The sequence below is a fragment of the Cupressus sempervirens genome, chromosome 9 (genome assembly GCF_028749045.1).
Source record: "Cupressus sempervirens isolate cs-2001-9-10 chromosome 9, ASM2874904v1, whole genome shotgun sequence".
In the NCBI taxonomy this organism is placed as follows: domain Eukaryota; kingdom Viridiplantae; phylum Streptophyta; class Pinopsida; order Cupressales; family Cupressaceae; genus Cupressus; species Cupressus sempervirens.
The window spans coordinates 195,534,349-195,678,527 of NC_143126.1; the positions used below are offsets into that span (position 1 = coordinate 195,534,349).

General features: G+C 36.5%; 1 protein-coding gene across 2 annotated transcripts; it reads right to left on the reverse strand.

Annotated features, from left to right (window-relative positions):
• Nucleotides 1–19,545: 19,545 nt before the first annotated feature.
• Nucleotides 19,546–108,151, reverse strand: LOC149538153 (transcriptional regulator family protein). Of its 2 annotated transcripts, none has more exons than XM_089799543.1 (8): nt 107,568–108,151; nt 53,269–53,329; nt 52,784–53,055; nt 52,359–52,560; nt 21,403–21,546; nt 21,068–21,183; nt 20,847–20,965; nt 19,546–19,851 (listed from the first exon to the last, which is right to left on the reverse strand). In XM_089799543.1, the coding sequence occupies exons 1-8, from the start codon at nt 107,850–107,852 to the stop codon at nt 19,785–19,787; spliced, it is 1,266 nt and encodes a 421-aa protein (XP_089655669.1). In that variant the 5' UTR covers nt 107,853–108,151; the 3' UTR covers nt 19,546–19,784. The 2 variants fall into 2 exon arrangements, with proteins under 2 accessions (XP_089655669.1, XP_089655668.1); XM_089799542.1 differs by having other exon boundaries at nt 52,784–53,058.
• Nucleotides 108,152–144,179: the final 36,028 nt, after the last annotated feature.

Consider the following 144,179-nt stretch of genomic DNA (forward strand, 5'->3'; position numbering starts at 1 on the left):
CAAGACTTACATTGCTTCACAATTTAACATTTTGCCTTTTTACCTATATTTGGCCTTAGAATATCAATTCTACTCTCTCTTTCTGAATTCTTCCTTTTGTGTTATCTCTTTTGTGTGTCTTATTCTTCTTCTCCTCCACCCTAGGTTTCTTACTCATTTCTCAGTTTACTCCTATATTATCTTCTTCCTTCCTTCTTGTATATTCTCCCCTCTTTTGACCATTAATGACAATAGGTACCATTGGGTTACCTGTAAATTCTCTCTTGAGTATATTCTTCCCTTTTATTATTCTTTTCCCTTTTCTGGGCTTACAGCTTCTCAAAGATGTCCTTGTTTCTGTCTCTTGCTTCATTTAGTAGAGTCTCCCATGGCTCTTTCATGTGTTTGAGTACTAGAACCACACTCTTAAGTTTTTTAGTTTCCTGTAGAGTGCATTTTTTGTCTTTGTTGGTGGTATGGATATATGAGCATCTGCTTCCTAGATTTTTGCAATGTTCTCTTAGGTTGATCTGGAGAATGGATCAAAAGCCTTGGTGGCTTTATCATGCTCTCGTTGAGCCTTTGTTCCCCTTTTCTCCAAATCATGTGTTAACATGTGTGACATACTAGGTTTCTAAAATACTATTTCTTTTAGTGATATAGACAATTCATCCTTGAGTGTCATTAACTCCCCTTTCTTCTATGCAATGAGCTTCTTCTCTTCTTTAAGGTGTTTCATTGGAACCTGTTGTTCCATCATCATTGGAATCTTCCTTACCTTCTCATGTAGATGTCTTATTACATCTATGATCTAATTGATTATATCATCATCCTCCTTGTAGGATGTTTCCTTATGTAACTCTTTTTAGTATGTCACGAGTGCTTACCAGTGTGCTAGCTTAGTCATACCTCATGTTGTTTAGTTTCATTAGCTTATACCTTTCTATGAGTCTAGCATATTTATTCAACACTTTTGTGTTCATCTGGCAAATATGATTTCTCACTTAATTGACTCTCTTGCAAAATTCTTTCATTTTTGTAGCTTCCACTACATTAGTGTCATAGAGTTCACCCTCATCCTCTAATGTTAATGACCGCTAATTTTGCAGATTCTTGTCTTCCTCTTCTCTTCTTCTTGCCTTTGGATTCCTCTTAATCTCTTTCCCTCTTGTCTTTACCCTTTTTGGGTTGCTTTACACTCCTTTTTCCTTTAGACAATGATGTTGATGGTTGGGACTTTGTTTGATTCTTCTCCTATTGACTTGATGATAATTCCTCTTATCTTTGTGTCTCCTCTATGTTTTTTTTCTATTCTTTCCCTTTTGTTGCTTCTCTTGTGTCATCTATAGGAATTTCCATTGTGGGAATTTGTGTACCACTCATTCCATAATTTTTTATTTTCCCTTAGTTGTTCCTTCCTTCTCTCCTTGTCTGGTTTCCTCAGCATGACTGGTTATAACATGACTTTCTTTTTCTACACCATTTGGACCAGAGTCTATTGTTGTCACATCAATGATACTTGGGCATCCCTCACCTATTAGTGAATCATCCTTTTTTGTCCCTCTTCTTTGGGTGGTGTTGTGGAGGCCTATTGCGTCTCTCCACTCTTCTTGGTTTCTTTACTCAAGTGTTGACTTTTTTGTGTCCTTTTCTCAACCTATGTAGCAAGTTGTTCTACTATTTTCTTCTTTGAACTTCTTGGTCCTATAGTTTCAAGTTGCTCTCTCTCTCTCTCTCTCTCTCAACTTGTCCTTTTCTTCTCTCAACTTGTCCTTTTCTTTTTGGCCTCTGCCTTGCTTCTTTTCAAAGCTAGATTTCTCTTGTTCATACAGTTGTGACTGAAACTTTCTTGCATTTGTAAAAGCTTCCTTCTTTAGACTTGTAGTTATTAGAGCTATATTGTCTAGTGTGTTAGCATTTTTTCTGCATGATTCAACTAATTATGTTTTTTATTTCTTTCTTAGGTCTTTTTAAAGCTTGGCTAGAGCATCATCTAGCATATTCTTCCATTCCAATATGGCCTTGGACCATATTTCCTTAACAATATCAAATAGTTTACTAAGAACCTATGACTCAATTTTGGTCGGTGTTTTGTTGAGCACTCTTAAGCTTAGAAGTATAACTTTTACAATTCTATTCTTATTTTTTTTATTGAATTTAATAAATCTATTTTGCAAAGTATTATAATTTCTATTATTTTCAATATCCTCAACAGTATTCTTCAATGAAAGCTTCTTACCTTCCTTGGGTGATTTGAGACTCTATATATCAATCTCTTCCAAAGATTATTCTTCCTCCAACTAGGTGGTTTCCTCTTGCTCTTCTATGTTGTCTTTCTCTTGTATGTTTCCATTGTTGGAGACTTCGCAATAGCAAGTTTCCTTTTGTTGGATGTTTCCTCTTCCTCTTCTAATTTAGGTTTAGGTGAAGTGTGACCTTTGGTGTCTAGTTATGGACACTCTTCACTATCTCATGTTGCCTCTTCTTTAGCTAGTTGTGCATCTTGTCCTGTTCTCTTTCTCTTTTGAGATTTCTTCTAGTTGTTCCTTCAACTCTTTTCTCTTCTCTCTTTTGTGCCAAATATTTGTTTCTCTTTATCGACATGCATTGCTAGTAATTTGTCAATGTGTTTTTTCGTTAAGTCCTCTTCAACCTCATAAGGAAACTTGATCAACCAATGAGTTTGTGGTCTAACTTCTTGTATAGTGCACATATGTGCGCTTGCTAAGAAAAAAATGCCTCTATTATAGCTTTAGATCAAATTCATTGGTATTCTCTTTGTTCTTTGCATATTAGATTGAAATTGCTTGAAATACCTATCAAGCTTTTCTAGGGAACCACTACCCATGTTGGTATACATGCTCCATAATTTGAGATATAATGCAGCTCTTTGACTTCCACTAAAACTTCTTGTATTTGGCGTATTCTTCCTTGAACTAGAAGAATATACTTACCAATATTGCATCGAACTTGAATATGTTTGCACTACTATCCTTCTTGTTTTTCTTCAAAATTTCCATCACCTTCCCATGTAGCCACCTACTTAGGTTAAGCTTGGTTTTCTCCAATATGATATGGTATGCTCTATACACTGCTTTACAAGGCATACTATTTTTCAGGATTGACTCGTAAACCATGTTTGTAATCACCCTTGTTGTGAACCATACTTTCTCATCAATAACATCTTTTAATGAACTCATTATTCCATCATGATGGCATCCAGCTAACTTTACCACTACAACTGGCTTGTTCTTATGAGTGGTCAATTCTGCTTCAATTCTATTGAACCTTGTAATTCTCTCAATCACTTCCTTTGTGATCTTGTAGGGATTATCAAGCCACATATACTCATCATGCACCTTGTTGAGCATGAATCTCATCTGTTCATCTCTAAATAAATTAGGGATATCCACTACATGGGCTAGGTTATTTTTCTAGATCTTTGAAACCAAATTTACAATGGTCATTCTCATAGAACTCTTCATATTTTGATCTAATCTCTTTATCTCCTAGTTCCACTATCTTCACTTTGAGATAGTATCTCAAATCTTTGATCGACAACACATTATTTAGGAGCAAGGATAGAGATCTTGTCATATCCTTCTCATTAGCACTTTGCAAGATTGGCTCATAGATAGGTGGCTCTCTATCCTATCCATTGACCGATTCAATATCAAACAGAACATATATTTTTCTTATGTCATTGTCAGATTTTTCTTTGAAATGATCTCCTTCACATTATGTGTTGCACTAAACTAGTTCTATGGTTACAAATTGACTGATAGTTTTTTTCTTATATTTGCACAAGAATGTTCTTTTAGTAGCTAGGGTTTCACAAACAAAAGCTCTTTGGATCTCAAGATTGCAAAAGTGATATTTGTTGAATAATATACCTATTTATAGATTCGGCTAAAAAGTATCATTGATGGTGCCATCAATTAGCAATCAACACCGTTTTAGTAGTCAGTAGTGAACTGCTTTCTTTGGTGTGTGTAACCTGCATCCAATTCATGTGTCATGTTAAGAAAGATCGACCAGATTAGTTTGACTCACTGGTAGATCGAAGCGATTACCATACGCGAGTCTGGCTGTCTGAACCAAGAGCTGGCTTGTATCCTAACCATGAAGATAGCCATATCTATCCTATCTTGCAAACTAAAACTAAGAGTTGTCCGAACTAAGATCGACCTGGATTGTCCCAATCGAGACCCCTGGCCGATTCCTTAGCACATTTGGCCTACTATTCTAAAGGGTAGGCCATAGAATACACTGATCCAATAGCACATTTCTGATGCGCCTCACCGACCATAAGGCATTGACTCGGGATGAATAGTAGGAATCCCATCTCTTACCTACCTATACCTTTGTGCATTAAAAATTTTCTAATGGTTTATCCAATGATCAAACTTTAGAGATGACATGTATTCACTTTTCAAAGTGTTACTAGTCATTACTTACTAGTTTGAGCACGACGACTAGTGCAAGAATGGTTTTTCTTTCCTAACCTCTATTGAGCTTTAATAGCTTTACTTGATTGGGAAGTCTCACCATTTTTCGATAATCTTATTGCTTCTCTAATGTTTAATCCAGTATCCTTTGACCTTTTCTTGGTCCATACTTTGGCAAAGTCCTTGCTAACTTTCTCAATGTCAATGGCCTTGTCTTTTACTTTGTTTCCATTGTGTTGTTGTTTGTGTTTATGATTTACCCAACAATCATTGGAAATATGACATATGTAGCATTCCCTTCTAGTTTTTCTCCATGGTCCAACATAGTTCCAATGACTTGTCTTCAACTTGCAATGGAATGTAATGTGACCATCATTATCATATGTGAAACAAACTTGTTGCTCACACTTATACTAAGTGTCTCTCTCTAACTTTAGAGATGATTGATATGATCAAGTTCTTGGCCTACAATATTTGACACTATGGCCATACCTATTAGAGTGATAAAAATAGTGCCTACTATTGCCTCATTTTTAATATCTCTACATTCATGTGCATTGTGTCCATACTGATGGCAGATATTGCAGTAGCCTCTATAGGCATCTTGAATATTGGTTACAGTTTTCATATGCCAACACACATTTGACTTGTGTCATATTTTATCACAAAAAAAACAAGTGGGTTTGTTTGAAGACATACCTTTCTTTGATATATTTTTTTTCTTTGAAGATTTTGAGTCTTTTTCTCTTGAAATCTCTCATTTATCAGTTGTGTTGATTCCTTTGAATCCTAGACCAATTGTGTCTGTGGTCTTCCCTTGAGTCTTTATTTGCTCTACTAGCTTCTTGGTGCTTTTGTTGGACTTCCTCAGCCTTTCATTTTATTCATTTATGTTCTTTGGTTCATGCATCAGTTGATGAATATGTTCATCCAACTACTTGGCTTCTTCATTGAGGACTTCTAGCTGTCTAGTTTTATCATGATAGTGCTCTTGTAGGACAATTTTTTTTTGTGTGATATACTGGTGTTCTAACTCCATTACCATAAGGCATTGACCTGGGATGAATAGTAGAAATCCCATCTCTTACCTACCTATACCTTTGTGCATTAAATTTTTTCTGATGGTTTATCCAATGATCAAACTTTAGAGATGACATGTCTTCACTTTTCAATGTGTTACTAGTCATAACTTACTAGTTTGAGCACGGTGACCAGTGCAAGAATGGCTTTTTTTTTTTTAACCCCTCTTGAGCTTTAATAGCTTTACTTGATTGGGAAGTCTCACCATTTTTTGATAATCTTACTGCTTCTCTAATATTTAATCTAGTATTCTTTGACCTTTTCTTGGTCCATACTTTGGCAAAGTCCTTGCTAACTTGCTCAATGTCAATGGCCTTGTCTTTTACTTTGTTTCCATTGTGTTTTTGTTTATGTTTATGCTTTACCCAACAATCCTTGGAAATATGACCTATCTTATGACATAGGTAGCATGCCCTTCTAGTTTTTCTCCATGGTCCAACATAGTTCCAATGACTTGTCTTCAACTTGCAATGGGATGTAATTTGACCATCATTACCATATGTGAAACAAACTTGTTGCTCACACGTATACTTAGTGTGTCTCTCTAACTTTAGAGATGATTGATATGATCAAGTTCTTGGCCTACAATATTTGACACTATGGCCATACCTATTAGAGTGATAACAATAGTGTCTACTATTGCCTCATTTTTAATATCGCTACATTCATATGCATTGTGTCCATACTGATGGCAGATATTGCAGTAGCCTCTATAGGCATCTAGAATATTGATTACAATTTTCATATGCCAACACACATTTGACTTGTGTCATATTTTATCACAAAAAAAACAAGTAGGTTTGTTTGAAGACATACCTTTCTTTGATGTCTTTTTTTTCTTTGAAGATTTTGAGTCTTTTTCTCTTGAAATCTCTCATTTATCAATTGTGTTGATTCCTTCGAATCCTAGACCAATTGTGTCTGTGGTCTTCCCCTGAGTCTTTATGTGCTCTACTAGCTTCTTGGTGCTTTTGTTGGACTTCCTCAACCTTTCATTTTATTCATTTATGTTCTTTGGTTCATGCATTAGTTGATGAATATGTTCATCCAACTACTTGGCTTCTTCATTTAGGACTTCTAGCTATCTAGTTTTATCATGATAGTGCTCTTGTGGGACACTTTTTTTTTGTGTGATATACTGGTGTTCCAACTGCATTACCATAAGGCATTGACCTGGGATGAATAGTAGGAATCCCATCTCTTACCTACCTATACCTTTGTGCATTAAATTTTTTCTGATGGTTTATCCAATGTTCAAACTTTAGAGATGACATGTCTTCACTTTTCAGTGTGTTACTAGTTTGAGCACGACAACCAGTGCAAGAATGGCTTTTCTTTCCGAACCCCTCTTGAGCTTTAATAGCTTTACTTGATTGGGAAGTCACACCATTTTTTGGTAATACTACTGCTTCTCTAATATTTAATCTAGTATCCTTTGACCTTTTCTTGGTCCATACTTTGGCAAAGTCCTTGCTAACTTGCTCAATGTCAATGGCCTTGTCTTTTACTTTGTTTCCATTGTCTTGTTGTTTGTGTTTATGCTTTACCCAACAATCCTTGGAAATATGACCTATCTTATGAAATATGTAGCATGCCCTTCTTGTTTTTCTCCATGGTCCAACACAGTTCCATTGAATTGTCTTCAACTTGCAATGGGATGTAATGTGACCATCATTACCATATGTGAAACAAACTTTTTGCTCACACTTATACTTAGTGTGTCTCTCTAACTTTAGAGATGATTGATATGATTAAGTTCTTGACCTACAATATTTGACACTATGGCCATACCTATTAGAGTGATAACAATAGTGTCTACTATTGCCTCATTTTTAATATCTCTTCATTCATGTGCATTGTGTCCATATTGATGGCAGATATTGTAGTAGCCTCTATAGGCATCTTGAATATTGATTATAGTTTTCGTATGCCAACACACATTTGACTTGTGTCATATTTTATCACAACAAAAACAAGTGGGTTTGTTTGAAGACATACCTTTCTTTGATGTCTTTTTTTTCTTTGAATATTTTGAGTCTTTTTCTCTTGAAATCTCTCATTTATCAGTTGTGTTGATTCCTTTGAATCCTAGACCAATTGTGTCTATGGTCTTCCCCCGAGTCTTTATTTTCTCTACTAGCTTCTTGGTGCTTTTGTTGGACTTCCTCAGCCTTTCATTTTATTCTTTTATGTTCTTTGGTTCATGCATCAGTTAATGAATATGTTCATCCAACTACTTCGCTTCTTCATTTAGGACTTCTAACTGTCTAGTTTTATCATGATAGTGCTCTTGTAGGACACTTTTTTTTTCTGTGTGATATACTGGTGTTCTAGCTCATTGTTTTGCTTCTTGAGCCAATCTAAATTCCTCATAGGATTGATCTCTTTCTATAACGATAGTGTTTCATTTCTCATCCTATGCTTCACTTAAATTGACTATTGCATGCTCTTGTTCCTTTTTCATTTCCTTGACTCTTTTGGTTAGCTTTTAATTCTTAGTGATGAGTTTTGAGATTGCTTCTTCATATTTTTTAGAACTGCTTTTCTCTTCAAGTTTTTCTATTAGCTTTTGGTTTTCTGCCAACTTCTTCATCAACTTCTTTCTTTTGGCTAAGGATTCTCTCAACTTGTCTTTTAGACCTTCACTAATGTCAAGTGTTACATCAAGTTGTTTCTTGTACTTCATGTTGGCATCTAATCTTACCTCAAGCTAGCAGGCTTGTAGATATTAGGGTATGAGATCTTTTCCTAATTATTGGTCCCAATTTGTACTGAGAGGGGTGATGAATTAGTACATTGAACTCTACAAATATTACTGATTAATTCAACTAGTTTACACACACACACACACACACACACACACACATCTTGTTACTAAAAATTTTAATGTTAAGGTGATCATAAAAGCAATGCAGTAAAACCATACAAGATTAAACAAGGATGCATACATCACTAGTGTATATATTTTTATGTGGAAACCCCTAGTGTGATGGTGAAAACTATGGTTAGGGTAATATATCCAGTAGCCTTTCCTTGCAAGTAAAAGGGTTTCATGTTAAAGGGTTACATCTATTTTGTCTAAGAATTCATCTTGTTAGGAATGGTAAAAAAGAAAGCTAAAAAATAGATCTAAATATTTGACACGCCTTTCCTAGTAGATCCTCTATGAAAACTCCTCAAATATACTCTGATCTCCATCCTATGATCTAGCTTATCTTGGTGAACTTGGTCTATTCACTTTCTTATTCTCGTGTTTGTGCATTGATCTATTGTTATGTTATGTTCATATCTATTTTGGTATGTCTCCATAATTCTCTACTCAACACAAATACAAAAACAACAATAGAAACTTAAAAAATAAAGTTTGAGTGAACTTAAATCACTCATTATATTCATGGATAGAAACCCTAAAAGCATCCTGCTCAAACTGTGAATTTGAAATTTAAATCACATAGTGAGCATAGTTACAAGACACTCATGACTATCTATCCATAGGTGACTATACATGTAGGCATGCTTGTGCATCTACAAGTCTACTTGTAAACCTAAGTCCTTGTGCTCTTTTGTCACATCCTCTTGTTCTCTTTGTATTTATGTCATGTCTCTTTCATACCTTCTCTAATTTTTTCCTAGGCTTGTCATCCTTTTGCCTTTGTTGAGACTGGTATGCCAATCTACCACTCATTACACTTGCAACACTTCAATCCTCTTGTTAAGCGATTTCCAATCAATAACAACACATCAAAAATTACTCAATGTTTGAGTTCTATGCTCCCCATTTTGCTTGATCAATCATGCTAATCTAGTTTGATCCAACATATTATTAATTTTAGCAATGATATTCATGCTAGCGATTTTGGTGACATGTATGAGACTATTAATATTGATGATGATTTACCAACTATGATTTCACAATAATTATTTATTTCTCCTAGTAATGGAAACAATGACCTTTCTTAACAAAAAGGTCCTTATTTGGAACTAGCTATCGTTCCATCTATTGTTCTTAATATTGATCCTTTGGTGAATTGTCTGCCTGCCCTAAACACTATGAACTAAGATGGGGGTTGGGGGGATGGTGGGAAATATACTTGACTATTTCCTCTTTAAATGTGGTTTATATGTGTTTTCCTAGTGTAATGTGCTTCCCTCATGATTTGTTGCATGTTAATTGTTTTGTTTAGATTTATTTAAACAACCCTTGTTTCTTTGTTAGTGCAAGATGATAAAGGAATCGTAATGTCATTAATAGTAGTATACTTGTATCTCTCTTCTATCCATTGTTGCATTTTATGTTGTGGAATTGTTAGTAAATGTGCCTTTGTTTTGTCTACTTGGGATAATGCAAAATGATAGTTGTAATCACTGAAAAATGGTCCTCTAGACTATGAGTCCCTTTTCTAGCAATTTTGCATAATTTATCTATTGATTATCTTTGATCAAATCATCACTTTGCTATTTATTTGATTATAACCTATGGTTTGACCACCTTATCCAAATTCTTTTATTTAATTGAAAGAACTTATCCCCTTATTAGTAAATAAATCCCTTTTATCCTAAGTGTGCACATGAAAAAGTATTATTCCTATTCTAAAAATAAAATAAAATACATTTTTGTCTCACATAAGGTGCACATTGTCCAAGGTGGGTGGAATCTTTATTCTCCTTCACACATCTTTTGCCTCTTAAACATCACTATTGATCTTGCTTATTTGAGATTCATGTGTACATGGATCACTCAAAACTCATTCTCCACCCTTGATTTTGCCTCTTATTCCCTACCGTCCATTTATCTTTAAAAGAAGGCTTGTTTGTTTGTTGGGGGTGGAGGGCAGGGAGGGTTTGCCTCAGTCAAACCCCAATTTAGGAATTAGCCTTGAATTGAAATAGAATGCTAGCAAGTAGTAGTGATAGATCTAATATGAAGCAATGAAAAACTATGAATATGCTCTTAAATTTGGAATGTAATCAAGCATGTAGATCTAGTAACTTCAACTCAACTTCAATAACCTTAGAAAGGACATCAAAGTAAAACCAAAACCTTCATGAATGTATGTGCTTGAAATTTGCTTTGTAAATGAGTGTAGATCTTGAAAGAATGAAGGTGGATGATAAAACAAAAGATCTTGAATGTATGAAGGGAGATCTTGAATGTTGAAAATGCAACAAAAGATCTAGCGTAAATTCCTTCAATGGCTTGAATGCATAAATACTTTATCTTCAATGGAAGAAATCTTGAATACCTTGGATGCTTGAGAGCTTGAAAATTTGAATTTGTGGATACTTGAACACTTGAAATTGAGATGTGAAAATAAAGCAAATGGAAGGGTGTACATAGAGCTCAAAATTGACTAACTCTTGTAGGCTGACCTGTTTAGGAATTAACACCCTAAATGTACCCAAGCATGGGACTCAAAGACGAGACCCAAAATAGGTCTCAATTAGGGGCGCACTACACCCCTAACAACTAGGTCCCAAAACCTCCAGGATCCCAAAATAGGTCCCAAATCTCTAAAATCAGGTGCAGAATGCGACATATCGTTGTTGCAGTGCAAGGACTATATTCCAAGTGGAAAGATGAAGGGAAGGGAGAACCTAGAAGAATAGATCCTACCTCAAGCTTAACACTATGAAAATGGGAGCTGTAAAGAGGATCTATTATGTTTTATGTCAATTCCACCCGGGAAGAAGTACATAAAACGGAAGAAGAAATGAAAGATGCAAAGAAATTGATGACCTCGCATTAAATAGGTGTTAAACCTTCATTAAATTGGAGTGCATCCAATTTAAGATGGTACATTTAGCCCCCAACTGAGTGAAAGTGTGGATTAACCCACGCTTGCAGTAAAGCAGAAAGAAGAAGAGAAGAGGAATTTGGCAAACCGCAACCAAAGAGAACATCACTTAGTCAAAGAGAACAATCCCCCAAGACCAAGGGTCTTAACTCCACATCCATGCATGAGGGTACAAAGAAAAAGAAAAGAGTCAAAAAAAAAGAACAAAAAGCAAAAAGACAAAGACATGACAAAGGGGTTAGTACTAAAAACAAGACCAAATCAACCAGTGAGAGAGACATCGGCTGAAGAAATATCTCACCCTTTAATATCATATTTTGAAAGCCATTACAAGAACATAAGTGATGACTAAGAAATGCAAGAGAAACATCATTAATAACATAGTTTCTAGATCTATCTCTGCTAGCACGAGAGAGAGAGAGAGAGAGAGAGAGAGAGAGAGAGAGAGAGAGAGAGAGAGAGAGAGAGAGAGAGATTACCTCGTCTAGTAGAGTGCCCACCTCACTATGAATCATCAAAAGAGTTATTGCAAAAGATGGTGTTGAATGGTCTAACAAGATGGCAACTAATTGCTTAGCCAACTAATGTTCCATCCATAGATCAATGTTCATTGTATCACCATGAGATCGTCGTGTGTAAAAAGACACATTGCCTGTGTATGGGACTTAGTATGTTATATTTGAATGCACTACTTATATTGGGACTTAGCAAGTTGTTATGCACTACCCAAATATTTTTAGATGTGGTTCCCATGAATGAGCTTTAGAAATTTTATCTAGGTTACTCATTATGAGATTTAGCATATGTCTAAAAGAGAGATGAAGTAATAATGCATAGATTTGAGAATGACTTAGAAAGTATACCTAGCATCTAGGGCTAAAGTACTCTAAACCATGCTCAGAATCCATATTTACTACCCATGAAAGCAAAAACTATGTATAAGGAGGGTGTATATGTTCCCTCCTCCTTATCATACCTAGATATTAGACATGAGAAGGAAGAGAAAGAGGATACCTACTTTACTTAACAAGGAGATATCCTTATAGCGATAATTTAGATTGCATTCAGAGCAAAGAGTCATGACTCTTACAAGCTAAGAATATAGACAATTGTGAAAAAGATATATCGCTTATGAAAGAAGATCCTAAAGAGGGAGAAATCTTAATAACAAGACATCTACTCAAGAGGAGTGCTTGATTAAGATAACATTTAAGAGAAGAAGGGAAGAAGGACGTGAATGCACCTATTCAATCCCCTTTGTATAGAAGGAATATGGATCCTTGGATGAAGGATAACAATCTCCAAGCCAGGGAAAGTGTATATAATAGACATAGGTATACTTGATAAAGAAAAGGTATACTTGATGACCTAGGACATGCACCTCTTACAAAAGAGAGAATTCGTAGTCAAGACATAAGTCTTTATAAAAAAAAAAAGAACAATGTCACATAATAAATAAGTTCCACGCAAGCTTGAAAGAAAGTAAGTCCATAGGAAAAAGATAAAGAGTGTACAAAGCTTCTTACCCCCCAAGCATGAGACAAGAAAAGAGATCAATAGCGGATTATATAACCAAATCTTGAAAAACATAAGGATGAGTCGTAAGCAAAACCTGATAGCCATGCACAAAATGCAAACATTTGATATCCAACAATAGAAGTATAATACCATACTATAGATGAGGTAATCAATTCTAAGCAATATGAAAATGCTACAAAAAGAAAACCATAGATGAAAGGAAGCTATAAAATATCATTAAATGAGAAGCATTAAGACCAAAGATATGAATTATACTTTGCTAAGAAAAAATATATGATTATGCATGTAATAAAGGAAAGCATACCTATAGATGAAAATGTTCCATAAACAATATCAATCTATAGGAGGATAAATAAAATATGTGATTATAACATCTAGAGAGCATCTTGTAATCAAACATGGGGAAGAAAGAAATCTACACCCATGTAAAGAGATGTAACAGATAGAGATAACGAATCATGCAAAAAGAGAATAAGATTTCGAAAAATACCCATGTATAGGAAGAAAAGAGAAAGAAAAGAAGGAATCATTTTCCCCAGTGAAAAGGAACAAGGAAAAAAGACCTGTTGGGAGATGCCAAAGACACATTATACAAGATAATGGGGAGTTTTCTCCAATAGGTAAGAAATAAAGATGAAGTAAAGTTATCTAGAAATTGTAACACCTCACACATATAAGGAATAATACCCATTAAAGCCTTTTCCTTAACATACAAAAGAAAATGAAAATAATCGGCAATATTGTGAGAGTCGTCATAATGAAAAGGACATGAATATACAAAAAGAGAATCTTCAAAAGGTATGCTAAGTTTTTTTGGTTTAGCAACAACTACTTGAATATAAACCTTTAAAGCCAAATATCTACGAGTATCGGGATAATCAAGATCAAGGGTAGGTAAAAGATGATGAGGAGGTCATCTAAAATATTCTTGCACTATGTTAAAAGGAGAATATCTAGTATCATGTTTGTCCATCTTAGGAGATACCTAAATAAGACTTTTAAGACCTTGCTCATTAATACCAAGTCCTAAGCCAATATAACCTTGTTTAAAAACCATGTAACAACCTTTAGGATAGTTATTCGTCAAATCTTAAACATGAGGAGATTTCTCATTAGAATCATGTGCAAATGTAGTATAAGGAATGATAACAAGAGGAGGAACAAAAGAAACTTTATGTTTCCCCTTATTACAAATAACAGGAGGAGGAATGGGTTCATCAAGGAATGTGGAAACATCCTCGTTGTAAACTAAGGTTTGAGCTTGAACATATGTTTGAGAAGTGCTAGGAGACAAAGAAGGAGAAAGAGGATTAAGAAGGTTAAAAAAGGATTAGAAGGGTTAGGAGGATGATTAGGAGCATCCTCAACTAAGGATCTCACATAAACCAAAGAGGAAATAAGCCAACCACATAAAGACCAAACCACAATCTTAAAAGAATGAAAATATGTATTTGTTAACTTCATAATAGTATAAGCAAGAAGTGCATGAAGAACCATAAACACAATGAAATGCATAAAGCTCTCATAAACATCATAAGAGCTATAAAGAGATGCAAAAAATAAAATATTGACAAAGATAACCACACACCAAAAGATCTTCATAATGCAAGATGTAAGCTAACCAAGAGAATAATCTAATACAAAGAATCTGACTCTAAAAGTAGAAGACACAAGTCGGGTTCACCAATAAATGTGTGGTTGCTAAATGGAAGCAAGCTAACCATACATAAATGATGGAGGGAAGACCAAGATCCACCCCTTTTGATTAGATTATATTGACACAAGAGGAGGTACCAATCTAAAGTCTAATGGAGAAATGAAGAATGAATAACTTGGATTTATTTCCCTCTCACCCCCACCTTAAGAGGATTTACGCAAAAGGATAAATAAAGTAATGATCTAATGGAAAGTATGGAAATAGAAAGGAGAAGATGATGCCTTGTAAGATATAAACCTAAAAATATGTTGCTAAACGATGTCCAAAGTTGTTGTAACCCAAGACCTAGGTTGAATTCTGTGAGGCAGACAAAACCAAGAAAACGTTCAAAGACCTATCAAGGGAAAATTGGATCTTCAAGGGTGAAATAGATCATCAGGGGTACAATGTGCCCCTAATTGACTATGTGCAAAGTTGATTCTAATTATGCAATTTTATAGAAAGCTAAAAAGGGTATCCAAATCTATAACATGTTCGTCAATCCAAGATTCAAAGCTTGCAAAACCAAGTTGACAAGAAGACCATTGGCATAGAGATAACATTGAATGGTTTGATTGACAAGCTCTTTTGCCTCCATTTTAAATGTCATGTCTAATTGACCTCTTTTGCAAGTGGCAATCTCTAGTACATCTTCCACTTCCGGTACAAGTAAGATTGGATGTTTGGAGGATACAACTAATTTAGTGGGTCATTACATTTTTTTCTTTTTGGATGGATCAACTTAATAAGTTTGTTTTGATATTTTAACCAATCTATCAACCTCTTGTTGTTCTTCCCCAAATCTCGCTATTTGTACAAGAGTCATCCTTTTCTTATCTTTGTGTTTGAACATTCCCATCCCTTTGGTTTGCAACAATCTCTTCAAAGAGATAACTTCAAAGAAATAGAAATACAAACAAACAATAGAAATACCCAAAATTTCTTCAAAGAAATAGAAATACAAACAAACAATCTCTTTGGTTTGCAAGCTTTGAATCTTGGATTGACGAACAGGTCACAGATCTGGATACCCTTTTTAGCTTTCTGCTAATTAGAATCAATGTCGCACACAATCAATTAGGGGCACATTGCACCCTTGATGATCTATTTCACCCCTAAAGATCTAGTTTTCCCTTGATAGATCTCCGAACGTTTTCTTGGTATCCAGGTTTGTAACCTATTTGTCAATCTAAGTTTCAAAGTTTGCAAATAAAAGAGGTATCTTCAACCAATTAGATATTCTTGAAAAAGCTTTGGGTATTTCTATTTTTTCTAATGGATAGAAGATACTAGCAACTCCTAAGGGGGAATGATTTTTAGGGTGGTTGTTTCTTTATTTCTCAAGGGAAAATTATCGTTGAGACCACATAAATGGCTAGTGAGAATGTGGTCCAAGTAATCACAAACAATGCAAAAAATATAAGGGTGTGGGTACTTTTATTGAGGGCTAATATGACCGCATTTTTTGCAAACCATGTATTTACACTCCCTCAACTTGCTGATTCAATAAATTGGCACATAAATAAATTGGGTGAAATGAATATACCAAGAAGGGAGGAGATCTAGATGTTTGTAACTAACCACCAAATATCACAATTAATATTCAAATCTTTCTCAAAATTGGAGTTGTTGAAGGTAAACTATAATTACTAGATTTAATTCAATAAATTTTATGTTATGCTCAATTATCGAATTGTATACAAATTTCTTTATACATATTGACACATTGTTAATAACTTAGGTCAATGTGACCCGATTTGCATCTCACACTATTGTTATGAGACAACTTCTCAAGGTGCAAGATGCATTGAATCAAATGGTTATTTCCAACTAATGGGGTGTATGAAAGGCTTCACATTTAGAGGGGCCCTAAAAGGTCAACACATTGGCTTTGGATGACAATTGGTGGGCTTTTGTGCAATGTGTATTGAATTTCACCAAGCCTATCATGACTACAATCCAATTTGTTGATATAGATGCACCTTGTTTGGAGTAGGTCTATGATGGCATGGACACAATAGTAGAGAATATAAATATTGCAATATAAACACGAGAATGGCTTTAAAATGTAAAATCTTATGAGTGGAAACAATAATTCATCATCATTGGGAAAGGACGACTACCCATTACATCTTGCATATGCCCTATCTCCTACGTATTATAGCATTGAACAGCTTACTATGTCAAATAGAGTAGCGCCATATGCAGATGAATAAATAGATAATGGGTGCTAAAAAAATAACGTAGAATTTGACTTATTTGCCTCGTGAATAAAACATAGTCAAATTGCTATTAAAAGTAATACAACATGGAAGCTACACATGGCGGTACCTCTATGGCCAACCACTTGAGTATTTAAAACCTCTTAAAATCGAGATCTCACTTTTTGTTCATTTTTATTATTTTTTATGACTCATGCTCAACAATTTAGTACTAAACATTCTTTAATTCCTTTTGCATTTTTATTTTTTTATTTTGTGAGCACTATCTAGGTGCAAGTCCTTCTGTCGTTGAATGGAAGTAGAATACATACTCTTTTATGCACTGAGTGAGCATAACCAATTAGGCTAAAAAAGAGATGGAGACTTGATTGTTCATTGCAACTCATGTCTTTTGTCACATAAGGATCCAATACACAAAGATGTGCAACAAAGCTTCGGTATTTAACCCTTAGAGTGTGCCAACTTGGATTGAAATATCAATGATCTTACTAGACTCGCTACAAATTATGACGATGATTACATCCAAAGATGGTGCAACTTGTGCAAGTGGAACTGTTTTGAGCTTAAATGATCTTGAACTTGCAGAAGCTAAAAATGAGAAGTTTATTTTTAAATCTTTATGATTCTGATTACTAAATCTTGATTAATGAACATTGCATCATTGATTGCATTTTAATTTTGTGATTGTAATGATTTTCTGATTTTCATTGGAATTGTGAACATAGACATATATATGATATGCCTTATTTGAATATTTGTGAATTATCAATTGGCATTTAATATTTATCTTGATCAATAAATTATCATACTATCCACACACCACCACCACTTTTTCAGATATAATCTCCACAAACACACTAAACTCAGCCTGTGTTAACTCATAGCTCTTCAGAAAATGATTGATTGCATCGCATGGTTTAAAAGATCAGTTTTACATACCATGATTTTAGGGCTGAGGAATTCAAGTGAATAGCAAAAAATTCATCTTGGGGAAGACCCTAAGAACAATCAGGCAAACTCGAGGAAGGTACAGAATAAACAGAATTAACAGTTAACTGAGAGACAATGTGTATTGTTCTGCATGTAGACGTCCTCGTACATGAATATAAACCATTTATGAATATAAACCATTTAGCTACAAAATAAGAGGCAAAATAATAATAAATTCTCTGGCCAAAAATGCATCTGAATACAGTTGATTCATCACAAGACGGATGATATAGATTAAGTGCTGCAATCCACATTTGTTACAATTATGCACTTGTGTCCTCTGAAATATATTTTCAGGGAAATTAAAGGCCCTATGATATGAAAATTGGAATCATCACCAAAAAAATAATGAACTGAAACCAACCACGAGCTAATCGCAATTGAAAGTACCATCTACCGACAAAGACATGCATTACATGCTCACCAAATATCTTACCAAACTGGTAAAATAGACATTAATAAAAACTCACATTAAAAGGTATTTCAGCACACATACTTTCTGCTATATTTGAAACAATGTCACAAACTACCAAAAAGGTGGACTGTTATTCAAATTTTATAGAAGATTGGAAATTACTGCTCCAATATTGTCAATAATCCTCTCCCTGCACATCCAGTTATATACTCTCTTAAACTCGTTCACTCCATTCATTAAACAAACACACACTTCGAGAAATGTATCATTTGTTATTTAATAATTTATCGAACCAGACCATACAAATTTCAAACAATAGACTAAAACTAAGAACTTTTCTACATACAATAAAATCTACTGCTAGTAACTTGCTGCACAGAACCATAAGATCAGATCCAGCATCCTACAATTGGTTAAAATGGTTTTGTTCCCCCTCTCCTCTCAATTATTCTTATCAGCAGCTTCTGTTCACTTTCTTGCTGTTGTCAATGCATGAGAAATTCACAGCTCATAAGTTAAATTAAATTGCAATTTGCTTTATTGCATCAACTGTCAAAAAACACTATCCACACAGAAATGGCAAATTATTAGCCCATTTTATTCCTCCACTGCTTACAATAGCATATAACAATAACTAATATCATAACAGAACATGTGATATTACGAGAATAGCAAATGATGAATCCAATCTCAATATACTGCTTACACGAGTAATAAAGTTACTAACTACTAAATCAATTTAAAAACTGTTAGCTAACTTCTAACAATTTTTTTGCACTCTTCACTAGGCTTATCACCTACAACATGCATGCACTTAAATGTAAACATGCATGCATGTAGAGTAGGCTTCTTTTGATGATAGACACTTTATTGAGATACTGCAATGGCTAGCAATGACTTAGTCTCTAATTAAACAATCACCATTTTTTGCCCAATCCCCGACATACAAAGAATATCTCACCTGAATCATTTTTGTTTGATGCAATACATTCTGAAAGTGGAATGGCTGCATAGAAAACTAGTCTCAACCTTTAGGAACAAATGAACTTTTAACAAAAATATAGCAGTTTCCAAACCTTTGATGGAAATTCAAGTTGTAGCAAGAATAGCTAATATCTGTGCTCCTAAATTAAACAATAAAATGTTACATGCAGCTGAAAAATTAATCATATAAACAGCACATATAGATAGTCAAAGTGGAAACTAATGTTTGAGAACACCTTTAAAAATGTGGTCTTTCTGTAACATGAAAATATTTCCTAAAAGGCATAAAATGATTCTAATTTTAAATCGACCAAAACAATTAGTCCAATTTCTGATATTTCATAATATAGATTTGGAAAGCAAATACATGGACTAAATTGCAATCGGCAGGTAATCATTGATACTTTTAAAAAATGCTCCCTCCTTTCTTATTCCTTTTTCTCATTTTGTACAAATTATTCAATTTTATATTCTCGAGTACACAACCTGAGGTGCTGAAAGTAGTCACTGTGGGTTTTCACCTTGCAGTTGATTAGTCTTATAAATTACTTGGTGCCACAGTCATAATCAGCACACGGAGGGGTCCATAGTGAGACATATGGTACAACAATTTACTCAATAGCAGCTAGCAGTCTATTATGATCTTCTCTCTAATCTCCTCTCATGTGATCTTTTCTCCTCAGCTTCTTTTCTCTTTTGTTGCCTGCAGTCAAAAAATTCAACTTGAACTCAATAGTATTTCAGAAATGTGAACTAATAAAATTGTAAATGACCTACAACAAACACGTAACAAATTTCTTGCATTCTTGCATTAAGGCGTATTGAACTTCAGGTAACAAAAGCAAGAATACGGTCCTCCTGAATGAGTAACCCCATGCGCCTATGCAGCTGCTTAAGTGCACCATTTGTTTAAATTTAAGCAGCTTAAGTTTCAGAGCAAATATAAAAATTGTGGGAAAAGAACAATTGAGAAACTTTCCCCCTTTTATAGAGAAGCTACTGTTTATGAATTGAAAATAGGCTGCAGAAAAAAAGGGGCACTGGAAATAAGCAGGAACCACACATAGAGAAAAACCTCAGATGCTCCATAGGTTTCTTTCCCTCCAAGAATTAACTACAAAAATATTATTAATAATATTCATTTGTATTTAAAAATTAGTAGGAAACTGCATATTTTTAAATTGACCACTTTGAATTAAGTAATGGACATAACTTCTATTCATGGGGCCACTATTAATACTATTCATTTGTATGTAGAAATACGCAGAAAAATGCATATTTTTAAGATGACAGCTTTAAATTAAGCAGCAAAACTAAATATTCTAGCCAAAAAAAGCTGAGAAGCTGCAAGAAAACCTGCCCCAAGCAAACAGCTCATGAATCAATTATATTCCTCCTTGAGCATCCTTCACCATTGTTTTCTGATTAGTGCATTCAATTTGATTAAAAAAGGTTTTCACTTTTAGCATAATCATCAATACCATGCCCAATCAGCACAGGAAATTTTTGTTTATCCTAGCAATAACTAATAAGCAAGCTATCATAATTATAAGGATAAACATGAAATAGCAGTATTAGCTGAGAACCAGCTATGTCCGTTGTCTAGTATAACCAGCCAACCTATTACAAATGTATCCACCAAAAGTCTGCATACCCAACAAATTCACAGAAATCCTTAGAAATGAAGAAACAACGTACGCAAATGCAGTGTAACCAGCTCCAGCATTAGCAGAAGTTAACAAAGCAGCATGTGCACTTGCAGCAGCCATTGCATCTTGTGCTGCAGGAGGTAAAGGATTCTTCCTATCACCATCAACCTGCATTAGAAATAAAATTGAGTGAAGAGCCCATTCCACACAACCTACTTATCCATGATAGCAAACTGTTTCAAAATCACTAATGCCATATAACATATATACCTTGTCCCACTTGCTTTTCTTGTTCTGCTTATTATCTATCTTCGTATTGTCAATAGGCAATGTAGTAGTCTGCATTGATACATGCGTGCTGGCAGCCATCACACCAGCAGTAGCCACTAGTAAAATTTAAAAATAATAAAAAATTAGAACTCATTACCAGTCAAGAAATTAATGATTTGTTAAGAAAACCAACAATTACATTAGAATGCTCTAATTGAAAAGCTTTTGGTAAATGCTTGGTTTAACAATTTGTTTGTGAATGATCAACAAAAACCTTCTTTTAAATTCATTCCTCACAAGCAGAAAACAGAGGCATGCAAGGAACTGGAACATACATTTCTGACCACCAAGAACTTGTACAGCTGGCTTTGGTACTGGTTGTACAGATGCAGGCTGCACTCCCCCATGAACAAAATCTACTCTTTGACTCTTCTTCTTTTCTTGCTCTCTTCTTTCTAATTCACGCTTCAGCTCCAAAGCTTGCAAAAAAGAAGATATTAATTGTCAGAATCACAACATTGATGCCTTAAACAATTAACTTTGTTCTTTAATCCTAAGATACTGGATTCACACCTCCTGCCTGTACATCTGGATTCGGATTCATTTGGGCACTGATGCAGAGGGGGGATGTGATGGCCTGATTTCCAGGATTGAATTTAATGATAAATAATAAACAAATAAAAATTAATTAATTATTTAATTAACAAATAAAAATGATGATATAATATAACCTGTTATCAAATTTAATACATAATAATTATATATTATTAATATATCATTTATCAGTAGTTAGCAATATATAACAATGCATTATCGGCAATATATAAATATATTAGATATTATGATAATTATACTATTGTAAACCTAAAATATACAAGTAAATTCGATACAACATATAATTATATTATCATAATATAAATTGGAATATATTATTAAACATACACCAAATATTATTATATTAATATATATTTATTAAACCTGAAATCCACATAACATATTTTATAATTAAAACAAATTGTAAGCACATTAAATTTAAACAAATGTGACTTGCAGCACATTCGAGACGAACAGTCATCACCTTTTGGAAGGTTGTTTTTCACTTCTCACACCAGTATAAAAGGCGCCATCAATCAGGAACAGCAAAGTGCAGAGATAACATACAAGGAACACTCAGCAAAAGGAATAAGAGAAGAATACAGCTTATGGCAAAAACAGATCGAACACCAAATCAGCATATTTTCCTTGGTCCAGTGAACAGTGCCCAGCCAACGTTTTCATACACAGTCAGCATCAACTTAAAATTCCAATCACAAACAATATACATAATCCACTCAGCAAATCTGTGTTACAACATTCATGTGTGGTTACGGTCAGCCAGTTAGCAATCCAAAAGATAAACTCTGCCGGCAAAAGTTAAAAACCTTAATTCGATTTATATAAGAACTTAATAGCAAATATATTGAAGAATTTGCATAGGTGTATACATAGCATTCATTAAGAGCAAGGCTTGGTTTCCTCTACTATAATTTCTCATGGATCTAGTTGAACTCATAGGCACCAACCAAGTAAGAGACTCCAATCTCTTCTTCTTGGGGCACCAACCCCCAACATAAGTTTCGACCTTCTGGAAATTGCTACTGGAACAAATGATGGAAAATTTGTTCTATTCCCCTCTTCTCATAACGTAAATGCACTTTACATCACCACATATGCTTGCATATTCTCTCCACATACATGTCCTTAATAAGTCTCTCACACTCATTCCAATATGCTTCATTATTGGCTCATCACATAATCTTTATTCACTTCATTAATATTCATTCAATAAGACTCTTCCTCATTGATTAATTTGCACACACACACACAGAAATATATTCTATTTACTTCATTTATGTACTTTGTATCATACTTCAACATGGGCATTTATCCTTTTTCTAAAACCAGCTTGTAAACTGTCCCATTCTGAATCTCAATGACATTGCATTTTATTCCAAGAGGAAATATGAACTAAATCTGCTTTGCTTTTTTTTCTCTTAATTCGTATAATCAAGGGCCTCTTCATGAAAGGAGGCAAACTCTTTATATCGTCTATGTGAAAAGGTTCATACCATTTCATAAACTAATCACTGCTTTTACAACATAATCACTGCTCCTTGTAACATATTAGTTATTTCAATCACTGCGTTTAATCCTCATTATTGCTGCCTTACAAAGTTACTCTTTATATTCATATAGGATTGCTGGATCTTCAACAAGTCTTTATTTTAATTACTTTCCTTCTATTGTACGTGATTCCTTATAGTTGATTCTTTTTGTAATTTCTTTCATGCTATATGCTATTTGCTTATAATTGATTTTTCCTTTATTTAGTTTCATGTGGCTTGTCTAAGTCAACTTCACCTCGACTTCAACCTAGCAGCTCACTCCTCTACTTTTCATGGCCTGTGATGATGTAATATTTGGAGTATATGCAATGGCACAAAGATAGTCATTGTTAAGTTCCACATGACAACCACAAAATATAGCATGCTCCATGATCATTTGTAGCAACAACTAAACTGCCACAGAATTGTGCTCTGAATTTCTTCACTGACACGATGTCCACAAATTTCATCAATAAATATGATGTGTGGTTGGTGATCTCGTGCATAACCAAACATTTTGCTAATCAACCTTGCACTTCCACCAATATACTTATGACCATGCTCTCACCTTGAACAATGTTAATTCAGTTGTCTTCTATGTCTGACCACAACCCTACAAGAATGTGTAATCGCTTGATTTGATACACAACTTAAACTTGACTTCACTTCTAGTCTGTATGGATCTTTTCAATTTCTTACACATCGATGACAATCTTTATTTTCTCACCTTTGACATCAATGACAACATTTCCAACAAAATCTTTTGGTGAGCACTACAAGTGTTACAGTATCTTTAACTGTAGTCATTGCAAGTCTTTGAGCTGTGCTGTCCTTGGTTCAGTAGAAAAATCTCCATTGATTCATTGTCTCATTACTGCAGGGAATGAGAAAGAAAAGGGAGGTGACAAGAGAGGGTTAAGAGCGTCCAAAATGAATACAGCATGAATGAAAACTCTTTTTACAATTCTTTTAAAGTTAACTGAATTTTGAGACCTTGTGAACTAAGCATGACACCATGGAACCCTTCTTGTGTCTTAGTAGCTTGCCCTATCTCTTTTAGTGTTTTTCCTTTCTCCTATGTTATTCATTTAATTTCTATTTTATTTTTTTCCATATGCTTTTCAATTCAACTAAGCATCTTTCGCCTGTAGTGTGAGAACTGTGAACTCGATATGCAAACAACTAAATGCTTTACATGTCCCACAATTATAAGCATGATATGCCCCATATCAAATTTCACAATTTTACCATCATGCACTCACAAGTCTCCAATGTTTCAGTTAACTTTGGGTAATTTGCAGTGATTTGCAGAAGCAAGGTCTGCAATAATCATCAAAATGTGATGTCGCACGACGGTAAGCATGGCATTCATAATATTTGTGTTTACTTTCAAGCCTCAGTGCTGCAAGAAACCAACATACAATGCACCACATTTTATGAAATAGTTTAGAGTGAATTTTCCCATTTTCAAAAGGAGAGGTGCATGATAAATGTAAACAAGATTGTGAATAATGGATGATCTAGAAATCATCAAGCATTTATTCATAGTTACCAAAAGACCCGTCTCCTACCCCCTTAGGCACGTCTCAAAGACCTCCAGTGTTGGAGATGCAACTCCAAAACTGGAGACATCCCCATAAACGCCCTAATGCACAGGGTTCTTCTGGTTGTCGGCTCCCATTTTCTCCAAAGTCCCCAAACCAGAAATTGCAATCTCCTGCCTGAAAACACAGTGCATAAGGTGTTATAGGATACTCTATTTCTTATCCTCTATCATAAACCTTGCAAAATCAATCAATGATAATTATAGCCAGTATAGTCTTTTGATCAATCTGCTTGATTGCCTCCCTAGAAAAACTTGTCACTAATTTACAATCAACAATTATTGACTTTCCTTGTAGTATCGTGATTTGCTAATCATTGTTCTTTAAAAAAGGCCAACAAAATGGTAAAAGAGATCTTTGCATAACATCAATTCGACTGTTCGAAATAATGGAAGCCACTGCGCATCTCCAGCGTTCCCAAATATCTTATAAGGACACATACATGCAAACCTTCTCCACTCTTAGAAGAACAGTACAAAATTTCTCATAACCATGCATGACATATCCTTTGGCATGTGTATCAGCATCAAACTATCAAATAATTTGAATTCTATGTAATCATAATCTAATATGAATTATATATTGTGAGTTTATTAAACTTTGACTCTTCGACACAATGACAATTTACATTTGTGTATTTAAACTTTAATCTTTAAATTTACCACTATTCTTGTTTTCAAAGTTCCATATCATGAAATTTTCTAGAAGTTATTAAATTATATTAACAAAAATTGGCATCTTCAAGTACCCTTGTATCCTACTTTGAAAGTTGGTCATGATGGAGCCTTGAAATTTTTGCAAATTATAGCCTCCATTCAAAACATTTTATCTGGTCATTCACTGAATCCAATTGGATAAGAAAATGTGAACAGATATGTACAAGATATAAATCTGAACTGTACAGCAACATACAGATTGTAATAGAATTTATATAAAGTACACGTGTCCCAAGATTGATGATGGATGAATTCATCAGGATGATAACAGTATTTACAGATTTACCTCAAAGAGGCTGTCAGCAATTTTAATTCCAGTGTATTCCTGTGTAGTTGTATCTTTGCAATCAGAATTTTGGAATCGGGCAGTAGATGTAACCAGCGATCATCTTGAAGTGGATCATTCTGAGCAAAAGGTGTAATATGATCAGAGGCACCTCCAGAATCTTGTCTGTGGATTGTAAGCATGATTATGTCCATTACTATTCAAAGGAGAAATGGTGGCATGTGTTTGCGTGTATATGTTCACATGCATCATCTTAAAGTGATCATACCTTGACTCACGCAATTGTGTATAAAACATCACATGTACTCAATGGTCGCAGTTAATGGATGAAGAAAGGCTGCATTTATATTCTATTTGAGATATCTGATGATAGAAGAAAACTATTCTGGGAGGAAGCACTGGGAATTTTATAACAGATTTAAATCTTGTTCAATACTAATTTATTTTTTATTTTTGGTTGTAGGTGCGGAGAGGAGAGGATCTGTGCATGTGAAAATCCCAGTATGCTCGATAATGGAGACTTTTGTACCTGTATCTCACAAGGTGATAAGATATATGATGATGCAATGATCAAATGATAGTGTGCACCGAGTGAAATTTTATTGAAACGGCAAACACAACGTACTCAGCATTTACGATTCCACCCAGAATTGCATATGACTGGAGTATCACCGTGGTAGAGAGCGCGTGCATGAGGAAGACTTTTCAGAGTTTTGTGGCATAATTCCAGCCCTGCCAGATGCGGTCATTGAAATTGTTCAATATATTTGGAGATATTCACTGGAGGAGAGGGGATGCATCTGATTCCTTGCAGACATGTCCATGAAAAATAAATAGTTCGGGAGGATGTTTGTCGGCATCGGCATTATTCTTTCTTTATGTTTCTTTATAATCCAGTCTATAACTGGTTGTTATACAAAGTCTATGTTTTGAATAACTACTCAACAATGTTTAGAAGGAAGTTGTTGATTAGTTTTCTGTTATGAAGCGGTGCATTGTTTTGGGAAGAACATAGCACCTCTTCATTGTTTATAAATATAGAGTGTAAAATCAAACAAAAGACACCACTCATATTATACAAAAACTCTCTGCATATTCCTGAAGCATATATGTTATTACTGGGCATAAATTCTGATATTGTTTGAGATCAAGTTGTGTTGAGTGGAGCATCAGCATCTGAGTTTCTTCGATACAATTTTTTTTACAGTATAATCAGTAAGATTTTTATTTGCTTTAGAGTTAAAATACTATATAGTTCATCCTTTATGATCATCTTTCATTTTCTATAAATAATTTGTTATTAGGATAAGTGGATCAAATCGTTTGTTGCTATTTGAACCCAATAAATACAAATATTGTGCAATATTGTGATCGTTTCCTTATTTGTACCTATTTTGTCACTATAAGGGTTAAAACATCATAGACTAGTTCAAATATGCATAAATACGAGTGATTTGTCGCATCTTGATAATTAATTTTTTTATAGATTTAATATACATAATATCATAGAGTTGTATGTGAAAATGTATAGTTTTGACTCTATCGCCCTTTTGAATTTCGGCACTGGTCATTAGCTTGCTCATAACTCAATCTATATGCTGGCAATAATCTAGTCTCTTTCCTTTAAGGGTTTGATACCTATGTGTTTTAATAATTCACTTTTGATCTGATTTCAGCATTAACAAGTTTATTAAAGTAATCATATTTTCGAAGATTAATACTCACTATAGGCAATCTAGAAGTTTCCTAAACCTATTGCCATTTCAGGAAACTATCTTTGCATTAAATTTATCTGCTATAAGCATCTTGGATCTAAGGTTGTTATCTAGGATCAGGTGCACCCGCCTTGGTTTTCACCTTGGTTTTGCACAGCCAAAAGCACAGGGAACTTGGACCACACTATTTAGTTCCATCAAGATGGCCATAACCTATTGGATATCCCAGCATTGAACAGGCAAGGCTCGTAGGATTCCAATCTGCAGTTTTGGGAACCAACAAGTCATACCGTCTGTAGAGTCTTCTAGAGTTCAATTATGATCATCTTGCTAGCCTTTAGTTTTATTCCTAAATTATAGAGGAAATTTAATGGGGATAAGAATTTACTATAGAAAAAAAATTATGCATTATGAATTATTAAAAAGGGGTCAACTTAAGTTATGTCTTAAGTCTTTCTTAGGCCATGGGGGTGAATTATTAAATGTGAGACGAAGATTATTTTTTGCCTTAACTTGCTAAATATAAGAATTGGAAGAAGAATGCTGATTGCTTATTGGAGGCCCTGTAAAGAGGTTTGATGGGTAATAATTATTCATTGTTTTGGTAATCAAATTTCTTCTTTGCAAACTTTTCTAAGGAAAATACCTCTCAGGATGCAAGCCCTGTGAAGTATCTCTTCTAGACGCAAACCCAGAAGATTCAGTGGTAGTCGCAGTGCCCAAAAGGCCCATACCCACAAATTACAGTTGAAGTAATATTCTTATGGAAAATGTCATGTGGTAAGGGCATAGGGCTGTATCTGAAGCAATCTAAAGAAAAAGGGGACAGTTAAAGCCTCCAATCATGGACTGCAACCTCACTCCAGCTCTAGGTAATTAAATTGGGGCACTTAGGAAAAAGAAAATCGCAGCCTATAATGGTCAAGTATATGTGCAGCCAGCTTGGGTACTACAATCAACTAATGCAATACTATGGTTAAAGGTCTAATGGCTTTGAAATCTAGGATGTAGCATCAAACCAATTCAATGTATTTTCCAACAGCTGTGAACAATACAAAATTTGTTCTATCAGATCCTTCCCAGTTTTATACTATAAATGGGTCCTTGCAAATAAAAAAATTCTCAATAATTTGGTGTAAAGTTCAAATTTCCACATTGTGTAGCACTTTGGTCTTATAAGAGACAAATTTAAAAAATTTATATATTTCCTTTAAGAAATCAGCAGTTAGAATATTTTAGTGGTATCAGAGTTGGTGATCTTGCCAAGTTGTTAGAGTTTTGCAGCTGCATGTGTGTAGGATGTTATTGAATGGTGATTTGATAAATACCAATATGATTGTATGTGGGTTTGAGAGCGGTTTAGAATATTTTTGTTGTATCAGAGTTGGTGATCTTGCCAAATTGTTAGAGTTTTGCAGCTGCATGTGTCAGATATTATTGCATGGTGATTTGATGAATACCCAAATGATTGTATGTGGGTTTGAGAGCAGTTTATGAAGAGGACTACCATCGCATGTTATTTTCGAGCAGTACTGGTTTAGTGGATTTGCATTGTGCATGCCAGCTTGTTAAATACCTAGATGATTGCATGATACTTTTGATAAGTTCGTTAAAGTGGGTTATTGAAAGTCGGCCTGAATTGACTCTATGCACCATAGCGAGGTAGGACCACATAGATATTACACGAAAAGCAAAGGCAAGACAGCAGGAAGGAGGAGCTGAAATTAACTCAACCGAAACAGAGATAGGTGAAAGAAGAGGTTAAAGCCTGCCTACCATTGAACAGACTCCAATGTTGTTAGATCAGCCAGCATATCTGATTGACTTCTTCACCCTGTATTTTTGCCTAACAAACTGAAGAAGGGGAGACACACATTACGAATGATGTTATGGTTGCCTATGATGAATACAGAGTTCTTCCACCTGATGTAAGACAATTAATGAATCCAAATCAGTTTACAAATCAGCAGAAAGACAAGGCTAGATACCGTATGGAAAGGCAAGACAGGAGACTTAGAGGGCAAGTTAGGCAAAGCACTCAAGCAACGGAATATAGGGATGACTTAAACAAGTTTTCCTACCAACTTTTGATGGAAGCAGAAAGTTAGCAACCAGGTCATGGGTACATGCTACATAGATACATTCTTAGCTCTCAAACCCATGAAAGAAGATAAGGCTATATGGTTCGCTTTGAAGCACCTGGAGGGATTGGCATATGACTAGTGGCACCACGGATTAGTATCCCAAGATCATGCCATGATACGCTCCTATGAAGAATTTGTTAAAAAGTTGATTACTCGTTTTGAACCAAAAAATATTGAAATTATTACAAGGAATTGGCTCAAGTGAAACAAGCGGAACACGTGCAATCATACATTAATGAGTTCCAAAAGATTTTAGGTATAGTTCCAAATATGTAACAAAGGAGAGTCGCGGTGCTTTTTGTAGAAGGGTTGAGTAGCAGACTAAAGGGATTGATCAAAACTCATAGGCCTACTACACTAGATGATGTCATTGGGTTAGCTTTTGATCTTGATGTCACACTTTCCTATCCACACAAGAACTTCAAGAATTAGAAATTACATGATGAATCAGATGGGAAGGCTCCTAATCAGCCCAACATCACATCTTCTAAGGTAGAAAGAGTCAACAATGATTTAAGAAGAAACCTTTGTTTTTATTGCAAAGAATTGTGCGAATCAGGACATGGGTGTCTTGATAAGTCTAAGGCATATCTCATTGAGGTGATTTCTAATGTGCACAGCAATGAGTATAGTGAGCATGACGACAAGAAAGAAGGTACCCTTGTGTCCCTAACACGTGAGACTAGAGATCATTTTGTCATAATAAAAGGGACTGTTAAAGGATAGGGAGTTGTGCGCACGGTGGACAGCAGTGCCACACAACTATATTGATGAGTGCTTTGTAGTCAAGGAAGAACTACAAGCAGAGGACTTTTCTAGATTCAATGTCATGTTGATGGATGAATCCTAAATCAATTGCACAAGAAAAATACCATAGTTGGGCATACAATTATTTGATTATATATATGTGCCTGGCATTGGTGGGACCAAAATAGTATTGGGAGAACCAAGGTTGAAATCCTTTGGATGACGCATCCAAGATTTCAATAGCATGGAACTAGAGTTTACTCATAGAGGTTAATAAATTGCATTGAAGGCTACCAAAAATGATAAGCCAAGTGTATACAAGCCTACCATGATGATGAAAATACCATTAGGAGCATGGGATTATATCAGATTATCTCAATTATGACAGCAATAACTGATCTCCTTATACCCTTGATACAGCAGCCAAGGTACATTGTGATAACAGAGATAAAACATCTTCAAGTGATGATATTTCATGCTTAACAGTGGGATTTGATGGAGGTATACATTCAGACAATTCATTGGTAGAGAATTGCACCATCATTTGATAACTGATTTTATGGATATTCATGTGAGATCATACATGAGCATTGTTCTTCATGGAGAAAAGTCTATAAATGTTATTATTAGCTTGCAGCTGAGTAGTGATGTATGGGGTGATGGTTTGAAGAGATATTGCTTCTTCATCCTGTCTGACAAATTTAACATTTTGGTATGGGATCCAGGTATTGATTTGTTGGATGCATTGTCACACATGCTCCCTACTTTTTTGCTTCGCTGTTTGGGTATTTATATCAAAGTGGAGCAGTGTATTGTTTAGTGTTTTCTTGGGGGCAAGCATTCCCCAAAGGGAGGACTGTAATGTCCCTTATTTCTTAGTGTTCAATTAATGGTCATCTTGCTACCTTTTACTTTTATTCCCAATGGTTAGGAAAAATTTAATAAGGGAATAAGATGACAATTTAAAAAAAGGGACGAATAAACTATGGTTGTTGTTAATAAGAATTTAATTATTCATTGGCAAGTATTCAAAAGGGGGCCAACTTAAGTTATGACTTTAGACTTTCCTAGGCCATAGGGAGGTGAATTATTGAATGCAAGGCATATATTATTATTTACATAAGTTGCTAAGTAAAAGAATTAGAATAAAGACGATGATTTTTTGGAGGCTCTATAAAGAGGTTCAATGGGGTATCATTATTCACTCTTTCGGGAATCAAGTTTCTTCTATACAAGCTTTTCTAAGGAAACTACCTCTCAAGATGTAAACCCCTGTGAAGCATCTCTTGTAGATGGAAACCCAAAAGATTCAGTGGTAGTCACAGTGAAAATAAGGTCCAGATTTATAGTTGAAGTAATATTATTATGGCACATGTCATGTGGTAAGTGTGTAGGCCTGTATCTAAAGCAATCTAAAGCAAACAACAAGAGTTAAAGGCTTCAATCACTGGTTGAAACCTCATGCTAGCTCCAAATAATTAAATTGTAGCACCTATTGCAAAGTAATTGGAAAATATTTGCTTGATATTAATAGTGATCAAGAGATCAACTTATACAAGAGACCGAATGATGTTTCCTTAAGAAATAATTGTAAAGAATAGAAACATTCTAAAACAAAAAACTAAATTTTAGAAACATTATAATATTTACAGGAGATTACAATAGATAACCATTAGATACTAAACAGAGATAATAGAAACTATCTATATCGTAATACCCTCCCTTAATGGTAAATCTATCCGTAGCATGACGCTGTCAAAAGGTGTAAAAGGCAAAATCTGTCTACTCAATGTGCTCCACAGTGTTCGTTGTGGGCTGGGAATCAGGTTGCTTAGATTAAGACCAGCTTGAGTAGGTAAAGTTGTTCCCAGAACCGCCTTATCGCTGTCACAATATTCAAAGATGGTTAGCATCCACTATTTCCACATGCCATAGTTGCAACTGTTGAACTTCTGATTTCCCTCTAGCAAAATATTAGTTAGAGATGCCATAGCCCTTTTTCCAGTAGAAGAGCGTGAAAATCTTTGAAGGCACGTACTTTGAGGCAAAGACAGAAGACACAAAAAAAATGAAGAGGTACCTAGAAGAGAACGTGAAAAACCCAAGATGAATATCTTCTCGAATTTTAGATCTGCTAGCTCAAAATGATGCATAAAAATGGATGCACCTAAAAAATCAAACAACCAAGATGAGCTCTCGAAAAACCCACCAAGAATATGTAAAAATATTTCAAATTTGGTACTAAAAAATTAGGGTTTAGAACAAATCAGCCTTGGCTACAAAAAAGCTTAGAAAAATGGTGGATTTCCAAAGAAAATTGTAGAATCTGGCAGTGAATAAACAGCTACTGATTGTAAAAAACCTATATGCCTCCAAATAGGCAAAAAAGACCCTTTTTTTTGAAGAATGGAAAAAAGGGCCACAAAATAGACGCACAATTTTCAAAGAATTTTGGATGCGGGTGGCATAAAAATCCAAGCATGAGTTGCCAAGAAATGGCACCCAATAGACCTCCACGTGAACAGCAAAGAATAACCCTTGATTTTCAGAGGATTTAGTCATGCTAGTTGCAAATAGAAGGCCGCGAGTTTGCAGACCGGCAAAAATTGCCGGAGTTAAAAACAAAATGGCACGATTTTTTTGGCAAAAAACTCTAGTCAAACCAAAGGTTTTGGAAGAAAATATGCATGAAAATAATTTCGAAAATAAAAGGCAAATAATTTCAACCAAGAAATTATAATTATTTTCGAAAAAATTTAGAGCACTGGCACTGATACCATATTACTAAGTAATTGGTAAATATTTGCTTGATATTAACAATGATCAAGAGATCAATTTATACAAGAGATTGAACGATGTTTCCTTAAGAAACAATCGTAAAGAATACAAACATTCTATTCTAAAAACAGAAAACTAAAAATTAGAAACATTCTAATATTTACAAGAGATTACAATAGATAACCATTACATACTAAATAGAGATAATAGAAACTATCTATTATTGTAATAGCACCTAGGGAAAGAATCAAGGCCCATAACAGTCAAGTATGTATGTGGATGCCCTGGGTTCTATGATCAATTCATGCAATCCTATTTTTAAAGGTATAATGACTTTGAAATCTGGTATGTAACATTATACAAATTCAGTGGTTTTTTCAACAACTATGAACATTAAAAAAATTAGAAGCTTTGTTAGATCTTTCCCAATTTTATATAGTGTCACACAAGTCCTAGGGGACTAGGTGACAGGGGGGACAACGGGGTGGATTTTTGCAACAAGAGGCAAGGTTGACCAATGTAGGGATGGTAGGTGGATGGCGACAAAAGGGTGGCGAGGGAGTGGTGTCATATATACTATACATATAGTACTTGAAATGCTAGCTATGACATGATTATAGTTTAAAACAGTATAAGAAGTAGAATACTAAATAGCAAACTTGCAAATACCAAATAACAAATAATTGAACAAGGAACAATGGAACATGGCATATTGAATTAGTAATTGGAAATTAGAATACTAAAATTATAAAATTGTTGAAATGACGAACAAATATTCCAATTATATCAAAAATACTTGTATCATAAAGATGATTACAATGAGTAGCACGATAAACTTGTAAAAAACCTCAAAATGTGGTGAAGGGAGGCCACTAATCACGCCTTAAGTAAATCTCCTCATCACTGGAACTGATGGACTACTTGCAATCAAGATCCACCTAACAAACACCAATCAACCCTTCATCTGAAGTTGTAAGATCCTCATCCTCATCAATCTATGTTGGCTCCTATGGCTCTACATCCCATTGTGTTTTGAGCTCTCCTTGTGCATGCATATGTTGCAATCAATGATATGCAAGGCACTATGAACAAGCACTAGCTTCTCCAATCTCCTAGAGGTAAATTCGTCCCCCTTAAGAGAGTGGACGAAGCTATAAGTAGACCAATTCCTCTCTCCAATTGAAGAACTAGAAACCTAAGATAGTAGACGAATGGCTAGTTTGGTAAACTTTTCTCTTGATACTCCATGACATTTCCACTACAAAATCAGGTCCTCCTGTGCCATATTTTTTATATCCATCATTGTCGCTTTTCAATAACCTTTAAAAGTGGTAAATTTTATCCACTCAATGCGAACCTAGCTAGCCCATCAAACATCCTATCAATGCATCTAAAGGATTTTGCCTTCACCTCATCATCCTCAAGTAGTGTAACTCTACCAACCGTAGACATGTACCACTTTGGAATCAATACATAAGCAGCCATAAGCAAGGGAGTGTTCAGTTTGTCCCAAGTTTGCTAAATGATTCGCCTAATGTGTTATTCTAAAATGCTAAGGTGGGGTCCTCTCACATAATAGCCCTTATCTAGTCAAGGATAGAATCAATGCACTCATACACGTCTCCAAGGTTTGGTGCATCCCCATAGCCATATCTAGTCACATGGGAAACCAGAGTAATAATAGAGATAATGTATTTTGCATCACTCTAAAATTGATCACTCTTCACTATCTCCTTCACCCTCTTCCCTTGCTTTGTCTTTGCCTCAGCCCGCGGATTACACTCATTCGTCATAGGCATGAGTTGTAAAGGAAGCATTCTCTCCAAGAGAATGTAATAAGATGCATTTGGTCTCATCCAATTTCAAGAACTCCTTTGTGTAGGTCCTAAAGAGTGCATGTGAAGTGTGGTGGTTGCAGATAAACATTTGCACATCTATCACATCATTGACCACTCCTCTAATCTGGTCAATCTACCCCATGTCCTTTAGTGCATTGTTTATCGCATGCATACAATGGAGTCCACCAAATATGTTTGCAGATTCTATCACTATTTGGACCTCATTTGGTTACCCAATCTCTTCAATAGCCTTCTTGAGGACCTCAAACTGAAAATCAACATCATTGTGATGCCCTAAGTCATCAACTACCTTGAAAAGGCATGGACCCTCTAAATATGTAATAATAAATGGAAAAAATTGCCTAGTGGCGAGTTTTTGCCAAATTTTTGACCATGGCAAATATTTCAAAGAAAAAATGGCCAAAAAAATGTCTAGTTTTTGTGGAAAACTTGACCACATGGGAAATCCAGAGTTTAAACAGCAAAAACGACACAATTTGGGTTTAGTTTTTATTTGTAACAGTTGTGCTTGGCAGTGAGGGAAGAAAGGAGGCTTCCATGCCCCTGCTATGTAATTATAATTGATTGGAAGCGGATTCAAGTGGATACAAAGCGACTTTTCAACTAATTTTCACAAAAAAATTACAGTCTCGAATCGGTATGTTGAGTTTGTTTCTATATTTTTTTAAATATTCTATTCTTTTTTCTTTTACATCTAAATGAATACAATATCATTCCTAAGTAGTTAAAAATGATTTTGAATCATTAGAACAAGATTCAACACTATTTTTGAAAAGTTTTGTTGAATCTTTCACTATTTTTCTAAAAAATATCTAGTTTATTTTAAATATCAAGCCCTAGTAGTTTGTTTAGTTTTTTTTTTTTACTTTGAATGATATCTAAAATCATTGAAACTAATTTAAATAGTTCATTAACTTTGTTTAATTATTTAACTAAAATATTTATTGTTTTTTTAATTTTTGTGTAGGGCAAAAGTTAACCATTAATTCAGGATGGCAAATTCACAAGACAATTGGCGACTAAAACTATTCCCTTCTGGATTAATACGCACCCATCCTAAAAATGTCATAAAAATACTAAAGATAAGGCATGGAGGTATGCCTATGAAGCATTGAACGAGCCTCAGAAGGTGATTTACATGAAATGTAAGTAATTTTCGGAGGCATAAACTGCCTCAAATACCACTTTAATGGCATTAACAAGCATAATACTAAGAAATGTGACAAAACCACTGAAGAGACAAAAAGATTTGTTAATGTCTTACTTACAGCCATGGAAGAGAAAATTTTGAAAAGGGAGAGGGGAAGATTGGTTATGAGTGCAGCCATAGTTGAATATCGAGGTACTCCAATTGAAATTGAAGAAGAAGAAGCAACACTTGAGAGCATAGTGGGCTCTCACCATGCCTCGTATATCCGCAAACTGACCACCTCCTCTTTTACCACTAATGCTTCCTCTATTAGAGTGTTTGCTTCATCACCATCTAGGACAAAGCCTATAGGTAGTTATTTTGTGCCAAAGAACACACTTGGAGCACAACCATCATTAGAGGCCACTAGATGGAACAAGGAGCCACATGAGGAAACAGACATTGCATGTGCTGATTTTTGGTATTTCAACAACATCGCATTGCATGTGATTGAGGGTCCCTATTGGCTAAATTTGGTGACTGCAATGAAAATTTAGGGAAAAGGGTATAAGGCCCCTTCTTGCAAGGATTTGGGTCGAAGGTTAGTAAATTACTGAATAGTCCACTTGAACTCATATTTAAATTTTAACTATTATTTTCTTGTTTATTATCAAAACAATATTCTAAGACTTAATTTCACTTATGTTTGAAGGTAGCTCGTAAACGGAGTTAATGGGACAAGAACAATGGTAGAGGAACTCAAAAAGAATGGGCAAAATATGGCTGCACCATTCTTTCTAATGGGTGAATAGATGGAAAAAACTACACCATTATTAATTTTTTGGTTGCTTGCAAGGATAATGTGGTGTTCTTGAAATCAGTCAATGCCTCCAGTAGAGTGAAAAATGCATCAACATAAGCATTAATGTTGGAGAACATTATCATGGAGGTGGGAGTACAAACTGTGGTGCAAATCATCACAAATAATGTAACAACATATGTCGTGAATTCTCCAAGATAGGCACCCCACTCTTTTTTGGACACCTATAGCACAAGTCCTTGACCACCTTTTCGAGGACAGGAAGATTTCATTGGGTGATTCCACTTGTAGAAGATGGAAAGTGGATCACAAAATATATCCAATGTCACAAGGTTCACAATAATCTTCTTGATGTTGCAAAGCATTATTGGTGGATTGACTTCTTTGAAGCAAATGTTTGCAAGTCAACCATGGCTAGACTCGCCTTATTTAAAGAAAACTAAAGAAAAGGTTGTCGCGAGGAGAGTCTTTGACACCCGTTTTGCAAATAGGGTTACAGGGATTGTGAAGGTTACTTCAAAACTTGAATTTCTAATTATTCTTGATTCAAGTCTCAACTAATCTTTTTGTAATTTAGTAATATTTGTTTTTCAATTGTAGGTGTCTAAGCCCCTTGATTAAGTTTTGGCATGGTATTATTAGAAAGGCTAGGGTTGTTGTTGAACCAAAAGATCGACCTGTTAATGCCCGATACAACCAATAGTCTTATAGAACCACAGGAAGCAGTTAAGCCATGTCGCAAATCCTGTGAGAGATGCTGGCTCACTGCCAACAATCCCCCTCCCAACATCACTCACCGTGGCTTGCAGGATTCGAACCTGTGACCAAGCTCTGATACCAATTGCTAGAAAGGCCAGGGTTGTCGTTGCACCAAAAGCTCGACCTGTTAATGCCCGATACAACCAATAGTCTTATAGAACAATAGGAGGCAGTTAAGTCATGTCGTGAATCCTGCAATAGACACTGGCCCACTGCCAACAACTAGATGGGGACCAAACCCCAATGGGGTATCTCTATGAGGTCATGAATAGGGTAAACAAGTCTATAAAAAATAGTGTAACACCAACATTGGGGGGCCTCAGGACTAGAAAAAAAGGCCTCAATTTGGGGATAACGTAGGGCTTCTGGGGGGAGGGGTGTTGCATACTATACATACAGGACATGAAATGCTAGCTATGAAATGATGTTTTAGTACAACATGCTAAATTGAAATACTTGTACATAGAAAAATTGCAATACGACCCAGAACCATTGAACATTCAACATAGTAACATAGTACATACTACATACCCAATAGTAACATTCATATATCAAGATTCAAATAGAAAAAAAAATTATCAGCAAAAGGGATTTATATTAGTTCTATCAAACATTAATTACATCATAATAATAAAGATGATTACAATTAGTAGCATCATGCATTATTGGAATCATGATCAATATAAAAATGAATACAAAATCGTGTCAAAATGACAAAATGTAGAGATGGGAAGCCTCTAATCATGCCCCAAGCCAAAGTACTCATCATTGGAACTATTCAACTCCTCACACTCTAGTTCCACAAAAGGAATATCAACAAACCCTACATCTTTTTTTGATGCAATCGCATCCTCGTCAATATAAGACAGATCCTCTAGCTCTACATCCCGTCGTGTTGGTAGGCTCTCTTTGTGCAAGTGTGTCTTGCGATCTACAATATGCAAAAGACACTATTTATAACAAGCTTCTCCCCTCTCTTAGAGGTAAGTTTGTTCCTCTCAGCCCTCGGTTTGGATGATTCTTATTTAGATCCTAGTGGAGAGGTCATGGAGGACCTCATTGTATGCATTCAGAGGATGATACCTAAGGTTGATGAGAGAGACCTTGTTGTGGCATGTTGATGTGAGCTTTGTTTGAGGGTCAAGATCAATTTAAGATCAAGGGTCGAGATTTAACCCCACAAACCCTTATTAGCGTTGCCAAATTTACATCCAATTACAAGAAGGCACCAAATCATGGGCCAATAAGAAAATCACATAACTTTTTCCAACCAATGAGAAGACTGGACACATCGCATGATGTGATTGCATGTGCTTAGCACAAATTTTCTAATTGGAAGAGAAGCAATTGCCAAATCATCATCCTTATCTTGTAGACTTATGTAATCCTTTAATGGAAAGAAAATATCTCTTGCCAAATAAGTAGGAGATATTTTTCCACAGCAAGTCAAATTGTGATATTGCTATCAGGATTCAACTGTGTAGTTTTTGAGTCAAACTCATTGACCAATGTTTCATGAGTAGTGGTTCACACCAACCCATCTCTCATGAGAATAAATTGAACTCTTAGCACTCATTAAATCTTGGTGATGCTCACAGAGGCTAAGCACCAAGGCTTCCTGGAAGGTCTCCCATCCCAGTACTACTCCAGCTTGAGTGCACTTAACTACGAAGTTTCCTCCATGGTTCAAGCACTTAACTACAAAGTTTCCTCCATGGTTAAACCCACCCTGCTTGCAACCCCATTTTTTTTTATGAAACAGGTCCAAAGCCTTCTGAAGCCACTCAAGAAGAATATTCAACAAGCCAAAAATAAATAAATTAAAATGTATGCAAATTGCCTTAGGATCAATAGAACATTTTAGGTTGGGGACAGTGATTGTGAGATTACAACCAAACAAACAATTGAGGTCGGGCAAAAAGTGTTTGTTAGGTTACAACCAAACAAACAATATCTTTTGAAGGTAAGTGGGTTTCAAAAACTTGTGTTTTTGTTTCCTTACAAAATTTTGAGAAGTGTTTGTAGAGTTGACTATGAGTTGGAGATGTTGAGAAAAGTAAGATTCGTAATATGTTCCATGTATGTCAACTACAAGAGGCACTTGGAAAACATATCGTACCTTCATATGAGTTATATGATATAATCAATTTATGAAGAGAAGGCAAGCTAATTTCAATTCTCAAAGTAGTCACTTACATGAGGGAAAGCAAGCTGAAAAATATCTCAATTCTTGAATCATGATAGCAATATCACAATTTGACTTGTGGAAAAATATCTCCTACTTATCAATTGATGCGCTTAAGGGGCTTTCTAGTGAATAGTTCATAAGGCACAACATTTGGTGAAGGTTTGCAAATGGGGTTGTAAGAAAAGTGGGTATAACCATGGAGGAAACTCCTTAGTTAAGCAAGATCGAGCTGGAGTAGTACTGGGATGGGTGACCTCTTGGAAAGTCCCAGTGCTTCACCTCTATGAGCACCTAGATCCGATGAGTGCTAAGTGTTTCATTTATTCTCATGAGAGATGGGTTCATGTGAACCACTACTCATGAAACATTAGTCAATGAATTTGACTCAAAAACTACACACTTGAATCCTAATAGCAATATCACAATATCTCTTCGATAGTCAAAATTTCTAACTTTGATTAACTCTTCTAAAAATTGATTCTTTGAGGATGATTGAGATGTCTCAAATTCCCAAATTGCTTCCTCTTCTCAAATCTTCTTCATCTTTCACTCTTGAAAACTTTCTCAGTGTCATGACTTGAACTTGCACTTGCATCTTCCAAAACTTGATTCATCTTGAACTTCTTGAAGATAAATGCATGTGGTTAAACTTTTTCAAGGAAAACTAGGATTCCATCTTCATCTCAGCTTCAATTTTCCTTGGAAGACCTTGACATGAGATTTCCTTTTTAAATGCAGTCCTCAAGCTTGAGTTTGATGCCTCCACTTGAAGTCTCTCCATCCCTCAGCTCCTCCTTATCACCTTGCAAAATGAAGAGAAGAGGGCATTACGTTTGACAAGCAAAAGAAGGAAATCGGAAAGCCAATACAATAATTAAGAATTTCTCAAACGTATTAGATTTTACCCAACTTCCTAGTAATTTTGGCATGTAATCCCATTAGAAAATCTGGAAGAAAAAAAACGTAAATTTAAATTTAACCTGCCCAAATTTGTTTACTTCCTTATTCTCCTTTGTTCCTGATTTTGGTACAATTATTTTGTTATAACAATCTGAAATAAAATTCTATGAAATTTGGATCCTTCAGTAGATTTGGACTACCCATCATGATGCTTTGTAATTAATTTGTTACCTTCAGCACCTTGAAGCAATTCAAAGCCTGACTAAATGACCAATTCACTGCCCTTTGGTATCAAATTCCCTGCTAGATAAGGGGGAGTACACTGCCTTATTCCAAAGAGAATTCAATGCTGCAGGATAAAGAAATAGTGCTGCTCAATATGATAATTTGCTGCCCACCTCTCAGAATTTTGATGCCTAGACCTGAGACTTTCACTGCCTTCATCTGAGAATTTTGCTGGCTTAATCTGCGAATTTCATTGCTACAGGTCTGAGCCTGATTTGCTGCTACAGGAAGAAGAATTCCACGGCTAAAAATCAGACAAATCCACTACAAATTTGAGGGTGGGTCACTGCCAGCATGTTGTTCGAAGCTCCTTCATGCATGTTGCCTTTGTGTCTCCATTACACCATCATCGTCATGATACCTCAAGGTCGGCACCTCCTTCCTATAAGCATAAGCTTGAGCAAGGTTCTTTCTTGGAAGCTAAACGTCATAAATCTGTATCTAAGTAACCTCTCTCTATCTCAGTGCTTGCAGTGGAGCAAGCCTTGACTTCTCCTAAGTTCTTCTCCGCTCCTTCCATGGAGGCTGACAGAGCATCTTCTTCATCGCTAGTCCCTCAGGAATCACCTTCGAGCACTAATGAGGGCATGTTTTTATTAAATGAACGATATTCCGGCACTAATTACGATCTTTACGAGATTCCTATCGTTGGCCACAGTTGAGCTACTAAATGAGGACATATCTAGTGCTTCATCTCTGGCTCTAACTACTAATGATAAGCCTAGGACCATCTTGATAGTCGTCCTATTGTAGTGTCAGCCTCCCTCACCATATGATGAAGATTGGGAATCATACATGTTCCCTCGTGCATGTGTGCTTTTGTTGTTCTTCCCCTCCCAGAGGACCCTTCTACTCCGCCAGTACTTGAAAATAGGAGGTTTACTATCGTGAACCTTCTTCTATTTGTTGTCTATTTCTTCTATATGTCATTATCTTGATTTTTGAATTTAGGGGCAATGCAAAGTATTGGGGGGATTTAGGCTCCCCTTTCATGTTGACCCAAAAAATTATTTTTTGTTTTCATGTGCTCTTTTTCAAATATATCCCTTGAGAGTGAGCATTCATCTTCATTTCTAGGTTCTAATGCCAATCCCATTGGATCCCTCAATGACTTTTGTGCACAATGTAATGTTACCATAGCATCCCCTTTTGCCTTTCTCAAGCGAGTTGTGTTCCCTTTTGAGAAGCATGGCTTGTCTCGAACATGGCTCATGTATCTCTTGTGTCTTAACTCCTTTTTGTTGATGTCTTATCTATACCATAGATTATTTTCTTATGTATCACTAGAAATCAACTCGCCTTGTGGGTGTTGAACCATTGTCTCACCTTAGTGGGACCCAAACCATCGTCTCACCTTAGTGGGAGCCAAAACACCGTCTTGCCTTCATAGGGGCCAATCTGCCATTGCCTTCGCTGGGGCCAATCTATAGCTGCCTTCACAGGAGCCAAACCCTCATCACTTGCCTTATGTCAGGACCAATCCACTCACTAGCACTTACTAAGTCGCCCTATCATATGACATACCATAATACAACTTGCCAGCCATATTGGTGCACCTATCAAAAATCGTTATCACAGGTGCTACTATCATCTAGCATGCACCTAGATGTTAGATCCAGCGCAACATCATTACAAGGATTTAAAGTTGGGGGCAACCCCACATGACGAAACTCCTCACAGGTAAGTCAGGTAATGTATTCCTTATGTTAACTTAGCATCTCTCTCAGCACATGATATGCTCACTAAAGTGGGGGCATAATGTAATGGCTTAAAATTTACACCCCCCTCCATGGGTGGGCCATTTACGCATTGTGTTCCCCTTTAGCCTAGAACACAAATTTGTCACCTTTAAACCGTTTAGCCTAGAACACAAATTTGTCACCTTTAAACCTTTTGTCATTTGTCAACCTTAACCTTATAGGCAAAATTCATGTAAGCGGGCCCTAATAGCCTCAAACGCGTCTGCCATGGAGATGTCTGTGCAATGCACTTGCATTTGCAAAACTACAAGCATGCAGAGAGTTGTTTAAGCATTACAAACCTACCACCCTACAGTTTGTAATGCCCAAAATGATGGCCCTTGCACAGACCGCATCCAGGTTTGATAAAAACCCTTCACAAAGATCATTTTGGGTCTCTAATCAGTCCTCTATTCTCTACCATTTTCAATCTAGCAATCTCCATCTTTCACTCACTCCTATTTGCTCAATTTTTCAAGCTCTCATCCTAGCTCTCTCACTTCTTCATAGCCATTTACTCTCCGCGTCCATTTTTATTGCAGGTTTTCAATACTATTGTTATGTGTTCATGCTTCTCACTCAAATCTGTGCTTTGTATACACACTCTCCTTGGCATTTGGAGAGTATCTTTCTATCTCTTTGCATACTTTAGTGTCTTTTAAGCATGGTGTCTTGATCTCATTTCTTTTCACATTGAAGCATTTGCTTTTATTGTATTTGTCATTTCAATCCGGTTATCTATCATTAGTGAGCATATTGTGTCTTTTTGGCTATCTGTGAGGTGGAAGTACCAAAGCGGGGGTTTGACTTGGGCATGCCTCTCAAACAACCCTAACATTTTCCCTCTTTGCTTGTGTGCAAGTTGGAGTCTCTTCGTGGTCGTTCAGTTCTTTGTGAGGATTGCATTACCAACCGTGGATTCAAGATTGGCCTTCTCTTTCTCTTTCATCAATTTCATCTTTTCATCATACTGATATGATAAGTTCACAGTCTCTTTTATTTCATCATTCATATAGTATTTTAGCAGTTCTATTTTGTTTTGTTGTTTTTGTCATTATTCACACTTTAGTCATTTTAGCATTCTAGACTTTGTCCCGTTATTTTCTAGTCCAAACTTCTGACCTTAAAACTTTGTCCGTTTGGGATGCCAGCACATCACACTAGTGTCCTCTAGACACATTGTAGTCCTTGGACCCACTCATCTGTCCATGACAGAAAGCTAACCTGTCTCAAGTTTTCACCTCTGCAACTAGTCGGTTTAGCCACTGTGATCAGAATATCAATCTGTCCAGAAAAGCCTGATATTTGCACATATACATCAAAACACACTATAATCTCACTCACGTGTCACTCATTCTCTTTAATACACTTTATTAACCTACAAACAATTGGACTTAATTAGATACATCTTAATTCATACTTGACTAATTTAACACACACGCACGAGAAGACATTTTCATAACATCACCTCACATCATTTGATCTCTTAACCATATTGTTGGTAAACAGATTTGTTCTTTTTAATTATAACTCTCAAATACCCAAACTTGGAACAATATCTAATTACAAACAGTTGAAAAGCCAATTATGGATGGATTGGCTTTTCTCCGAATTGGTAGGTACAGCTCTTTAGACTAGATTTGCAATGAATTATGTTTTTCTCCTAAAACTAATTCGAGGTGTGTTCTTGACCCGAGAACAGAAGAGGTAGAACCAAGCCAGACCTAAATAGGATCTAACTCGGGCAAATAAAAAATTTCTGAAGATTTAAATAGGTTTATGAATCCACACGTCTTATGAATTTACAAAGCTTAACAGAGTAATAACTAATACTAAACTAAGTTAAATTGAATCTGAACTACGATTAACAAACGGAAAATGCTGAAGGGATTTCTCTTTGAATGACACTTCTTATCACATTCATTCATTGCTTCGAAACAGGAGAGTGAAACTCTGTTCTTTCCTCGCTTCAATTCAAACAAAAGAGAAAGCATAAGACTAAAATCTAACAGAACTGGAAAAGAAAATAATTAATATAAAATATCATTCTATTGTCTCTGCAACATAAAGTACTTCACACCAAAAATTCGCCAACCTTTTATTAATCTTTCAATCTCATACGTATACAATTTTGAGATGACCGTTACAATGGAAGTTCAATCGGTTCATCTTCTCAAAGATGACAAATGGCAAGGTACAAATTTGTCATATTACAATAATTACATAAGAAAACAAAAAAAAAGGAAGCAAAATGTGAATCACTTCAACTTCTTCCCCTTTTCTGCTTTTGCTCTATAGGCCTTAGCGGCAACTATGATCGAGATGAGTTCTTCATGCCTAGGCACATGTATATTGGTATATCTCAAGAGCCATTTGGAATGTTCTCTGGCCAACTCCTTCACAGCATTCAATTGATTTGGTAGTTCCTTCGTGGCCACATGTAAGAATCTACTGAGTGTCTAGAGTTCAGCAACCCTGTTTTGACTACTGGAAGATACACCAGACAGACTATCCAAGAATTTGGAAAAGTTCTCCTTCATGACATTTATCTCGATGTGTGCCTTTCCTTGGCCACTAGTCTAAGAATCTGTATGTAGCCCCTTCATGAGCTGAAATCCTTTGTCTTGAGTCTTCTTCACTTTATCCTCTATTTCTTTAAGCCCTTTCTCTGCTGATAAGATCATTTCTGTCTTGAACTGCATGCTCTGAAGCCACTCGAACAGAGGTTCATCTCCCTTCGGCAGAATTTTTGCTTCAACAACTTCTTTTGCCTTCATCTGTATGATCATCTTCATAAGGGAGACATAATCATCACACTTCGTCCTTTCTTCGGCCAAAGTATTGCTATTGGATAAGATGTTATCCTTCTTCGTTTCCAACCTTAGGATAACATTACCAATTTGTTCTATAATAGCAGCACCTTCTAATTTGAGCTTCTCAATCCATTCCTTACCAATCTGGCCAAAATGCCTATCTTCCTAAAGTTGAGAGATGAGAGCCTGAACCTCAACAACAATTGGATTTTTAGTTATTGATACTCCAGAGATAGCGGCCAATGGAATAACTAACTATCTGATGAACCTATTCAATTCTTCTATCTCAGCCTTCATTCTGGTCTTGGGCAACTTCAAACTTTCTAATTGCCCCTCAATCACCTCATTGGTTGACTTCCACAAGCCAACATTGGTGTCATGCCTAGCCTCTCCAAGGTCCACCGAGTGCAGAGTAAAGTCATCTACAGTCATGTCTTCAATCCTTCCTCCTTTGTTGGGCTTAGCTATCTCCATTGTCAGGTGCCTTGTTTCTGGATCTTGCCCAAGTATAGACAAGGTTTTCTGCTTCTTTACTTTGGTCAATGCAGGTTCAGAACAAACTGCAAGGGATACAGTGTCTTTGGCGGAAGTGCTCTCGTCTTTCCTTTTCCTCTTTCTTTCTAGAGTATCCTCCAACCAAGAATCAATACCTATCACTTTGGAGGCCATCCCAAGTGATTCTATACTAAACATTTTCTTCTTAACTGGAGTTATTGTCACAGCAGTCGAAGAGAAGGGATTCTTCGGATCTCGAGAGATAAGCTTAGAAGAGCTCTGGCCTTTATCTACTTCTGGAGTCTTCTTCGTTGCCTCATCAAATTCAGTAGACTCACTACTACTGCTCTTTCCATCTCCCAAATCTACTATTTGTATTGTAGAGCCACTTGGTTGCAAAAGTGTAGCACTTGCTGGTGGAACAGGGCTATGATGAGGAGAGGGAACTAGAGTAGTATGGGGAGAAGGAACTGGAGAAACATGAGGTGATGGAATTGGTGTGACATGGGGGGATGGAATAGGGGTAGTAGCACTATCCTTTGGCTCCTCCATCTTCTTTTCTTCGGCACCAGTTTGGGTTCCAATTACTGGGAGGGAGCCATCATGACAAGTCTTGGCTATGGGAATATTCTTGTCTGGAGGTTGATCACCTCCACCGGAAGGTTGAGCTAGTCCTTGAGTGGTAGCTATTGTTATGCCTAGTGTAGCACTATGGGAGGAAGAAGGCGTTGCAACTGCTAGAGAAGCTTGAGTGGCTGCACCTTTGCTCCGGCTCCTCTTGGTCGTCCATTCAACCCACTTCCCTGTTCTCTTGATGATCTTGGCCATCATAATATCTAAATCCTCCTCAACATCTACATAAGGCTCTGAACTGATAGGAATGCCCCTCAACTTAGTTAAATATGTATTACTATACATATTTTGTCCATCGTCTTCCAAGCCTTCTACATTGAAGTTGATACCATATGTTTTAATCTGCTCCACTGTGAGCCTAGCAAAAGCACGATCTCTGCTCTCAAGTTCATCTTTACAGTCCGCCCAATAGTCTTCAATATTGGTAATGTGTTTGATTACACTTCCAATCTGCAACACATCCCTTGCATATCCATTCGGGTCAAACATAGGTCTCACAACCTCATATGCCTCCAATTTGTATTTAGTCTCAAATGCTTTGAGCATATTTTTCGCATCAAAAGGAGACTCGCAACTGTAAGCTCCAACTTTCATAGGGAGTTCATACCCTTTCTTCTTCAGGCTTCCGCTCAGCGCATTCACTTGGATCACCTGCCTCACGATCTCTATCAGCACGATCATGTCGCTTGGATTCCTGGGCAACTTCAGAGGGAATCCATCAAAAGCTGCAAGATGCAAATATGAGAAAGATGAGAACTGGATAAAATAATTCCCAAATTGACTAATAGCCGTCGTCGCCTCCGAGCTGAATCTTCTCTCTGTGCATCCTTGGAGTTCCCTGCAAATTCTCATTGTAAACGCATCATTCACTCTGACATATTCTGCATAACTGTTTTGCAATTGTAAACACAGGTAGAACTCATAACATTTTACATCATCAGGAAAACTATCTATTCTTGGAAGGCCCTACCACAACTGTAGAGATGCTAGCATATAAATAAAAAATGAAGACATATAAAAGGTGTTGTAAAACTTTGCAACACTGAGAGCTCTAGACTGATTCTCACTTACCTCATGGGCCCAATCAATATACTGTGTATCTGAACAGATAACTTGTACTAGAAAGAAATATTGTTCAACAAAATTTAGAGCCTCTACCTCACCCTTTTAATCTGTGCAGAAGAACCTGAATATCTACAATCTCGGGCTTGAGATCAGTACCAAATAGGGTTTTGGGGACCTTACTCTTGGCGCCTCGCGGTTTTTGGAACCAAGATCGCATGATTTCTTTCCTCCACACCATCTTCTTTGCGGAGAACTCAGAGACTGCTCCTACCGTTAATTTTGAAAATTCCTCTCGTTCTGGGACTCGGAGGCAATTCACCACAGTCTTCCTATCAACAGAGATTAATACTGTATGATCAGGTAGCAGAATTTTCTTGGTATCCGGATTATAGTGATTTATGCACTCATAAATCAATTCTAGAGCTTGGACTGCTACTGAGAAACCCGCTGCCTCCACTAGTCCACTTCATCGAAGCTTCACGATTATAGGATGAATTGGCTCCAACCTCAACCTCCTTCGAAAATCTTGCATGTTATAGAAACGAAGCAAGGTATATGTGAAACTTTGCAATGTGGATTTGATTCCATTAAGTCCATCAAATCCAGCAAATCTGGTTGCCATTTGATCAGAGGATGAAGTAGATTGAAAATTTGAATTTAGATTAGGTGCAGAAAATAAAATTCCCAACACAGAATATTTGAAAGCGTTGTGCAATTTCAACAATATAACAGTTCAAGAAAAAGCGGTGGTTTGACAAACTGTTATATTTTCCTCTATATAGGAATCCTAATTCATCAATTAATTTTCAGGATCCATGACACACGAATGAATTAAAGGATAAATCTGTTGAATCAGTAAATGTAGGAGCTTCTAACGGACATTTTGGTGTCTTCTCACTATTTCCGTTGGCCCAACGGTAGCTTTCCATTATTCCATACTTACAATTCCGTTTTCCATTTAGTTTCGGTGAATTAAGAACAGAGTACTCCGTAAGGAAAAATCCGCCCAGCTGGATTCCGTTCAGTATACCTTTCCCAAAGTAGTTAGATTGCTTCCATTATCATCTTAAGATGTCTTGTGAGTAATTCGTGAGCCCAATCTGCTTACAAAGTTGATTTATTCATAAATGCGGAAAATCGCCTTCATGGGTTGAAAACCTGCCAAGGAGAAGATTTTTTATTTTCCGCCCAAGCTCTTATTTACACTTTATCCTTTGAGTTAGTATGTCCTTTGGGTTCGGAAAATCTGAAAAGGGTTGTGAAAGTCAAAAAAGGGCTCACTTATTCGTTTCTTTTCTTCACAATTGCCTTTGGCATAAAACACACTTCATGTGTCGCAAGCCTGCCGAGGAGAAGTCATTTTTGGGTTTTTCGCTTAAGATGATTTTGAGCATCACGATGAATCCCAAGTGTTTCTCAGGTTAAAATACTACAGTGAAAACAAGGATTTTCCATAAAACAACTCGTTATCTTCTTATCTCAATCCACGAACCTCATTTATTAACCGCTGTGGGAAATCGCCTTCATGGGTTGAGAACCCGCCGAGAAGAAGGCAATTTTTTTTTTCCACCAGCTTCATTCTTTCATGGGAAAAATAAGATAAGTCGTGAAAAAGTCCAGTTTTGTGAATAACTTCATGAAATGCAAGAATCTCCATCGAATTAGGTACTAAGCTACCCATACGACATCAAGAAAAAACCCACCTGGCCATGAAATGTGAGAGAAGGACCAGATAGGAAATCCGATGGAGAAACTTTCACCTAAGGAGATAAAAAAGCTAGACCTAGACATATCTAGACCAAACTAAGACACAAAATTTTCCACTTTTGCAAAATGGGTTAGTGTCAAAAGTGGGGCAACACATATCTTCCCAACACTCCTAGTCAGCTAAGTGAGATGGTTAGAAGGGTATTGTATATCCCTTTGATACTTTACAGGATGCATTATTTTCTCCTCCACACACCAATATATTATAAAAGGAATGCTGCTGCCAAACCCATCCATCACTTCTGATTCTCCTCACCTTCCTCCTATGATTATGTTAGTCTATGCATCATAGCACGTGGGCAGAGATTAAATGGCAAAGCTGTAAAAATACATAGTTGTTCCACCAGGTGCTATGTTCATACTGTGAGGCAGCAACTAATGCAAGTGCTATATGTCATAAATACAGTGGAGCCCCGATATCATGGCTATCATAGCTATGACAATAAGAATATTACAAAGGTATTTTCAAGTCTACAACACATGATCCATGCACAACCACTAGGGTGTCCATTAATTCATTCTCTGTGATCAAAAGGAAGACGGAGGAAAATATATGCTGTAGGCGCAGCCTCTAGGGTTCCTACTGAGCCATTCCTCGTCATTAAAAAGCTTTCTTGGAAGGGCGCAGAAATGATATCACAATTGATGATGGTGTTGTACCAACTAATTATTTCACCTCATCTTTTTTAAGGTCTCAAGTAATAGCACTCTTCCAGAGGCTACAAATATTAAAAGTGCCACTGCTTCCAGTCTTTTAGCAATTATCTCTCAACAAAGTATATTCAGTGCTCAGAATGTGCTTTTTGGAAAAGGTTCTCAGTAGATGGTTGCAACGAAAGAATGACTGCACCTTTATCTTTAGATTCTAATTTTTTGGCCTGAACAGGCAAAATTGCATGAATGGCTATCCATCCAATGGAAAATACTGTTAAAAGGTTTAGTTATATGTACACTCAAGTTCAGTTTCTAGTCCTCTGCAAATCACCTTCAAATAGGAAACATTGTTAAAGGGTGGCCCATGGTTCTAAGATAATCCATTGTTGGGCTTAGAACAATGGTTTCCAAAGTGCAACCTCTCACCACATCCTTCCTTGTTTCTCAAGTTTGGGTGTCTTCAGTTTGGACCACAGAGTGTCTTTCCTTCACTGGAACTTCTCTGAGAAAACTAACAATTGTCCCAAATGTATGTTTAGGCATTTCACAATTGCAAAATTCTTGTTAGGTTTGATTTAGCCAATAAATTTCTTGATGAAATTTGTTAAAAAGTAGGAAGCATGGTATGAAAGCAGCAGATTGATCAAGAAGGAATTGTCTTTCAAATGCAGATTGTGCTTTGCTACATGCTAATTGATAGCCAAATGCCCCAAGTTTTCTCATTTAGCTCCTCATCACAAGCAAGCTAATCTGTGGAATGGAACTACAAGTCCAAGCCATTATATTGATTTTTGATTGTGACAAGGATGTGCACTCGAAGACCTCACTTGATTATTCATCTTCTTATTCTTCTAAATCTGTGGGTCCATCTCATCATGTCACTGAAACCCCTCCTAAAGGATTGGTGTTCGAATCTTCAAATTCCTCCATGAAGAAGGTATGTCTTTTATAATGCCGAAGCGTACTCACTTTGCGGGGTCGCGCTGAATACTAATACTAACAATTTATTGGAAAATCCCCTTTTCAGTGCCTTTGTAACCTCTTGTCATGAAATTTATTTCGCAAATAATATTTACTAGGTCACAAGTTCACAGTGGACATGGGTAGCATGGTTTAAGGAGTTTTTTAATAGTTTGGTTGATACGTTTCAGATGGATTAATATTTTGTAAGGATTAAGGATCTAGTGAGCCTCTAGTTGCCAGAATCTGATACTTAACCCCTTTTTCTGTGGTTCTTGAGTGCATTACCCAAGTGTATACACATAACTACCCCAAAATATAGTGATTGTTTAGAAATTGTTTTTTGAGACAGCATAGTGTACTTTAGAAAGTGTTTTTCCTTGCTAACTTCTCCATAGATTGGCTGCACAATTACCTCAAGAGCTTTTTTTTAACCAAATATAAAGGCAACAAAAGATAAGAACTTTTAGAGCAATAGCTTAAGCATTAATGAATTTATCAAAAAATATCTCTAAAAAAATCACTTCTTTAAGAATTTATTATGACAATGGTCCATGTCACATGTAACAAGCTCAGGCGGTTCAAACCGTCTATGGAGTATTAGGGATAAAAATTTGGATCTTTGTTTAAGATGAGCAATATCTTTCTATAATCTAACCAATCATAAATCTTAAATTCTATAAGACCAAATAAAAATTATTAAACATCTTGGAGCAGTGCTATGCTTAGTGTGCGACTCGTTGAGATCAAGCTTTTGCTTCTTTTCTAAAATGAATGATAGGGAACTCGAAATAAAAACAAATTGCACACTACAGTAACTAATTTTTACAGGTGAATATATAATATTTCTAGCTTTACAACGAAATTTAAAACAGTATCATTCAATTCCACCGAAGCAAATGCATTGCCCTACATTTGTTTTACTTTTGATCGGAAAAATCTCAGGGCAACAATCAAAGCATTTGTAAATCTTTAAATATTTAGATAATAAATGTTCGTAAAAACCTTTGAGCAAATGTTAATTAACCAAAATGAGCTGATAAAAGGCAACAAAAAAAAGATAAGACTTCAGTGCACAAAATTATAGTTACCTAAAGCATCATAGTAATCACTTGGGTCATATCCATGTGGATCAAATATATCCTTTCTGAAACAGCTACCAATTTGATCTATCTCCTGATACTTGACAGCCCGTTGTAAAAAGTCAGGATTACGATAACCTTTAGAATTGCGCAATTCTTCATTGAAGCTTCTTCCAGCATTCTTTAACATAAGGTATCTATTGATCTTATTCTGCACAGCATCAAATTCAAATAAATAACAGTTCAAAAATTACATGCAAAGAATAAACTGAATGATTAAATGAGATAAACATATTCTAGTAGATTTGCAACAAACACCCTACTTGGATTCCACAAAAAAATACAATAAAACCAACAAAATATGAATTCACATCAATTGGGAAAGATCACTCCATAATGCTTCAAAAAAGGTAATGACAGATTATGAAACTGACTTGTAGCTCCTCTGAGCACTTGCTTGTTGGAGGTGGTGGAAGAAAGTCTGCCAGATGATCCTGATCTGGTTGTTGAGGCTCCATTTTCACTAAGCCATTCAACTCAGAAGAAACCAGATCTTCGGGCTCTTTCATTGTAGCAGAATCAACTGATTGTGTATCACTTTCAGGCCTAGCAAGAGCTTCTGCCAGAAAACCTGGTTGAGGGGTTAAAATTTTACCAGGAATCGAGGTTTGACTCATTGCTGGTGATGTCTTCTCTATAGGTTCTCCTGCTAAAAGGACCAAATAAAATACAGCATTAAATCAGCACCCAACAAATACTGGTAAATCATTCATACTGATAGAACAAACACTACAGCTGACTAGATCAATAACTGCAAGGCATGTGCTTCATTTGTGAGACTTGGAACTTTTCACATTACCAATCTTTAGACTACAGACAAAAATGGAAGCAAACTACTCTAGGAGAAAATTAGTAGTACCATTTCCAGTCTGAGGCTCTTGGCCAGAAACAGCTCCACCAGTGCTAACAATTTCTCCCTCCTGCAACACAAAAAGAGGTACACATTAGAGCTTAAAATGCAATATCAGTTTTAAATTGCAGCTTTGTTAAGATTCATTATTCCAAAACTCAACAGAAAAAAGGAGCTGTTCAAGAACCTTGGAAACATCCACGCATCAAAAAGAAAAGAACACAGCCAAAGGATCTAGTGCCCACCCATAGTTTGTTTTTCAGTTCAGATTACCAAACTCTTTTAGGCCAATTTTCATGCATGTGTTAGTTATTCAGAGATCCTTGATTCTATAGTTGTATGACACTACTCTATGTTTGGATTATATATCAGAAGCGATTGTGTAGTTGAGACATTACATGTGTTTATTTCATGATTATGATTACTTCCGTAATGATGATACTTTGCATGCTCTTAGTTAGTGATTATAGTTACATTCATAATGATGTCATTGTGTGTCTTTAGATGATGATTACAGCTTCTTCGTGGTGATGAGATTTATATGTTCAAATGTGATGTTATTCATATTTGTGATTTATTAGTTGTACTGGCCCCATACTTGCATGTGTATCATGTGTGTCTGTGTCTGTGTCTGTGTCTGTGTCTGACTGATGTGTTTGATGTGGTTAAGGGAGGGAGTCGTAGTTCCCTGCAAATCGGGATCTATACTATATCACTCCCAGCCATTGCCTATTAAGTTAGATATATATTAGTACATGCTCATCTTTTATGCTCAACTTGTGGTTTTGTGACGTGGGATTTGAGAACCTTTTGTAAATTTCCCTTTTGAAAGAATGTCCACCTTGTGTCTGCCGAGCTGGTTAAAATTGTTTGTTTCAGTAAGGTTGAAATGAATTCTTGATCAATGAATGTGCTTGTGCAAATTTAGAGAAAAACTCGTTTGATTTTTGTTGTAGAAAATTTAATTGGAAATCAACAGATGTAGAAAACCCTGTAAAAGAAATTAAAAAATATCTATTTCATATGCAATTGAAAACCCTTGTGATAGTAGAAAAATTCAATAAGAAAAATTTAGAAAATGTGAGAAGTGTTTCAGCTATGGTTTAAATGGTAAGATTTTACAGTGAAAACATGAAATCTACCATGAGGATTTTTCTGAATAGAAGTATGTATATTTTTCCTCCTTTTATCAATGATTTTAATTGCCAAAAGAATCAAGAGATCTATTGGGGAAAGAAAATAAAAATTTAAAATTATGGTTGCTGGGATTTATTTTCACTATCAGACTGTTGGGAAAGAAAACCAATAGAAAACATATTATTTAAAAAATACATACTTTATAAAGAAATTTTTTTAAAAATTGGAAAAGGGGTTTCTAACCGCCCCCCCCCCCCCCACCTCAAGTCAGTGGCCACTCACCAGCTCACGGCAATGCCCAAAGCAGCCTACATATTGTAGGGCTTTTGGGAAACTTAGTTGGCCATTTAGGAATGTGCACTAGAGGCTTGTAAAGTATATTTTTATGGTGAGTCATTATTGCTACTTTATGTAATTGTTAATTTGAGACTCGTGTTTATGGTGTAGACTTTTGAAACGTTTATGAAATTTGGGTTTGAGAACCAGTATGAGTTTCGGTTGCATGTTATGTAACATAATCTAATTATCATTTCTTATTCGGTTGCACGTTATGTAACATAATCTAATTATCATTTCTTATTTGGTTTTCTTTTGGTATCTGTTGTGATTTGTGAGCTTAGGTGAGGTTGTCTTGATACATCCTATGGAGTGGCTTATAATAGGAGTTTGGGGCCTAAAGTGGCTAGTGTCCTGGTAACCTATTGTAAGTTTGGTAATAAGTGATAGCATAGTAAATAATATTTGGGATGAAACATTAAAAAGATAATTAGAGATGGTGTCTCACCCATGCCTTGAGTGCTTGTATAGGCTAAAGATGAGAATGGGATGATATTCCTCGTCTTCACGAGAAGGATATTTTGGCTCTACATAGGTCGTGTTGAGGGTCCAGGTTCCATAGTGACTAGTCCAGTGTAACTCAACACTTGAGGGTCTAAGGTCTAGTGAGAGACTAGTCCAAGGTAATTCAAGTAGTTTGATCATGTGATCACACCTCCTAATATGTAGCCTTAGTCTCCTATGTAGTTTTTGAATTTGCCTCTAGGGGGTGTTATTTATTGTTGACAATTGGTACTTATTGGTAGTTGTTATTTATTCACTGGTTATTATTCTTTTGGCATTAGTATTTGATTTCGAAGTTGGTATTCTTTCAGTGATTGTACTTCATTGGTATTGGTAATTGTTTTCAGTTGGTATCTAATGGTTGATTTTGGTATGTGGTTTTGGTATTGGTCGATTGTTGTTATTCAAACATTTGTTATCTTTTCTTATCAGTAGTTTGCGGTACCCTTGAGGTTTTGAACTTTTAAGATCCCGTTCCTAGGATTTGTTTTTGTGACTTGATGTACGTGTGTGGATCATATGTTATCCCTACAACACGCTGGGAGTGGGCCTAATTAGATTACCACAAGGTTGAAAGGTAGTGACTCTCTTACCATTGGGGTCCCACAAATTTGCACCTGTGTTGGATGATCCATTGGCGCAGTTTAATAGTATCTCTTAAAGACATTCTCTATATTCGATGATGTATCTAGCATCATGTATTTGTAACCAGGGTCCTACGAGTATTATGTTGTATTTCGTTTAATATTATATACCCTACGGCATGTGCAATGCATGTAGTACATTAGATGTACTTCATTGTATGAGTTGTGCTTATGTATTAATTATGAGATTATGTATATGATATTTCATTATAATTGTGGACATTGTACTTATATTTAAATCTAATTTATAATAATTATTCAAATGTGATTCAGTGTGAAGGAACCCTTGAGAAATGGAATTTGTATTTGTATGGTTTAAGGTGTATTTGATGTGTATGTGTTACATTGCTTCTGCACTATTATCTTGAAGTTGCATAGGCTTTTAAGAGAAAAAAATCAATAAACTTATTGTTATATTTAGGTAAATTTCTCTTGGGTTCCTTAGTGGGGGTCGTTATACTTACAAGGTGTGGAATATCATGAAGCATTACATTTTAAAGCTAGCCAACAAAATCAAAATAGCCTATCACAAAAAAACAGATCTATTGCTCAAGCAAACATTTCCAAGGCCTAAAGGCATGCAATGATTAAATTCCCAGAACATAACTACATTTTTTAAGACTTAAATGTTGTTATGTTTTGGAAATCTAATCATTGCATGCCTTTAGGCCTTGGAAATGTTTGCTTGTTGCAATAGATCTGTTTTTTTATGATAGGCTATTTTGATTTTGTTGGCTAGCTTTAAAATGTAATGCTTCAAGATATTCCACACCCTGTGAGTGTAACAGCCCGCTAGGTAACCCAAGAGAAATTAACCTAAATATAACACTAAGTTCACTAAACAATTTTTTTCTTTAAAGTCAATGCAACTTAAAGATAACAATGCAGAAGCAATCTAAGACATACACATCAAATACACCTTAAACCATACAAATACAAGTTCTATTTCTCAAGGGTTTCTTCACTTTGAATCACATTTGAATTATTATTATTAATTAGATTTAAATGTAAGTACAATGTCCACAATTATAATGAAAGATCATATGCATCGTCTCATAATGAATACATAAGATATGAATCATCAATTGAATCTATTAGGAAAAAAGGACAAACCAAATTCAAGCACATAGCATTGTCATTGTGTTAAACAAGATGAGCTCAAAAAAGACATGGCTCCAAGGCTTTCCTAGGAATGCTTAATCCCAAGCCATTTCAGGTACAGGAGACTGAATGGCCAAGCCAAAACTTTGAAGATATCCCTTAATTTTAGCCAACACCCAAAGTATTCCCAAAACAAAGACTCAACAACCAAAACATCCCAACTATGGATCGGCATCAATGGTAAAGACTTTAAAATGAATTTTTTTAAACTGAACAAGAGAAGGGGAAATGGAGGCTCTGCAAGGCCACTTTCTCCAAAGAAATAAATTTGTATTGTTTTTATGCTTGAAAGAATGAATTTAAATTCTGATGCATTATGTCCAAATTTGAATCTTAATTTTCATGTGCTTAAACTTGAGACAACTAAATTTTTATTTTCATGTACTGCCATATTTATTTCTCTTTATAAGTTCCTATATTTTAAAATTTATTATTTTAAAATTTTGCTTATTTGTAAAAACAATTAATGTACTCACTCTCCCTGATGTCCCCAAACAATGGCTTCCACTTACTGCCATCCCCAAAACACCTCTCTGCATTTGTGTCTTCCCTGATCCAGAAACATAACAAGCATGCATAGTTTCTAAAATAGGTTTGATCTAAGTGGAAACCCCAAGAAAAATTTGGTCAGCTAAAGGCAACACTATTAGCAAGACAAGGTATCACCAAGGTGATATTGCATAAGTTATAAGCATGTCTACTAAGGTTTGAAGGAAAAGAACTTGGTAATCTGCTGTCAGATGATAATGGTCTGTAAATGTACTGGTAAACTTTATATCAGACTATGATATTAACCCTTTAGATCACTGATTTATTGTATATTGTTTGCAAATGGATGCAATTCAGAATGTATATGCATCAAATAGATATTCAGAATTGAGAGATAAGTGTTGATGATTTTACTACTGGTATAAGTCTGAAGTATATTTTTCAGAGGTAGAACTATTTATGTTTTCAATTGTTCTTATCTCTTGAGGTTTGTCCATATATATGGCCCTACCAATGGCGATACCAAGGGCGGTCATGTCTGTTCGGTCTGTGAAGAGACACAATGATTATATTATGATTGTTTCCAAAAGCCACGATCCTAATTGGATGATTATAATTTACCAATTAAACATTAAAACACCAATCTTAAATAGGTGTTTGGATAAACAAATCATCACCGATCTGCATTAAACAATGATCATAAACTTGATCAATGCTTGATCGATTTGGCAAGGTAATAATACTCTATTTCAAGAGATAATATACAGATATCACAATTAGCATGGTATGCGCAGTCACGTTGAATTCACTAATGGTAAGGTTAACAATTATGTTCATATATGTGTGTGTGTGTGCATGTATATCTGAACTGGCATACATGAATGCACACACAGTTATCAGGTTAATCCTTCCATACTGACCGACACTACCATATTTTTAACACTCCCTCTTAGCTAGGGAAGATAACTAAATATGAACTGGTTTAGACATCACCTAACTCGTGATATCAAGGAGTATACAAAACATCAAGTCACATGACATTTGCATATCCTAATTGTGATAAAGTCAGCATGATATTTATTAATAAGTCCAAGAGATATTATCGGATACCAAGTTTCTTTATGAAGTACTCCACTTTAACTTTGGAGAGAGGTTTGGTGAGAATGTCAGTTGTTTGATCATTTGGACCAATATATTCCAATTGTATTGCTTTCCTTTCAACCATATCCCTCACATAGTGATAAGGGATCTTTAGATGCTTGGATTGATCGTGGAAAACAGGATTCGCTGAGAGCTTGATGCAACTTTGATTGTCACAGTGGATAGTAGTAGGTTTCAAGAGCTCACCAAATAATCCCACAATCAACTTCCAAAGCCATGCTACTTCTCTAGCTCCCATGGCAGCTGCAAAAATATTTTGCCTTTATAGAACTTTGTGCTATGAAAGACTGCTTCTACTTATCCAAGAGACCATGGCTGATCCCAAATTGAAACATCCAAACATGCTCTTTTGATCAATCACACTTCTGGCCCAATCTAAATCAGAGTATCCATTGGGGTCTATATCAACTTTCTTATATGTGAGCCCATATCCAATAGTAACCGTAGGTACCTCCTTATCCAAGAGATCATGGTTGATCCCAAATTGAAACATCCAAACGTACTCTTTCAATCAGTCACACTTCTGGCCCAATCTGAATCTGAGTATCCATGTAGGTCTATATCAACTTTCTTATACGCGAGCCAATATCCAATGGTAACTGTAGTGTTGATGCGAGTTTGGTATCACTTACATAACATATTAGTAATTGAATATCTGATACGAAATATCAAACATACAATTCCTCTCTTGAAAAGTTATTGCTCATGGGATATGAGAATAACTCCAATGTTCCTTACTCTTGTGGATACTCGCTCAGTTTATCAATGTGATTTGCTGGTAATCACATAGGCAACCTTATGCAAATTGTTGAGGATGACTTGGACTTTGGTGGGATGAAGGTGATGGTGGTTCGGTTTGTGAAGTGTGCGGGGGCAGATAATGTTGATGGTGATGATGATGTAGGGTGTGTCTACCAATGATGATGTTGATGGAAAGCAGTGGTGGTGGAAGGTGAATGGATGTGTCCTGATATTTGACTAACTTCCCTAACTTCCTTCTCTAAGCTTCGATTACCCAGCTACTCACTATTCTACTCCTACTCCTATGAATGGAAGGTTGGTAAATGGATAGGGATCGAACCTAATGAGAGCTGACCAGCGGCCTCAATTCCACAGGTGCGATGATTCAAAGGAAAAATAAACTAGTTTACCACACAAGGCTTCCCAACCAGCCACTAGGATGTTAGTGGTCTAGTATTGATCCCTATCAAACATCTACCAATGCTACCATACAACTATCCATCTACTTTACTCTTGCTTAAACAACTTGAAATAAAATTTGCTTCAACAACTTGGAAAAGAAATCTAACTATGTGGAAGTAGAGAACATGCAATAATACCCAATGTTCTTAATCAACATGCAAATCGCAACAATGAAAAAGAGAGCAATTTTGGTATTATCTTCGCAACAATTTCTCCAACCCTTTACAAATGAGAGCAAATGGCCTTATATAGCGGCCAGAAATACAACGGACGGTGGAGATCAAAACAAGATCAACGATCCAGATTAGATCCTAAAAACCCTAATTAGGGTTGCCACCCCATCGGCCAATGAGAAGATGCCACCTCATCAATGGACCAATGAAAAAAGTGCAAAAAGTGGCAACCAATGAGAAGGCACCAAAATGGTGGCCAATTAGAAATAAACACTTGTCCTATTCTAGAAGAAAGAGAAATTTGCCACTTGGGCTTACATCAAATGATCTTCTAATATAACTCTTCCCTTTTCTTTCATTTTCTTAGCTAAGGCAATGAACTTAGCTAGCCTTTCATTAACTTCTTCCATAGGAGGACGAGGTGTGTGGTTCGCCCTGAGTTCCGCCGACTTCACCATGCTGCTTGTTGCTTGTAGTATCTTTTCATGATCCTTCTCATATTCTTTCTCAAATCCAATAAAAGCATTGAGAGAGGAAAGGGTGCCCAAATGCTTCTTCTTGATAGTAACCTTTCCTAACTCATCCAACCTCGATCCAAAATCTGTCTCATTGACATCCTCTTCTCTAATATCCTCAAAATCAAGTGCCACCCCAATGTTGCTCATCATGGTTGAAATAGAAGTGTTGACACTTGGGTTGTGATGTGCAATTGCCTTTTGTATATCCTTTTATGGTACCGCCATTGGTATTGGTTATTCGCCTCATTTTCGAGAAGGGTGTTTTGGGCATCATATCCTCTTTGTCTTTCTTAGTGTTTGTCCGCTTGGGATTCTTGCTTGTACTAACATCCTCCATCTCGTCGCCCTATTACAGGATGGTAAAGTGGTGGACAATTAGACTAGCAAAACCAACGGAGGCAATCCTTAGACTAAAACGAAAGAGAGAAATCCGCTTAAGGACCCCTTTCAACTCTAAATGATTTGAAATTACCTTTACCAATAGCCAAAGGAGATTGTCCTTCCTTTAGTTTGTCCTTCATTCGTATCATGTCCACTACACCGATGTTGGTGTCGGTTATTTGCTTCATTTTCGAGAAGAAAGGTGTTTTGGGCATCATATCCTCTTTGTCTTTCTTAGCGTTTGTCTGCTTGGGATTCTTACTTGCACTAACATCCTCCATACTCGTCACCCTATTACAAGATGGTAGAGTGGTGGACCAGAAGGCAAGTAGAACCAAGGGAAACAATCCTTAGACTAGAACGAAAGAAGGATGTTAGCTTAAGGACCCCTTGCAACTCTAGATGATGAAAATTCACCTTAACCAATAATCGTATAACGACTTTTCGGAATTAGGACTAGACCTCAAGAACTTCAAATCCACTTGCAAATCAGAAATTTATCATGTAATTCACCTCCAAATAAAATTACCCAACCTAGGGCAAAAATCGCAGCCCCTCTTGAAAAGCATAATTTTATCCTCCACAAATTCCGGCTCCCACAAAATTCGGCCTCCACAAAATTCGGCTCCCACAAAATTCGCCCTCCATAAAATTCAGCTCCCACAAATTTCGCCCTCCACAAAATTCGCCAAGCAAGAAGAGTGCAGATCTACTCTTGCAAAATCTCCAACACCTTGAGAAGTAGAAGTGAGGAGGAAATCGAAGAGAGGCCTCCTCTTATACCCAACTTTCTTACTCCCCCCAAGCTAGCCAACTTGGACCCTGGGAGCAAGAAAAACAATAATTAATGCAAAATTATGGCCCACAATTAAATACTTAGCTAAATATTAATTTTGCCAAAATGAAAATTGCCAATTAGTTCTAAATTGCAAAAAGAAATTAAATGGTGCGTTGGAGATGTTAAATATTTCCATTTAATGAGGATTTAGTAATTAATACGTAATTAAAATTGGATTTTGGCTAACCAAAAGCCATTTTTCAATATTAAATTACCAATTTCATTAAAGGCAAAAGGTTTTTCCAGGCAATTTAATCTATTAGAGCCAATTTTGCAATTTTTACCCAAATCAATTTTGCTATGCCAATTAGAAATTTTTTGACATAAATTAAATAAAATTGCTTCTAGAGCCAAAAACTAATTTTGCAATTTAGCCCAATTTCAACAAAATTAAAATTTTCACCAAAGAAAAATTTTAGATTTTCCAAAACTTAAGTCTAACAAAAAATTTCCTTTTGAAAGAATTATTTAAATTTACACAATTATATCCGGATTTTCAAAGGAAAATGTCTAAGTACAAATTTACAATTTTATCCTGCCAAATATTGCTTTTTAAAATTTGTTCGGCCTACGGATGACATTGGTGGCTTTGGAAAATCAAGTGAAGCCAAGTGAAAATAAGCTAAGTCTCTCGCCTCTTTGCCTGAAGGTGTCCAAGGCTTAAAATTCTCAAAACTCAAAAAAAATTTGGACAACCCAAAAAAATTTGCCAAGGCGACTTAAAAAAAGGGGTCCCCAAAAAATTTGGGGCGATGGTGTGAAAACCTCACATGTAGGTACCTCAATATATGTTTTGCAGCAACAAGGTTTATCCCACGTGGTTCACACATAAACTAACTCAAAGTATTCACTACATAGCAAACGTTAGTACGAGTGTTAACCAAGTACATCTGTGATCCGATAATTTGTCTATAAGGAGTAGGATCTACAAATCTGGATTTTGTTGCTGCCTCTTTTAACTTATGTTAGTTTCCGTGGGTGTGGACATTAGTCTGCAATTTAACATCCCAAATCTTTTTAGAATATCATTAGTGTATTTTCCTTGATTAGAATAATAACATCAGGTTTTTGCTAGACTTCCAAACCTAGGAAGTAGTGTAAAATACCCAAGTCCTTTATATCAAATTTTGATGCTAAGTCCTTACATTGAACAATAGGTGATCTTCTCCTATTATCAACAGATCATCAACATACATAATTAAAATCAACATATCACCTCTAATGATTTCATAGTAGAGATTTGGATATGCATCATTCTTAGAAAAACCTATTCCCACAAGATAATTGTCAATTCTTTCATACCAGGCTCGAAGAGCCTATTTTAGTCTATTCAAGGACTTCTTTAATTTGCATACATTGGATGCTACATTATGAATCACAAAACCATCAGGTTGTTCGAGATAGACTTCCCCTTCAATAGGCACATTCAAGAATTCAATTTTTACATTCATTTGGTGTATCTTAAATCCGTTAGCTGCAACAATGGCTAAATTGTGTAAAATCCCAAGAAACTCCTTTACAAATTTTAATCTTTATTAGACGATATCATTACTGGAATGAACTAATTGTTTGCTTTGCAATCAAATCAAATAGTGTGATTGTTCTACTATCTAGAAATAATAAAATGAATGTTAAAGACACAGATAGTGTAACAGATTTATTGACCAAGATTAATGACCCGACTGTGAACAATATTTTGAAATATCCTCACAAATATATGTAGAAAGTTATAATCTATGCACTATATAATATGAATTACTCGTCATATTCAATACGATTTGTTCATGTCACGTCCTTCAATGAATTGGAAACACCTCCAAATTGTGTCCACATTCCAGCAAATTCAAATCATCTGATTAACAACAATATCTTCTATTTCCAAATAAAACTTCCTTCGCTATAGACAAATAGAGATACCGCTGAGTATGGGAAGTGTTTTCTTTGTCCTTTCCTTAGGTAACGACAAACAGATGAATTCCTTATGAATAAAATAGTCCTTTGAATCTCAATAATGGATGTATTGCCTTCAAACGTTGTCTTCACAAAAGCATATCCAATATTATGCGTTAACGGTCCAATCTTCAACGGATTAATCTGCAATCATGTCTTTGACACCTAGGTTTGCTTAATTCACCAAACTCATAAATTAATATTTGTGTACCATCAAATAATATGGCTTGCTATCCCAATGATAATCAGCTGCTTCCACTAGGCTAGAAAAAGTCTTTGACAAAAAGAATGATTTGTTCACTACTTTGGCAATCGATTTTTATTCAAATTCCATTTACCCTACCTGTTCCTTTCATGCATTGTCTTATTTAAAATTTAGAGTTCGGGTAGAAACCCGATAAATGGCCAAGACTGAACAACTATCTTGTTATAGTTGTTTTTATTTCAAATATTATATTATTTACAAACTACTATCTTGTTTAATAATAGTTGTTTCATTTTATTTTTACACTCTTTATTAATTATTATATATTAGTATATAATAAGGCTAATAGTAATATAAAATTATTGCTTCAAAAAATCATTTTTGGAGGATCATTACAAAATACTCTAACAGAAGTATATCTGGCAATAGGTGCAAATGTCTCCACGTAATCAACTCGTTCCTTTTGAGAGAATCCTCTTGCAACAAAACATGTTTTATGTTTCTCTATATTGTCGTTTGCAACATGTTTCATTTTAAAGAACCATTTAAAGGAGATAACAATTTTTCCTTTAGGTCTGGGTAATATATCCCATACATCATTTTTCAAGATAGATTGATGACACTATGCAAGGCAGGAGACCCCAAAGGAGATGTCCTAGCCCCCAACAAACAACCACACAGCGGAATATAAAGAATAACATAGCGATTTAGATCCACACAATGTCAATTCTCATAATAAGATTTTCATCCAACATGCCCAACTGTAAGGCCTTCTAGGTTACGGCCAAATACATAAACAATTACAATAAAAGTTCAGCAAGATCTTTCAAGATCCAAACCACTAGCTAGCCCAAATCCACAACCTGGTAGTGAACTCTAAGAAGAATCTAAACTCGTGCTCGCAAGCCACCAAGCAACCTCTTTGTTTCCCAAGCCAACACTTAGCTACTAGCTATACTCAAACTTCACTCCTCTTAGCTACTCCTCCTCCATGCCGGATGAATGATAATGACTATAGACTCCACAAGACCCTCTACTTATACTAAACCAAGCCACAAGTCGGCCTAGCCAATTACATTAATTAAATACACCCACTTAAATATACTCATTAAGCCACAAGTCAGCTTGGCTACAAACCAGTGTTACCCGGGTGCGCACACCCGGGTCAAAACCCCGGCGCACCCGGTGCGCGTAAGCACCCGGTGCAGGTGCGTCACGCACCCGAGTACCCCCGCCGAGAGTTTTTCTGCTGCCGCACCAGTGAAGCACCCGGGGGGGACGCAGTGCTTGGGTGCTTCCAGGGTGCTTGGGTGCGCGGGTGCTACCTGGGTGCTCACAAGGTGCTTCTTGGGTGCTTCTCGAGTGCTCGCAGGGTGCTTCCTGGGTGCTCGCGGGGTGCTTCTTGGGTGCTTCCCGAGTGCTTGTAGGGTGCTTCATGGGTACTCACTTTGATATGGCTATGATACATTATTATTATTTCATTGTTTCATGCTATTCGGCTCATTGTCATCATGAGCATCTTTATGATATATGATATTCATAGAATCATATTTGAAGAATGAATTTTGAATCTTGCATCTTGAACTAAGTTGATTTGTTAAATGGTCATTAGTGATGGTTATGAAGTTTCAAGTTTCACATTTGAACTTATGGTTTGTGAATCACATTTCAATTTTCTTTTTTCATTGTATTCAACTATATTTGGTATGTTAATGTTATATAATATATTGAAGTATCATTTCATAATTAGCATTTTCAATCATATATATTATATATATACTATGCAACTCCCTCCCTCCCTCCTCCTCCCCTACCCCCTCACCCGCCCTCCGCTCCCCCACCGCCGCACCCCCGCCGTCCCCAAATTGAGGCTTTTTTTTTCCCGCACCCGAAACTCGTCCCGACATCCCCCCGCGCTGGGGTAACACTGCTACAAACATTAAATACATAACATAAATTAAATACTTATGACAAGCCCCAAGCTTACAATGCATAACTAACTCAAAAGAATACATAAGAATATGCACACTTAGACATAGGTCCATGTGCCAACCAACTATCCAAATCCAAGAGCGCAAACACCAACTCCCTCGGATCAAAGCTCACAAATACAATCTCCAAAGATCTACCAATAAATAGGAACACATTACTAGCAACCACTAAAATGGCTCTATCTCCAAGAATGACTCCAAACATCACGCGCATTTAAGGAAAGGTTCCCTAATATGCCTTGAACAAATCCCCAACTGCACGAATCATAACTCCACAAACTCAAGCACAAAGCCCCTACATACAGGATTGCTGACTTCCCTAGGATGCTCCTACATCAGACACCCCAAGTGAGAAGAAAAGATGTTCTTAATAGCTGGAAGAACATCTTTCAAGGTTCAACACATTAACCCTAAACTGGTTCTTGTACACTCTTGCCTTTGTTCCAATTCTGCAACTCTGTTTCTGCAACTGTCTTTGGTGTGCAAAAGATCTGCTTTCTACGCTGATCTCTAACCCTTTCAAAACCCCTCAAGACAACTCGACTACCAAAACTCGAGTTCCTCCTACTAAGTTCTGTATTTCACAAAGGAATCAGGGAGAGCTTCCTGCCACCCTTCTCAACAGTAAACACATTCTTGACATAATCGTGCACAGCACTACAATCATACTGCCAAGGTCTACCAAGTAATATGTGACAGCTATTCATGTCCACAATATCACACAACAATTGATCCTTATACTGCCCAATCTAGAAATCAACAAGACATTGCTCCCTCACCTCCAAAGCTTGTTCATTTTGTAACCAACCAATCCTATAGGGACAAGGATGTCTTACCCTCTTCAAACCAAGTTTCTAACACATCTCTTCAACAAGTAGGTTATCAATACTACCACCATCCACAATCACATTACAGATTTTACCTCTAGACTTACAACGAGTCTTGAACAAGTTCCTTCTTTGACAAGGTTCCAGTGCCTTTTTACTAAGCAACACTCTTCGAATCAGCAAATTCTCCCCATCATGCTCGGGTTCATTCACCAAATCTTCAACCTCTTGCACCACAGCAGTTCTTTTCTCACCAGCCTTAGGACATTCAAAAGATTTGTGACCTTATTAACCACGTCTGTAGCAAGTACCCTTAAATGCACTTTTCTCTGTCCTCCTCCTCTGTTCAACAAGTTTCGATTCATCTTCAACAATTTGTTTGTACTTCACCAAGTGCTCCTGCTTCTCCTTCCCTCGAGGATTACCTTGATGTCTCTTCAGCTTCTCTTCTGCTCTCAAAGCAAGAAGCAATACTCAACATACCAACCTCATCCTGAATATTGAATCTCAAACCATTAATATATCTCGCCACCTTCTCCTTATAGACAATTCTCTATGTCCAGACCAAATAGTCAATTTGTAAAAGTCCTGTGCATAATCTTTCACAATCATATCTTTTTGCTTCAAATCCTGCAACTTCTTAAACAACTCAAGTTCATAATCAGTAGGAATGAACTTAACCTTCAATTTAGTCACTATCAATCTCCCTCTAGTGATTTTCATTTCACCTTCTTCTTCTCTATCTCACTGCAATTCCCTCCACCACAAAGAAGCATGTCCTTTAAACTGAGTTTGTGCCAACCTCACTCTGAGCGGATCTTCAATATCCTCTAACTCAAAGTAGTCCTCCAATTCACCAATCCAATAAATTAGGTCTTCAAGATTCAAAGTACCTGAAAAATTAGAAACCTTCATCTTAAACTTCAGCTTCAACTTAGATCCAGATCTATCAAACTAACCAGTCCTATTTCTCATAGGTCTCTCAATTCACTTAGTTCAACCTTCACCACTCGATCCAACAACCTCAAAGTTTTCAGCAGCTTCCTCATTACCATCTTCAGTACCCATATACCGAGGTACACCACCTACAACATTTATGATCTCAGCAATCATATCACTCCTCATCAATGTCATCTCAGATCTGAATTTTGCTTTACTCTTCTCTGAGATCCTCGCTTCCACAACATCACAGAGATCTTCAATCGCCCTAGGGTCCAATTGTCTCAAAGGCATCTTTCAAGATCTTCGCAACCCCTCTGCAACAAATCAACCAAATCCAACCTACTCTAATACTACTTGACGCAATGCAAGGCAAGAAAGTCCCTAAAGGAGATGCCCTAGCCCTCAACAAACAACCACGTAGCAGAATATAAATAATAACACAGTGATTTAGATCTAGCTGAAGTTTAAGATGAAGGTTTCTAATTTCTTAGGTACTTTGAATCCTGAAGACCTGATTTATTGGATTGGTGAATTGGAAGACTACTTTGAGTTAGCAGATATTGAAGATCTGCTCAAAGTGAGGTTGGCACAAACTAAGTTGAAAGGACATGCTTCTTTATGGTGGAAGGAATTGCAGTGAGATAAAGAAGAAGAAGGTGAAATGAAGATCACCAGAGGGAGATTGATAGTGACTAAATTGAAGGCTAAGTTCATTCTTGCTAATTATGAACTTGAGTTGTTTAAGAAGTTGCAGAATTTGAAGAAGAAAGATATGACTGTGAAACATTATACAGAGGACTTTTACAAATTGACTCTATTTGGTTTGGACATAAAGAATTGTCTATAAGGAGAAGGTGGCCAAATATATTAATGGTTTGAGATTCAATATTCAGGATGAGGTTGGTATGTTGAATATTTCTTCTCAACTTGATCAATTCTACCTTCACCACTCGATCCAACAACCTCAAAGTCTTTAGCAGCTTCCTCATAACCATCTTCGGTACCCATATACCGCGGTACACCACCTATAGCACTTATGATCTCAACGATCATATCACTCTTCATCAATGTCATCTCAAATCTGAATTTTTCTTTACTCTTCTCTGAGATCCTCGCTTCCACAGCATCACAGAGATCTTCAATCGCCCTAGGGTCTAATTGTCTCGAAGGCATCTTTCAAGATCTTCACAACCCCTCTGCAACAAATCAACCAAATCCAACCTATTCTGATACTACTTGACGCAGTGCAAGGCAGGAGAGTCCTCAAAAGAGATGCCCTAGCCCTCAGCAAACAACCACACGGTAGAATATAAATAATAACACAGCGATTTAGATCCACACAATGCCAATTCTCATAAAAAGATTTTCATCCAACATGTCGGACTGTAAGGCCTTCCGCATTATGGCCAAATACATCAACAGTTATAATAAAAGTTCAGCAAGATCTCACAAGATCCAAACCACTACCTAGCCTATATTCGCAACCTGGTAGTGAACTCCAAGAAGAATCTAAACTCGTGCTTGCAAACCACCAAGCAACCTCCTTGTTTCCCAAGCCAACACTTAGCTACTAGCTCTACTCAAACTTCGCTCCTCTTAGCTACTCCTTTATGCCAGATGAATGATAATGACTCTAAACTCCACAAGACCCTCTACTTATAATAAATCAAGCCCCAGATTGGCTTAGCCAATTACATTAATTAAATACACCCACATTAAACATACCCATCAAGCCACAAGTCAGCTTGGCTACAAACATTAAATGCATGACATAAATTAAATACTTAGGACAAGCCCCAAGTTTACGATGCATAACTAACTCATAAGAATACACACACTTAGACATAGGTCCACGTGCCAACCAACTATCCAATATTACGAAAATAATTGCAAAAAATTTGCTTATTATTAACAAAGATTAAGAGGTCATTATGTACCAAAGAATGGAACGATGTTTCCTTAAAAAACAATCGTAAAGAATAGAAACATTCTATTCTAGCTGAAAGAAAGCTAAAAAAGCTACAGCTAACTAAAGCTAAGTAAATATTAGAAACATTCTAATATTTACAATAGATTACAAAATAGATTACCATTGACTAATAATAGACGATTATCTATTATCACAATACCCTTCCTTAATGGTGAATCTATCTACAACAAGTTGTCCTCTGAATTTGACAAACTTATCAGGACCAAGAGGTTTGGTGAGAATGTATGCAATCTAATCTATGGTAGAAATATACTGCAAATTTAGTGTCTTGTCTTCAACCAGCTATCGTATGTAGTAACAGTGAACATACACATGTTTCGTTCATTCATGGAAGACTTGATTTCAGGCTAACTTGATAACACCTTCGTCATCAACAAACAAAGTAGTCAGTCTTGCTGGTGACATCTGCATATCCCCAAGCATCCGACGAATCCAAACAGCTTCACATCCTACCTTAACAGTCACTTTGTAGAGGAGAGAGAAACTGCCTGCTGCTTCTTGCTGGTCCATGTGACAGCACTGGATCCCAAACTGAACACATATCCAAAAGTTGATTTTTTATCGTCAACAGAGCCTGCCCAATCTAAATCTGTGAACCCATTGAGTCTAGGATTAGAACTTCAAGAGTAAAGAAGTCCATACTATGAAGTGCCCTTCACATAACGAAGCACACACTTTGCTACCATCCAATGATCAGGCTTAAGAGCTATCATAAAGCATAACACCGAGCTAACTGCGAAGCTAATGCCAGGCTTAGTGGCAGAGAGGTAGTTGAGGTTGCCTGCTAGTTGCCTGTATGTAGTATCATCAACAGGAGGAGAAGCAAACTTGGTTGATAACTTTAGACCTTTCTCCATTGGTGTATATGCAAGCTTGCAATCTTGCAAACAAAATTTGTCTAACAGAGCCCTAGCATATTTAGACTGAGAGATGAATATACCAGAAGACTATTGCCAAACCTCAACACCTAGGCAATAATGCATGAGCCCAAGGTCATTCATATCAAAAAACTCGCATAAATTATGTTTGATTCCCTGAATCAAAGATGTCGAACTGCCAATGAGGATCAAATCATCCACATAAATGACCAAAAGGATGATGTCATTATCAGTAGTCTTGATCTACAAATTTGAGTTTGAAGAACTCCTCTTGAAGCCTTGATCACTGAGATACTTATCAATTTTTATGTACCATGCCTAAGGGGCTTGCTTCAAGCCATAGAGAACTTTTACCAATCTGAGAACCTAATGGGCTTTACCAACAACCTTGAAACCAGGAGGTTGCATCATGTAGACCTCTTCATGGAGATCACCATTCAGGAAAGCACTCTTGACGTCCATCTGATGGACATTCCAGCCAAATTGTGTTGTCATGGCTAGGACTAATCTAATGTTGTTCATCTTTGCAATAAGAGAAAATGTCTCCTCATAATTGATGCCCTGACACTGAGAATAGCCCTTCACAATTAAACAAGCTCTGTACTTATCCAAAGTACCATCTGATTTGTACTTGATTTTGTAAACCCATTTGCAGCCAATGGGTTTCTTCACTGGTGGAAGATCATAATAGACCCAAGTGTTATTCTTTAACAAGCTCTAGTGTTCATATGTCATGGCGTGTTCCCTCTCTAGAATTCCTTTAGCCTCCGAATATGTTTGAGGTTCAAACACACTATGAATGTTGGCCATGAGAGCAAAGTTAACAGACTTTATAGTTTTCTCTTTTTCTGAGCAATTCTACCATTAATGGCCTCATCGTCGTGAAGATCAACAAGTGTCTTAGCCCACCACTTAGGCCGGAGAGGAGAATGACCAACATTAGTATCAGGAGATGCGTGGTGATTAAGTTCCTCATCAAAAGGATCTGGATCAAACTCAGGTGAAGCATCTACAAATCTAGGTGATCCTGCGGGAGAAGCTGGAGGTGTCTGTCCAGGTATCACCAGTATAATAGGAGCTACTAGAGCCCTCCCATCAGGTGAACCTAATGGAAGCCTAACTCCCAAATCATGAGCCTTCATAGGCTGGTCTGCTAGATCAAGAATAGGAGAAACAGGCATGAAAGGTCCTCGCTGCTCATAAAAGACTATATCATGACTATAGATGAGACGAGATGTCTCAACATCGATCAGGCGGTAGGCTTTGTGAAGACTATAGTATCCAACAAGCATGAGTTTTTGACTCTTGGCATCCATCTTGGTGTGTGATGCATCAGGGATCCAAACAAAAGCAAGGGAACCAAAACCCTTCAAGTGACTAATTCTGGACTTGCGACCTGACCAGGCCTCTTCCGGAGTTTTACCTTTGACTGCCACTATGGGTGACTAGTTCAAAAGATAAACTGCAGTATTGACTACTTCTTCGGAGCATGTCTGTGTTTGACCATGGATCAAGCCATCTCGATGATTGTTTTGTTCCCATCGTTCAACTACACAATTCTATTGTGGTGTGTGGGGAGTGGTTAACTCACATTTGATGCCATGAGTATTCAAGAAGCTAGAGAAATCATTAGAACAAAATTCCCCCCATTGTTTGATCTAAGAGTAATAATAGATTTCCCAACCTTTTTTTCAACTAAAGGTTTAAACTTATGAGATACAAGAAATGCATCTGATTTCTTTCTAAGGAAATACACCCACATTTTTCTACTGAAATCATCAACAGACAACAGAAAATACCTAGACCCAAGAACAAGAGGAGCGGCCATAGGGCCACAGATATCAGCATGAACAAGCTAAAGTACCTGAGATGCTCACCATGAATTGCCACTGGTGAAAAGTGTGCGATGTTGCTTCCCAGCCTGGCATGCATCACAAACTCCAAGCTACTAAGTTTGAATCTCTCACAATCCAAGGACAAGCTCATCCCAAGCAAGCTGAGAGAGATAATGCACATTTAAGTGCCCATATCGCTGATGCCAAAGAGTAATAAAACACCGCTGAGCAGCCATTGCTAAGTCCTGAGAATCACGAGAATCAGTAAGGCAGAAAAGACCATGATCCTCAAGACCCACTGCAACAATAGATTGAGTCGCCCTATCAGTGATGGTACACTGATGTGAACTGAAGGTGACATCCAACTATGGAGAATGTTGCAGCAACTAATTGACTGAGAACAGATTTAGTTCCATCCCTGAACTGTAGTACACATCGAGGAAAATGAGATTCCTCCCAGTAGACTGAATCTAAATGTTGCCTTTTCGAACAATAGTGTACTCTTCTCCACCAGCAAAAATAACAATTTGAATAAAGTTGTTAGTTACAAAACCAGTCTCTGCAGTGAGTGAAATGACAAGAGGCCCCTAAATCAATGTACCAAGCAAACGACTTCACATGATCTGCAAGTCGTTTAGCCATGAAGGCATAAAAGGCAAATTTCATTTGCTTAGTGTGCTTTGCATTGTTCACTTTGGGTTGCGAACCTGATTGCTTAGATTGTGTAGCTAAGCATTTCTGACATTCAATCTTCATGTGCCAAACTTGTGGCAATAGTTGCATTGAATGTTCTTCCAGGAGCCATCTAATGTTGGAGTAGAAGACTTCAACTGAGACGGCTGCTAAAACTTGCCTTTATCCTTTTGAAAGGATTTAGTAGCAAAGGCTTGCTTTATGGAGGTGGAGCTGGAACTACTATCGAACTGTTGTTTCCACCAATCTTGCTGAAGTAGAAGTATGTAGAGATCAATAACTTCAATTCAACCGATGTGATGTTGCGAGTCTTGATAAAATGCTCACAGGACTTTGGTAAACTCCAAAGAGTGATAACCACAATATCCTCTTCCTCCATCTTGCGACCGATGGCAAGCAACTGATCATGGATTTCTTGAATCCTATTCAAGTGTGCATGAAGCGAAGTTCACTCATCCATGATAATAAAAAATAGAGTGTTCTTCAAAAAAAAAGCTCTGATTTTGTCAAAAGTCTCATGAAGACCTTTGAGATGTGTCTATATCTCAGCAGCTATCTTGCCAGATGGAATCTGAGAGAGTTGATCATCAACCAAGGCTAATTCGAGAATACCACGAGCAGTCGGACACTTCATAACACCTAGAACAAGTTGATCGGTATTCGGTATTTCAATATTCAAAAATTGCGATGATTTGTTGCTTCCAAGTGCCATAATTTTGACCATTGAATTTTGAGTTGTGCTTGAGCAGAATGTTTGGTAGAGATGCCATGACACGTTTTTCAATGAAAAAATGTGAAAACCTATGAAGGCACATTCTTTGAGGTAAAAAACGGAAGACCCAAAAAATTTGGAGCGTGACCCAGAAGAGAGCTTGAACAACTCAAAAAGAACATGTCAATTTTTGGATCCACTAACTCGGAAATTGAGGCACGAAAATCAAGGCACACAAAAGAATCTAATAACAACCTAATTGAGCTCTTGAAAAACCCACCCAGACTCTAGAATTAAAAAAATTCTGAGCATATAATTTAGGGTTTTGAAGAAAACCCTAGTCGACAGCCATGAAAAGTCGAAGTTGTAGAAAAATGGAGTTTGGAGGCCAAAAAATGGATGATTTTCGTAGCAGAGAGAGGCGTTTATCTAAGGCGGTAGGAAGTATGAAGATTAGATGCACAAAGACAAGTTTCTACACCAAAAAAGACACCATGAAACAATGAACGTCAAACCTTTGAAAATCACGAGTTTGCAGAGCAAAAACGCAAGCTTTTCTAATGTTTTGCAGACGCGAGCAAACCATACAGAAGAGGAAACTGCGAATTGTATAGAAGAAGAATCACGCTCGGTAATCACGATTTAGCAGAAAAAAATGCCCAAGAAAAATTGCGATTTGCAAAAAACCCTAGCAACAAGTGCAGTCGTGATTTGCAGCAAAAATGGAGATGTGTTTCTTAGCATTTGAATTTCTTAAGGCAGAAACCCTAGGTGGGTTGTAAAGAAAGAGACTGAAATAATTTTGAAAGATTATAAATTTGACGTATTGGCTTTGATACCATATTACAAAAGTAATTGGAAAATATTTGCGTGTTACTAACAAAGACCGAGAGGTCATTATATACAAAAGAATGGAACAATGTTTCCTTAGGAAACGATTGTAAAGAATAGAAACATTCTATTCTAGCTGAAAAAAAACTTAAAAAGCTACAGCTAACTAAAGCTAAGTAAATATTAAAAGTATTCTAATATTTACAATAGATTACAAAATAGATTACCAATAACTAATCATAGATGATTATCTATTATCGTAATATCCAAATCCAAGAGCGCACACACCAACTCCCTTGGATCGAAGCTCACAAATACAATCTCCAAAGCTCTGCCAGTAAATAGGAACACATTACCAGCAACCACTAAAATGGCTCTAACTCCAAGACAATGACTCCAAACATCACATGCACTTAAGGAAAGGTTCCCCAATATGCCTTGAACAAATCCCCAACCGCACGAATCATAACTCCACAAACTCGAGTATGAAACCTCTACATGCAGGATTGCTGACTTCCCTAGGATGCTCCTGCATCAAATGATACTCTTTTGTCATGGCATCTTTCCATAATTGGTGTTTACGAGCTTTTGTTACACTAGTAGGCTTTGAATTTATAATCTCACTCATTAGAGCCACATAGTTTTGAGTATTTGCTAGGCCTTTTACTTTCTCTGAAAATTCTTTGAGTGATGCAATGTTATTGTCTTCCTCTATCATTTTCCTAGCCCAAAGAGGTTGTTTCTTGTTATTGTTTTGATTCTCGTCTTGATGCTCTCTCTGAGTTTCAACTTCAGTAGAGGGTTCTTCTAAGTGCTCCCTCTGAAACTCAAAAGCAATTCTTCCACCATAGGTGAATACTGAATTTCTAACTCATCTAAGTTCTTTGATCTTTTAAAGGCTATGTCTTCCTTAAAGGTGACATCTCTACTTAACTCTACCTTGTTCAAGTATGTATATTTTGTAGGCTTTTTAAGTTTCACTATAGCCTACAAAGATCCCTTTTCTCCCATAAGGTTCTAATTTTGTACATGATTGTACACTGGAAAACTAAATATCCTTAGATGGCTTATGTCAGGTTTCATACCAGTAAAAACCTCTTCAGGTGTTTTGTTATCAAGAAGTGTATGAGGGCATCTGTTTTAAATGTAGAGAGTCGTTCTTGATGCTTCCGCCCAAAATGAGGTATTCAGGTTTTGGTCATACATAATTGACTTTGCAGCCTACACAATGGTTTTGTCGTTCCTCTCAGCCACCCTATTTTGTTGAGGATTATAGGGTACAGTATACTCCCTCTTAATCCTGAATTTAATACCAAATTGTTTAAAGATTTCTGAAGTGAACTCTACCATTACCTATTCTCAGGGTTTTAATTTCATCGCTTTCTTGTTATTTTCAATTCATCTTAAACTATCAATTTCATAGCTTTCTTGTTATTTTCAATCCATTGGGATTTTTCTGACTCATCCTCAAGTTCTGTCTTTTTATCTTTTACAAATGAATCTACTATTTTCTCTTCTAATATCATCATATTATCAATTTCCATGCTATGAAGTTGTTGGCACCTTCAAGGTGATCCTCAAATCTGATTGCATTTGTCATTCTGAGTGATGGAAGTGACTATACTTACGAAGTAGGTAGTCAGTCTGATTTCTCAAGGTAGTCAGTCTGATTTCTCAAGTTTAACTTTGATCTTCCTAACTTGGCTCTGATACAATGTAAATGTACTGGTAAACTTTATATCGGACTGTGATATTACCCCTTTAGATCACTTGATCTATTGTATATTGTTTGCAAATGGATGCAATTCAGAATGTATATACATCAAATAGATATTCAGAATTATGTCATGTTCCCTCCCATTAATTGAGATCAAGAATGACACTTAAGCCTATTCCTCACCCCGATAGGCCTAAGTCTCTAACAAGGGGTGTATTAGGCATGGCCAGATATATTATTTTTAAATTCCGCCTAATGTTTTAATAACCTTCCATCGTGCCTTTGGTGTGAATCATCTTCTATGCAAGGCAGTTTGCATCCTTGTTTCCACGTTGGCATCCACGTCTCACATCCTCTGTCAACAGTTGGAAGTAACGCTCGGGCAACCACGTAAATGAAGAGCTCTTAGTAGCACTCTTTCCTTAACGCCAGCGTGAGGAAGGGAACCTTTAGAGTATGGGCGGAGGGGTGTTGAGGAGGGCACGGTGAATTCTGAGATACACCACAAAAAGCTCGAGGATGATAATCCTCTTTTTGCATGCATCCTGGACGACACTCCAGTGATTGTTTTCTGTAGCAAGTTGCAACCTGGACTTTACCAGATCACATTTCTGCTAACGTTGGTATCATATCAGAGGAGGTGATATATGTTGGGCATAGCCCCAGCTTGTGACGTGTGATTGGCTCTGCATCTTGCTTTCAGGTTAGCATTTTGGCATCATCTATTGGGCCGAGAGACTGAAGGAGGAAGCAACAGAAATAATCGGCTAGAGCTTTGGGTAGACATAGTTCATAGCACATCAGAGATGATCGTATGCAAGTCTCAGTAGGATTGGGACGGTGGTAGAGGCAGTGATTACTTCAGGTAGTATGCATGTTCATGCTCACAGGGGTCACGCGGCTGAAAGAGTCTGAACCAGAATCACAGACATCCATCACTCTTATTCTAATCGTGACTACTGCTACAGGCGACTTCAAGTTATTTTTCAGTAACCAGTACGTTCACATTTTTCTATGCTCTTGACACATGTTGTTTGGAACTGATGTTAATAATACTCATATGAGTCATCTTTGTACGTAGATTTTGGTTGCATGTTTAGAGTTTGATCATAGCAGCTTATATTTGATATTATAATCAAAGCTGCCTAGATTATCTTTGCACAATAAAACTTCTCATAATACTTGCAATATACAAATCAAATTGCAACATAGCAATGAGTTTAGCAGGGAGGGACATTACAAATTGAGAGATAACAGTCGATGATTTTACTACTAGTATAAGTCTGAAGTATGATTTGCAGAGATAGAACTATTTATGTTTTCAATGGTTCTTATCTCTTGAGGTTTGTCGATATATATAGCCCTACCAATGGCCATACCAAGGGTGGTCATGCCTATTAGGTCTGAAGAAACACAATGATTAAATTATGATTGTTTCGAAAGGCCCCCAATCCTGATCGGGTGATTATAAGTTACCAATTAAACATTAATGATTAAATTATGATTGTTTCCAAACGCCCCCAATCCTAATCGGACGATTATAATTTATCAATTAAACATTAAAACACCAATCTTAATTAGGTGTCATTTGGATAAACAAATCATCACTGATCTGCATTAAACAATGATCATAGACTTGATCAATGCTTGATCGAATTGGCAAGGTAATAATGATCGATTTCAAAAGATAAAATACCGATATCATAATTAGCATGGTATGCACAGTCGGGTTGAGTTTGCTGATGGTAAGGATAATAATTATATTCATATATGTGTGTGTGTATGCATGTATATCTCATGTGAACTGGTATACATGCATGCACACACAGATATCAGGTTAATCCTTCCAACCTGACTGATGCTACGATATTTTTGACATGGTCAATGTTCAAAAAGCCATATACACTCTCATTTCAATAATGATTACGTTTACAATTGTTGATAAAGCAGCTAGTATAAATGATGCAGTTAGTCTGAGATGGTTGCTAACTTCAATTAAGAATAAATCATTTGACTTTTATTCTAAACTCCTAAGAGAAAACAGAAGCAAACAGTCCTGTGAGAAAAAAGGACCTTTAAATGAAGAAAGCAGCAGCTAAAAATCAAAGTGGGAGTTGGGGATAGGACATCAATGCTATCCCATGTAGCAAGGCCTGGATCACTATCTTTCACCAGAGAATGTGAGGTAATGTTAATTGTGGTTATGAAATCATGTATTATCTGTTGAAGATTGTAGCTGTGATAGAGATCTTTATCTCTGGAAATATGGATGTTATTACCCTTATTCTCACCTTCAACTGGAAAGGACACTTATGTTTAAATTGTAATATTAAATGTAATGACATGTGTCATTGGACATGCATTGAGGCATGGAAATTCAAAGAGTTGTAATTGTAGTTGTAATAAAGCGTCACATTTTGGGAAATTGGAGAGACCTTTGGTTGGAATGCAAAGAGTCTCTCCTTAAGTTATATATATACACATCAAGCGATAGTCATTGTACACTTGAATTTAATTATCAATAAAATGATCTTTTGTTGTGTGGCTGGGTTTTTCCCTTCATTCTCGAAGGGTTTTCGCAAGATATTTCTGGCATTTGTTGTTTCAGTTTTGGCTCTTTTCTTATTGCTGTTTATCTCTGATTTTTGGGCTCAAGTTTTAACATGGTATCAAGTTTTTCAAACCCACTTGCCTTATAAAAAATTGTTTGTCTGGTTGTAACCTAACAAACACCCTGTGCCCAGCCTCAATTGTTTGTCTGGTTGTAATCTCACAAACACCATCCCCAACCTCAAATGTTCTCTTGATCCTAAGGCAGTTTGCATACATCTTTTTTTTAATTTTTAGCCTGTTGAAGGTTCTTCTTGAGTGACTTCAGAAGGTTTTGGATCCGTTTGATCAAAAACAAATCGGGTTGCAAACAGAGTGGATTTAACCATGGAGGAAACTGTGTACTTAAGCGCGCTCAAGCAGAAGTAGTACTGGGATGGGTGACCTCCTGGGAAGTCCCAGTGCTTCACCTCTGTGAGCATCACCTAGATCCAATAAGTGCTAAGTGTTCCATTTATTTCTCATGAGAAATGGGTTCATGTGAACCACTACTCATGAAACATGGGTCAATGAGTTTGACTCAAAAACTACACAGTTGAATCCTGATAGCAATATCACAAATCACTCTCTCTTGAGATCCAACTATCTAATAGAACAAGATCAACTCAGGTTTTGTAACCATAGAACACTATGAACATAATCATCTTAATTGACATGTGATAAGAGATGTTAAAAAAATCACACCCAAATTAATCCATTTGATCTATGTCTTCTATTGAAGAGCAGCATAAATTTGCAAATAACCTTCCACCTGTTTGTTTACAATATCAATTTGGCCATCTATTTGTGAACGACAGCAACTGTTGGATGTGACCTATTATAAAAATAAATAAGTAAATATAATATATTATAAATACAAGACAACTATCTCAATTTTGTGAAGTCATTGAAGAGATAGTTGAGATAATAAATTCAAGAATCATTCATGAAGAAGTTAGATGGTTGTCAATGATAGGCTTAGAATTAAGCAGACAAGCAAGTAGGTCACAGACCTCTATTCATACATTAGATGGTTGTCAATGTCACAGTCCTCTATTCATATATTAGATTGGTTGTCAACGATAGACCTCTATTCATATATTCTTATTGACAACATGTAGGATGTTTAAGAAAGGGCAGACAGTTGTTTGAACACTTGCTTGTATGTTGTCAAAAGTAGTATGAAGTATATGACCAGCAAATACAATAGCATCAATTCTTAGAAGGTGGAGTTTGCAAGTAGACTCACCTTGGAAAGATGTGTTCAAGATTATCTGCTGCTGCTAGCATGTGAGCTGATATTATAAGGATAATCAAAGAATATTGAACCTAAGAGAAGACCAATCTGATAAACGTCAATTGTATACAAAGACCAGAACAAAGATGTAAATGATCAAGTCCAATAATAGCAGCATGTTGGATAGTATTGGGCAGGCATCAGTTACTGCTGAAACAATGACGAATAATAAAAAGCAATTATGATGAACATCGACTAACTACAGAAATCAAGAAAGGTCTCGCAATCATCTCAAGAACCAATGATGAACATACTCACAGATTGATAGAATTACACATAATGATGATATAGAAAGCATTATGTAAAACTATCAACAAACTATTTCATCGCCATTAACATAATGGTAACTAACTAACCAATCAGTTAATTAGTCGATGAATCAAGAGTTGTATAAATAATCTTTTTCCATCGGAAGGTGTGATTGGTATAATAATCAATTTGCATAAATCTTGAAGAGGTACAATTTACTTAGCAGACCAATCTGCTTATATTATGAAGTGATAAGATCATAGAGAGGCATACAACATATCCTTTTAGGATTCAACCAATCCCTTAGTATTGCAAGATATATTAAGGAGATGACAGAAAGGAATGGAGGAATAAAGAAGATATCTGAGGAAGCAATCACAAAGGAGTATATATATCACCTATGTTCATCATAAGAAATAAATCATATTATAATGTTGGCAAGCATCATGTGACAGAAAAGTATGTTTGTATTTATATGTGAATCAATTTTGATCCACATAATATTACCTCTGAATAATATAAAGAATTGTTAAAATATTGATTAGATTTAAATTTGTAATTTCAAGTCCAATTTACTAAATAGTTATTACATCTCAATTTTTGACCTAGCTTGAAATATAGCTGTTGAGGTTCGCATGAAGTCAATTGGCTGTTTAATTTGTTATAATCTGGCGAAATGGTAAGATAGTTGGTTGTTATGATTTCAAGTGAAGATGACATGTTAGTTGACCGTAAATCACAAATTAATGGAATTGAGATGAAAGGTTAACTGTTATGATTATTTATGATTAAATAATTTATAATTTAATTACGGAAAAAGTCCTTGCAAGAAGCATGTCGAAAGGGTGGAAGCATTGTTAGAAAAGAATTAGGCAGGGCATCACCATCACTAGGCAAACAGGTAGAGGACATAGCGATTTGAAACAAGATACATCTATGGAATTGCATGAGTTATTTAAATAATTAATTTAATTAAAATAATTGAGTTAAAATATAAAACATCTCAAAGGATTTTAATTTACCTTTGATCATATTATTTTGATTATAATTTATAATCGTGCATTTAAATATAAAAATGATTTAATAATATTATAATTTAATAATTTAAACAAGTGATTATAATAATGTTTGGAATTATAATATTCAAATTATAATTTCTTACTTTTTAACCGATTAACATTTGGCATAATTAATCGATTTATATTTTGGCAATTCGAATTGTTTTACAATCTTTTTCCAACCTTTTTATTTTATCTTTTAATTTGAATTTTTGATGTATTCGAATGGTCATCTTGGGAGTTCAAATGGCTTTCTTTATAATTGTTGGAAGCCGATGAGCCAAGTTATTCTTTTATATTAGAGTCTTATGTTTGTATCGGTTTGTCGTCTTTTTCCCTCTCTGATTCAGTGGCTCTTGTCCCTTTACGTTTTAGAAGGAACTCAGTATAGTTTCCGATTTCATTCTCTACTCTACCACTATTCCATACTGCCTCCACGTCTCCACATTCGCGGGTTCTAAGCAAGGAGTGGAGTCATTCTTCCAGCCGCAAGGATTCAAGAAAACACAGTGTCACGTAAGATACTACTGAACTTGTTTTATTTCCTTCCACAATACTATGCTTGTGTGCGTTTTGATTACCATAAGAACTAGGTACTAAAACCATTGAACCATGACTGTATTTCTTTCATATTTCAATACCAGTTGTATATCTTGTTTTGTATATTATCCAAATACTGATGACAATTTATTACAGACTGAAATGTGGTGGACAGTAATAGGTACAGACTACCACTATCATACGTTGTGTTACAGCTCATGCTTAACCATGTATTTAAATCACTGAGTCTATTCAGAATACCATTAACTTAATGCTGTGTTGCAATCATGCGATATCTTGTATTTAAATCGCTGAGTCTGTAGCATGAATACAAAATACCACACCCATAGTGCCGTGTTACAATTCATGTTTCTTTATTCCTTTCCAGTCGTACTTTCCATGTCAATAACTCTCAATCCTTAATACTGTTATATGTGTATGATTTGGATTTAAGAAGATTAATAACAGAAATAAAATAAAAATATTGCATTGTAATGATGTTTTTATTTTCCTAATTTGGAAACACAACCATAGTCGGCTATGCATTGTTAGATTGAGATTAATTTATAATATCTTGCTGTTGGTTCCCTACATTATATAGAGTTCATTGAAGATCTTCATCAATTATCCTTGTAGTTAAACATCATTTATGAATTCAAATAGTAGTGTTCAAAAACCTAATTGTATAAATGAATCAACTATTACAATAATAGATAAGACGTCTATTATTAGTTAATGGTTATCTTGTAAATATCTTTAGCTTTAGTTTGCTTTTGTTTTTGGCTTTCTCTGGAATAGAATGTTTCTATTCTTTACGATCATTTCCTAAGGAAACATCGTCTCTTCTTTTTGTATAAATTGACCTTTCGGTCTCTGTTATTAATAAGCAAGTATTTACCAATTACCTTGTAATATGGTATCAGAGCTAAATACTTAAATTTTTTCGAATAAATTTATAATTTCTTCTTGAAATTATTTGTTTAAATTTTTCCAAAATTATTTCAGCTAATTTCTCCAAAACCCACCTAGGGTTTTTCTACTTGGAGAAATTCCCGAATTACGAGTCTGCAAATCGCATGGAAATCGTGGCCATTTTTTGAAGACTCGCGTTTTTGGGGTGAAAATCTGCATGTTTCTGTATCAAATCTTCATGCTCTTAGCCGTCTCAGTCTGTCATCGTGCTCTGGGAAGCAGATTCGACCATTTTTCATCAAGAAATCTGAAGTTTTTTCAAGCTTTTTTCAGCTAGGGACTTTTTTTTCGAAACCCTAATTTTTGGGGTCGAAAAAATTTTTTGTTTGCAAATTCTTGGTGGGTTTTTCGAGAGCTCAACTGGGTTGTCGTCCGTTTTTTTTGGGTGCCTCGATTTTTGTGCCTCGATTTTCGAGCCAGCGGATTCAGAAAACGACAGCAGATTCCTTTTGGGTTTTTCGAGCTCTCTTTTGGGTCATTCTCTGATTCTTCTGGGTCTTTCGTATTTTTGACTCGAAGAACGTGCCTTCACAGATTTTCACAATTTTCATTGAAAAATGTGCCATGGCATCTCTGACAAATATTCTGCTCGAGCATAATTCCAAATTCAATGGTCGCAATTATGGAACCTGGAAGCAGCGCATCATCGCAATCTTCGAATATCGAAACACCGATCAACTTGTTCTGGGTGTTAAGCAGCGTCCAACTTCTCTGAGTCCTGATCAAGATACATGGGATCTGAACAACCGAGAGGCAATAATGCTTCTCAAACTCTCCGTAGCTGATGACCAGCTTTCTCAGATTCCATCCGGCAAGACAGCGGCCGAAATCTGGACACATCTAAAAGGTCTTCACGAGACTTCCGACAAGAGCAGAGCCTTCTTTCTGAAAAACACTCTGTTTTCTATTGTCATGGATGAGCGCACCTCGCTCCAAGCACACCTGAATCGGATTCAGGAAATCCATGATCAGTTACTTGCCATCGATCGCAAGATGGAGGAAGAGGATATTGTGGTAATCACTCTTCGGAGTTTACCAAATTCCTATGAGCATTTTATCGAGACTCTCAACATCACATCTACTCATGTTGATCTAAAGTTCACTGATCTCTGCACCCTGCTACTTTAGCAAGATCGGTGGAAACAACAGTTCGGTAGCAGCTCCAGTTCCACCTCCACTGAGCAAGCCTTTGCTGCGAAATCCTTTCAGAAGGATAAGGGCAAGTTTCAGCAACCATCTCAGCAGAAGTCTTCTGCTCCAGCATCCGATGGTACCAAAAAGAAGAACATTCAATGCAACTATTGCCACAAGTATGGTCACATGAAGGTTGCATGACGGAAACGCTTAGCTGCCCAATCTAAGCAATCATGTTCGCAACCCAAAGCGAACAGTGCAGAACACATCGAGCAGGTGGAATCTGCCTTTTACGCCTTTATGGCTAAAAGACCCGCAGATCATGTACAGTCATCTGCCTAGTACATTGATTCAGGTGCCTCTCGACATTTCACTCACCGCAGAGACTGGTTTACTGACTACCAGCCTTATTCAGATTCTGTTATCTTTGGTGGTGGAGAAGAGTACACGGCTGTTGGTAAAGGCAACATTCAAATTCAGTCTGTTGGGAGGAAGCTCATATTCCTTGATGTGTACTACGTTCCAGGGATGGAACTAAATCTACTCTCGGTCAGTCAGTTGCTGCGACATTCTCCACACTTGGCAGTCACCTTCAGTTCACATCAGTGCACCATCACTGATCGGGCGACTAAGTCTACTATTGCAGTTGGTCTTGAGGATCATGGTCTTTTCAGACTTACTGATTCTGGTGATTCTCAGGACTTAGCTATGGCTGCTCGGCGATCTTCCATCAGCACACTTTGGCATCAGCGATATGGGCACTTAAATGTGCATTATCTCTCACAACTTGCTCGGGATGAGCTTGTTCTTGGTTTGCCAGAGATTCAAACCCAACACCTTGGAGTTTGTGACACATGTCAGGCTGGGAAGCAACATCGCACACCTTTCCCTAGTGGCGATTCTTGGCGAGCTTCTCAAGTACTTCAGCTTGTTCATGCTGATATCTGCGGCCCTATGGCCACTCCTTCTGTTCTTGGGTACAAGTATTTTATGTTGTTTGTAGATGATTTCAGTAGAAAAATGTGGGTGCATTTCCTTAAAAAGAAATCCGATGCATTTATTGTATTTCAGAAGTTTAAACCCTTAGTTGAAAAAGAGTCTGGGAAATCTATTATTACTCTTAGATCAGACAATGGGGGGGAATTTTGTTCTAATGTTTTCTCCAGCTTCTTGGATACACATGGCATCCAACGCCAGTTCACCACACCCCACACGCCACAACAGAACAGTGTAGTTGAACGTCGGAACAAGACAATCACCGAGATGGCTCGTTCCATGCTCGAACACAGACATGTTTCGAAGCGTTTTTGGGCAGAAGCAATTAACACTGCAGTTTATCTGTTGAACCGGTCACCCACAGTGGCGGTCAAAGGTAAAACTCCGGAAGAGGCCTGGTCAGGTCGCAAGCCCAGAATCAGTCACCTGAAGGTTTTTGGCTCTCTTGCTTTTGTTTGGATCCCTGATGCTTCACGCACCAAGTTGGATGCCAAGAGTCAGAAACTGATGCTTGCTGGATATAGCAGTCTTCACAAAGCCTACCGCCTTATTGATGTTGAGACATCTCGTCTCATATACAGCCGCGATGTAGTCTTTGATGAGCAGCGAGGACCATTCATGCCTGTTTCTCCTGTTCCTGATCCAGCAGACCAGCCTATGCAAGTTCATGATTTGGGAGTTCGGATTCCATTAGGTCCACCTGATGGGAGGGCTCCAGTAGCTCCTACAGCTCCAGTCCTGCCAGTGATACCTCTACAGCCACCTCCGGCTTCTCCTGCAGGATCACCTCGTTTTGAAGATGCTTCACCTGAGTTTGATCCAGATTCTTCTTATCAGGATCCTGCTGATCATGCATCTCCTAGTACTACTGTTGGTCATTCTCCTCTCCGGCCTAAGTGGTGGGCTAAGACACTTGCTGATCTTCATGATGATGAGCTCATTGATGGGAGAACTACTCGAAAAAAGAGCAAAACTATAGATTCTGTTAACTTTGCTCTTATGGCCAACATTCACAGTGTGTTTGAACCTCAAACATATTCCGAGGCTAAAGGAATTCCAGAGTGGGAACAGGCCGTGCAATCTGAACACCAGAGCCTGCTGAAGAGCAACACTTGGGTCCTTTCTGATCTTCCCCCAGGGAAGAAACCCATTAGCTGCAAATGGGTCTACAAAATCAAATACAAATCAGATGGTACTTTGGATAAGTACAAAGCTCGTTTAGTGGCAAAGGGCTTTTCTCAGCGTCAGGGCATTGATTATGAGGAGACCTTTGCTCCTACTGCAAAGATGAGCACCATTAGATTAGTCTTAGCCATGGCAGCACAGTTTGGCTGGAAGGTCCATCAGATGGACGTAAAGAGTGTTTTCCTGAATGGTGATCTCCATGAAGAGGTCTACATGACGCAGCCTCCTGGTTTCAAGGTTGCTGGTAAAGACCATCAGGTTCTCAGATTGGTAAAAGCTCTCTATGGTTTGAAGCAGGCCCCTCGGGCATGGTACATCAAGATTGATACGTACCTCAGTGATCAAGGCTTCAAGAGGAGTTCTTCAAACTCAAATCTGTACATCAAGACTACTGATAGTGACATCATCCTTCTGGTTATCTATGTGGATGATCTAATCATCACTGGCAGTTCGGCATCTTTGATTCAGGGAATCAAACAACACTTATGTCAGTCTTTTGATATGACTGACCTTGGGCTCATGCATTATTGCTTAGGTGTTGAAGTTTGGCAACAGTCTTCTGGTATATTCATCTCTCAGTCCAAATATGCCAGAGCCTTGTTAGACAAATTCCGAATGCAGGATTGCAAACCTGCATCTACACCTATGGAGAAAGGTCTCAAGTTATCAGCCAAGTCTGATTCTCCTTCCGTTGATGATACTACGTATAGGCAACTAGTAGGCAGCCTCATCTACCTATCTGCTACTAGGCCTGATATCAGCTTCGCAGTCAGCTATATTTCACGCTTTATGACAGCTCCTAAGGCTGATCATTGGATGGCAGCAAAGCGTGTGCTTCGTTACGTGAAGGGCATTTCTGATTATGAACTTCTGTATTCTCGGAGTTCTAATCCTAAACTCAGTGGGTTCACAGATTCAGATTGGGCAGGCTCTGTTGATGATAAAAAGTCAACATCTGGATATGTGTTCAGTTTGGGATCCGGTGCAGTCACATGGACCAGCAAGAAGCAACAGGCAGTTTCTCTCTCTTCTACAGAGGCTGAATAAAGAGGGACTGTTAAGGCAGGATGTGAAGCTGTCTGGCTTCGTCGGATGCGTGGGGATATGCAGATGTCACCAGCAGGACCGACTACTCTGTTTGTTGATAACGAAGGCGTTATCAATTTAGCACGGAATCCAGTCTTCCATGAACGAACCAAGCATGTGGATGTTCATTGTCATTACATACGACAGCTGGTTGAAGACGGGACTATAGATCTGCAGTATGTTCCTACCTCAGATCAGACTGCAGACATTCTCACCAAGCCTCTTGGTCCTGATAAGTTTGTCAAATTCAGAGGACAGCTTGGTGTGTTAGATAGATTAACCATTAAGGGAGGGTATTACAATAATAGATAAGACGTCTATTATTAGTTAATGGTTATCTTGTAAATATCTTTAGCTTTAGTTTGCTTTCGTTTTTTGCTTTCTCTGGAATAGAATGTTTCTATTCTTTACGATCGTTTCCTAAGGAAACATCGTCTCTTCCTTTTGTATAAATTGACCTTTCGGTCTCTGTTATTAATAAGCAAGTATTGACCAATTACCTTGTAATATCAACATCATTACATATGCTATCACAAGTTTCAGAGCAAATCCAAAATATTATTAACACCGAGGAATTCACCGGCGATAATGCCATAATAGGTGGAGAGGTGTACGGCGGATATGACTCATGAGCACTTGGGAATCACTAGCATGGTAGCCTAAAATGGTGAGGAGGTATAGAGGGTCTGCAAGAATGCGGAAGAGAATTCAGTTATGATTAATTTAATTAATTAAACATTCGAATTTGAAATCTTTAAAGAATATAATTATGTAATCACAGATTGTGAAATGCTGGATGTATGTAATCTTCTTAAATAATTGACAGAGTTGTCTACTTTGAGAATTTTGTATACCTGGGATTCACCCGAGTGTGTAGCCAAGGAGATGGGTGATGAGATGAGAGAAAGGAATCATCAATAATATGAATCAGTATCGAATATGACCAAACAACGTTTATCATTTTAATATGTTAATAGCTCAAGCATATTCTTGCTATTGTGATCTCCCGCTGCCAAGTCATATGGTGAGTTTATTACCAGAAAACCTAGTGGATGGCAAGATGACCCCTGTCTGTTCCGAGTAGGGAGGGCCTTTCTCACTAGAGATCGTGTGGGGACAAGTTGTGGTCTGAGGTTGGGTGGTTAAGCCCCTAACAATGATTCATCCCTCCACAAGTTACCGAACGCGCACCAGACAAAGATAAGTCATACATTCAATTGGTTGTCGGAAACAGGTATTATCACTTTTATGATTAATATGCAAGAAGGTAAGATTAATTGAATTATTTCACTATTTCACCTAGATGCAAGAGATAGATTTTATGGATTGTTTTTCATTCATATGAATATCGAATAAAAGTATATGTTCTAATCTTGAGTTACTATCACAGTTAAGTAATCGGAAGGAAAGGAATCTAAAGTGCTAATTGAATCCATGGTATCGGAAGCCCTAATTGAATCCATGGTATCGGAAGCCCTAATTGAATCTATGGTATTGGAAGCCCTATTTGAATCCGTGGTAGCGGAAGCCCTAACTAATATAGTAATATTAGAAGCCCTAAATGAACCGATGGTAAATGATCCCCTAATTGATAGAGTGGTATGTGATGCCCTAATTTAAAATATAGTGGTATTTAATTGTAATTATCATTTGATTTTGAAATAGTGGTTTTTAGATGTTAATCATCATGTGAAATTGTTATAGTGTATTTGTGGACTAACCCGAGTGGTTGTAGAAGCATCCCTAGTTTGATTTCAGTCTCAGTTCTCCGAGGTATGTGATTTTCAATTTATGTGGTAATTTCATTTGATGGTATTTCAAGTTTTTAGTTAAGAAATTTTGTTGAACTGATTTTAACAGTATATCTTATTCACATGAACATGAATAATATAACCGACTTCCTATGAAACGAAGTAATAATTGTATTCTTTGAGTATGTTAGATGTTTATTTAGACCGGGAAAACCGGATGTTACAATAGTTAAATAGATTGATTTAGTATCTATTATAATGTTGCCAAGCATCATGTGAGAGCAAAGCATGCTGTATTTATATATGAATCAATTTTGATTAACAGAATATTATATCTGAATAATATTAAGAATTGTTAAAATATTGATCAGATTTAAATTTGTAATTTCAAGTCCAATTTACTAAATAGTTAGATAGATTGATCTAGAATTCTATCTATATAAATTATATATATATATATGGCACTTGAATAGAAAAAACACTTTGTATTTAATATATAAAACTATCCAAAGTGTTGGTCTAAATAAGTATTTAGTTTACTTAGGTTAATGCATATTTTTAATATTTATTATTTATTTAGTCACCTAGGAGTATGTGCACTCTTGTGAGTTGTCATGTTGACAACACAAGAGTTCGCATCTCTTTTATGCACATGGTGTCTACAACATAGGAGTTAGCACACTAATTAAGCACATGGTGTCTACAACATCTCCACTTGAGATACACCTTGTCATTCTTATCCTCTCATCTAGAATGATGGATAAGACGTGTGCTTAGTTGTAATGCTTGTCTTATCTCCTAGCTCTTTCTAGAGACATTCTAGGTGCTTCCTGAGAGGCCTTTATATACAGGCACTCCTAGTGTGTACAGTCATCACATACAATACAGAGCAATGTGTGAGAACATACTCTGATATATTGATCATACTCCTTTTTGGTCTATACTTGTGCTTGTGTTCGAATTCTTCGATCTTGGGTGAATTTTGCCCTAAGGCAAATTTTTACATGGTATCAGAGCTATACCAAATTCTTACACAAAGTTGTCGTTCATACTATGTTGTCGAGTGGCAATCTAACCACGTTTGAAGACTTTGTTTATTTACATGTTTGTTGTGTACATTTATCTGCCCACTGATAGCAATATATATAGGAAATTTAATAGACTTGGGAGATTGAAATGGGTGTGACCCAGTGTGGAGTTGTGACCCATTGGAGTCATGGCTTCCATGCTGGACTCATGCCTCTAGTTTTGACATGACCTGTAAACACTCTACAAACCGACACCTCAATAATGTTGACATCATAATAGTGCAGGCGCCTGATGCTTATATTATAACTTTGCAATTGTTTAAAAGTGATTTCATGAATATGTAAATTTGTTTTTATATATATCTAATTTAAATTATTGCATATTTATAATATTTGTCAAAAATTATCTCATATATAATTTAATTTTATCCGACTAAATTATTTCATTAACACACCTTTTTAATGAAAGAGGATAAACACATGGATAAATATTACACCAAATACTTTGAGTAATGGCCTGCAAAATATCAACACATGATATTCACCATGTACTCTAATATTCTTATACAAGCAACTCATATGTCGTCAATTGAATGACATCTAGCATTTAGTTGTTGATTTATAAGATATAATCTATCATGATATGTTTCAACATTTTAAAATGTCCATCATAATAGAAGGCCATGGTCTGTTTAAGGAGCCTAATCTACCATGCAAGTTATCATCTATCATGGTTTGTTTCAGATCATAAGGTGTCTATCACAATATAGACAATCTATTTAAATAACTCAATCCACCATGCAAGTTATCATCTATAATGATCTGTTTCAGACATCATAAGGTGTCTATCACAATCGAAGGTTAAATTATTGAAAGATCATCACCTTCCAATAATTTTATAAATACAAGTGATAATCATTTGGAAGTCGTCACTTGCTCATGATGTACAAAGGGTCCTCAATGAAATAACATAAATATTTTCACTGGTAGCATAAACAAAATAGCTGAAACTCTCTCTCAATAATTACTATTTTATATCAAGTTTACCTTGGAAGTGGTTCACCTTCATTATGCAATAGGTTTGATGAGGGTGATAAAGAATAGCAAACTCCCTCTTAATCCAATATTTCACACATTTTTATGGATATTTGAAGTTCTTTTTAGAATGCATATTTCTTTAAATCCTAGTTTGGATTACTGTATTCAGCGAAAGAAGCTTGCTTTTTAAGTCTGTCAGGACATTTTGTTGCGGTGTGCCCATAATTGTCGCATCTGTAATATTGTACTTTAGAGTAGTTTCTTTGTTCTTGAGCAACTGTTTATTATTTGAGTACATGCTCTTTTTCCTTTTCAACTTAGTGGCGAGAATCTGAATATCTCCTTTTGTGGATTCCATGTTGATTCCTCTAGCTATTAGATTACACTCTTCTTGAATGAAGTCAGCCTTTAGTCAATCAAATTTGGGGAGTTTGGAGCGAGCACATATTCCTTGTCTAAAGTTTTCCCATGAAATAGGGAGTCTATTTAATGTTACCATTGTTAACTCTTTACTATCATAGATGTGACCAATTTTAAGGAGTTGATTTCTAAATTCTGTTATCTTCATAAAGTATAAGGTGATGGTCTCTCCTTTAATCATTTTTATATTAGTGAGTGGATTTTTGAGAGTAAGAAGCCTACTAGTGTTGTTAATTTCAAACATGTCGTCAAAGGCATTTATCATATCATATGCAGACTCTAACTTTGTGATAGTAGGTAATAAATGATTTTTCACTCCATCCACCACTAACTCCATTGCTCTAGTGTTGTCCTTTCCCACTGACTCTTCTCATTGTCTTCCATAGGTTTGGGGGATGACACTATAGTTATTCAATCATTCTTTTTCAAAATTAGCATCATTCACAATTTCCAAGCTTCAAAATCTGAAGCACCTTCAAGTCTGTCCTCGAGTCCCATGCCATTTCCCATCTTGAAATATAGTGTAACGATTTTTCAACAATAATTTAATAATAAAAAATCTGATCTGATGCTTTCTTCAGACCTGCTCTAATACCATGTTAAAATATTGATCAGATTTAAATTTGTAATTTCAAGTCCAATCACTATATTGTTGGATAGATTGATTTAGAATCCTATCTATATAAATATATATGTGGTACTTGAATAGAAATAACACTTTATATTTAATATATAGAACTGTCCAAAGTCGTCGCTCGTACTATGCTATCGGGTGGCAATCTAACCACATTTAAAGACATTGTTTATTTATGTGTTTGCCATGTACATTTATCTGCCCAACGATAGCAGTCAATATAGGAAATTTAATAGTCTTGGGAGATTGGAATGGGCATGACCCAGTGTGGAGTCGCGACCCATTTGAGTTGTGGCTTCCACACTGGAGTCACGCCTCCAGTTTTGACGTGACCTGTAGACACTCTACAAACCGACACCTCAATAATGCTGACATCACAATAATGTAGTTGCCCAAAATAATGAAGTCTAAATTATCAGTTCACACATTATATTATAACTTTGCAATAGTTTAAAAGTGATTTCGTGAATATGAAATTTTATATATATATATTTTCCCTTACCTTAGTCCTTGTTATCACTCCAACATTTTTATCTCCAACAATCTTATCTTGAGAGTGGTTAAGTTTCACCTTGCTATATAGGCAACTTCAGGGACCAAATGGCAGGAGGGCCCGTTAAGGTTGTAACTTCTGTCAGATTCATTTTATCATGAGATACCTTGCTGATGGTAAATCATTGTTAAGATATATATATATATATAATTGCACATTTATAATATTTCTCATACATTATCTCGAATATAATTTAATTTTATCTGACTGAATTATTTCATTAACAAGAATAAAGGACCAATATATTGTCTAATATTTATGCTATAACATTTATATCAGTTGAAAATAATGGAAATCAGAAATTTTTATATACACACACACATATACAAGAGATACTAGTATATGAATGCCCTAATCATTAATCACTTGTTATATGCCCTTAAGAGGGATAGGTCAGTGTTGTGTAGGGAGAGGCAGAGTAAATCCTCACAAGGTAGGTAAGTTCCAAGATGGGTAACAACATGTATTTCCAATGCCTTGAGAAAAAGTCTCAAGATGGGTATATACTATAAACATGCATTCCCAATACATTCAAGGAGCCTCCTTGTAAATTGGTATACAAGCGCCCTATGACAAGTAAATCCTCATCCTCCTTGGGCTTGATGTTTAGGAGAGGAGTTAGGGCTTAAGCATATTAATAGCCAAATGTATTATGAACCCTTAATTGTTTCTTAGTTTAATCTGATTTCAATGCATACTGTTGTATGTTAAATCATTGGAAACTGGCAACTGCCTAGGAAGGAACACTACAGGGATTAAGTAAATTGTCATCTCCAAGCACAATCCAAAACCCTAATTGGCAATTTTAGGGTAAATCAAGTAAATTCCTAGAAAAGAACATTACCAATACTATCAAAGCTTTGCTCATAACATCCTGCAAGGCAAAGATGAACCAATGAATCATCCCAATCAATACGAAGGAATCTAACAATGCACTTGTTCAGTGTATACTTCATGTATGCTATGTGTCTTCATATTTCTGTGTATATTTCGTATTTTCTAGCATATGTTCCACGTGCACTCCTACCATCCGTTGATCTAGGATAAAAAATAACTAAAGTGAACCCAAAGATATGAACTTATCAGTAAACATTGGGCAATCAAAATCAGTTTTGATGACATTACAAAGGTGGCTTTGATCCTTCTCTAGAAGATGCGAGAAACCTTGTCTTTAAATTGCAAACCTAGTAATTTATCAATGCATTGATTAATACCAAAGTTGCGCGGCAGAAGTTACTTCATAGAAAGATTCACACAAAAATTGCCATTGCTTAAGGATGAGCAATTTTGGGGAAAGGTGGACTGTAATGTCCCCTTTATAAAACAGAATTTCATAATAAATAACAAAAAAAATGTAAAAAATAAATAAATTGTAATGTTATATAATATGAATAAAAAACAATTAAGCATATCAATTTTGTGAAGTCTCTGGAGAGCCAAAGTTGAGATAATATATCTAAGGATTATTCATGAAAAAGTTAGATGGTTGTCAATGACATGCTTAGCATCAAGCAGACAAGCAAGTAGGCCATAGACCTCAATTAGTATATTCTTATTGGCAACATGTAGGCCATTTTGGGAAAGGATGGACTGTTGTTTGAACAATCGCATAGATGGCATCAAAGATAGTATGAAGTATATGATCAGCAAAAACAATAACGAGCATCAGTTCTTAGAAGGTGTGATTTGCAAGTAGACTCACCTTGGAAAGATACGTTTAAGATAGACTGCTGCTACTAGCATGTGAGCCAATAGCGGTCAAAGAATATCAAGCCTCACAGCAGACCAATCCAATAAACATCAATTGTATATGAAGACCAAAACGAAGATTCAAATGATCGAATCTAATAATATCAGCAGCTTGGTTAGCATTGGACAAGAATTGATTACTGCAGCTGTGACTTGACCAACAGAGAGCAATTATGAAGGACATCAACTAACTACAGCAATCAAGAAAAGTCTTGCAATCATCTCAAAAAACAGATTAACATAATCATAGAAGGCAATACATTAAACTATTGACGCACTATTTCTTAGTCATTGCCAACAAGATGATCGAAACTAACCAGTCAATTAATTAGTCAATGAATCAAGAGTTGTGTAACTAATCTTTTTTTCATATAAGGTGCAATTGGTATAATAATTGATTTGAATAAATCTTGAAGAGGTATGATTACTTCACAGACCAATCTGCTAAGATTATGAAGTGATGCAATTATAGATAAGCATGCAACATCCTTTCGGATGCAACCGATCCATTGTACTGCAAGATATATGAAGGAGATGAAAGAAAGAAATGAGAGAATATAGAAGATATATGAGGAAGAGATCACAAAGGAATGTATATATCACCTATGTTCACATCGTAGGAAATAGATCATATTATAGTGCAGGCAAGCATCATTTGACAGCAAACTATGCTGTAATGTATATATGAATCAATTCTGATCTACAAAATATTATATCCGAGTGATATTAAGAATATAGGGGCCAATATGATCTAGTATTTATGCTATAGCATTTGTATCAGTTAATAATAGTGAGAATCAGAATATTTGATATGTGTGTGTGTGCACTGTGTATGTGTGTATGTGTATATGTATATATTCATATACACAAATATATGTATATACATATATATGTATATATATATATAGATATATGTATAGATACATACATACATATCAGTTATTTAGACATGTTCGTGGTATACTTGTACCCTAATCTTTTTCCACTCGTTATAGCCCCTTGGGCCTTAAGGGAATAGGTCGTAAGGACATGCATCCAATGCCTTGAGGGAAAGTCCCAAGATGTGTATGATACTATGAACATGCATCCCCAATGCCTTGAGGAGAGTTGCTTGTAGATTTGTACGATTGGTAAATCCCCATCCTCCTTAAAGTTGATTCATAGAGGGAAGGAGTTAGGGATTAAGTATGTTAATTGTCAAATTTATTATAAATCCTTAATTGCTTCTTAGTTAAATCTGATAAGTACATACTAATGTATATTAAATTATTAATCATTGGAAATTGGCAGTCTCCTCCTAGTAAGGAACATTACAGAGATTAAGTAAATTGCCATTTCCAAGCACAATCCAAACCGTAAATGGAAATTTTAGGGTAAACCGTCTAAGTCCTCGTAGGATATTTCATTGTGATTGGTAGCAAGTGTTGGGTGCAAACTCCATTCTTGCAAATACCAAGATCTATTGCCAAAAAACTTCAAGGAATAACTATCTTTGTCACTCATAATACTCTTGGGTAGTTCATTGAGCTTCAACACTTCCACAATGAACAAATCAACAACTTGTGGTGAAACAAAATTTGAAGAAATTGCAAAGAAATGTGCATACTTGGTGTGTCTGTCTACATTAACATATATGAAGTCATTATCTTGAACTTTAGGAAGTCTGCTAATGAAATCTATTAAAACACTCGCCCATTGTTGCTTTGGAATAAGAATTGCAAAAGACCCACTAGGAACATTTGCTTTTGTTTACCGTACAGGGTAAACAATTTTCTCTCTTTGTCCATCTTTTTTGGCTTGTTGTCAATTTTCGTTCCTCCTTGTGCCAACCCTGGTATGCTAATGCACGAGCATCCTAAGCTTTCCTACAATCCTGCATGTTTGGAGGAATTTTGGTTAAGTGTTGAGGAGCATCGAGCTTGGATTTTGGTGAAGCTATGTTTTCATGGTTAGGGATGTGTTCGAGACACACTGGGAAACCTTTCCTCATGATTTCATAGAGATTGGATGGATTGAGTTGAAGTTTGAACTGTTTTTACCTTGCTGCTGGAACTATTTTTTTTCTGGTTTTTGGGTGCCTGTTGCATAGCATATAATTAATTATCCTTAATGAATGAGAGGCTGTGCACTTCAGGGATTGAAGAGGGCCTAGTGTAATTCCTTGTGTGAAGAGCGCAAGTCCTAATTCATTATAGGTTGGGAGATATGGCAATTCTCCTGAAGTATGACTAAGTTGAAGGTTAAGTTCATTCTTGCTGATTATGAACTTGAGTTGTTTAAAAGGTTGCAGAATCTGAAGCAAAAGGACATGACTGCGAAAGATTATACAAAGGAGTTCTACAAGTTGACTATTCGGTCTGGGCATAGAGAATTGTCAAAAGAGAAGGTAGCTCGATATATTAATGGTTTGAGATTCAATATTCAAGATGAGGTTGGTATGCTGAATATTTTTTCAGTTGAGGATGCTTATCAATATGCTTTGAAAGCAGAGGAGAAGCTAAAGAGGAAGAATCAAGGTAGTTCCCAAGGGAAGGAGAAACAAGATAGTTCGGCACAAGCTAAACCAAAAGTAGAAGGTGAACCAAAACCCATTGAACAGAAAAGAAGGACAGGTGGAAGTGGGTTCAGAGGTAATTGTTTCAAGTGTGGTCAAGAAGGGCATAGATCTTTTGAATGCCCGATTGGTAGGACAACTGCTGTTGTGAATGAGGTTGCAGTCCAAGATAGTTAGTCTAAGCAAGGAGAGAGTTTGTTGGCTCGACAAGTACTGATTGGTGAGAGGACATTGGATTCTTGTCTAAGAACTAGTTTGTTCAAGACTTGTTGTAAGGTTGGTGGTAAAGTCTACAAGGTGATTGTGGATGGTGGTAGCACTGATAACCTTGTTGCTGAAAAGATGGTTCAAAAACTTGGTTTGAAGAGAATGAGACATCCTTATCCTTATAGGATTGGCTGGTTGCAAGGTGAGCATGCTTTGGAAGTGAGGGAGCAATGCCTTGTTGATTTCTAGATTGGACAGTATAAGGATCAAGTGTTGTGTGATATTGTAGATATGAACAATTGTCATGTGTTACCTGGCAGACCTTGGCAGTATGATTGCAGGGTTGTGCATGATTTTGTTAGGAATGTGTTTACTATTGAGAAAGATGATAGGAAGTTTTCCCTGATTCCTTTGCAGAATGAAGAGCTCGGTAGGAGGAACCTGAGTATTGGCAATCGAGTTGAGTTGGCAGATTCTGAGAAGGTTGGAGATCAGCATGGAAAGTAGACTTATGGAACACCTGTGGTGGATGTGAAGAAGAAGAAGAAAAACAAGGGAAAGAGTGTACAAGTTGAAGACTTGAAGGACGTGTATGTGAAGAACCAATTTGGGATTTATGTGTTGAATCCCAGAAGATGTTCTTCTAGTTACTAGAACATCTTTTCGAACTTGGGGTCTCTGATGCAGGAGCATCCTAGGCATTCCTGCAATCCTGCATGTTTGGAGGGATTTTGGTTGCATTCCTGCAATCCTGCATGTTTGGAGGGATTTTGGTTAAGTGTTGAGGAGCATCAAGCTTGGATTTTGGTGGAGTTATGTTTTCATGATTAGGGAGTGTTGGAGACACATTGGGGAACCTTTCCTCATGATTTCATAGAGATTGGATGGCTTGAGTTGAAATTTGAAATGTTTTTACCTTGCTATTAGAACTGTGTTTTTTTCTAGTTTTTGGGTGCCTGTTGCAGAGCGTATAACTAATTATCCTTAATGAATGAGAGGCTACACACTTCAGGGATTGAAGAGGGCCTAGAGTAATTCCTTGTGTCAAGAGCGCAAGTCCTAATTCATTATAGCTTGGAAGATATGGCAATTCTCTTGAATTATTGATTTCTGGCAGTTTCACACAACAGTCTCTTGTGTGTTACTTTTACAATGGATGCGCACTTTTCCTTGGGGATCAGCCTTTGCGTATTCAAGGGGTTGTAGAGGACCTAGATTTCTACCTACAGTTCGAAGCACGAGTTCTAATTCAATCAGAGCTAGGAGATATCGCGATTATACTCGAATATCTATTTCTGGACATGTAATCAATGTTGCAGGTCAACTTGTGACATTTAATTTATGTATTTGTATTTAATTTGTGTTCTAGGTCGACTTAGAGGCTTAGATTGGTATAAGTAGGTGTAAGTAGAGGTCATGTGGAGTCTTTCAGTCATTATTGAGTTTGGGGATGGAAGGAAGGATAGATGTGAATTTGAAGAGCTAGAGTTACGGCTTAGGAACTAAAGGATCTCTTGGTGGACCTGCAGGTACAAGTGTGGATTCTTCTTGATGTTCTTATCCAATTGTGCATCTGGACTAGCTGAGATTGGTTGTAAGTTGGATCTTGCAGAACTAATTGTATTTTGTAATTGCTATTTGTATTTGGCCCTAACCCGAAAGGCCTTACAATTGAGCATATTGCATGTAACTAGTTATGTATCTATGAATCAAGAGCTGTAATTTGGTATTGGATCTTGCATTGTCGTTTCTTGGTGTTGTGTTTCCGTTGTGTGGTTGTCTAGCTAGGGGCTAGGACATCTCCTTTGGGGATTCTCCTGCCTTGCGCTGCGTCATATGCTGAATACCCTGGTGAAGTCAGTTGGTCGGAATGATATTACTAAGTCATGTCCCAAGTATGGAAAAGAACTCTTGCGAGAATGCCTGTCATATGCCTCAATCATGATACACAAGACACCTTCAAAATCCCGAATACAAAAGACAAGTATCCGGATTGCCCACTCTACTTGTGCCCTCTGTATGCTTGCTTTGACGAGGTGGTCATCGGGACTTTCATTCCACCACTTTCTGCACTCCAACCCATTCAACCCTTCGAATGCTATGTTCTACAGTGTTAGATGTACATTTGGCTCGTTCTACACTTTGGCCCTTTGTTTCTCCGTGTCTTTTACGCTTACCCGCACTCCTAAAGGCAATGTCTGCACATTTTGAATCATGCTGCTACTTTTTGCTTCCTTCTCCAATTTCTTCCGCCACACACGCTTGTCTGCAAAGTCCACACTCTTTATTGATTGCAACAAAAACGGTTTTGAAAACTACTGTAACTGCTTACTATGCTAGCACACCCTTGTGCCTATCCTTTGTTCTCGTCGTACAGCTGTACAGATGCCACACGATCTCCTTGCTTGTACAGATGCCTACCAGGGGTTGCTTCCTGCTTGCTGATGGTGATGCGTGGGGAACACTAATTTCCCTTCTGCCCTACTATGGTACTGAAATGATGCCTGTTGTGTCTTACCCTGCCCTTTTTCCTTTTTATAATTCACTGTACAGGGTCGTACGGTACCCTCATGTCCCCTGTCTGTACGGTGCTTTCTCCTTCAACGATCTCTGCCTTCTTGCTTGTCGTACAGTGGCTCTACTTCTACTTATGCCTCTTTTCGTTGAACCAGTGCCCACGCCATAGTTTCTCTTATGCACAGCCTGTATCGTTCTCATTCCTTATAATGAGCCGTATGGAACCATACAGTATTCTTCTCTCTGGCCGTATGACACCTTTTTTTCCTATTTGGCTTTCTTTAATAATATATCATATGGTATCTGCTGTTTGTACGATATCCGTTGTCCCAGACCATATGGTATTTGTTGTTCGTATGGTATCTACTTGTCCCGGTCCATATGGTATCTACTTGTCCCAAACCGTACAGTATCCACTATCCCAAACCATGTTTGTACAGTGTTATCTACTGTCCCAGACCGTATGGTATCTCTAATGTACAGGCATCTACTTGGCCGTACGGTACAGTAGGCCTCAACTTGGTCGTACGGTGGTAGTTCCTAGTCCGTACAGTACCTCCAAGCCATACGGTATTTTTCCTTTGCCCTGTGCTTGTCGTATAGTGCTTACTATTTGTGGTCTATGCAATATTAAATCCTCCTGCTGCTTCTCTACTTCCTGATTGTGTTTTCGTTTGACCAACATCTTGTATATATAAGCCTTTAATTTTTTGCCTTACTTTATTATTCTTTATTTTATTTTCCCTTTGAATTTGCTCATTGTAGGGTTTTGGTTTCGAGATGAAGTTTCATCTCCTATTTTGTGCTTCGCCTTGCTGATGATAAATTTTGAGTTTTGAACTTTTAACTAGTTCCATTACCTCATTTCCATCCAATGTCCACAATTTAATCCTTCCATTGTTGTCTACTCTGATTTTAAATGGTCCAAGCCATTTCACCTTAAACTTTCCACGCCTGACCTCATTATGCCCATTATATTTTAGTACTAACTAGCCAAGTTGGAACTTATTTATTTTTAGATGTCTATCATGCCACGCTTTGCACCTATTTTGTATCACCTCCGTGGTCCATTGTGCCAACAATTCCTTTTCCTCGAGTTTATTAAGACTATGCAATCTTTCTCTTAGGCTTTCCATGTCGCCTAACTTATTCTGAATCGCAATCTTCAGACTTGGCATCATAAATTCTGTCGATACCACCGCTTCTTGTCCAAACATCAATTGGAACGATGTGTGTCCTGTTGTCACTTTGTAAGTCATTTGGTATGCCCAGAGTGCAAACAGTAGTTTTTCTTCCCAGTCTTCACCTTCTACCGCACATGACTTGTATATTACTACTACTAAGATTTTGTTCGTAGCCTCTACCTATACATTTGCTCTTGGGTAGTACGGGCTCGATAAAGAGTGATATATTTTGAATTCCATTGTTAATAGTTTGATGGCGTGATTGACAAAATGCCCTCCACAATCACTCGCTATCTGAAGCGGAATCTCATATCGAGTGATTATTTGTTCATATATGAATTTCGTCGTACTAACTGCCAAGTTGTCTGGTAGGGCTCGTACCTCTACCCAATAGTATCTTTCGTGCCGTTGTATTGGGTCCCATATGTCCTCCCGCTGGATCCTTGTGCTTCTTTCAATACTTTTGGTATTTCCTCTTCTAATACACACCATCGCAGAATGTGATCAGGCCCCATTTTGTACAGTAATTCATTAATCAATTGAAATGCACGGCTTCTTAGTATTAGTTTTCGTCTTCCATTTTGTTCTCTTGGTGGTTGTCCAATGGAGAGGTATTCCCCGATACTTGTGTACCATTCCGATAGTACTGCGATTTGAAATAACTGCGCATCTGGAAAATCATCATTCACCCCTTCAGTCGGTTCTCCTGTTTTAATTCGCGAGAGATGGTCTGCACTGACATGACTCTTCCCAGGCCGTACTATGATTTTAAATGTGAATTCTTGCAACAAAAGCAACCACCTGCTAATTCTTCCTCGGATGATGGATTTATTTACAAGGTAAAGCAGAGCCTGATGGTCTACATAAAACACGAATGGTGTCATCAGCAAGTAATGTCGGAACTTTTGTACTGCATACACCATTCCCAAAGCCTCTCGTTCTGTTGTGTTGTAATTCTTTTCTGCTTTTGATAGTAGTCGGCTGGCAAAATACACCGGGTGATCTAACCCATGGTTACTTGTCTGTGCCAAGGTTGCTTCTATTGCGTAGTTAGATGCATCTACGTGAACATGGAATTCCTTGCCCCAGTCTGGGTATGCCAATATAGGTGTTGTAGCCAATCGTACCTTTAGTCCTTCAAATGACTCATCCTATTCTTTCTCCCATTTGAATGGTTCCCCTTTGCATGTCAATTTGTCCAGTGGGTATGATACCTTTGCGAAGTTCTTGATGAACCTTCTATAATACCCCATGTGCCCTAAGAAGGACTTCACTTCCGTTATGTTTGTAGACGGTGGCATTTCCATTATCACTCTAACTTTGTCTGGGTCTGTTTTCTGTCCTTCCTTACAGACTATATGTCCCAGTAATTTTCCCTGTGGGACCATGAACTTGCATTTCTTTAGATTTAGGGCTAGTATAGCCCTTCAACATCTCTCCATACATTCTCCCAACATCGTCAGATGCTTGTCTTCAGTGCTGAATACTAACCAGTCATCCAGGAATGCTTTGAAGTTTCCAATAGACATCTTGTCGAATATGTGTAATATGATTCCTTGTAATGTGGTCGGTGCATTGCACAGCCCGAACGGCATTCGGTTGTATGCATATACCCCATCTTCTACTACGAACATTGTTTTGAGCTTGTCTTCTTTCGCTATGCAAATTTGATTGTATCCTAAGAACCCATCCATAAATGAATAAATCTCGTGTCCAGCTACCTCCTCCAATATACTATCTGTAAATGGTATCGAAAAGGGGTCCTTAATTGTTACTGCATTGAGACATCTGAGGTAGACGCATATCCTAATTTGAGTGGTATCCTTTTTCAAGAATATCACTATGGGTGACACCCATTAGCTTGTTTGGACCTTAAAAATAATATTGGCATCCAACATTCGATTAATTTCATCTGTAACCTATGCCGCATAATTTTTATTTATCTTGTAGGGTCGCTTCCGTACGGGTAGTGCACCTTCTACCAGCATAATGCGATGAACGCACAACTCCGATGGAACTCCTTTCAGATCTTTGTATGTCCATGCGAATACATCTTTGTATTCCAAAAATATTTTAAATGCAGCTGCTTTTAATATTGGATTCCAATAATCTCCCACCAGTAAATTCTTTGGTTCAGTAGCATCTCCCAGATTCATAGTTTGTATTGTGGCCTCTTCATATTTTATTGGCTTTTCCTTATTGAATATATGTGCAGGGGTTTCATCCAATTGTGTGTTCCCTTCTTTTATATCTCTAAATTCTTTTGGAAATCCATCTCTGTTGCATTCTTCCTCTATCGTTAGTATGTTGCAACTTTGGAAGAGTTCACAGTCCTCTATCTGCTAGTGAAATAGACCGTTCACTGAGTCCAAACCGTCGCCTTCGATCCACCTTCCAACCATAGGACTCCTTCCTCATCTAGTTCCATTTGCTTCTTACCTTCATCGTCTCCTTCTGAATCAGATGATCTGGCTTCTTCTCCCACCATTTGTGTGTGTAAATCAATAATGTGTGTAAATCAATAATGAATCTTCGTCCTCTTCTCTCCATTGATAGTGTATTCTTCTTCCAGTCATGTTTAACCTTTGCTTGTACGAGCCATCCTCGTCCAAGAATGGCGTTATATCCCCTTCTTTTTAGCGAGATGACTACAAAGTCAAGCAGGAACGGCTATGTTCCAATCATTACTGGTTGTGCCATCAGGATCCCTAAAGACTTAATGCCATGTTGGTTTGCAGCTAGCAATTGGAATGTGGGGGGCCACAACGTCGGCTGTCCCAACTTCTTCCAGGTATCTTCTGGTAGGACATTTACCCCTGAACCTCCATCCAAAATTGTGTCTGAGAGGATCGTTTCCAATATACCCATTTCTACGACCACCAGATGCCTTCCTAATGTGAGGGCTAGCAGCATTGGGTCTCTTGCGCTTGTTCCGCTTCCCTTCTCCTTCCTAGGTTCTTCTCGTAGTTTAGCAGTCGGAGCCATGTTTGTGAGTGTCATTCGTAGTTGGGGCATTGTAAAGATCAAATCATTTAATTTTATTGGTACTTCGGATTGTAATATCCGCCTTATGATATTCTGTTATGCGTAGTTCCTCATTGAGGTACTTGTAGTGTCCCCCTTCTCCGTTTGTGATTTCTCTGTCTACATCCCCTTCTCAATTTTTGCCCGTGCTTCTTCCAGTGTCTTCTTTTCTTCTGTCGACTTTGGGTACAGCTTTGCTTGTTTACATGTAATTGCCAAGACTTTCTCTTCGTCCATTCCCGATTCGATGCTGATCAAATTCACTCCTAATTTCGATTTCGGGCACTTGGCATCTTCATGTTCTCCAAGACCACACCATCTACATAACAACTGCAGTGTGTTCGTCATTGTACAATTTCGTGCAAAGTGGCCTCACAAGTTGCATGCCTGACATTGAACCATCGGTCGGCCATTTGCATCATACTAAATTCAACTGCAGCCCCCATTATTATTGTTATTATTGTTGTTGATGTTATTGTTTTGTCCCCTTCTGTTGTTTACGTACCCACCCAAGGTGGCACCGTCATTGTTTGTGTTTTCATTCCCTCCTGACATGGATGCTTCTTATGTCAGGAGCACTTGTTGATGCCCTCTTGTTTTCATATTGAACAAGCATTCCTTTGTGGAATGTCCCGCAATTTGGCAGATATCACAGAACTAATTCTTCAGACAGGATCCCTTAGTGTGACCTTCTGTCTTGCATTCTCTGCACCATAGCTCGTTTTCTTTGGTCTAGCTATTCCCTTTTTGCATATTCTTAAACTCTTCATCATCCTCATCATATCCTTCTAGAGGGCTCGGACCTTTTTACTGCCTTTTTCATCACTACTGCTATCCTTAGAAGAGAATTCATCCGAGTTAGATGATCTGCTTTTCTTCTTCTTTTTTGTCTTTTGTTCACTCTCTAAGTCCATCACTCAATTGTACACTTCAGTGTACGACGAAGGCGATACAATCTTCATTTTCCTTTTTAACTCCAGCCATAGTCCCTCTATGAACCATCTCTTTTTCAGCCTGTCTATTGGCTTACTTTCCATTTTATTTACTAATTCTTTTAGTTTTCTAGCATATACACAAACTATTTCATTTCTTCCTTGTTTTGTGGTGTAGATTTCTGCTGCTATCTCGTCATCATCTCATAGCAATTGAAACTCTGTAATACATTCCTTCTTTATGTTTCCCCATGTGGTTAGCTTTGCCGGATCGGTGCCTGAAAACCAATCGATTGCTACACCTCGTAAGGTGGCTGGAAATTGCCTTGCCCATTCGCGTGGTCGCTTTCTCCATTCGCTATCCAAATCGTTTCACAAGTTTTACAGTGTCTAATTGGGTCAGCCGTGCCATCCTTGTCAAACTTTGGTAACTTTTCCTTTGGACTGGCCATCGATACCCTTTCTTTCTTTTGTTGTGCATTGTTGTCAGTACCCGCATTGTTCTGTACTTTCGTACCACTCTGAACACCTACGTTATGGACACCTACGTTCTCGAGTGGTGTGAAGGCTTCCTCGAGGAATTGGTTGTTTCGACCAAACTATATTTGCTCATCAGGTGTATCAGGGACGAAGAGTTCACCCCGCGCTCATGTTCCTTCGACACTCCGAACCACGCTGGTCCTTTCCCTTCCGTCCGGATTCCCCCTTGGCATATACCAATTTGCCAATTCTTCTTTTGTTCGTTCAATCACCCTTCGCCTTTCTCAAGCTTCTTATATCAAACTTTCCCTAGATCGTCTTGGCAACTGCACTCCATTTGTCAACGCTCCCGTGGTACCATGGTCACCTCCTGTGACACCACTGCCATACACTTCAACGAGTTGTTGGAGTTTGTGCCTCCGATCCCTTTGCTGTGTGCGGTTTAATATTTTCCCATGCCACACTTATGTTGTCATCTTCTAGATTCTTAATTCTATCTTTATTCAATGTGTTTGGCATTCATAGCACCCGGTCCTTATAGGCAACGACACCAAATGTTAACCATACAGAGTAAACGGTTTATTAATGCATTCAGACAACAGACAAGAACATGTAACACAGAAGTATTCCTTTTATTATTTGCATGTATACAGAAGATGCTACAATATTCGATATGATTGATGCCAAATGTTTGCTTTTTGTTCAAGTACATATATCTATCTAAAGGGGTGACTCAACCGTCACGCAACCTTTCGATTCTAATCTACCTGTCGACTATACAATGTTTACCGACAACAACTTTCTTTTATTCCTTTGACAACATTCTCTAATATGAATGAAGTTATTATCATTGAGTCCCTTCTATGTGAATCATTCCCCAATATGTCTATAGCTCTCGAAAAACCAAAGACGACCCACCAAGTGAGTATCATAAACCACTTTAAAACATTCCTTTCATTCTTGGTTTTTCTTGTTAGAGAAGAAGTCCATTACATTTTGTGTACTTGTCATTCAATTGTTTCAATTCGAATACATCAATTAAAAACCTATTCTTAGCACAATTCAATATAATTTTCGCCCACCAATCAACAAAGATGTCAAACATTGAACTCAGAGTTGACCTTCTCAATAACACATCAACCACGACATTTTTTTCCATATTAACTGTCAAAGTCATTGTAGATTGTTTTTTCAGTTTTATGGTCACGCATTCAGATCCTCCTGATTAATCTTGAGCACAAATTAAACCTCCAACAAATATTGTCAGGATTTGGTTAATTTCTGCAGGGGAATCCGATTCATTAAATGCTTATTATTATGAACAAAAAAATCATCAAACATTCTATATTTTTTTGCAGATTCAGTCACAATAACTCAATCCTATTTCATTGATAAAGTAGGACATCTAAAACCAAAGGGGCTGTTCTGGGGTGCTCAAGGAAAGATTTGTAACTTATAACAGGACAATGCCAAGTACAGTTCGTCCATCTACAATTTATAAAACCAAGACTCCAGCCTCCTACAAAGTTATGAAACCCTAGTTTTGCAAATTATCCCAATTCTCAGAAGGATAATGTCATAACTTGCCCCAAGCAAAATCTACCAGCAATTAAGACCCTCGCATCTATTCCATGGAAAAATTGTAACATTAGGACGTAACTCACGCATTTCATACCAAACTTAGCTCGGCCACCCCCAAAAGTGGCATCGTGCCTAAAATCAACAAACCCGTAATCGTTAAACATGGGTAACGAATGGTGTGAAACTTGAATCATCAGTCCCAGATAATTCAAATTCGCAAATTCAAACCCTAGTTTGCAAAATTACTCGTTTTCATTAAACTCCAGTATATTACAGTGCTTTATTGACGGAGAACATGACATGATAATCTGACATTCAAGATAAAAAATAAATACGAACGAATACGTAGGTTATAAATCAAACCCTAAAATACATGCCGCTAAAAAGAAAGCCCTTTTACAACAATTGGGAATAGTTTTCCAAGCTCTACATACCTCGGGCTCGGGAGACGCGGCCATTTCATCATGAGCATAATCAACGATTCCCAAACCGCCTTTGCTGGGCCGTTGTACTTCAACGGGATTTGAAATCGCAGGAGAAGGGCTTTTCGAGGGACTCTTCTCAACGGCTACGGCAGCTTGTGGCGAAGGAGACGATAAAACTGGAGAATTATTTTCCTCTACATTTTCGTCTTCTTCCATATCTTCATCAACGTCCATGTCTTCGTCATTGTACAGAGAAAGCAGTGCAATTCCTTCGGCTTTTTTCTTACTCGTCATTTTTACAGTGCTAAGTGATACTGTGCTAGAAAGGGTTTTCTACAGCTTTCCTGGAATATAAGAAAGTAGTTGGATTTCTTCCGGATTACCAAGTTTCGGCTTTAATCATACGCTGGTATCTATAGGTGGGCCGGCTCAGCGTCAGCGAAAAATCGAAATCGAGTTTGTACTTACACTGTCAGTAATTAATGACAATCATATGATAAGCTTTAATCATGGCGAATTGCAGCTACGGTCGACCTCGGGCCAAGCCTACTACATCTGACCAAGAAGTGCGTCTTTAACAAAGAACTCTGAATGAAAAAACAAGACTGTTTTGTTGTGCATTTTTATTGTTATTGTTTAAGTCTTCGTAAGTAAGAAATTTAAGTCTTCATTGTATAAGTTCTTTTTTCAAGTTTTCTTGTTTGTGGTTTTTTGGGATTTTTTCATAAGAATAGATGGGTCAAACTATATTATTATTAATAAAAATAATAATAATAATAGATAATAATAATGAAAAGTGGGAGGAAATGATATCTCTCATAAAAGTCATGTGAGGAAACTTCAAATTGATATGGGCAAAGCTTAGAAATAGAGAACCAAGTATAAAACAGAGTCATATGGGCTATGTCCAAAAGCAAGAGTTCATGGTAAAATGGGTCAAGCCCAGAAGCGAAACACCTTTAAGCAGCAAAAGTAGTGGAAGAAGGAGGTGGAGGGATTGGTTTGTCTCTTTTTACCCATCTTGTTTCTTATGTTGGTTCAGGGTTTGGCAATGTCCAGTCATCTACATTATCCTCATCCTCATCCTCCTCGCGTCATGGAGGCTACCAAAGCCAGCCGTGGGAAGCTTTTCAAAGACAAGGGTCACCCCAGATTCTCACCCTCTATTGATCAACTAGAAGCATTTCGCAAAGGCCAAGCAGGTACAGCAACAATGCATAGCCTAAGGGGGGTCCTTAAAGGCATGGAGGCACCGCAAAAGCTTGAGACAGAAAATGGTGAGGGGATAATGGCAACGTGGGAGCCAAAATTGTGAGTTCACTTGCCTACTAGAAGAGCTTCCCCTGTGGCGGCAACCATGGGAAGTGGAATGAGCGCCAAAAGTGAAGGCACATGGAGGTACTCTAATAACAGTGTATGGAGCATTACTCCAATGTTGGAGAAGCTCTTGCAAATGAGATACATTGAGAGAAACTTTATTTGCTTAGAAATGTACCTATAGTATAATATTATTGCAAATACAAGCTTCAATAAATAAGGATACATTAGTATTAGTAATGGTGTTTGAGAATACTACTACAGTCATTTCCTTCCAAATTAAAAATCATATCTCTACTATGAAAGTATGTCAAAGTTGTAGGAATGAGAATTTGAAAAGAGAATTATCACCTAGAAGGACCATTTACCAAGAGAACATGATGGGATGAAAAGGAGAAAAATATCCATGACTCCAGAACCAATAATTTTGAGCTCGTCAATAAAACCAAAAGAGGTATAGAAAAGACTTTGACTAGCAATAGAAGGGACAACAGGAATCTAGAATGCCTATGTAGTGAAGACGAGAACCCAAAGGTAAGCCCTAAAATGAAACACACCATTCAATTGAGCAAGTTTAGATTCTATAATACTAGACCAATTGGTAATGAAACACAAACTCCAAGTACAATTTGAAGATTCCATATGCAAATGATGAGAATTTGATTAATAATCCTAACAAGGTCTATATCATTGAAATGCGGTGTCTAGGTACCACCTCTAATCTTTCCACGTGGTGTAAGACTTGTTACCCCAATCTTGTGTAAAAACTCTGCTAGAAAGAGGGACACAAGCAACTCAAAAATGTCTCTATCTTCGTGGGTGAGATGAAATTGGACCCGAGCATCCTCCCAAGTATGGAGAGACATTTTAGACCTACGAAAAAGGTCCCTTGGGTTTTGAAGACCATGCATGTGAAAACACAGAGCATGTACACTCAAACTTCATGCAAGAGGAGATCAAAGAGGATGAAATGTCTGGAAAAACCACTTGATTAGATCTAATAAGTGGTTGTGAAAAACCAAAATTGAGAAACACAACTAAAATGCAAGAAAATTAAATTACTAAACTCAAAAAAATGCAAGAAATGAAGCTAGAAACTTGGTTCTAGCCTCAAGGTGGATGCCGAAAATGTATACCAAAAGAGGGTACAGTTCTATAAACCATTATACTAACCATTATACTTGAGAATACCCATCATCAAGAGCATCTCAAGAGGTGGCTTATAGCTTCATATATATGACATATAAGAGCTGTGAGATGGTGGCTCTTAAATGAACCTAGATTAAGAAATCCTTGCAAGGTGCACCATAGAATGGAAGATTCAAAGAGTAGAGGCAAGAATGCCAATATCCAAGAATCAATGATGGATGCAATGCAAATGCAAGCTACTCTAAATGAAATGCAAGAACTATCAAAGAGAGTTACAAGATCCCCTACTTAAGCTATGTGAACTAAGCTAAACCATAAAGGAAACTAAGCTATGAAGCATGTCATAATGCAAGTAGAATGAAGACTAGCTAAAAATGCAAGAATGCTCCAAATAATCCAAGTGCTCCAAAAGATATAAGAAAACCTACAACATAATGTTAGCATAAACTAGAATGATATGAGAGTGAGGAGAGAATCTCCTTTTAAAGAAAAATAGATGGCAGAGATTAAGAGGCAAAATCAAGGGTGGGAATGAGCCTTAAGTGATCCATGTGCACAAGAATCTCACCTAAGCAAGATCAACGGTGATGTTTAAGAGGAAAAAGATGTGTGAAGGAGAACAAAGATTTCACCCACCTTGGAAAGTGTGTCCCTTATGCAAGACAAAAATGTATTTTCTTCTATTTTTAATAATAGAAATAATGTGTTTCATGTGCACACTTAGGATAAGTGGGATTCTGGGGACTTTACTTATTTAAAAGGGAGCAGATTCTTTTAATTAAATAAAATACTTAGGTTAAGGTGGTCAAAACATAGGTTATAATTGAATAAATATGAAAATGAGGATTTGATCAAGAATAAGTAATGGATAATTATGCAAAAATGCTAGAAAAAGGGGCTCATAGTCTATATGACTATTTTGGGTGATTATAATATACCCACTAGCTTTTTATTGCATATAAAAGGTTTCTTGGTCAAAAGTTATTACTTGTTCCTTCTAAGAACACATATAGTTAAGAAGGGTTGCAACTTGTTAGGATTACAATCACCCTGTTAAGGCTACCTTGTTAAAGGATTTTATCACTCCTTGTAAGAGGCACCTTGTTACATAATTTATAATATGCTTGCTACTTAAGCATGCCTAGTTAAGAGCTTATAAAATTATTACAATTGTTAGAAAGCAATCAAAATACGATCTAGATTGTATGGCACACCTTGCCTATTATATCTCTAGTATATATGTAGAATATATCTTGATCTTCTCTTGCCACTTAGGTGATTTTTGTGATAGCTTCTATATCAACATATTCTTTCTTTTCTTGGTCATGTTTGCAGTGCACGAAACTGTGTTAGTTTAATGTTCCTCTTCACTCTCTATGTTGAACAACACTTACTATGTTTGATCTTCTCTTCTCATTTTCCATTTTTTTTTTTTTGTTCACACTCTTACTATATGTTTGAATCAATCAATCATTTTTATTAAATCTACCTTTTACATCTCTAGGCGTCAAAACCCTGAAGGCATCCAACCTCAAAATAATGAATTCATTTTAAATCGCACATTTGATAAGTTCATGAATAACCTATGATACCTACGTCATAGGGCCTAGATTGGTAGCCCTATCTATTTATGTTAGGTATAGTCATAGCCTTTCTATCATTTTGTCTTTATGTTGTTTCATCAAAATATTAATCATGTCTCAATGCAGATCATGTTTGCTTTTTTCGTGTCACAATGATGACTCATCATGTTGAGTATAATTATCTTGTATCGTCTTCATCTCTATGCAAACTAGTGTAGATTTCTAACGATGATCATGAGACGGTATACTTCATACTCAATTGACTACCAATTAATGACAACTCTTTGGTGTGTAAGATATTAGCAACACCAACTACCCTTATTAGTACCAATGAGACTTGTAGTGTCAACAAGAGAATCAATGACACCTACTTCTAGCAACAAGGATATATGCTTTAACAATAATGTATGCCAAAAACTTAACAAATAATGTCAACTCTTGTGAGCTAATAAAATAGATAAATTATGAAATGATGTGTTTCTTATGAGAAGATATCCTTGAAAGCAAGAGATCTTGATATCAAGACATCTAACTTCAAGAGGAGTATTTGAACAAAGATACAGCTTCGAGACAAGAGAAAGGGAGAAGAACAATAATGCACCTATTCATCCCCTAGTGTCCAAGTGGAATAGGGATCCTTAGATGAACGGTGACAAACTTTAAAGTATATAATAAGGGCAAATATTTTTAATGGACATAGTTTTACAAGTAAGGAAGAGGTGATGATTAAAGATATGCAACTCTTGTATATAAAGAGAGTCATGATCAAGACACAATCCATTGTAGGAAAATAATGTCACACCACAAACAATTGCCACTATACCATAGATGAGAAATGCAACTAAAATGCAAGAAAATGAAGCTAGAAACTTGGTTATACAACCAAATGGGCACCAAAAAATGTATACCAAAAGAGGATACACTTATATATACCATTATACTTGAGAATACCTATCATGAAGAGCATCTCAAGAGGCAACTTGTAACTCCATATCTATTATGTGCAAGAGCTATAAGATGGTGGCTCTCAAAAGAACCTAGATTAATCAACCCTTGTAATGTGCACCATAGAATAGAAGATTCAAAGAGTATAGGAAAGAATGCCAATATCCAAGAATCAATGATTGATGCAATGCAAATACAAGCTACTCTAAATGAAATGCAAGAATTATCAAAGTGAGTTACAAGATCCCCTGCTTAAGCTATGTGAACTAGGCTAAAACATAAAGGAAACTCAGTTATGAAGTATGTCATAATGCAAGTAGAGTGAAGACTAGCTAAGAGTGAAAGAATGCAAGAATTCTCCAAGTGCTCCAAGTGCTCCAAGTGCTCCAAAAGATATAAAAAAACCTACAACATAACATTAGCATAAACCAGAATGATATGAGAGAGTCAGGAAAGAGCCTCATTTTAAAGAAAAATGGATGGTAGAGATTAAGAGGTAAAATCAAAGGTGGAGAATGAGTCTTGAGTGATCCATGAGCACAAGAATCTCACCTAAGCAAGATCAATGGTGAAGTTTAAAAGGCAAAAGATGTGTGCAAGATATTAGCAACACCAATTACCCATATTAATATCAATGAGACTTGTAGGGTCAACGAAAGAATCAAGGACACCTACTTCTAGCTACAAGGAGATATCCTTTAACAATAATGTTGCTTAATAATGTTGACTCTTATGAGCTAAGAAAATAGATTAATTATGAAAGAACACATCACTTATGAGAAGATGTCTTTGAAATGAAGATATATGATTATCAAGACATCTACCTTCAAGAGGAGTGTTTGAATGAAGATACAACTTCAAGATAAAAGAAAGGAATAAGAACAAGAATTCACCTATTCACCCTCCTATGTCTAAGTGGAATAGGGATTCTTAAATGAATGATGACAAAATTTAAAGTACATAATAAGGGCCAATTTTTATAATGAACATGGTTTTACAAATAAGGAAGTGGTGATAATCAAAGATATGCACCTCTTTTATATAAGAGAGAGTCGTGATCAAGACACAATTCCTTATAGGAAAAGAATTTTAGATGACAAACAAGTGCCACTGTACCACAAATGAGAGATAAATAATGTTTAAAGAGAGATAAAGAATCTACAAAATCCCTTGCCCTCCACTCATGAGGCAAGAAAGAGAAGTATGTGGTATATTATATAACAAAAGCTTGTAAGATATAGAAATGAGTTGTAAGAAACAACCATAATCTAGTTGTGTACAAAACAAAACACCTTATATCAAACAATAAGTGTCATAGAATAATGCAACACCACAGAGAAAAAAGAAGGCAAGAAACATAGTAGGATATAAATTCCAAACAACACAAGATGATAGAAAAGATATATTGTATGAAGTAATCTATAGATGATTATTAAAATCCAAGATGTGGAGAGACATTTTTAGATAGAAACAATTGCATCATGCACAAAACAAAGCATTGCATACCCAAAAGATAAGAATGTACCATAAAATAATGCAAAACTATATAGAAATGAAAGATGAAAATGAAAGGATACCATGTTATACCTACTTAATTATCATGAAAATAATAATAAAGGGATAATAAATCCTTGAGAGAAAAGAGAAAGAAAATCCAATGTATTGTCTAAATGATGGATCATTTATAACAAAGATTCACTTACAATCATAATATTGTACATGCGTAACATAATAAATGCATGCAAGAGAGAGCATCAAATTATAAGAGAATGTAAGTTCATAGAGGATATTGGATGCATTGAAAAAGATCATAATGATGACATATTATGTCTCTCTAAGAGGTTTCAATTTATACTAGACATGAGATTTCAAGTAAACATAAGATTGCACTTGGGATTTTAGTTCGTAAGTAACACAATAAACGAATGTGATAAATGATCTCATCATAGAAAAGAAAAATGATTCAACAAAGGGAGAAAATAGATCCTTCTATAGATAGGAAAAGTGAAATAGGGCCCTTGCCCCAAGTGGCAGGACAAGGGAAATGACTATTACATTACTCACAAAGTAGGACAATGAACCTACAAAGGTAACAATATCATCAAGCTAGAAGAAACATAATAGGGATGTAGACGTGTCAAATATAATGATTATGAAAAAGATACCATTCATCAATACAATTCATGTGAAACATACTATAAGCAATATGTTCCTTATATTGCAAATAATGATTACGACTACTATTAGAAAGAGAAGAAATTAGATTGAAATGTAAACATTCAATATACATACCCTCATCAAATAAAGGTGTTTGGTTTTTAAATTTTGGATGTTGGTGTTGGTAAAGAATCTTGAAAAATATTAAAGAGTTAATAAGCCACCCATAGAGTCAATTTGATTAGGATCATTATGATCTAATGTTAAATTTATGAAAGAAATGTCATAATGGTCATCTTTTTCAATAAGACCTAAATTTATTTGAGATGTATATTGAGACGAATTATAGGAAGCATCAAGTATATGATCCTTCGCCGCTAAGATACTCTTAGGATAAGGACAAACATAACTCATCAAAGCTTCATCTATATAAGGAATGCCAATGAAATGTATAGAAAGTGATTAATTATTGGGAGCAATGATAATGCTATCATCTAATGGTAAATGTGTTTCTTCATGAGGAAGGGATTAATACATGTCCTTATATAAGGTTTTATTTCAAATGGTAAGAGTATCCATGTTAGGAGCATGATGACTTACTAGAGCTTGATCAACATCATCTTTAAAAAGATGAGCCTCAATGAAAGAATGCACTAAAGCATCACCATATGCATTAAATGCAATGTCTTGAAGATCGTAAAGATAGGTTGAAAATAATATAACCACTCTATTGAAAATAAATTCAATGATTATGAAAGTAATGAAATCTCAGAATGAACTAGATACATTTTTTTTTGTATTTTCATAATGCAAATATATGAAATGCAATCTATATAAAAACAATGTAAATGCAAAAGGAGATCTAAGTACTGCAAATGAAAAAAATACCATGCAAAGTAGATCTAGATGCAACAAGAAACAATCTAATTCCAAAATGAAAGAGGCACAAGTCAGGTTCACCAAAATGTTTAGGTGAAGCCAATGAAAATAAGGGAGATCTTGTAATGACACTTTTCTCCATGATTCAAATAAGTAACTGCTACTAGAATAGAAGATTAAATATTAGCATTAGATCATTATAAGAGGTGATCAATATAATTTGAACATAGATAGCCAAAGTAGCCATGTCATGAAATGATATAATACAAGACATATGAGACAAGTGTTAACATATGAAATGGATTTATACATATCTATAAATCTTGAATATGTTTTTTTCCATAGAGAAATATTGATAGGCAGAGGATTAGTTACAGGCCCTAGCATTTTATTGGGTCAGAAGCATTCACAAGAGGACACAATTCTTACTCAGAATCCCACATACCTTCATAGTACAAAACACATACATCATAATGTGAACATAACATGACCTTGGCTAGGACACTCACAGGTGTACGATGTACCTTAAGTTGGACACACATTGTGTGCCCCTTCTCCAATGCTCAAAAATCCCATCCAAGACCCTCGCTCTGCACTATGTGTACCTGCTACATCAATGTTTTCCTTCTTATTTTCTTATTTTCTCCTTTCTATCCCTTTACGAGTAATCTCCTTCCTTTGCATATGACTTACATATCTTTTAAGGGTTAGCTTCTAAACCATCACACTGTTTTGAAAAGGTAACATTTAATTGCCCTTTAATAAATATAAAATAATTTATCTTTAAATTACTATTATTTTAAATCAGAGGATTATAATATATTTTTATCTCCCCTTTTGATTAAAAAAATAAAATTTGTAACTTTATTTTCTCTCGGGGAAAAAGTCACATAACAATTCTCCCCTTGTAATTTAATTGTTGTCCTCAATAGCTCCAAATACATCTACATCACAACTCTAAAGAACATAATCAATAATTGAATATGTTAAGATTGAAAATATTTAGTTATGTTAATTCATAGTTATCCCTTTATCTTTATTTATTTATTTAAATTAAAAATAATTTTGAGAGAATCATTTTCATGTCAAAATTTATAACACTAAGAATATATAGAAATGTATCTCAAATACACAATTACAAAAAAATATTATACTTTTTTTTATTGATAAAAAAATTATTGTACTTAATCTCATATATATTAACTTCATTGATTTGTCTTTGAATGAAATGATGTGTCATATTAATGGAGCTACCATTTTCAATTGCCATCACTTTTCTTTATTATTATTTTCATTCTATGCATTATGATTACATAAAATAAGGGTTCGAGCCAATAATGGGCTTCCCCTTTTATATGATTTTGGCTCATTTTTTTATGTGACCTTTGATGAACACCTAGGCTTATGTATTTTATCTCATTTGCATTCAAGTTGCCATGTACAATAAAGTAGCTATGTTCATTTATTTTCCTATTATAAATTATGGTGCCTCTTTTGGACAAGGGATGCCATGATAATTTTCTATTTCTAATTTTTTTTTTTAAGATACAAGTATTACTACCCTATTACTTATAGTGATAAAGGAATATTGATGAGTATGGAATGAATTGTTTTAAAATTTGCATAATTTTAACATGAAATATTTCTTTGAAGTAATGGGTTTCCATTTATGGTTTATATTTACAATCCTTTCAACTTCGATGATGGATGCTCTATATGATTTATGATTTAAGAGTTTGCAATGTCTTTAATTATCATTTATTATGTATTATTTCTATGTTTGATTTGAACTAATAAATATATTATAGAATGAATGTATTTGATTTACAATTTTTATATCATATGTTGTTGATTTTCCAATTAGTGTGTGGAATTATTTGTTCAAGTTTTAGTTGTTAATAGACTAATTATGAATTCAAAAATTGGTGTGTAGGAATGGTGGATGGAAATTTAAATTCTAGTTTGAGTAGGAATGTTGCAGGTGAGCAATCAAGAGGATGTCGAGATGGGAATGCAACTGAAGTAGAGCCAGCAGGACCTAGGGAGACAATAGTGGATGGGGTCCATTGATTACAATAGTTTGACCTAGGAAAAGATGACAACTCTATACCTAATAAGATTCATGGCACTGGCACAGGGTACTCTGATTCTATGGGGAAGATTAGGGACCCATTACATTCTTGAGATGAGCCAGTATGCTCTAAACCATGGTCTTCTCTTTTTGGGGTTAAACCTACTGGTAAGTCATCCTTTTCCCCCAGGTCAAGATCATTTATGAAGTTGATAAAGGAATGTGCATTATGACATTTCCTAACAAACTCATTGATCATAATATTGCTTTAATGAAGTTGACCTTGGTAGGGAAATTTATGGGACCCAGGCCAAATATAGATGTTATTCATATCTTTGCTAAGAAAAGATGGGACCTCAAGGGCAATGTCGATATATCTTCTATGGCAAAATGGTTCCTTTCTTTCTCCTTTTTCCTGCCAAGAAGATCTACATAAGATTTTGTGTGGAGGTCCCTAGGTGATAGGGAGGGCCTCCATCTCATTCCAAAGGTGGATGACTAATATTGATCTTAATGACTCTGATGACTAATATTGATCTTAATGACTCTTTCTTCAAGAAAGCTCTTGTTTGGGTCCAATTGCCATAACTTCCAATGGATTTTTGATATGATGATGCATTCAAAGGAATTGCATACTTGTTTTGGGAATTTCTCTTCATTGACCTAGTTTCTAACTCCAGAAGAAGGCTTATGTATGCTAGAATCTGTGTGGGGGTAAAGCAGGGAAAGGACATGCCTAAAGCGATAGAGATCCAATCTAGGCTAGATAAGAGGATCTAGAAGGTGGACTTTGAGAGTGTTCCCTTTGCTTACTTCCACTGTAAGAAAGTTGGACATATGGCTAAGGATTGCCCATATGTTAAGGAAATTAAGAAGAGTAAAAAGGCTCAAAAGAAGGAATGGAAGAAAAAGGAGAAGACAACCAACAAGGAGACTAGGCTAGAGTAGGCTGAGAAAAAGTCAACACCAGGTGACTTTGCTCATTCTAAGAAGGACATTCTAGACTATGTCTCTATGGATCAGATAGTGAAGGGTAGTGATGCCTTCAGTAAGAATGTTAAAGGGGAGGGAACTGTCGGGTCTCCCAAACCAATAGGAGAGACTACTCCCTCGATGATCCTAGATTATCTCAGGGAGCGAACCTTGGAAGAAGGTGAGATCAAGGGCCAAGAAGATCTTGAGAGTGGATATGCCCAGTCCATGTTTTAGGAGGGTAAGGGATGCAATGTGTTGGGAGATACAAGTCTGAGCCAAGATTCTATTTTTGGTGATATCCAAAGTGAGGGAGGGGTGATTCCTTCTGATGATTGGCAAATAGTAACATTTAGAAAACATAGGAAGAAAAGCAACAAAGAACCTTCCCTTCTCTCATTGGCTACCACTAGGAGCAAAAATAAGGGTTATGTGGGAGCTAGGTCTAAGATACCATGTAGAAAGAGGGCCAGTTTGACTAGAGAAGAGGAAGCACACATGAATATTGTAGCTGGGATTCAACTCACCATCTGGGAGGTTTTCTCTCAAAAAAAGCAATGAAGATCATACCTTAGAACATTCATGGTTTGAATGGACTAGATAAATAGGATGTCTTAAGGAACCTTAGTAGGGACCATAAGACAAATATTTGTTTGATACAAGAAACTAAAATGTAGAAGGAAAAACTTGAGAGATTGAAATTCTGCAAGAACTATTTTTGTCTAGGCTCAAATTATTATGGAGCCTCAAGAGGCTTGATTATCCTTTGGAACTCCTTTTGGGTTATTGGTGGCATTTATTTTGAAGGGGACAATATCATGTTGATGAAACTTTTTAATTCTTGAGACATGGATAGTTGGTGTATTTTAAATATCTATGCTCCAAACTCTAAACAAGGTAGAGCTAGATACTAGGATAGGTTAAGGGGACTTCTTGAGAACTTGGATAAAGCAAAGTGGATTTTGATGGGGAATTTTAATACCCCTCTAAAAAGTCATGAGAAGTAGGGGGGTTCTAATAATGATCTTGCTAGCATAATGGACCTTGTGAGCTTTATAAATGATCTTGCTCTTCTAGATGTGGATTTTACTTGGACTAATAAAAGATTAGGATAGGAGTGTATTCAGGTTATACTTGACATAGCCCTTATCTCTCTAGACTGTCTATTGAATTCTTCCTATTCTCTCTCAATTATAACTAGGATTGGCTTAGATTATTCCCCAATTTATCTAGGAATAGAAGCTCTTATAAGAAGAAATGGATTCTCATTTAGATTTGAGAAATTGTGGTTGGAGCATGCTTGCCTCAAAAATGAAATTTTGGAGTGGTGGTCTATCAAAATCTAGGGATCAACCATGTTTTATGTTGCCAAAAAATTGAGGAATGTAAAGGATAATATCAAGGTTTGGAACAAGATGGACTTTGAAAACATCTTTGAAGCTAAGGCTGGATTACAAAGTGAAATAAGCAAAATCTAGATGATAGTGCAAAAAGAAGCGTATGCTGATTGTTCTCTGGCCAAGGAAATGACTCTTTTCTTTGACTACCATGATATTATCAACAAGGAGGAGATGTTTTAGAGACAAAGATCAAGAACTAAATGGCTTAGAGAGGGGGACAGGAATTCAAGATTTTTTCATCTTACCACCCTCAAACACAAGGCAACCAATTGTATTTTGCTGCTACTGAGAAATGGTAGAAGCTTAAAGGAGGAGGAGGACATCAAGTTGGCTGTGAAGAGTTTCTTCCAACCATAATTACTATCTAAAGAATTATCTCTCTCTGTGTTTGACCAAGATTTGCTTATAAGGAACATTCCTATTCTTATTGATTATGAGGCAAACAAGTCTTTGCAAGCTATTCCTAAGGAGAAGGAGGTGGTTGAGGCAGTATTTTCCTTTGATGGTGATAAGGCCCCTAGTTCGAATGGTTTTCCCTTAGTCTTCTTTCAAAAATTTTGGAACATAGTTAGGGAGGATGTGGTGAAAGTGGTGTAGGTATTCTTTGGATCGAGGAATCTTCTCAAAGAACTTAATGCCACCTTTCTAGTTTTGATTCCAAAAGTTGTTGGAGCTAACATCATGGACAATTTTAGACCCATTAGGCTTTGTAATGCTTTCTATAAGATCATCTTGAAGGTTCTTACTTCTAGGTTCTTGAAAATCCTCCCTTTGATTATCTCTTCTCAACAATATGGCTTTACCCCTGGCAGGTAGATTGTGGACTCAATTTCTCTTGTCCAATGAGTCATCCATTCCATGATGGAAGAAAATTAGGAAAGATTTCTTCTAAAGCTATAGCTTTCTAAGGCTTATTACAGGGTGTATTGGGATATGCTCTTGCAGGTCCTCTCTGATTTTGGGTTCAATGGTAAGGTCTATCATATGGTTCTCCAGTTAATGTCCTCTACCTCCATGGTAGTCTTGGCGAATGGATTCCTATCCTCCTTCTTTAAACCCTCTCATGGTCTTAGACAAGGGGATATATTTTCCCTAATCCTCTTCGTCATAATTGTAGAAGGACTGGGGAGAATGATCTTAGATAAGATCAACATCAATTCTTTGGAAGGCATTAAACGTTCTTCTCGTTCTGAAGTGTTCTCACATCAATAGTTTGTTGATGACACTATCTTGGGGGCATGACTTCGATCAAAGAAGCTACAATTTTGAAGGATTTCATAGATAGCTACAATAAGGCCTCAGGTTAGCTCATCAACTGAGATAAAATTACCTTATTCTTTGTTAACACACCTCAAGGAAGACAAAGAAGAATTGTTGATATTTTGTCATGTGATGTTTAAGAGTTGTCGTCAATATATCTGGGACTTCCCCTAGGTGCTAAACCCCTGGATTCATTTTGGGAAAAGCTGGGGGATAGGTTCAATAGGGAGCTAGCCAGTTGGAAAGGAGTTATCCCAAGCCAAGTTGGGAAGATTCTGTTAGAGTAATTAGATATTTCCTAATTAATTCTAGTTTGTTTAAGCTAAACTTTAGGCATCTAATAATTAATTCTTTTATTAATTATTATGATGCAACCTAGGTTAGAACTTTTTAAGGGTTTTGATCTCCTTTATAAGGATGATCTCTCATTGTAAATATTCATTGAGAATAATTCACTTTTGATAATAACAATTTCTCTTTTTGCTCATCAAGAATGTCTTATCTATGGATCTGGCAATTTTAGCTTCCATAGCCTTTTAATTCTCTCTTTTATGACAGGTGTTTGCATGCAAGTGATTCTTGGGAGCTGTGAGGTTAATCTTTCATCAACTTCAACATCAACATATACTGTCACCTCCTTAGCCTCTATTTGGACCTACCTTCACATTTTTGCTCATATCTTGGGCATACAGACTCCATTTTCCAAAAACAAGAAATCACCTGAAAGCTGGTTCTGAGCTTGTCACAGTGGTACAATTAGTTTTCAATTTTGATTTTTTAAATTTGTTTTCTATTGTGAAAGCTAGGGGTACAAATTTGCACTCTGGGGGACATATCTTGAGCATTTGATCTCTGATTTGGGAATTTTTTATATCGTTGGAAAGCTCTTTCCAAACTCTTTCCAATGATGCTAGTTATTTTTCTAGATTCTGCTCTAGGAACTTTTTATTTAGTCTTTTGCATCTTTTGCATTTTGGTAGATATCTTGGTTATGTCAAGTCTGGGGATTGATTTATTTGCTTCAAATGATTCATCATGACTTGTACTAGTCCTATTTCTCTTATGATATATTTAGACATCATTTGTATGCATTTTTGCAAATGCACTAAGATAAAGTGCCACTCTATTGCATTTTGGAATCTTGCACATCTTTGTGTTTTGTTGTACTTGCACTACATTATAAAGTGCCTTGGAGGGTTTCAAGTTGGCCATATTTTCCATCTTCCATTGTCAAGTGAGTGTTCCTTCCATAACATTAGCCCCATGATGTGTCGATGATATGTTCCATTATAGGTGTTTGTACTTCTTTTGCACTCTTAATGTTCCTAGTTCTTCTTTCTGTAGGAGATATTGCATTTAGTTTTATTTTTTATGTCTTACCTCTTAGCATTATATGGGGTGATGTTGATTCTATTGCTTTCTTGGTTCGATGGAGTGAGCTATGTATTCAGTATTTGATTTTATGTACTAGGCGATTGGAGTGGCTAGATACCTATGTATTTTAGTGAGATGGATCAATTACCATATAGACATTATTTCATTCCTATTTTTAGAGGCCATGAAGATACCTTCCATATTTTATTGATCAACTCTTTAGACTTAGTCTTCTCTACCTGGTCATGTTCTATATAGTGGAGGTTCTTCATATCAAAAGTTTGACAATGTTTGCAGCGTCATGTTTCAGTGGTGTTCTTCATGATCATCTTTTGTTCCTATCTTTTGGGACATTCCCTAGTTTGGAGGCTTCTTTAGTCCTTCACTCATTCTTTTCAACATGTTTTCCATCTTTTTTTGGAGTAGGGTTTTTCCCATGTGGGTTTCTCTATTTCTCCTCTTTTCAATTATTTGGTTGTGCTTAGGTACCTCATTAGGCTTTGTTTTTTGGGACCCAAATCTACTTTTAATAGTAATTTCTAGGTTTTTAGCTACTCCTTAAGTTTATCTTAAGGGGGGTGTTAGAGTAATTAGATATTTTCTAATTAACTCTAGTTTTCTTAAGCTATACTTTAGGCATCTAATAATTAATTCTTTTATTAATTATTATGATGCAACCTAGGTTAGAAATTTTTAGGGTTTTAATCTCCTTTATAAGGACAATTTCTCATTATAAACATTCATTGAGAATAATTCACTTTTGATAATAGCAATTTCTCTTTTTTCTCATAGAGGATGTCTCATCTATGGATCTGGCAATTCCAGCCTCCATAGCTTTTTGCTTCTCTCTTTTTGTGATAGGTGTTTACATGCAGGTGACTCTTGGGAGCTATGGGGTTGATCTTACATCAACTTCAATAGATTCAAATGATAAAGTCCACTCTTCAAAATCTCTCAACTTACGCTCTAAGTCTATTTCTTATTCCAAATAAATATATGAAAGCAATAAAAAAAAAATCAAAAGAGGTTCCTTTGGTCAGAGGCTAAAGACCACAAAAGAATCTCCCTTATATCCTGGGAAAAATTATGCCTTCCTAATAGGAGAGGGGGATTGGGACTTAGGAAATTAAGGCCTTGCAATAATGCACTCCTCGTAAAGCAAATCTTGAGAAATTTTCAAGGTGATGGTGAATGGTCTAGGGTGTTATGCTCTAAATACCTTTTTAATTCCCCAAGTTTGATTGATTTTCTTTACTCTGAAGAGATCCCAAATGGATCCCATATATGGAATATCCTTTTGAAAGTTAGGAGATCTGTGACACTAAGAATTAAATGGAAAATTGGAAAGGGAAACCTCGTAAGGTTCTAGGAGGATGACTAGCTTCTTGGAGGCCCTCTAAAATCTTTTAAAAACCTCCAAGCCTAGAAGGACATCTGTGAAACTAGGTTTGGATCAAAAGTGGAGGACTACTGGGTGGATGGTGCTTAGGTTAATTTGGCTAAGATAGATCCCTCCTTAAACCAAATTATGATGCTCCTGAACTCTATTTAAATAAGTAATCTACTAGACACAGTCATCTAGGAAGGTAATGCTTTGGGATTTTTCTCGGTGGCCTCTGCCTATCTTTCTAGCCTTAGAGAACATAATGGATCCTATAACTAGAACAAATTGTGAAGCTCCAGCCTCACTCCCAAAATCAATGTTTTCCTTTGGTTGGCATTGTAGAATAGAATCCTTACTATGCATAATCTGTGCAAGAGGGGAGTGATGGTCCCTAATATGTGTTGTCTTTGTAAAGCTGAAGTGAAATCTATAGTTAATGTATTCCTCCATCATCCCTTTGCTTCACATGTTTGGTTTGATTTCTTTCCCAAATTTTGGGTGTTCTGGTCCTTCTCGAGAAACATCTTTGACTGCTTTATCCAATGGGTCCCTCCCCCTTTTGTGTCTCTCTTGTTCTCCTTTGTCTAGGGCCTCTCATTTCCTCATATTCTCTAGGGACTTTGGAAAGAAAGAAACAACATGATATTTCATGATGCCCCCTCCCCCCAGGTGTGGTGTCCTCTAAGGTGTTGAGTGCCATTATGGAAAATGCCAAATTGGAAAAGGTGTCTTATTTAGGATGGCAAGAGATTCTTCAGGAGAAACAAACTAGGATTGGCTCTACCAAGGGAAGGGCTAATTGTCAGTGGACCTTTCCCCCTGTAGGGTGGAGCAAAGAAAATTTTGATGGGGTAGCTAAGGTCAATCTTGGCCTGGCTAGGTATGGGGGAGTGATAAGAGATAATTTAGGTAATGGTTGGGCAGGAGTGGTACTCCCTTTGGGTGTTCAGACTAACCATGTTGTTGAAGCCATGACAACCCTTTAAACCACTAAGTTGGCCAAAGAGAGGGGTGTTTCTAAGCTTTGGCTAGAGCAAGACTCACTCAACATTTTCAAATGCCTTAAAGGTCTATATACTCCCTCTTGGACCAATAGACAACATTATTAAGGAAAATATCTCTATCCTTAATACCTTTGAGGACTATTTTATAAGCCACACCTATTGGGAAGCCAATGGGGCTGCAAATGCTATGGCCAACATGGTTGTGACGTTTCATAGTTTGCAAAAATGGAATGAAAACTTGCTCGATCATGTCATCTCAAGAATCAATTATGATGTGATGGTAGATGCTGAAGGGGTCATCATTAATGATAGTGATGTACGTTAAGCATGATTTTTTTTATCACAAGGTGTGGGAGAGCTAGTGGCAGTACTCGCAATCACTCTACTATTATTTCACATGGATTTTGGGTCTTTCTAGTTTTATTCATTGCTTCTCCCTTCACTTCAAGCATTTTAGTTAGATCTACAATTTTTCAAAGAGAATGGGGGTTTAAAGAAGGTGACGGGAGACAACAAGCTATGAAAAATGAAGGAAGAGAGCATGTACTTGGGATGTGTTGGGCAAAGGGGGCATTTTAACATTTTTGGAGAGGCTACACGGGGGCAATTCCCAAGTCACCCAATTATTTTTGCATAATTGGAATGAGGGTTATAGCTTGATGGTGAATGAAAGAAAGCTCTCTATCACAAAGGAGTATATTTCCAAGATCACTGGCATTTTGATTGTTGGGAAGAAGTTTTTTAGAAATAGGAAGGTCTCAGACTCTATTGTTGACAACTTCCCAAACATGCCCAAGGAGAGGAAGAAATTGATCAAGAAAAAAATATTGCTTAATTTCAGCCCAATTGTTTGAAGAAACTCCAAAGGTTTATCCTTTGGGCTATTATTTCTTACATCACCGTTGATGGCCAATTTTGTAGGGTTTATTCGTATCAATTTTTCTTGTTAAATCACTTTAGGCACAATGTAAGGATCTCTATTCTTTTTTATCTTTAGTCCTCGTTAAACAATAACATCAATGGGGTAAGAGATCACAACATCACCAACCCCCCACTTCACGATGGCCTCATGCTCCTTATCTATGAGGATATCAAAGCCAACACTGTGGGAAAGTTCATAGAAACCAAACATGTCGAGGGCGAAGGAGATGAGTCTGAAGAATATGAAGCATCCTTAGAGGAGGAGGATAATGAAGGCCTTGATTCTAATGAGGACTCTAAACCAAGTAAGAGCAAGAAGAAAGCTTCCAAGGGGAAAGTTCCTAGAGTCCAGCTGCAAAAAGGGATTACCAAAGTTTCACCAGGTAAACATTTTAGTCACCATGGTGAGTCTAACAAGGAGTTAGTGATGAGGACATGGAAACATATATGGAGGAATTAGACACTGTAGGAAAGACAAGCTGCACAAAAATTCAAAGGAAAAAAGGCAAGCCCAAGCAATTCTTGAAGAAAAAAGGGAGGGAGTCCTCCTCTAGGGATGAAGATGAGGAAGGAGAAGAGATGGATATGGAAGTGAAGGAAGAGACTATTGTTAAAAGAAAGGCCCCTAAACAAAAGGAGAAGTGACCCATTCAAGAGGATGCAATTGGAATAGTAGAGGACAGGGAGCATAGCCTAATCAATGAAATAGGTCTAGAAGACCAGCATGGGAATGGAAGTCGTACCAATCCCATGGATGATATGATGAAAGACCAAACATATTCTATCACCATCTCTGCACAAGGGAGGGTGACTTCCTGGAAAAATATGAACATGGAGAGCATCTCGCTTGGGATAGCAAGAGAAAAAATCAACCTACAAATTCATGAGGATCTAAAAGGCAAGGTCTATCTTCAAAAGCTCATTGAACTTGAAATGTTAATCATGAGTGACTTTAGTAAAGAATACAACATCAATGTTCTCAAATATGCTAAGAAAAACATGATGGACAATTTTAAGTCCATAAAATGGCTTTTCCACCAGATTTTTGGGATGAATGAAAGAATGAGTTTGCTAGAAGGAAAGAAGGCAACAAGGGAGGGGAAGAGCATTGATTCCAACTAGTATGTGAACCTGGCTGCCTTCAATGGACTAGGGGGCATAACTAATCAGAGCTATCATATCTTGAAGACTTCCAATGAAAACCTCAAGGCTCTTATCAGTAGTGTAAGAATTTATCTTAGGGAAAATTCACCCAAGATTGAAGAGCTCAAACATAAGCACAATTGTAGACCAAAAAGAGTATATCAATATATCATAGCATGTCCTGATACATCACTATGTGTTCAGATGAATGTACACACTAGGAGTGCATGTATATAAAGGCCTCTAAGATGCATCTAGAATGTCTCTAGAAGGTGCTAGGAGATAAGCTTGACAATTAAACACACGTCCTCCATTGTGCATGAATGTACATGCAATAATGAGAGGATAAGCATGACAAGGTGTCCCACGTGTGGAGATGTTGTAGACACCATGTGCTAAAATGAAGTTCTTACTCCTATGTTGTAGACACCATGTGCATAAATGAGGTGCAAACTCCTGTGTTGTAAACACGACAACTCACAAGAGTGCACATACTCCTAGGTGACTAATAAATAATAAAATAATGCATTAACCTAAGTAAACTTAAGTAAGTGTAAATAGTAAATACTTATTTACACCAACACCCACCCTTAAGTGCAACTCAGGGGAATGCCCTTAAGCTTACAAAAACTAGGATGAAATGCAAGATGGGTCTTGGCTACTAGGCCATGTTATGTACCCATGTACATAATGAAATGCAACCTCTCATAAAGTGGAGAAAGAGGGAAAACCTCATGGGAAAAACCCTCTCCCAAAAAGAGAGATGAAAAGACAAGGTGCATGGATGGATGGAGTAATCAAGAACCCCTCATTACAACATACAACAAGTATATACAAAAGAGAAGTGGAAGGACAAAACCCCTTAAGAGGAAAAAGTCCCCTCCAGAAAAGAGAAGAAGGAGACAAGGTAATCCCCCACTAAATGGAGTGTGTTGATCAATGAAAAATGCTCCAATGTAGAAGCTGATCCATGACTGCTGAATAATGTTCATCCCCTTTGGAAGAAACAATGGTAGATGTACATGTGAGATGCTTCCCCTATGTGTGTAAACAATCTCAGTGATAAACAGTGTCTCTGAAACTTGCTCAACTATCCCTGTGTCGATGCTGGTGGTCACCCCTTCCAACACTGCTGAAAAGAAGAAGTGCAGATCTAGCAAGGATTGATGTAGAACCTGTTCCAAAGAACAATTTGTCTCCTCAAATGACAAAGAGACCTCCTGCAACTATTGTACATAAGAATTCACAATCACATCAGCCTATGAAGATTGATCGTGTAGAGAATGGACATGAGGGTCAGAGTGAGCTCTCACAACAACTAGAGAAGGATCTGCCTCATCAAAGAGAAGTTGTAGATCATCAAAGAAGTCTCCCAAATTTGCTATGTGTGACTCCATGAACAAACTTGAAATGTCTACCAAGAAGTCATCCACTAATGTATGAATTGGAAGACAAAGTATACTCTGCTATGCTAGATCAATCACTATAGAAATAAATGAAGTATTCACCTCAACAAGAAGACGAATATCATCAATGATGTCTTGCACATCTTCAATGTGAGACTCCACAAACAAACCTGTAATGTCTGGAAGGAAGTTGTCACATGAAGGTAAAGTAGGAAGACATGAAGGTTCATGCTACACTGAATCTGAAGCAACTGTGGCTGGAACAGGATCGGTAGGAGCAACAGGAGCATCTAGAGGTGTGATCTCATCTGGAGAGGATGCAATTGCAACTAGAGGTAAAAGATCTTTTGGGAATGGAGGAATGTGTGAATCTCCATACATTTCCCAAAGATGAATCCAATAAACATATGGATCAGATGACTTAACGTCCTCAAGTAAATCCATAACCTCCATATCCATAAATAGAAAGAGAGTAGGCCAAATGAGGGAAATAGTGTCTGTATTGTGGGTAAGTCCTCTCGCATATCGTAGTGCATTGTGCTGACTGAGATATGTTATAACCAATTGAATCCATTCCTGATAGTTGTCTAGTGTCAAGATAATTAAATATTCCTCTTCCATGATGGACTAATCAATGCAACCCTCAAAGATGCAAAAAAAAATCAAAGAAATGCGCCCCCCCCCCCCCCCCCCCTCGCAATGTATAATTTAGGCACTTTAAAGGTAGTGCGTGTATAATAACCAATTTAGGGCCTATTTCTAAAACCATTATTTCTATCCATAGAACCTATAATCTAATTGTAGATCTAGAAAGTAGACAAAAAAATGCACTTTCAAAAAAAATAGAACCTAATTATGTGTCCAGATGAGCCTATACTAAGCATTTGAAGTGGCAAAAATTGGGATTCATGAGTTACAAAAAATTTAGGAATAGAGATCTCAAACCATGTGCACCAATGTGTAGATCACAAAATTCTACCCCAAAACAAAAAAATTGCTTGAAAAGGAGTTCATATGAGGGAGATATCGCTATTTGAAAATCGTTGTTGTAATAATTTTTCTTGAATCATCGTTGTCATCCCTCCAAAAATCAAATGGCTCTAGATTTTACCTCAGATGTCCGATTTTGATGAAACACAATCCGGTTTGGGGGTTTTTTGACCTTTTGAATGTGATGTAAATATTTGATTTGCACCATCAAGCTTCAATCTTCACTTGCAAAAAATCTCTCCTATAGGGCTGATGGCCAATTTTTCTGAAAAAAATAATGTAGATCTAAAAAAATTGTAGAGATATAGATGAAACAAATGTAGATGTGAAAATTAAATGTATAGATTTGAAATGATCATACCAATTCTGCAAATTGGGTCTTTGAGTGCCAGTTTGCAAAAAGAAAAAAGCCTTAATTTTGACTATGGCCCAACATAGGAAAATTTATAGTCAACTCATCGAATCAACATTTTAGACGCAATGGCAAGGTCCGCTTTGGCTCTAGACGCTCTCAATGACGGTGATACTCCAAATCTAGGTCGAGGTCCTTTGAGAAGTGAGGCAAGAAAATGGTCTTGAATGACTATGTGAAGAGAAATTCCCTCAACTTTGATACCATGTAATAATTTGTCTTAGGGCAAATTCACCCAAGATCGAAGAACTCGAACATAAGCACAATTGTAGACTAAAAAGAGTATGATCAATATATCATAGCATGTCCTGATACATCACTATGTGTTCAGATGAGTGTACACACTAGGAGTGCCTATATATAAAGGCCTCTAAGATGCATCTAGAATGTCTCTAGAAGGTACTAGGAGATAAGCTTGACAACTAAGCACACGTCCTCCATTGTGCATGAATGTACGTGCAACAATGAGAGGATAAGCATGACAAGGTGTCCCATGTGTAGAGATGTTGTAGACACCATGTGTTGAAATAAAGTGCTTACTCCTGTGTTGTAGACACCATGTGCATAAATGAGGTATGAACTCCTGTGCTGTCAACATGACAACTCGTAAGAGTGCACATACTCCTAGGTGACTAACAAATAATAAAATAATGCATTAACCTAAGTAAACTTGAGTAAGTGTAAATAGTAAATACGTACTTACACCAACAAGTAGACTGGAAGGTGCTGGAATGGAAAAGGTGATGATCACTGCAGAGGAAGGTGGTGTTGGGGTAGAGACTAAATGCCCAAGGAAAAGGACAAGAGCCAACAAGAAGAAGAAAGCCTTAGAGTACAACAATGAGCTCACAAAGATCAAAGAGGCTATTGGGAAGATGGGCATGTTGGAGAAGGAGGCTGGGAATCTCCTTATGAATATGGATTAATGTTCTCTTTACTCTATTAGTTTTTGTTTTGTTGTTTCTAGCTATCCTTCTATTGATGGCCTTTTTATTCGTTGTCTTTCTATTGTCCTAGGCTTTTATTGAATATCTTTCTTATTATGTAAAGGGTTTCAGGGGCCCTTTAAAAACTATTTTCCTTTTAAAAATAGACTATTTATGAATTGGATACATCTTTCATTGATTTTTAAAAAATGACTATTGTCTATATTAGGATTTGTGAATTTTATTTTCCAAATTGATTTCTTATTATTATAATTCAATGACTAATACATAGTGTCAATTAGATATTGCAACAATATCACAAGGAGTAAGGAAAACTAAGGTGGCAACCTTTTTTCTAATTCAATGACTAATACATAATGTCAATACAATATTACAACATTATAACAAGGAGTAAGGAAAACTAAGGTGGCAATCATTTTTCTAATTCAATGACTAATACATAGTATCAATAAGATATTGCAACAAGGAGTAAGGAAAACTAAGGTGGCAACCTTTTTATCAACATGATGATCTTTTGTGATAGTGGCTCAAAAGGGAAAGAGATGGAAATATGTCTCACCCGATAGTATCTTGTTTGTTTCTTAAAACTTGTAACTTTTATTTTCCCTTATCTTTAATTATTTCTCATAAGCACAATTGATCAATTTGTAGATCGTGTTTTCTAAGTTCAGGAAAATATGGGAAGTAGAATTTGTTGAGATTTTGCAAATCTGGTATCATTGATATTTTTTTCATTTTAGTATTTCTTTTTAATACAATCATTTCTCTCCTAATTACAATCTCATTTATGACATCATTGCTCTTTATAACCACTATAAGAAATGAGGCAGTGTTGTTGTGTACGTCTTACTATTATTAGGGCTTGAATTTAGGCATTGAATGTTCATATTCCATGGAAAATATTGTGTGGCTACAATAATCATTGAACATAAGTTCATGCTATATGTAAGTCAAGTTTAATAACTTGAATATAATCACACCTCTTCAAAGTCAAAGTTTAGTTAAATAATGAATTGAGTATGATTCATTACCAATATTCTATTGTTTGTTTATCATTAGTTGGATTATCTTCTCTTAATTAGTCAGCATTCATTTTTTATTTTAATCATCTCTATTTGACATTTGAATGATATTTTTAATAGAGGGTGACTCAGTGTTTATCATATGGAATAATCTTGATTAACACTATTCTCTTCCCATTTAATGGAGTCAAATTCTTGCTAATTTTGTACTACTTTCCAATCATTAATTTGTATTTCAAATATCTTATTATGCCCTAATTAATACTCCTGTTATAAATATTGCTTAATTTCTAAATCGCATATAAATCATTGTTCTATACTCAATGGTTCCTAATTAAGTGTGTGGGATAATATGTCCTTTTAGTTGTATATGATGTTACTTATTTTCATGTCCATTTGTCTAATAACATATTTTTTGTGATCCACCTCTATTATTAATTATTATCTCCATTCTCTTAGTTTGTTATTTTTTCCCCTCGGTCTCAGTATGGTTGTTGATTGTATAATGCGATGCTTTGAATGAGCTGTGATACTTTATCTTAATTACCATAATGATCCAACTTCTAACTATATCATATTGATGAAGGTATCTTTATTTATATTTGTTGACAATTTTATTTTTCCCCTAATCGATGGATAGAATCTATGATAAAATGGTTTTTGTCTGAGTATGATCTCCTTGTATGTAGGTCTATATCTATTATATTCTCCTGTTAAACTATTTATTGCAGACATAACTCACAAATCTATATCCCATATATTGCAATTTTCTAGCATAATGTGTTGCTAATTGATCAATTTTATGATGTATTGAATTAATGATAGACTTTCATGGGTAAGAAGAAGCTACTGACCGTGTGTTGCTTTTAGAAGAAATATCAAAGTTTCTAAATATATGTTTTATATGTTAATATTCCCTCCCAACAATAGTATCAATTTTATTTTGATCGATATCTTCAACAAGATATTTGATTTGAAGGAATTAGATGTTGAAGCCAAATCTCCCCTGCATCAATGCCACACACACACACACACATAAAATAGAGTTTTGAATATCGTGTTCTAGAACATTTTTAGGTGTTCTAATTGATTTTTTTGTTCACCATCTTCCTATCTCCCCATGATTTTTTTTATGTTTATATATTTCTTTTGTACTCTTGTAGTTTGCTACTCACTCTATGGAATGTGAGATGTTGTCTTTAAATTTGATAATTTTGTGGTGCCCCTCTAGACTCATAGGAACTAGGTTTTGATACCAAATGTAATGACACTTTTTTCCATGATTCAAATAAGTAATTGCACCAGAATGGAAGATTAAATATTAGCATTACATCATTATAAGAGGTGATCAGTATAATTTAAACATAGCCAACCAAAATAACCATGACATGAATGATATAATACAAGAATTATGAGACAAGTGTTAGCATATGAAATGAATTTATACATATATGTAAATATTGAAGAAGTTTTTTTCCCATAGAGGAGTATTGATAGGTAGAGGATTAGTTACAAGTCCTAGCATTTTATTGGGTAAGAAGCATTCATAGGAGGACAAGGTTCTTGCTCAGAACCCCACATACCTTCACGATATGAAACACAAGCATCACAATATGAACATAACACAACCCTGGCTAGGACACTCCTAGGTGTATGTTGTACCCTAAGTTGGACGGACATTGTGTATTCCTTCTCCAATGCTAAAAAAATCTTAACCAAGACCCTCACTATTCACTCTGTGTACCTTCCATATTAATGTTTTCCTTCTTATTTTCTAATTTTCTCGTTTCTAGTCCTTTTTATGAGTAATCTCCCTCCTTTACAAATGACTTATATATCTTTTAAGGGTTAGCTTCTAAATCATCACACCCTTTTGAAAAGGTAACTTTTAATTACCCTTTAATAAATATAATATAATTTATCTTTATTACTATTATTTTAAATTAGAGGATTCTAATATAATTATTATTTTTATCTCCCCTTTTGATTCTAAAATATTATTATGTAACTTTATTTCATCTTGGAGAAAAGTCACATAACAAATCTTTAAGGGAGAAAGATCTAAGTCCAAGAAAGAGGTATAGGACACTGGATTGATAAAAAAAATTTAGGGGGTAAACATAAGTGCTCAATAGAGTAAGGCCTCCACTTTCCACTAACATTCAATACAACAAAAATTTGGGATTCTAAACATAACTCTCAATAAAACCCAAGTTAGATTAGAAAAACCCAAATAGGATGAAGGGATGCTATTGGTAAAGTCAAATCATATCAAGGAAGTATGCAAGAAAGTCATCTTTCAAGAAATATATATTTGGTTAAAGACATGCAAATGTAAAAGTGCAATTGATTTGATTGATTTAATGAGAATTTTAAGATAGGTCTATTGGAAATATTCAAGAAATGACAGGTTACTAAGAGGGGAGGGGTGAATCAGTAACTTCAAAACTTTAAAACAATTCAACACTTTAATCATATACACTATTCACCATTCATTCATCTAATCTACTACATATATGAGAGATCAAACATCCATAACACATGTACACAGTGATTTGGTAACCCTGAAACCTTCCAAATAGAAAGTAAAACTGGGGTGGGGATGATACCCACAAAACTTCAATACTGCAGTATAAAGTTGGCTTGTTAAGGCTTACATTGACCACTTCTGGTGATTTGTCCTATTAGGAGCACAAAGGACTGCTAGGTCTACCTTGTTAGAGGATTTGTAAACATACAATGAAGTATGAACTCAGTTAAGAGATTTACAAAATACTGTTAAGTCTACCTTGTTAAAGGCTTTAGAAACTGGTTCACCTGTTAGGATGAAACAATAGATTTGACTTACAACTTGATTGCTGATTAGATCCTTGAAGTACATATCACCTTTTTTGATTGATGAATCTTTACTGTTCCTTGTTGACCTTGCTGAGTATTCTACTCTGCTATTGATTTGCATTTACATTTCTCAAAACATTACATGTCTATCTTGATACTCTCATCCATACCTTGTAAATGATATAATACATTACATATATATCATTCCAATAATTACAATTGCAAGGTTGGCCAAAACACAAGGGAACAAAATATTACTGAGTCGGCCAAATAGTAAAAAACTTGGGTTCTTCATGCTGACTTGGTGACCTTCTGATACTCGGCATCCACTGCATTACTCAACATCGTCATGCACTAGGTATAAGTAGAAGCTCGGTCCATACTAACCACACAAGGTAGCTTGGAACTCGGTAACCATTGGAGACTCGGTAGATATAGTGTCACTCCATAAAAATTGAATCCTTCATTTACCTTGATTTCACTTGGTAAACAGTACACTTCCATTACTCGGTAAACACTGGCTTCCATAATACAAACTGATGACTCGGTAGACACTATGAAGCTCAATGAACATTGTAGACTCGGTAGATACTACTGGACTACACATTCACTCGATAGCTTTAGGAATGCTTGGTGTGAACTGCTTAAGTGATGAACCTACAAGGTAACCACTGAATGCTCGGTATACACTGTAGACTGAGTGATGAGCTTGGTAATCATTCATAGTCAAATAAGTGTTGTTACTAATGAAAAATATAATATAATGCCAACAAGGTCTAGGTGCTAAATGTAAGCGATGAACCCAATTATGATTTAGAAATAGGTCTAAACCAAAAGAGGAAATTAATGATAAAGTACTTACCTCGAAATGTATGGAGGAATGTGCCTTTTTGCTCCAAAACTTATGGATCTAGACCTTTGAGGGAACTTCCATTTGTAAATTCACGATCATAACTACAAACCTAGAAAATGCTATTTTCCACAAGGTCTTAGGATGATGTAAAAAAATGTCACTATGGAAGATGATGAAATACCACTATGTCCTCCAATTGTGTAGAAACTTCAAGCCAACTTCTTTAGAAATGACCAATGAATTTTTTTTAGATTTATAGTCACAATTCTGCTAATCTACTCTTGCACACATAAAATCTTATTTTTTCCTTTAGGGTGGATGATGGCTTGCCTTGGTCAAGTCCTAGATTGATGAATCAACCTTGCAATTGAGATGTCAATGTAATGATAAATGAAATTACAACATGTATTAGGTTTGACTATATCAAATGAAAGATACAACTACCTTTGTTGATGCAATTGAATTTGACATGTGTTCTAGTATGTAAATGTAATAGCCTTGACTTAAAGATACCATAAGGAAATCAAAGAAGGCAAAAAGTCATGAATGGGAATGTATGTGCATTCCAAGATGAAGAATGGAAGAAATTTAATGATATAGAATGATGGATCTCCTCCTTAGAAGCCTAAAATCCAATACCACCTTGAAGGAAGAAGCTTGATGCAAGAAGGAAATGTTTGAACTTGAATGCTTAAAGATGCTCACTTTAAGTCACATGTATGCTTTCTTTTGGTTTCTCTTAGAATGATGATGTGAAAATGAAGAGCCTAAGCCTCCTTATCTACTAATTTTTGGGATTCAAAGCAAAGAAGTCCAACCTATTAAGCTATAATTTTGCACAATGCTTAATGCTAGGAATCCTTTTGAACTCCTCTCTTGAAAAGTTGATTTGGGATCAACTCTAAGGTTCACCTACTAGAATCTGCTCAGTTGAAGATAAATGTATTTGTTCATAGGGAGGCCTTTTCTAGTTCGTACCAATTTTAGATAAGATATTTAATGTACTTTTTGTTTCAAAATTAACCACAAAAGAGATATGTTTTTGGTATTTTTTGTTTATGATGAAATGCAATTTTAACAATGCAACTATATGAATTACTAATTTAACCAAGGGTTAGAAAAGCAAATAATGAAGATAAGGTAATGAGGGATTAAAGAAATAACTTGAAAGGGAAATCCCTAACAGACATAAACCATGGTAACAAGATGTTTGCGAGTTAAATTATCGAAAAGGCCAGGTAGGAAGCCAATGAAAATAGGAACAACACTTCCTCAAATCCACTAATGTAATCATTGATAGGAACTTAGTAAAATTGAAAGATGTTCCACTTCTCATCAAATCAAAAGGCCATGAAAAGTGCGCTCATGTGAGACAAGAAGCTATCTAGGAACAATAGGGTGATGTCTTCTCCAACTTAGTACATTAGTGAAATTTGTCAACAAATGACAAACACCAGAATACATGTTACATTCCTAAATTTATAAGAAATCATCTCCTCAATTTGTGTTGAGAGTGAGAGATCTCTAATGCAAACATATGCTTCTAAACTAGTAAAACAAATCTAATTATGTACAAACTGACTCTCTAAATGGTGCTAAGTAGGACTTCACACTTGTTTTCATCAATTAATGTACGCATGAGCCTTTACATGTCTTACAACAAAGAAAGAAGTAGTAGATAAAAAGAAGGAAGTTGCAAGAGGATTTCAGAGTGACTGAAGGCTCTAAAAATGGAAGCTTGGCCTTCTTTGAATGTTTCTTGGAGTTAAACTGTTGTTAGAATGTGTTTCTAGTGCATGGAAAGCTCTAAATTTGGAATTGGTAGTTAACTATTGGCACACATCTTACTTCTTCAAAATTTCTAGCCCATCTTTAGTAGTTTCAAAAAATCCAAAATTTTCCCAAGTGTCAAAATTGAATTTCTAGCTTCTGGGTTTTCTTCCCCTTTATACGAGAACAATGTTTGGATGTTTGCTCTTGAATTTATCTATAATCTCTGTCACTTGGGAAGCTTCAATTAAATCTAATGCCTCATATTTATGCCTGAATATTTGTTGATGATTACTAATATCCAATTGAGTTTTTGCAAAATTGTCAAGTATACTATCAAGTTTCAATAATACCTCTTTAGTCTTGAATGCTTGTCTGATATCTTCATTAGGCAAAACATCCTCAAAAGTTCTTCAAAATTGTTCAACCACTGATTGCACTGACTTGAGCTTTGTCCTTGACTCATCTTCAAAAATAGTATCATAATACCTATCTACCTCCGAAATTTGCTCTTGAGATTGGCCATTTAACTTCTGAATATCTTCATGTAGTTCTTCCATGACCTTATTTTTGGCAACTGTCTTTTTAATCCAAACTTTGAGTTTATCAATTTCATCTACTGTATACACCTCCATGAGTGTATGATACCTTTGACCCTTTATTGTTTGAAGCACTTGAAGGTCTTTTCCCTAGGTATGTACCTCATCCATAAGCCCAAAATCCTAGTCTACTATAGATACCAATTTCTCTACACTAGACTGAACATTGTGTAACATGTTCAAATTACTCTGTATAGCCTCTACACCTTTCTGCTCAAAAGTATCATGCCATTTCTAACATGTGCCCATAAATGAATGTAACTATACACTTTCATTTTCTCTCCTCTCTAATGCTCCCATAAGAGTGATCTCTGGATTATCCAAGTCAATGGGGCCCACAACTTCATGCAAATAGCCTCTCAAGAGCTCATTTTTCTTCCTTAATGTCACCAATTCTAACTCATATCTATCCACCTACTTAAAAACCTCCTTCACACCCATAGTGATCAAAATTTAGTAGTATATATCGTGGACTTTCCTAAGAAGACCTCCTTGATCTGGTAATCACTAGGAATCAAATCCTTAATGTCACCATGTGGAGGAGGTATGACAATATATGTAAATAAGTCCTGATCTTGGTTCTTTATTATGAAGGCCAATGTTCGTGCATCACCCATAGGTGGCTCAAGCTTCTTAATGGTTTCCACTAACTCATCCATTCTCTCCTCTTCATTTAGGTTCAACTATCTCTTTTGTCTAACCATAACTTCCCTCTTTAGCCAAGTTGGTGTAGTGCCCATAGGAGACATGTATTTGGCTGAAGAGGGAGTTTGACTTGTAAGCCCTTTTTCCTTATCACTCCTTTCTAGAGTCTTCTCCTTTTGAGAGAGATCTACATTAGGAGTTTATGTATCTATTATAGCCCTAGTTCTTCCCTATGTATCTTGAGAAGTTTATTGAGGCTCTTCATGTATCTACCCCTCCTTTGATACTTCATCGACTAGTCTTTATTATGGCTCTTCTCCATGTACTGCTTGTTCTTGTTCTTCATTGATAAGAGGAAGAGGGGTGATTGAACCTTTGTCTAAAAATGACAAGTCCTAAAATGATGGGGGTGATGTACCTAGAAACCCTTGTGATCGAGGTGGCATTTGGTTCTAGTCCTCTCCCAAAGGTTGGTTCGTAGGTGTATCTCATATTTTTTCGCCCACCATTTCAATACCCACATGCATAAAGTCAAAATAAAACATGCTAAAAATATCAATTTCTTTCCCTTCATGATCATCAATCCAATACTATTTCTCATCTTCCAAAATGGCAACTTGAATAGGTTCCTTTGGAATAGATGGCGGTGCCATAGTGGAGCTTCTTCTCCTTTCTTCTTGGGAAACCCTAGCCAAGCGTGTCCTTTGACTCAAAGGGAGATTACCTTCTTCTTCTTCATTATCTTCATCTGCTTTAGGGATGGTTTTAGGGACTAGAGGAATTGGTATAACCTTCTTTTGTATCTTCTTCCTTCTATTCCTTCTTATAGTAGGTCCAACCCTAGCTTTCTTAATGGTAGAAGGAGATGCTTCTTCCTCTTGAGCAGGTGGTGGTATCTCTTGTGCTTCCTACTTTGGTTCTTGTTCCTATTCTTGTTCAAGCAGTGAAACTTGTGTAGTATCTTGAGCCAGAGCTACTTCTTCATTTTGAGGCTCTTGATTCTCAAGTGCTTGGGTTGCCTCTTAGGCTTGAGGTTCTTCAAATTTGGGCTCAAATTTCTTAGGAGAATCTCTTTTCCTCTTATTCTTACCTTTATCTATCCCAAAGTATCCAACTTCCCTATCATGTTGGTGCACAATTTTTGGTCTGTGTAGAGATTGCACAAGGAAAGTTGGTACTGTAACTTGTGCACCTTTACCCTTAACTAGGTGTGTCATGGCCTGAAAGATCACTACCCGAGGAACTGGGTCCAATTTGAAGGGCTTCTTAATCCATTCTCTTGTCAATTGGATTATATTCCTTGCTTTGTGATCGATGTCTACATTTTCATCCCTGTCAATCTCTGCATTCATGATTGGCCTATCATATATCTTATCACAATTATACAAGGGATCCAAGACATCTTGAGTGTGTTGTTGAAAAACCTTCAGTGGGATCTTTATTTTCAAGGCACTTCCTGCTACATATAGAGTCATCCTACAATAATCCCTTATTTAGATATCATAGTTTTCTATTGCATTCATCTAATGATCTTCTACTACATCTTCATGAATGAATAGCTTTCCTGCCCGAGGTTGTACTCTGCCGATATTATCAAAATAAGGGTGTGGGAGTTGTAATCCTCCAAGGGATATTGATCCCATTCTACATCAAAGGTCATGATATCCTACTTCTATTTTACTTCAAAAGGATCTATGGTAATGGGCCATACCCATGTCTTCTTGTGTTGTTTCCTCACTCTGTTGTATGCAGATGTGAGACATCTTACAATCTCCAACAAGATGAGCCTATTCAATGGATATCTCAAGAGTTTCTTTAGATTCGTAGTTGTACTAGCTACTCTTAGGTAAGTGAATGGCTTGAACTAGATGTGGTAGGCACCAATTTCTACAATCCTTGTTGCTGCGTCTATTGACATCCTTTTGGCATAATTACCCTCTATGAATTAGATGATTGCAAAAATGAAGGCGTTAATCACTAGTTGGTATTCCTTGCTCTTTACCAGTTGGGGGGTATACCACAAAAGGCCATGCATTAGCATCCTACATGATTCCCCTCTTGAAAAATCCTGGATAGTCAATTGTCCTCACCACCATCAAAACAACCAAGTATGATGAAATGTAAAACTTGGGGTTGACTTGGACTCCTACTAGCTACTCGTCTAAGTTTTCACTTAGTATTGTGGCCCAATCAATTGGTAGTTTGGTTGTTAAGATGGTCTCGATGAAATGTACCATCCAAATGTTAAGATGCCCAACCATCAGTAGACCCATGACTCTATTTAGAAGTACAATGTAGTATTTGATGTTGTCCTTTATATATCCTCTAGTCATATCTACCTTTCCTGCTCTTCATCCCAAGGGTGTCCTATCAATATAAAATGATGATTGTACAACCTTCTTTTCATTATCTCTACACCATCTTTCTGCTTGATGATAGGTTATCTTCACATATTGATTGGCTCTCAGAAGATGGAAAACTTTCTTAATATTCCTCAGTCTTAGGTCTAGGACTATCTCCCCTATGGTATGCTTGACAACTCTTTCTTCTGACATAGTTTTCTACCAATGCCATTACAAGCTCCAAAGATTGTAATAATGTTGGATGTGATGCCGCATTGACCAACCCTAATCTGATAAGTGTTGAGACCATTAGGGACCTCTCTTTAAGTTTATTGCAAAGTACTAGGAATGTGTTCCAGTCTATGTGTCCTAATTCAATATCTCTAATCTCTAAATGTCCATCTTGAAAGTGTGATTTCTTTGGTGCACCTTGAAACTTGAAGAGAATTGGTTTTGGAGCAATCTTCTATGCAAGTTAGGATGATGAGGAAGCCATTTTATCTACATGAAACATAAAAAAATTAGTCTAGAAAGTTGAAAGTCAAACCCTAAATAAACCCTAATTACTAAAAAATAAGACCCAAAACACCAAAACCTAGCAAAACCACTCAAAACCCCCCTTTTAAGCTTTTGTATGTAGTTTAGCACACGTTTCACACCTTGATAGGTGCACCAGGTGCTAAATAACCCTTAGAAGGTTATTTAATGCATAGTTGAGCACCTGCAGAGGTGTGCACCCTTGTGGAGTGTGTACATGCACATGTGCTCTATTGCACACATACATCTTTCATGTGCAAGGAGGGGGGCTAAGTAGTTTTACAAGGCTCATCAAGGTGTTCATGTGCCCACCCTTACTTTGTGTTTTGTGTTAAGGGCCAAAAAATGGTGCACACATGTGCACCTTGACAAGGTGCGCATGTATGCACCATTACCTTAGGTTTCTTTTGTTGATTGTTTGAAAGGTGTGCACATGTGCACCTTCCACTTAGGTGAGTCTTTCTTATGTTTTGAAGATTTCAAATGTGAATAAAGGTACGTACATGCACACCTTGGACAGGTGTGCATGTGCACACCTTTATGTTGTTTGACTTGTTTGTTTTATGTGTGCAGGTTGGAGGAGTTTGGTGCACCTCTGAAGGTGCGGAGGTGTGTTGCCACTCATGGAAGCTTGAAGAAAGATAATGAGACGAGAGGAGGGTGGTCTAGGGCTTTTATAGGCCTGGGATGATGCACACCCTTTGGAGGTGTGCATCTCCAAAGGGAGATAGGAGTGCATTAGTGCATCTAGTGCACTTGCACACCTTGGATAGGTGCACATGTGTGCTAGGTGTGCTAGTGCACACCTTGGCATAGAAAACTCACTTCTCCTCCAAAATTCTCAGTTTCTAAGATTTAGGTTTTTTCAGTTAGAACTAGGGCTTGATCTAGACTCCAAATAGAGTCCAAAAAATGACTCAGGCCTTGGACTAGGGATCTAGGAAAGCAAACAAAATTACTAGGGGGTCCTCATTTCTAGGAGAAATGGGGCATCTGTTCTGAAACCACAACACAACTCATGAGGGAGAGCTAAATTATTGGAAAACTTGAGGCACCTCGAGCCTCACAATCCAAGCTCCTCAAGGAAGAGGTTAGCTTGGTCAACCTCTTCCTAGAACATATTGACTTTTGAGTTTGACCTATTCCCGAGGGGGGTCCTATAGGCCTTAGATAAGGTGCAGAAAGAATTGATAAAAATGGAAGTTGTCAAAAGATATGGCCAAAAAGGTCATAAAATAACAATTTAAATGACCATGTTGAAAATGAGAGATGATCTAGAAATGTGCAAAGGATTAGGAAGTAGAGAGAAAGACCAAAACCACACCAATGAGGGCTAAAATGTCTCAAAATGAATTGTTTCCATTTTAAGACAATACACCATCTAATCTAGAATACCAAGATATTGGAGCCATATTGAGCCCACAAATCACCTTCTCCAATATATATACAAAATCCTATTTGTTTCATCTTTGAAACCCTTATAGTATCTCATGGTAAAATTCTTCCTCTAACTCTTTACTTAGATTAAAAATTTCATATACATTTGATAAAATTTGAAGTTCTTAAATGCCAATGCTATAAAAAAACATCTTGATTGCCTCTAATCTTGATATTGGAGAAATTGTATCCTCAAAATCAATTCCTTCAACTTATACATCTCTTTCAAAAAATAGTTTGGATTTTTTTTTAGATCATATTACCTCCTTCATTCAACTTATTTTGAAGAACCCATTTGGTACTAATAACATTTTGACATCAAGGCCAATTTGTCTATTAGCGACTTAACACTTAGTTAGTTGGTTTCATTGCTACCGAGCTCTACAGTTGCTACCAAGCTTATCATTCTTCTAGTAGTGTTAACCAAGTGTTTCAGTTGCTACTGAGCTGAATAGTCAGATTGTAGTTCATGCTAAGCTTTATAGTATCTATCAAGCATCTGAGATAGTTTACAGTATTAACTGAGTGTAGCAGAGTCTACCGAACTTTCCAATATAAATGACAAAGATATTAGTGTTAACCAAGCTCTATAGTGTTAACCAAGTATATTAGTGTCTACCAAGCTCGTAGTGTTATTCCATGTTGACTGAGCATCGTAGTGTCAATCGAGTATTTCAATATCTATCAAGTTTCTTAGTGTTCACTAAGTCATACAGTGTTGATCAAGTTCTTGCTACTTGAAGTGATCAATATGGACTGAGCTTTAACATCAACTGAGTACCAGAGTTTGTCAAGTGTTGATAGTATTTGTTGAGTGTCAAAACATCACCGAGCTGTCTACAGAACCCGAGTTACAACAATAGGATGACTTAGTGAATTATGATGAATTTGGTACTGTAGTCAACTCCAGAAGGTAATTAAGTGGATTGTTATATATGTAATGTATTGTATCATATCCAAATATAATGTATGTGAAAAAGTAAGAAGAAAATGAGTGCGAGATAGTAAAGGCTACAAGAAGTATAAGGTATAATAGAGACTTATCTATCATAGTTAGGTGATCGTTGCAATTCAAGGAATCTCATTCAACAAATAAAAGTTGCAGATCAAATATCAATAACTAGTTCATCCTAACAGGTGCACCATTCAAATCCTCTAACAAGGTGGACTTAATAGTCTTATTCTAAATCTCCTAACATAGTGCATACTTCATTGTATGTTTGTAAATCCTTTAACAAGGTGGACTAATAGTCCTTATTGCTCC

Excerpts from the sequence above, each read along its gene's own strand:
- LOC149538153 (XM_089799542.1), bottom strand. The coding sequence starts at position 107,852 with ATGACGAGTAAGAAAAAAGCCGAAGGAATTGCACTGCTTTCTCTGTAC. Across the intron at positions 53,330-107,567 it reads CCGCGTCTCCCGAGCCCGAG|GAGGGAGAAATTGTTAGCAC; the intron begins GTATGTAGAGCT and ends TTTGTGTTGCAG. Across the intron at positions 19,852-20,846 it reads GCTGGTTACACTGCATTTGC|GCAACAAAAGAGAAAAGAAG; the intron begins GTACGTTGTTTC and ends TTTTGACTGCAG.